This window comes from Cetorhinus maximus, unplaced genomic scaffold (assembly GCF_964194155.1).
Source record: "Cetorhinus maximus unplaced genomic scaffold, sCetMax3.hap1.1 HAP1_SCAFFOLD_168, whole genome shotgun sequence".
NCBI lineage: Eukaryota > Metazoa > Chordata > Chondrichthyes > Lamniformes > Cetorhinidae > Cetorhinus > Cetorhinus maximus.
In genome coordinates, this window is record NW_027596154.1 from 20,295 (window position 1) to 164,473 (window position 144,179).

The 144,179-nt window shown below is 43.3% G+C and overlaps 1 protein-coding gene across 1 annotated transcript; it reads left to right on the forward strand.

The window, feature by feature from the left end:
- Window positions 1-29,205: 29,205 nt before the first annotated feature.
- On the forward strand, window positions 29,206-67,438 carry LOC144672962 (uncharacterized; the record flags this gene model as incomplete). Its single annotated transcript, XM_078534967.1, has 3 exons — window positions 29,206-29,312; window positions 44,279-44,385; window positions 66,922-67,438. Coding segments are annotated over 3 exons (343 nt in total), but the record flags the coding sequence as incomplete, so codon positions are not given.
- Between the last annotated feature and the right edge of the window lie 76,741 nt (window positions 67,439-144,179).

The window sequence follows — 144,179 nt, forward strand, 5'->3', positions numbered from 1 at the left end:
TCTGCCCACCCTTTCACACACATTGGACCCCACCCAACTCCTCACCCTGTCTCACACACTGTGCCCCACCTAACTCCCCACCCTCTCTCACACACTGAACCCCACCCAACTCCCCATCCTCTCTCATACACTGTACCCCAGGCATCTCCCCACCCTCTCACACACTGGACCCCATCCAACTCCCTAGCCTCCGACACACTCTGTATCCCAGGCATCTCCCCACCTTCTCACACACAATGTACCTCAGGCAGTTCATGCTCTCTCACACACTGGACCCCACCCAACTTCCCATCCTCTCTCACGCACTGTTCCCCACCCAACTCCCCACCCACTCACACACACTGTACTCCACTTAGCTCCCCACCCTCTCTCACACACTGTACCCCAGGCATCTCCCCACCTTCTCACACACACTGGATCCCAGGCATCACCCCACGCTCCAACAAACTCTGTACCCCAAGCACCTCCCCACCCTCAAACACACACTGTAACCCTGGCATCTCCCCACCCTCTGACACACACTGTTCTCTAGGCAACTCCCTACCCTCCAACACACTCTGGACCCCAGGCATCTCCCCACCCTCTCTCACACATTTGACCCCACCTTCTCACACGCACAGTACGCCAGTCACCTCCTCAGCCTCTCATACACACTGTACTCCACTCAACACCCCAACCCCTGTCACACACTGTACCCCATCCAACTACCTAACCTCCGACACAGTCTGTACCCAAGGGATCTCCCACCCTTCTCACACACACTGCACCCCAGGCATCTCCCCACCCTTTCTCATACACTAGACCCCACCCAACTCCACACCCTCTCTCACACACTGGACCCCACCAAACTATGCACCCTCTCTCAAACACTGGACCCCACCCAGCTGCCTAACCTCTCTCCGACACTGGACTCCACCCGACTCCCCACCCTCTGAACCCCACCCAACTCTCCACCTGCTCTCACACACTAGACCCCACCCAACTCTGCACCCTCTCTTACACACTGGTCTGCACCCAACTCTCTACCCTCTCTCACACACTGTACCCCACCCAACTCCCCAACCTCTCACACACGCTGGATTCCCACCCAACACTCCACCCTCTCGCACACACTTGATCCCACCCAACTCCCCACTCTCTCACAGACACTGTACCCCAGGCGTCTCGCCATCCTCTCTCACACACTGTACCCCATCCTCCTCCCTACCCTCCGACACAGTCTGTACCCCAGGCATCTCCCCACCTTCTCAGACACACTGGATCCTAGGCATCTCCGCACGCTGCAACTCACTCTGTACTCCAGGCATCTCTACACCCTCTGACACACACTGTACCCTATCCAACTCCCTACCCTCCAACACACTCTGCACCCCAGGCATCTCCCCACCCACTCTCACACACTGGACCCCACCCACCTCCTCTCCCTCTCACACACGCTGTACTCCACCCAACTCAATACCCTCTCTCAATAACTGTACCCCAGACATCTCCCCACCCTCCCAGACACACTGCACACCATCCAACAACCTACCCTCCAACACACTCTGGCACCCAGGCATCTCCCCACACTCTCCCGTACACTAGGCCGAACCCAACACCCCACCCTCTCTCACACACTGGACCCCACCCAACTCCCCACACTTTCTAAAACACTGGACCCCAACCAACTCCCCACCCTCTCTCACACACTACCCCATCCAACTCCCCACCCTCTCACACACACTGAACCCCACCCAATGCCGCACCCTCTTCTCACACTGGACCCCACCCAAATCCCCACCCTCTCTCACACTCTGTACCCCACCCACCTCCCCACCCTCTTACACATGCTGTACTCCACCCAACTCCCCACCCTCTCTCACACACTGTACCCTATCCAACTCCATAGCCCCCAACACACTCTTGAACCCAGGCATCTCCCCACCATCTCTCACACACTAGACTGAACCCAACTCCCCACCCTCTCTCACACACTGGACCCCACCCAATTCCCCACTCTTTCTCACACGCTGGACTCCTTCCAACTCCCCACCATCTCACACACACTGAACACCACCCAACTCCGCACTCTCTTCTCACACTGGACCCCACCCAACTCCCCACCAGCTCTCACACTCTATACCCCACCCACCTCCCCACCATCTCACATACGCTGTAATCCAGCCAACTCCCCACTCTCTCTCACACGCTGTACCCCAGACACCTCCCCACCCTCCAACACACTATGTACCCCAGGCATCTCCCCACCCTTTCTCACACACTAGACCCCACCCAACTCCCCACCCTCTAACACACACTGGACCCCATCCAACTCCACACTCTCTCTCACACACTGAACCCCACCCAACAACTCATCCTCTCTCACACACTGTACCCCAGGCACCTCCCCACCTTCTCACACACTGGACCCCATCCAACTCTACACGCTCTCTCACACACTGGACCCCACCCAACTTCCCATCCTCTCTCATGCACTGTACCCCACCCAACTCCCCACCCACTCACACACACTGTACTCCACTTAGCTCCCCACCCTCTCTCACACACTGTACCCCAGGCATCTCCCCACCTTCTCACACACACTGGATCCCAGGCATCTCCCCACCCTCGTACACACATTTGACCCCACCCTCTCACACACACAGTATTCCAATCACCTCCCCACCCTCTCATACACACTGTACTCCACTCAACACCCCACCCCCTGTCACACACTGTACCCCATCCAACTACCTAACCTCCGACACAGTCTGTACCCAAGGGATCTCCCACCCTTCTCACACACTAGACCCCACCCAACTCCCCACCCTCTCTCACACATTCAACCCCACCCAACTCTCCACCTGCTCTCACACACTGGACCCCATCCAACTCCACACCCTCTCTTAAACACTGGTCCCCACCCAACTCCCCACCCTCTCTCACACACTGTACCCCACCCAACTCCCCAATCTCTCACACACGCTGGATTCCCACCCAACTCTCCATCCTCTCGCACACACATGACCCCCCCCAACTCCCCGCTCTCTCACAGACACTGTACCCCAGGCGTCTCGCCATCCTCTCTCACACACTGTACCCCATCCTACTCCCTACCCTCCAACACACTCTGTACCCCAGGCATCTCCCCACCTTCTCACACACACTGGATCCTAGGCATCTCCCCACGCTCCAACTCACTCTGTACTCCAGGCATCTCCCCACCCTCTCACACACTGTACCACACCCAAGCCCCTACCCTCTCACACACACGGAACCACACCAACATCCCCCACTCTCTCACACACCGTACCCCAGGTATCTCCCCACCCTCTCTCACACGCTGTACCCCAGGCCTCTCCCCACCCTCTCACAAACATTGGACCCCTCCCAACTCCCCAGCCTCTCACACACACTGTACCCCACCCAACTCCCCAACCTCTCACACATGCTGGATTCCCACCCAACTCTCCACCCTTTCACAGACACTGTACCCCAGGCGTCTCGCCACCCTCTCTCACACACTGTACCCCATCCTACTCCCTACCCTCCGACACAGTCTGTACCCCAGGCTTCTCCCCACCTTCTCACACACACTGGATCCTAGGCATCTCCCCACGCTCCAACTCACTCTGTATTCCAGTCATCTCCCCACCCTCTGACACACACTGTACCCTATCCAACTCCCTACCCTCCAACACACTCTGCACCCCAGGCATCTCCCCAGCCACTCTCACACACTGGACCGCACCCAATTCCCCACCCTGTCTTCCACACTTTTTCCCACCCAAATCCGCTACCTCTCTCGCACACTGTACCACACCCAACTCCCCACCCTCTCTCTCACACTGTACCACACAAAATCACCCCACCCTCTCACACACTGTACCACACCCAACTCCCCACCCTCTCTCTCACACTGTACCACACAAAATCACCCCACCCTCTCACACACTGTACCACACCCAACTCCCCCCCCCTCTCTCACACACTATACATCAGGGATCTCCCCACCGTCTCTCACACGCTGTACCCCAGGCCTCTCCCCACCCTATCTCACACACTGTATCCCATCCAACTCCCTACCCTCCGACACAGTCTGTACCCCGGGCATCTCCACACCGCCTCTCTCACACTGTACCCCATTCAACTATCTATCCTCAGACAAACTCTGCTACCCAGGGTACTGCCCCACTTCTCACACACACTGTAGCCCAGGCATCTCCCCACCCTCCAATACACTCTGTACCCCAGGCATCTCCCCACCCTTTCTCACACACTGGACCCCACCCAACTCCACACCCTCTTGCACGCACTGGACCCCACCCAACTCCACACCCTCTCTCACACACTGGACCCTACCCAACTCTGCACCCTATCTCACACAGTGGACCCCACCCAACCACCCACCCTCTCTCACACACTGGACACCACCCAACTGCCCACCCACTCACACACTGTACTCCACTCAGCTCCCCACCCTCTCTCACACACTGCATCCCAGGCATCTCCCCACCTTCTCACATACACTGTACCCCAGGCATCTCTCCACCCTCTCACACACACTGTACCCTATCCAACTCACTACCCTCCAACACACTCTGGACCCCAGGCAGCTCCCCACCCTCTCTCACACACTGGACCCCACCCAACTGCGCACCCACTCACACACACTGTACTCCACTCAACTCCCCAACCTCTCTCACACACTCTACCCCAGGCATCTCCCTACCTTTTCTCACACCCACTGTACCCCAAGCACCTCCCCACCCACAAACAAACACTGTACCCCAGGCAACTCCCCACCTTCTCACACACACTGTACCCTGTGCAACTCACTACCCTCCAACACACTCTGGACCCCAGGCATCTCCCCACCCTTTCTCACACACTAAACCCCACCGAACTCCACCCCCTCTCTCACACACTGTACCCCACCCAACACCCCAACCTCTCACACACGCTGGATTCCCACCCAACTCCCCAACCTCTCGCACACACTTGACCCCACCAAACTCCCCACTCTCTCACAGACACTGTACCCCAGGTGTCTCGCCATCCTCTCTCACACACTGTACCCCATCCTACTCCCTACCCTCCAACACAGTCTGTACCCCAGGCATCTCCCCACCTTCTCATACACACTGGATCCTAGGCATCTCCCCACGCTCCAACTCACTCTGTACTCCAGGCATCTCCCCACCCTCTGACACACACTGTACACTATCCAACTACCTACCCTCCAACACACTCTGCACCCCAAGCATCTCCCCACCCACTCTCACACACTGGACCCCACCCAACTCCCCACCCTCTCACACTGTACCACACCCAACTCCCCACCCTCTCACACACTGTACCACACCCTACTCCCCACCCTCTCTCACACACTGTACCACACCCAAGCCCCTACCCTCTCACACACACGGTACCACACCAACTCCCCCCACTCTCTCACACACTATACCCCAAGGATTTCCCCACCCTCTCTCACACGCAGTACCCCAGGCCTCTCCCCACCCTCTCACAAACATTGGACCCCACCCAACTCCCCACCCTCTCACACACACTATACTCCACTCAACTCCCCACCATCTCTCACACACTGTATCCCATCCAACTCCCTTCCCTCCAACACACTCTGTACCCCAGGCATCTCCACACCGCCTCTCACACACTGTACCCCATCCAACTATCTAACCTCTGACAAACTCTGCTACCCAGGGATCTCTCCCACCAACACACTCTGTACCCCAGGCATCTCCCTGCCCTCTCTCACACACTGGACCCCACCCAACTGCCCACCCACTCACACACACTGTACTCCACTCAACTCCCCACCCTCTCTCACACACTGTATCCCAGGCATCTCCACACCTTTTCACACACACTGTAGCCCAGGCATCTCTCCACCCTCTCACACACACTGTACCCAATCCAACTCATGACCCTCCAACACACTCTGGACCGCAGGCATCTCCCCACCCTCTGTCACACACTGGACCCCACCCAAATCCCCACCCTTTCTCACACACTGGACCCCACCCAACTGCCCACCCACTCTCACACACTGTACTCCACTCAACTCCCCACCCTCTCTCACACACTGTATCCCAGGCATCTCCACACCTTCTCACACACACTGTACCCCAGGCATCTCTCCACCCTCTCACACACACTGTACCCGATCCAACTCATGACCCTCCAACACACTCTGGACCGCAGGCATCTCCCCACCCTCTGTCACACACTGGACCCCACCCAAATCCCCACCCTTTCTCACACACTGGACCCCACCCAACTCCACACCCTCTTGCACACACTGGACCCCACCCAACTCCACACCCTCTCTCACACACTGGACCCTACCCAACTCTGCACCCTATCTCACACAGTGGACGCCACCCAACCACCCACCCTCTCTCACACACTGGACACCACCCAACTGTCCACCCACTCTCACACACTGTACTCCACTCAGCTCCCCACCCTCTCTCACACACTGCATCCCAGGCATCTCCCCACCTTCTCACATACACTGTACCCCAGGCATCTCTCCACCCTCTCACACACACTGTACCCTATCCAACTCACTACCCTCCAACACACTCTGGACCCCAGGCAGCTCCCCACCCTCTCTCACACACTGGACCCCACCCAACTGCGCACCCACTCACACACACTGTACTCCACTCAACTCCCCAACCTCTCTCACACACTCTACCCCAGGCATCTCCCTACCTTTTCTCACGCACACTGTACCCCAAGCACCTCCCCACCCACAAACAAACACTGTACCCCAGGCATCTCCCCACCTTCTCACACACACTGGATCCTAGGCATCTCCCCACGCTCCAACTCACTCTGTACTCCAGGCATCTCCCCACCCTCTGACACACACTGTACCCTATCCAACTACCTACCCTCCAACACACTCTGCACCCCAAGCATCTCCCCACCCACTCTCACACACTGGACCCCACCCAACTCCCCACCCTCTCACACTGTACCACACCCAACTCCCCACCCTCTCACACACTGTACCACACCCTACTCCCCACCCTCTCTCACACACTGTACCACACCCAAGCCCCTACCCTCTCACACACACGGTACCACACCAACTCCCCCCACTCTCTCACACACTATACCCCAAGGATTTCCCCACCCTCTCTCACACGCAGTACCCCAGGCCTCTCCCCACCCTCTCACAAACATTGGACCCCACCCAACTCCCCACCCTCTCACACACACTATACTCCACTCAACTCCCCACCATCTCTCACACACTGTATCCCATCCAACTCCCTTCCCTCCGACACACTCTGTACCCCAGGCATCTCCACACCGCCTCTCACACACTGTACCCCATCCAACTATCTAACCTCCGACAAACTCTGCTACCCAGGGATCTCCCCCACTTCTCACACACACTATACCCCAGGCATCTCCCCACCCTCCAACACACTCTGTACCCCAGGCCTCTCCGTGCCCTCTCTCACACACTGGACCCCACCCAACTGCCCACCCACTCACACACACTGTACTCCACTCAACTCCCCACCCTCTCTCACACACTGTATCCCAGGCATCTCCACACCTTCTCACACACACTGTACCCCAAGCATCTCTCCACCCTCTCACACACACTGTACCCAATCCAACTCATGACCCTCCAACACACTCTGGACCCCAGGCATCTCCCCACCCTCTGTCACACACTGGACCCCACCCAAATCCCCACCCTCTCTCACACACTGGACCCCCCTCAACTGCCCACCCACTCTCATACACTGTACTCCACTCAACTCCCCACCCTCTCTCACACGCTGTATCCCAGGCATCTTCGCCACCCTCTCACGCACACTGGACACCATCCAACTCCCTACCCTCCAACACACTCTGTACCGCATGCATCTCCCCACCAGTTCACACACACTGGATCCCAGGCATCTCCCCACGCTCTAACACACTCTGTACGCCAGGCATCTCCCCACCCTTTCTCACACACTAGTCCCCAAACAACTCCCCACCCTCTCTCACACACTGTACCCCCGGCACCTCCCCACCCTCCAACACACTCTGTACCCCAGGCATCTCCCCACCCTTTCTCACACACTAGACCCCACCCAACTCCCCACCCTCTCACACACACTGGACCCCATCCAACTTCACACCCTCTCTCACACACTGAACCCCACCCAACTCCCCATCCTCTCTCACACACTGTACCCTAGGCATCTCCCCACCCTCCCACACACTGGACCCCATCGAACTCCCTAGCCTCCGACACTCTGTACCCCAGGCATCTCCCCACCTTCTCACACACAATGTACCTCAGGCAGCTCCCCATGCTTTCTTATACACTAGACCCCACCCGTTTCCCCACCCTCTCTCATACAGTGAACCACACCCAACTCCCAACCCACTCTCACACACTGGACCCCATCCAAATCTACACGCTCTCTCACACACTGGACCCCACCCAACTTCCCATCCTCTCTCAAGCACTGTACCCCACCCAAATCCCCACTCTCTCTCACACACTGGACCCCACCCAACTCCCCACCCTCTCTCACACACTACCCCATCCAAGTCCCCACGCTCTCACACACACTGAACCCCATCCACCTTCCCACCATCTCACATACGCTGTACTTCACCCAACTCCCCACTCTCTCTCACACACTGTACCCCAGGCATCTCCCAACCCTCTCTCACACACTGTACTCTATCCAACTCACTACCCTCCAACACACTCTGGACCCTAGGCATCTCCCCACCCTCTCTCACACACTGGACCCCACCCAACTGCCCACCCACTCACACACACTGTACTCCACTCAACTCCCCAACCCCTCTCACACACACTACCCCAGGCATCTCCCTACCTTTTCTCACGCTGTACCCCAAGCACCTCCCCACCCTCAAACAAACACTGTAACCCAGGCATCTCCCCTCCTTCTCACACACACTGTACCCTATCCAACTCCGTACCCTCCAACACACTCTGGACCCCAGGCATCTCCCCACCCTTTCTCACACACTAAACCCACCGAACCCCACCCCCTCTCCATACACTGGACCCCACCCGACTCCACACCCCCTCTCACACACTGGACCCCACACAACTCTGCACCCTCTCTCACACAATAGAGCCCACCCAACTCCACAACCTCTCTCATACACTACCCCACCCTCTCTCGCACACTAGACCCCATGCAACTCCCTACCATCCAACACACTCTGTACCCCATGCATCTCCCCACCTTTGCACACACTGTGGATCCCAGGCATCTCCCCACCCTTTCTCACACACTAGTCTCCACCCAACTCCCCACACTCTCTCACACACTGAACGCCACACAACTCTGCACCCTCTCTCTCAAACTGGACCCCACCCACCTCCCCTCCCTCTCGCAGACACTGGACCCCACCCCATTACCCACCCTCTCACACACGCTGTACACCACCCAACTCAATACCCTCTCTCACACACTGTACCCCAGGCATCTCCCCATCCTCCCAGACACACTGTACCCCATCCAACACTAGACCCCACCCAACTCCCCACCCTCTCACACACACTGGACCCCATCCAACTCCACACCCTCTCTCACACACTGAACCCCACCCAACTCCTCTTCCTCTCTCACACACTGTACCCCAGGCATCTCCCCACCTTCTCACACACTGGACCCCATCCAACTCCCTAGCCTCCGACATTCTCTGTATCCCAGCATCTCCCAACTTCTCACACACAATGTACCACAGGCAGCTCCCCATGCTTTCTCACACATTAGACCACCCGTTTCCCCGCCCTCTCTCACACACTGAACCACACACAACTCCCAACCCTCTCTCACACACTGGACCCCATCCAACTCTACACGCTCTCTCACACACTGGACCCCACCCAACTTCCCATCCTCTCTCACGCACTGTACCCCACCCAACTCCCCACCCACTCACACACACTGTACTCCACTTAGCTCCCCACCCTCTCTCACACACTGTACCCCAAGCATCTCCCCACCTTCTCACACACACTGGATCCCAGGCATCTCCCCACGCTCCAACAAACTCTGTACCCCAGGCATCTCCCCACCCTTTCTCACACACACTGTACCCCAAGCACCTCCCCACCCTGAAACACACATTGTAACCCAGGCATCTCCCCACCCTCTGACACACACTGTTCCCTAGCCAACTCCCTACCCTCCAACACACTCTGGACCCCAGGCATCTCCCTACCCTCTCTCTCACATTTGACACCACCCTCTCACACACACAGTACGCCAATCGCCTCCCCACCCTCTCATACACACTGTACTCCACTCAACACCCCACCCCCTGTCACACACTGTACCCCACCCAACTACCTAACCTCCGACACAGTCTGTACCCAAGGGGTCTCCCACCCTTCTCACACACACTGTACCCCAGGCATCTTCCCACCCTTTCTCTCACACTAGACCCCACCCAATTCCCCACCCTCTCTCACACATTCAACCCCACCCAACTCTCCACCTGCTCTCACACACTGGACCCCACCCAACTCTGCACCCTCTCTCACACACTGTACTCCACTCGGCTCCCCACCCTCTCTCACACACTGTATCCCAGGCATCTCCCCACCTTCTCACATACACTGTACACCAGGCCTCTCTCCACCCTCTCACACACACTGTACCCTATCCAACTCACTACCCTCAATCACACTCTGGACCCCAGGCAGCTCCCCACCCTCTCTCACACACTGGACCCCACCCAACTGCCCACCCACTCATACACAGTGTACTGCACTGAACTCCCCAACCTCTCTCACACACACTACCCCAGGCATCTCCCTACCTTTTCTCACACACACTGTACCCCAAGCACCTCCCCACCCTCAAACAAACACTGTACCCCAGGCAACTCCCCACCTTCTCACACACACGTACCCTGTGCAACTCACTACCCTCCAACACACTCTGGACCCCAGGCATCTCCCCACCCTTTCTCACACACTAAACCCCACCGAACTCCACCCCCTCTCTCACACACTGGTCCCGACCCAACTCCACACCCTCTCTCACACACTGGACCCCACTCAACTCTGCACCCTCCCTCTCATACTAGAGCCCACCCAACTCCCCAACCTCTCTCACACACTACCCCACCCAACTCCCTACCCTCTCTCGCATCCTGGACCCCATCCAACTCCCTAACCTCCAACACACTCTGTACACCATGCAACTCCCCACCTTTTCTCACACACTGGATCCCAGGTATCTCCCCACCCTTTCTCATACACTAGTCCCCACCCAACTCGCCACCCTCTCTCACACACTGAACCCCACTTAACTCTGCACTCTCTCTCACACACTGGACCCCGCCCAACTCCCCACCCTCTCTCACACACTGAATGCCACCCAACTCTGCACGCTCTCACACACACTGAACCCCACCCAACTCCGCACCCTCTTCTCACACTGGACCCCACCCAACTCCCCACCCTCTCTCACATGCTGTACTCCACCCAACTCCCCACTCTCTCTCACACACTGTACCCCAGGCATCTCCCCAACTTCTCACACACACTGTACCCTATCCAACTCACTACCCTCCAAAACACTCTGGACCCCAGGCACCTCCCCACCCTCTCTCACACTGTACCCCACGCATCTCCCCACCCTCTCTCACACACTGTACCCTATCCAACTCCCTACCCTCCAACACATTCTGGACACCCGGCATCTCCCCACCCTTTCTCACATACTAAACCCCACCGAACTCCACCCCCTCTCCCACACACTGGACCCCACCCAACTCTGTACCCTCTCTCCGCACTGGAGCCTACCCAACTTCCCAACCTCTCTCTCACACACTACCCCACCCAACTCCCCACCCTCTCACACACACTGGACCCCACCCAATCCCCACACTCTCAAACACACTGGACCCCTCCCAACTCCCCACCCTCTCACACACAGTGCACTCCAATCAACTCCCCACCCTCTCTCACATGCTGTATCCCAGGCATCTTCCCACCCTCTCCCTCACACTGGACCCCATCCAACTCCCTACCCTCCAACACACTCTGTACCCCATGCATCTCCCCACCTTTTCACACACACTGGATCCCAGGCATCTCCCCACGCTCTAACACACTCTGTACCCCAGGCATCTCCCCACCCTTTCTCACACACTAGTCCCCACCCAACACCCCACCCTCTCTCACACACTGAACCCCACCCAACTCCGCACCCTCTCTCACACACTGGACCCCGTCCAACTTCCCACCCTCTCACACACGCTGTACTCCACCCAACTCCCCACCCTCTCTCACACACTGTACCCCTGGCATCTCACCACCCTCCCAGACACACTGTACCCCACCCAACTCCCCACCCACTCTCTCACACTGTACCACACCCAACTCCCCAACCTCTCTCACACACTGGACCACACCCAGGCCCCAACCCTCTCACACACACTGTGCCATACCAACTCCCCCACCTTTCTCACACACTATACCCCAGGGATCTCCCCACCCTCTCACGCTGTACCCCAGGCATCTCACCACCCTCTCACGCACATTGGACCCCACACAACTCCCCACCCTCTCACACAAACTGTACTCCACTCAACTCCCCACCCGCTCTCACACACTGTACCCCAAGCATCTCCCCACCCTATTTCACACACTATATCCCATCCAACTCCCTACCCTCCGACACACTCTGTACCCCGGACTTCTCCACAGCGCCTCTCACACACTGTACCCCATTCAACTATCTAACCTCCGACAAACTCTGTTACCCAGGGATTTCCACCACTTCTCACACACACTGTACCCCAGGCATCTCCCCTCCCTCCAACACACTCTGTACCGCAGGCATCTCCCCACCCTTTCTCACACACTGGTCCCCCCCAACACCCCACCCTCTCTCACACACTGAACCCCACCCAACTCTGCACTCTATCTCACACACTGGACCCCACCCTCTCTCACACACTGAACACCACCCAACTCTGCACCCTCTCTCTCATTCTGGACCCCACCCACCTCCCCTCCCTCTCACACACACTGGACCCCACCCAACTCCCTACCCTCTCACACACTCTGGACCCCGCCCAACTCCCCACCGTCTCACACACGCAGTACTCCACCCAACTCCCCACCCTCTCTCACACACTGTACCCCTGGCATCTCCCCACCCTCCCAGACACACTGTACCCCACCCAACCCCCCTACCTCTCTCACACACTGTACCCCACCCAACTCCCCACCCTCTCTCACACACTGTACCCCTGGCATCTCCCCACCCTCCCAGACACACTGTACCCCACCCAACCCCCCTACCTCTCTCACACACTGTACCACACCCAACTCCCCACCCTCTCTCACACACTGTACCACACCCAAGCCCCAACCCTCTCACACACACTGTACCACACCAACTCCACCCCCCCCCCCCCCCCCCCCCCCGCCCCCCCCCCCACACTCTGTACCCCAGGCATCTCCCCACCCTCTCACACACATTGGACCCCACTCAACTCCCCAGCCTCTCTCACACACTGTACCCCAGGCATCTCCCCACCCTATCTCACACACTGTATCCCATCCAACTCCCTACCCTCCGACACATTCTGTACCCCGGGCATCTCCACACCGCCTCTCACACACTGTACCCCATCCAACTATCTAACCTCCGAAAAACTCTGTTACCCAGGGATCTCCCCCACTTCTCGCACACACTGTACCCCAGGCATCTCCCCACCCTCCAACACACTCTGTACCCCAGGCATCTCCCCACCCTTTCTCACGCACTGGACCCCACCCAAATCCCCACCCTCTTCCACACACTGGACCCCACCCAACTCCACACCCTCTCTCACACATGGGCCCCACCCAACACTGCACCCTCTCTCACACTCTGGACCCCACCCAACCACCCACCCTCTCTCACACATTGGACCCCACCCAACTCTGCACCCTCTCTCACACACATTGTACCCCATCCATGTCCCACCCTCTCACAAACACTGTACCCCATCCAAATTTTGAGCTCTCTCACACACACTGTGACTCATCGCTACCCCGCCCCCTCTCTCTCACACTTTACCCCATCCACCTCCTCAGCCTCTGACACGCTGTACACCATCCAACTCCCCACCGTCTCAAAGACACACTCTACCCCATCCAACTCCCCATTCTCTCTCACACACAATGTACCCCATCCAACTCCCCACCTTCTCACACAAACACTTTACCCCATCCAACTCCCCATTCTCTCTCACACACTGTACCCCACCCTCTCTCCCACACACTGTACCCCATGCTACTCCCCACCCTCTCACACACACTATACCCCATCCAACTCCCCACCCTCTCACACACACTGTACCCCTTCCAACTCCCCATCCTCTCACACACACTACCCCATCCAACTCCCCATCCTCTCCCACAAACACAGTACCCCATCCAACTCTCCACCCTCTCACACACACTGTACCCCGTCCTCTCTCACACATACTGTACCCCATGCAACTCCCCACCCTCTCACACACACTATACCCCATCCAACTCCCCACCCTCTCACACACACCGTACCCCTTCCAACTCCCCACCCTCTCACACTACCCCATCCAACTTCCCATCCTGTCTCACACACACTGTATCCCTTCCAACCCTCCACCCACTGACCCACACAATGTACCCCATCCTCTCTCACACACACTGTACCCCATCTAAGTCCCTACCCTCTCAAAAACACACTGTTCCACATCAAACTCCCCACCCACTCTATCATCACTGCACCCCTTTCAACTCCCCACCCGTCTGAAACCCACTGTAGCCCATTCAACTCCCCTCCTTCTCACACACACTGAACCCCATCCAACACCCCGCCCACTCTCAGAGACTGCACTCCATCCAACTCCCCTCTCACCCTCACACACACTGTACCCTTTCCAACTCCCCACTCTCTCACACACACACTGTACCCCATCCAACTCCCCACCCTCTCACACACACACTGTACCCCAACGACCTCCCCACCCTTACACACACACACACACACACACACAGTACCCCATCCAATTCCCCACCTCTTCCACACTCTGTACCCCATCCATCTCCACACCCACTGTCTCACACACCCCATCCCTACCGTCTCACACACACACTGTACCCCATCCAACTCCTACTCTCTCACACACACAAACTGTACCTCATCCAACTCCCCCCGCCGTCACACACACAAACTGTACCCCATCCAACTCCCACCCTCTCACACACACTGAACCTCATCCAACTCTCCACCCTCTCTCAGACACTGCACTCTATCCAATGCCCCACCCTCTCTCACATGCACACTGGACCCATCCAACCCTCCACTCAGTCTCACACTCACTGTACCCCATCCAAGTCCCACCCTCTCTCACACACTGTACCACAGCCAAATAAGCAGCACTGTCACACACACTGTGACTTATCCAACTTCCCGCCCCCTCTCTCTCACACTTTGCCCCGTCCATCTCCTCTACCTCGCACACACTGTACCCCAACCATCTCCCACTCTCTCGCATACACACACACCCTGTACCCCATCCACCTCCCCACACACACACTATACCCCATCTAAGTCCCCACTCTCTCTCACACAATGTACCCCATCCAATTCCCCACACACACGCTATACCCCATCTAAGTCCCCATTCTCTCTCTCTCTTTCACTCACACACACACACACACTCTCTGCCCATCCAGCCCCCCACCTGGTCGCTCACTGTGCCCCATCCAATACCCACCGCTTCACACACATCTAACCCATCTTAGTCCCCACCGTCACTCACACATTGTACCTCATCCAATGCCCACCCGCTCACACACACACACTGTAACCCATCCAACCCCCCATCCTGTCTCACGCACATCGTACCCAATCCAAGTCCCACCCTCTCACAAACACTGTACCCCATCCAAATATCCAGCTCTCTCACAGACACTGTGACTCATCCCTATCCCGCCCCCTCTCTCTCACACTTTACCCCATCCACCTCCTCAGCCTCTGACATGCTGTACACCATCCAACTCCCCACCCTCTCAGACACACACTGTACCCCAACCACCTCCCCACCCTCTCACATATACACCCTGTACCCCATCCAACTCCCGCCCTCTCACACACACACTGTACTCCATCCACCTCCCTTCCCTCTCTCAGACACCACACCCCACCCAACTCTCCTCCTCCCCCACACACACACACATGCATCACACACTGTACCCCATTCAACTCCCCACTGTCACACACCCACTGTAACCCAGCCAACTCCCCAACTCTCTCACACAGACTGTGACCCATCCAACTCCTTGCCCCCCCCCTCACACTTTACCCCATCCACCTCACCACCCTCTCTTACTCACACTGTACCCCTTCCAACTACCCACCCTCTCACACACACATTGTACCCCATCCAACTCCCCACCCTCCAACACACTCTGGACCCCAGGCATCTCCCCACCCTCTCTCACACACAGGACCCGACCCAACTTCCCACTCTCTCTCACACTCTGTACCCCACCCACCTCCCCACCCTCTCACACACACTGTACCCCATCCAACTCCCCACCCTCACACACACTCTGTACCACATCCATCTCCCCACCCTCTCTCAACCACTGTACCCTATCCAACTCCATAACCTCCAACACACTCTTGAACCCAGGCATCTCCCCACCCTCTCTCACACACTGGACCCCACCCAACTCCCCACCATCTCTCACACACTGGACCCCACCCAACTCCCCACCCTCTCACACACAGAATGTACCCCAACCAACTTCCCAGCCTCTCTCACACAAACATTGTACCCCATCCAACTCCACACCCTCTCACTCCCACACTGTACAGCACCCAACATCTCACCCCCTAACACACTGTACCCCACCCAACTCCCCACCCTCTCTCAGACACACTGTACCCCAACTAACACTCCACCCTCTCACAAACACACACACGCAGGACCCCATGCATCTCCCAAGCCTCTCTCTGTCTCTCTCTATCTCTCTTTCACTCACTCACACTCACAGTACCACATTGAACTCCACAACCTCTCACAGGCTCTACCCCATCAGACTCCCCACATTCTCGCACACTGTACCCCATCCCGTTGCGCACCCTCTCACACACACTCTGTACGCCATCAAAATCCCCACCCTCACACACACGCACTGTACCCCTTCCAACCCCCCTCCCTCTCATACACACTGTACCCCATCCAATTCCCCACCCCCATACACATGAACTTTACCCCATCCAACTCTCCTCCCTCCTTCTCACACACATTGTACACCATCCAAATCCCCACCCTCACACAAAGTCACTGTACCCCTTCCAACCCCCCTCCCTCTCACACACACTGTACCCCATCCAATTCCCCACCCCCATACACATGAACTTTACCCCATCCAACTCTCCTCCCTCTCTCTCACACACAATGTACCCCATCCAACTCCCCACCTTCTCACACATACACTCTACCCCATCCAACTCCCCATTCTCTCTCACACACACTGTACCACATCCAACTTCCCATCCTCTCTCACACACACTGTACCCCATCCAACTCCCCACCCTCTCACACACACTGTACCCCTTTCAACTCCCCATCCTCTCGCACACACTACCCCATCCAACTTCCCATCCTGTCTCACGCACACTGTACCCCATCCAACTCCCCATCCTCTCCCACACACACTGGACTCCATCCAACTCTCCACCCTCTCACACACACTATATCCCATCCAACTCCCCACCCTCTCACGCACACTGTACCCCATCCTCTCTCACATACACTGTACCCCATGCAACTCCCCACCCTCTCACACACACTATACCCCATCCAACTCCCCACCCTCTCACACACACTATACCCCTTCCAACACCCCACCCTCCCACACACACTGTACCCCTTCCAACTCCCCACCCTCTCACACACACTACCCCATCCAACTTCCCATCCTGTCTCACACACACTGTACCCCATCCAACCCTCCACCCTCTGACACACACAATGTACCCCATCATCTCTCAGACACACTGTACCCCATCGAAGTCCCTACCCTCTAAATAACACACTGTTCCACATCAAACTCCCCACCCACTCTATCACACACTGCACCCCTTTCAACTCCCCACCCGTCTCATACACACTGTACCCCATCCAACTCCCCTCATTTCACACACACTGAACCCCATCCAACACCCCGCCCACTCTCAGAGACTGCACCCCATCCAACTTCCCTCTCACCCTCACACACACACTGTACCCTTTCCAACTCCCCACTCTCTCACACACACACTGTACCCCATCCAACTCCCCACCCTCTCACACACACATTGTACCCCAACAACCTCCCCACCCTTACACACACATACACACACACACACACACACACACACTGTACCCCATCCAATTCCCCACCTCTCCCACACACTGTACCCCATCCAATTCCCCACCTCTCCCACACACTGTACCCCATCCAATTCCCCACCTCTCCCACACACTGTACCCCATCCAACTCCCAACCTTCTCACACACACTTTACCCCACCGAACTCCCAAACCACTGGCACACAAACTGTACTCCATCCATCTCCCCACCCATTGTCTCACACACTGTACCCCATCCCTACCGTCACACATACACTGTACCCCATCCAATTCCTACTCTCTCACACACACTGAACTTCATCCAACTCCCCACCCTCTCTCAGACACTGGACTCTATCCAATGCCCCACCCTCTCTCACATGCACACTGGACCCATCCAACCCCACACTCAGTCTCACACTCACTGTACCCCATCCAACTCCCACCCTCTCTCACACACTGTACCACAACCAAATAAGCAGCACTCTCACACACACTGTGACTTATCCAACTCCCCGCCCCCTCTCTCTCACACTTTGCCCCGTCCATCTCCTCAGCCTCTGACACACTGTACACCATCCAACTCTCCACCGTCACTCTCACACCCTGTACCCCATCCAACTCCCCACACACACACTGTACCCCATCTAAGGCCCCACCCTCTCTCTCTCTCACACACACACACACACACACACACACACTCTCTCTGCCCATCCAGCCCCCCACCTGGTCGCTCACTGTGCCCCATCCAATACCCACCATCTCACACACATCTAACCCATCTTAGTCCCCACCATTACTCATACATTGTACCTCATCCAACGCCCGCCCGCTTACACACACACACTGTACCCCATCCAACCCCCCATCCTGTCTCACACACATTGTACCCCATCCAACTCCCGCCCTCTCACACACACACTGTACCCCATCCACCTCCCTGCCCTCTCTCAGACACCGCACCCCACCCAACTCTCCTCCTCCCACACACACACACACACACACACACCACACACTGTACCCCATTCAACTCCCCACTGTCACACACCCACTGTAACCCAGCCAAATCCCCAGCTCTCTCACACAGACTGTGACCCATCCAACTCTTTGCCCCCCACCTCACACTTTACCCCATCCACCTCCCCACCCTCTCTTACTCACACTGTACCCCTTCCAACTCCCCACCCTCTAACACACACATTGAACTCCATCCAACTCCCCACCCTCACACACACACTGTACCACATCTAAGTGCCCACCCTCTCTCACACACTGGATCCGACCCAACTCCCCACCCTCTCACACACACTGTGCCCCATCCAACTGCCCACCCTCACACACACTCTGTACCACATCCATCTCCCCACCCTCTCTCACACACTGTACCGTATCCAACTCCATAACCTCCAACACACTCTTGAACCCAGGCATCTCCCCATCCTCTCTCACACACTGGACCCCACCCATCTCCCCACCCTCACACACTGGACCCCACCCAACTCCTCACCCTCTCTCACACACTACCTCATCCAACTCCCCACCCTCTCACACACAGAATGTACCCCAACCAACTTCCCAGCCTCTCTCACACAAACATTGTACCCCATCCAACTCCACACCCTCTCACTCCCACACTGTGCAGCACCCAACATTCCACCCCCTAACACACTGTACCCCACCCAACTCCCCACCCTCTCTCAAACACACTGTACCCCATCCAACACCCCACCCTCTCACAAACACACACACACTGGACCCCATGAATCTCCCAAGCCTCTCTCTCTTTCTTTCACTTACACTCACACTCACAGTACCACATTGAACTCCACCACCTCTCACAGGCTCTACCCCATCAGACTCCCCACATTCTCACACACTGTACCTCATCCCATTGCGCACCCTTTCATACACACTCTGTACGCCATCCAAATCCGCATCCTGTTACACACACACTGTGTCCCATTCGAACTCCCATCCCTCTCACACACATTGTACACCATCCAAATCCCCACCCTCACACACATGCACTGCACCCCTTCCAACCCCCCTCCCTCTCACACACACTGTACCCCATCCAATTCCCCACCCTCACACACATGAACTCTACCCCATCCAACCCTCCTCCCTCTCACACATACTGTGCCCCATCCAACTGCCCACCCTCTCTCTCACACACAATGTACCCCATCCAACTCCCCACTTTCTCACAAACACACTCTACCCCATCCAACTCCCCATTCTCTATCACACACAATGTGCCCTATCCAACTCCCCACCTTCTCACACCACACACTCTACCCCATCCAACTCCCCATTCTCTCTCACACACACTGCACCCCATCCAACTCCCCATCCTCTCCCACAAACACAGTACTCCATCCGACTCTCCACCCTCTCACACACACTGTACCCCGTCCTCTCTCACTCACACTGTACCCCATGCAACTCCCCACCCTCTCACACACACTATACCCCTTCCAACTCCTCACCCTCTCACACTACCCCATCCAACTTCCCATCCTGTCTCACACACACTGTATCCCTTCCAACCCTCCACCCTCTGACACACACAATGTACCCCATCCTCTCTCAGACACTGCACCCCATCCAACTCCCCATCCTCTCCCACAAACACAGTACCCCATCCGACTCACCACCCTCTCACACACACTGTACCCCGTCCTCTCTCACACATACTGTACCCCATGCAACTCCCCACCCTCTCACACACACTATACCCCATCCAACTCCCCACCCTCTCACACACACTGTACCCCTTCCAACTCCCCACCCTCTCACACTACCCCATCCAACTTCCCATCCTGTCTCACACACACTGTATCCCTTCCAACCCTCCACCCACTGACCCACACAATGTACCCCATCCTCTCTCACACACACTGTACCCCATCTAAGTCCCTACCCTCTCAAAAACACACTGTTACACATCAAACTCCCCACCCATTCTATCATCACTGCAGCTCTTTCAACTCCCCACCCGTCTCATACACACTGAACCCAATCCAACTCCCCACCCTCTCACACACACATTGTACCCCATCCAACTCCCCACCCTCACACACACACTGTACCACATCTAAGTCCCCACCCTCTCTCTCACACTGTACCCCATCCAACTCCCCACCCTCTCACACACACACTGTACCCCAACAACCTCCCCACCCTTACACACACGCACACACACACACACTGTACCCCATCCAATTCCCCACCTCTCCCACACACTGTGCCCCATCCATCTCCCCACCCTCTCACACACACTGTACCCCATCGAACTCCGAAGCCACTGTCACATACTCTGTACTCTATCCATCTCCGCACCGACTGTCTCACACACTGTACCCCATCCTTACAGTCACACACACAAGGTACCCCATCCAACTCCTACTCTCTTGCACGCACAAACTGTACCTCATCCAACTCTGCCCCCCTCACATACACAAACTGTACGCCATCCAACTCCCACACTCTCATATGCACTGAACCTCATCCAACTCCCCACCCTCAGACACCACACCCCACCCAACTCTCCTCCTCCCACACACACACACGCTTCACACACTGTACCCCATTCAACTCCCCACTGTCACACACCCACTGTAACCCAGCCAACTCCCTAGCTCTCTCACACACTGGACCCGACCCAACTCCCCACCCTCTCTCACACTCTGTACCCCACCCAACTCCCCACCCTCTCTCACACACTGTACCCCAGGCATCTCCCCACCCTCTCTCACACACTGTACCCTACCCAACTCCATAACCTCCAACACACTCTTGAACCCAGGCATCTCCCCACCCTCTCTCACTCACTGGACCCCACCCATCTCCCCACCCTCTCTCACACACTGGACCCCACCCAACTCCTCACCCTCTCTCACACACTACCTCATCCAACTCCCCACCCTCTCACACACAGAATGTACCCCAACCAACTTCCCAGCCTCTCTCACACACACATTGTACCCCATCCAACTCCACACCCTCTCATTCCCACACTGTGCAGCACCCAACATCCCACCCCCTAACACACTGTACCCCACCCAACTCCCCACCCTCTCTCAAACACACTGTACCCCATCCAACACCCCACCCGCTCACAAAGACACACACGCTGGACCCCATGCATCTCCCAAGCCTCTCTCTCTCTCTCTTTCTTTCACTCACACTCACAGTACCACATTGAACTCCACCACCTCTCACAGGCTCTACCCCATCAGACTCCCCACATTCTCACACACTGTACCTCATCCCATTGCGCACCCTCTCACACACACACTGTACCCCATCCAACACCCCACCCTCTCACAAACACACACACGCTGGACCCCATGCATCTCCCAAGCCCCTCTCTCTCTCTCTCTCTCTTTCACTCACACTCACACTCACAGTACCACATTGAACTCCACAACCTCTCACAGGCTCTCCCCCATCAGACTCCCCACCCTCTCACACACACACTGTACCCGATCCAACTCCCCACCCTCACACATACACTGTACCACATCCATCTCCCCACCCACTGTCTCACACACTGTACCCCATCCAATTCCTCACCTTTCACACACTGCACCCTATCCAACTCCCAAGCCACTGTCTCACACACTGTACCCCATCCTACACCCCACCCTCTCACAAACACACACATGCTGGACCCCATGCATCTCCCAAGCCTCTCTCTGTCTCTCTTTCTTTCATTCACACTCACAGTACCACATTGAACTCCACCACCTCTCACAGGCTCTAACCCATCAGACTCCCCACCTTCTCACACACTGTACCTCATCCCATTGCGCACCCTCTCACACACACTCTGTACGCCATCCAAATCCGCACCCTCTTACACACACACTGTGTCCCATTCGAGCTCCCATCCCTCTCACACATATTGTACACCATCCAAATCCCCACCTTCACACACATGCACTGTACCCCTTCCAACCCCCCTCCCTCTCAAACACACTGTACCCCATCCAATTCCCCACCCTCACACACATGAACTCTACCCCATCCAACTCCCCATTCTCTCTCTCACACAATGTACCCCATCCAACTCCCCACCTTCTCACACACACACTCTACCCCATCCAACTCCCCATTCTCTCTCACACACACTGCACCCCAGCCAACTCCCCATCCTCTCCCACAAACACAGTACCCCATCCAACTCTCCACCCTCTCACACACACTGTACCCCGTCCTCTCTCACACATACTGTACCCCATGCAACTCCCCACCCTCTCACACACACTATACCCCATCCAACTCCCCACCCTCTCACACACACTGTACCCCTTCCAACTCCCCACCCTCTCACACTACCCCATCCAACTTCCCATCCTGTCTCACACACACTGTATCCCTTCCAACCCTCCACCCACTGACCCACACAATGTACCCCATCCTCTCTCACACACACTGTACCCCATCTAAGTCCCTACCCTCTCAAAAACACACTGTTACACATCATACTCCCCACCCACTCTATCATCACTGCACCCCTTTCAACTCCCCACCCGTCTCATACACCCTGTACCCCATCCAACTCCCCTCCTTCTCACACATACTGAACCCCATCCAACTCTCCACCCACTCTCAGAGACTGCACTCCATCCAACTCCCCTCTCACCCTCACACACACACTGTACCTTTCCAACTCCCCACTCTCTCACACACACACTGTACCTCATCCAACTCCCCACTCTCTCACACACACACTGTACCCCAACAACCTCCCCACCCTCACACACACACACACTGTACCCCATCCAATTCCCCACCCTCTCACACACACTGTGCCCCATCGAACTCCCAAGCCACTGTCACATACACTGTACTCTATCCATCTCCCCACCCACTGTCTCTCACACTGTACCCCATCCCTACCGTCTCACACACACATGGTACCCCATCCAACTCCTGCTCTCTTGCACACACAAACTGTACCTCATCTAACTCTGCCCCCCTCACATACATAAACTGTACCCCATCCAACTCCCACCCTCTCATACACACTTAACCTCATCCAACTCCCCACCCTCTCTCAGACACTGCACTCTATCCAATGCCCCACCCTCTCTCACATGCACACCGGACCCATCCAACCCCCCACTCAGTCTCACACTCACTACTCCATCCAAGTCCCACCCTCTCTCACACACTGTACCACAGCCAAATACCCAGCTCTCTCACACACACTGTGACTCATCCAACTCCCCACCCCCTCTCTCTCACACTTTGCCCCGTCCATCTCCTCAGCCTCTGACATACTGTACACCGTCCAACTCTCCACCCTCACACACACACACCCTGTACCCCATCCAACTCCCCACCCTCTCACACACACACCCTGTACCCCATCGAACTCCCCACATACACACACTGTACCCCATCCAACTCCCCACCCTCTCTCCCACACTGCACCCCATCCAACTCCCCTCCCTCTCATACACACTGTACCCCATCCAACTCCTCACCCTCACACGTGCGCGCACACACACACACACACACACTCTGCCCATCCAGCCCCCCACCCAGTTGCTCACACAGTGCCGCATCCAATCCCCACCCTCACACACACATCTAACCCATCTTTAGTCTGCACCATCACTCACACATTGTACCCCATCCATCTCCCTGCCCTCTCTCAGACACCACACCCCACCCAACTCTCCTCCTCCCACACACACACGCATCACACGCTGTACCCCATTCAACCCCCACTGTCACACACCCACTGTAACCCAGCCAACTCCCCAGCTCTCTCACACAGACTGTGACCCATCCAACTCCTTGCCCCCCTCCTCACACTTTACCCCATCCACCTCCCCACCCTCTCTTACTCACACTGTACCCCTTCCAACTCCCCACCCTCTCATACACACATTGTACCCCATCCAACTCCCCACCCTCACACACACTGTACCACATCTAAGTCCCCACCCTCTCTCACACACTGTACCTCATCCTACTCCCCACCCTCTCACATACACACTGTACCCCATCCACTCCCGACCCTCTCACACACACTGTACCCCATCTAAGTCCCCACCCTCACACACACACTGTACCCCATCCATCTCCCCACCCACTGTCGCACACACTGTACCCCATCCAATTCCTCACCTTTCACACCCACTGCACCCTATCCAACTCCCAAGCCACTGTCACACACTCTGTACCCCATCCATCTGCCCACCCACTGTCTCTCACACTGTACCCCATCCAACCCCCCACCTTCTCACACACAGTTTAGCCCATCCAACTCCCCAAACTCTCACAGACTGTATCCCATGCAACTTTCCCACCCTGACACACACGCTGTACCCCATCCATCTCCCCACCCACTGTCTCTCACACTGTACCCCATCCAACCCCCCACCTTCTCACACACACAGTTTAGCCCATCCAACTCCCCAAACTCACACAGACTGTACCCCATGCAACTTCCCCACCCTCTCACACACACTGTACCCCATCCAGCTCCCCACCCACTCTCTCGCACACTGTACCCCATCTAGCTCCCCACCCACTCTCTCGCGCACTGTACCCCATCTAGCTCCCCACCCACTCTCTTGCACACTGTACCCCATCCAACTCTCCACCCTCTCACAGACACGCTGTACCCCATCCAATGGCCCACCCTCTCTCACACACGTAATATGCCAACCAACTCACCGTCCTCCTACACACACTGTGGCCCATCCACCTCCCTACCCACTTTCACACGCTGCACCCCATCCAACTCTCCTCCCACACACACACACACACACACACACAGTGCCCCATCCAACTCCCCGCCCTCCCTCTCTCAGACTGTACCCTATCCAACTCCCCACCCTCACACACATTGTACATCTCCCAACTCCCCATCCTCTCACATGCTATGCACTGACTACATCCCTGACATTTTGATGTGTGTTATTTTAGCAGTTGGCTGTTCGCCCACCTGCTGCTTCGTATTCTTGTCCCTGCCCTGTGAACACAGAAGCCTAACGCATTCCCCTTGGGACATGGGTTGCAATCCCAAATGCAAGCTGGTGGAATATAAAATGGATGAATATATCTGGAATATAAAGCTTGTCTCAATTATGGTGTCGATGACTACTGTAACAACCCATCTGGTTCACTAATGTCCTTTAGGGAAGGAAATCTGTTGCCCTTACCCGGTCTGGCTTATGTGTGACTCCAGACTCACAGCAACATGGCTGACTCTTAACTGTCCTCTGAAATTACAGTTAGGGATGGATGGCAAATACTAGTGTTGTCAGGGCCACATCCCATGAAAGAATAAAAGGTAATGTTTTAGAGTGCTCTCCAGCTGAGCATTGGACTTGGCACAGAGGGAGCTGTGCATTTCCCTTAGGCTTTCTTTCATCTGCTATTAGAATCACAGATTAACAGAATCACACAGTGCAGAAGAGGCTCTTCGGCCCATTGAGTCTGCACCGACATGTGAGAAACACCTGACCTACCTACCTAATCCCATTTACAAGCACTTGGCCCAAAACCTTGAATGTTATGACGTGCCAAGTGCTCATCCAGGTACTTTTTAAAGGATGTGAGGCAACCCGCCTCCACCACCCTCCCAGGCAGCGCATTCCAGACTGTCACCGCCCTCTGGGTAAAAAAGTTTTTCCTCACATTCCCCCCTAAACCTCCTTCCCTCACCTTAAACTTATGTCCCCTCGTGACTGACCCTTCAGCCAAGGGGAACAGCTGCTCCCTATCAACCCTGTCCATGGCCCTCATAATCTTGTACACCTCGATCAGGACGCCCCTCAGTCTTCTCTGCTCCAACGAAAACAACCCAAGTCTATCCAACCTCTCTTCGTAACTTAAATGTTTCATCCCAGGCAACAGCTTGGTGAATCTACTCTGCACCCCCTCCAGTGCAATCACATCCTTCCTATAATGTGGCGACCAGAACTGCACACAGTACTCCAGCTGTGGCCTCACCAAGGTTCTATACAACTCCAACATGACCTCCCTACTTTTGTAATCTATGCTTTGATTGATAAAGGCAAGTGTCCCATATGCGTTTTTCACCATCCCACTAACATGCCCCTCTGCCTTCAGAGATCTCTGGACACACACGCCAAGGTCCCTTTGTTCCTCAGAACTTCCTAGTGTCATGCTGTTCATTGAATACTTCCTTGTCAAATTACTCCTTCCAAAGCGTATCACCTCACATTTTTCAGGGTTAAATTCCATCTGCCACTTATCTGTCCATTTGACCATCCCGACTATATTTTCCTGTAGCCCAAGACACTCAACCTCACTATTAACCACCCAGCCAATCTTTGTGTCATCCGCAAACTTACTAATCGTACCTCCCACATAGTCATCTATGTCGTTTATATAAATGACAAATAATAGACCCAGCACAGATCCCTGTGGTATGCCACTGGACACTCGCTTCCAGTCACTAAAGCATCCTTCTGTCATCACTCTGTCTCCTACAACTAAGCCAATTTTGAATCCACCTTATCAAATTACCCTGTATCCCATGTGCATTTGCCCTCTTTATAAGTCTCCCTTGTGGGACCTTGTCAAAGGCTTTGCTGAAATCCATATAAACTACATCAACTGCATGCCCTCATCTACAAACCTGGTCACGTCCTCAAAAAAATCAAATTTGTTAGGCATGATCTCCCTTTGACAAAGCCATGCTGACTATCCCTGATCAAACCTTGCCTCTCCAAGTGGAGATAGATTCTCTCCTTCAGAATTTTCTCCAATAGTTTCCCTACCACTGACGTGAGACTCACTGGTCTGTAGTTCCCTGGCTTATCTCTACAACCCTTCTTAAATAGCGGAACCACATTAAGCTGTTCTCCAGTCCTCTGGCACCTCCCCAGAGAGGAATTAAAAATTTGGGTCAGAGCCCCTGCGATCTCCCTTGCCTGGAGATTTGTCAATTTTTAAACCTGCCAACACCTCCAATACCTTGTCACTCCCTATATCAATTTGTTTAAGAACCTTGCAGTCTCTCTTCCCGAGTTCGATACCTTCATCCTCATTCTCTTGGATGAAGACGAATGTGAAGTATTCATTCAACACTCTACCAATGTCCTCTGGCTCCACCCATAGATTGCCCCCTTGGTCCCCTATGGGCCCTATTCTTTCCCTGGTTATCCTCTTTCCATTGATATACTTATAGAATATCTTGGGATTTTCCCTACTTTTACCAGCAAGAGCTTTCTCATAATCTCCTCTTTGCTCTCCTAATTGCTTTCTTAAGCTCCACCCTGCACTTTCTGTACTCCACTAATACCTCCGCTGATTTGCTTCCCTTGTACCTGCTAAAAGCCCCTCTTTTCCTTCTCATCGTAACCTGAATATTAGGGCTGTGGTATCTTCTCTACCTTTTGGCAAGTTGCTACTTATCTGTGTTTTGTAATGAATGGAGAGACTGAGACTACCTGCATTGCAGTCTGGGCGTTGAATGTATTGATGTGTCTGCCCTACTGTTTTCAGATTGTGGTTTAGAATCCCAGAGCATTAAGAAATGTTCCCTTCTCCTTGTGGAATTCATCCCTGATTCCCTTGCTAAGCTTCTAATTGGGCATGTTTTTGCAGGGAGACATTGTCCAATTGGATGTGTTGCTGGGATGAGAGACTGTGAGGGTGGATCCTATTGACTGCTGTGTCAAATTTCTTCAAGGGAATGTGTGCTCCCTGCTAATTTTGCATTGTCTAAATGACCATTTAGAGTATTGACCATACAGGGGACTGCTTGAAAATCTGACACTCTGACCTTGTCACACCATTGCAGGGTTTCCTACGAAAATGAGTTCAAGAAGGAATTTGTAACGTTTGACTTCACCCATGAATCTGGAGCTCGATTGAACTGGGCCAGACAAGGCCCACTTCCAATGCCACGTGAGTAGCTTGCACCATGTCTATGACTCAAGTAGCAAGAATCAAACAAAACTTTTCCCCACCCCATCTCCAAAGAACTCCCTTCCTAACAAGTACTGTGGGTGTACCTAAACCACATGGACTGTAGCGGCTCAAGAAGTCAGCTCACCACCATCTTCTCAAAGGCAATTAGAGATGGGCAAGAAATGCTGACCTAGCCAGCGATGCCCACATCCAGTAAATGAATAAAATAAATCTTCTGGTTTCCGATCGTTAAAGACTGAACTACAACCCAAGTTGCAAGTCAGGATCTTGCCGAAGTCCTCATGTGCTGACCTCCATAGGAATTGCCCAGCAAGCCTGAAATTCCAATCGGCAATTCCCCTGCTCCCCAGGACTTTCTGCAAATGTCTCCAACTCTGAATTAGAGTCGGAGACTTGGGAAAGTTCCACAGTACCTGGATAGTTACGCAGGAAATGTTAGACAGCTTAAAACCTAGTCTAACCCCGACACACCAGCTAGCCCCCGACCTGACTAACCAGCCCCAGAGCAGACTGCCCCTTCTGACCTGAACTGAAGACACCATGACTCACCTACACAATTTCACACCTACCCACCTGCCACCTCAACCACCTGCCACCCTACCCACCCACCACCCCACCCACCCGCCATCCTACAGATATGTCCCTGTACCCACCTGCCACTCTACCCACCTAACATCGTACCAACCTGCCCTTGAAGCCATGTTCCACCTTAACTGCCTGCCACCTCACCTACCTGCCTTCTGCCACCCTACCCACCTGCTACCTGACCCACATGTCACCCGACCCACTTTCCACCTCACCAACCTACCCACTCACTTACCCACCTACCACCTTTATTCATTCACATACCTCATTTACCCATTTACTAACATTCACACTGGGCATTTAAACTGGTAGTAAAAGGGGGCATGCCCTGTCTTCCCCTGGCCCCACTGTGATCTGATGGAGTTTTCTGACTGCCAGACTAGCTGGAAGACCGGACAAGAAATGCGGAGCTAGTTGAAGTGGCAGAAAGTTCAAGGGAGCGGCAATCCAATGATGATTGGCACTCCTCAGAAGACCTGGGCCAATATTTACAGCACAGAAACAGACCATTCAACCAGCAGGGTGTTCATGTTCCACACGAGCCTCCTTTCACCCTACTACATAGGAACAAAGGAAATAGGAGCTGCAGTAGGCCATTCAGCTTCTCGAGCCTGGTCCACTATTCAACTAGATCATGACTGATTGTCTACCTCAATGCCTTTTTCCCGCACTATCCCCAGATAGGGATATCAAGGGTGATGTCATTAGTATCTCCAAATCTATCGATTTCTGCCTTGGACATCCTCAATGACTGAGCTTCCACAGCCCTTTGGGATAGAGAATTCCAAAGATTCACCACCCTTTGAGAGAAGCAATTCCTCTTCTTCTCAGTTCTCAATGGCTTGGCCCTTATTCTGAGATTGTGTCCCCTGGTTCTGGAGCCCCCCCCAGCTAAGGGAAACATCCTTTCTGTATAAACCCTATCTGGTTCCTTAAGAATTTTGTAAGTTCCAATGAGATCATCTCTCATTCTTCAAAACTCTAGAGAATACAGGCCATGCCTCCTCAATCTCTCCTCATAAAACAGTCCCGCTCCATCCCAGGGATTAGTCTGATGAACTTTCATTGCACTCCCTCTATGGCAAGTATATCTTTCCTTAGATAAGGAGACTAAAACTCTACAGAGTACTCCAGGTTAGGTCTCACTAAGGCTCTACACAATTGCAGCAAGACATCTATACTCCTGTAGTCAAATCCTCCTGCGATAAAGGCCAACATACCATTTGCCTTCCTAATTGCTTGCTGCACCTACATGTTAGTTTACAGTTTCTCATGAACAAGGACATCCAGGTCCCTTTGGACACTTCCCAATCATCCCAAAAAAATACTCTACACCTCCGTTCCTCCTGCCAAAGTGGATAACTTCACATTTCCCACATTATAGTCCATCTGCCATGTTCTTGCCTACTCACTAAGTCTGTCCATGAACCCCATTGAAGCTTCTTTGCATCATCCTCACAACTCACCTTCCCACCTAGTTTTGTGTCATCAGCAAACTTGGAAATATTGCATTTGGTCCCCACGTTCAAATCATTGATATATATTGTGAACAGCTGGGGCCTAAGTGCTGATCCTTGACGTACCCCACTGGTCACAGCCTGCCAACGCGTGAATGACCCATTTATTCCTACTCTCTGTTTTCTGACCATTAGCCAATTCTCAATCCATACCAGTATATTATCCTTTGTCCCATGTGCTCTAATTTTATTTACTAACCTCCTGTGTGGGACCTTATCAAAAGCCTTCTGAAAATCCAAATACACCACATCCACTGGTTCCCCCTTTTGTTAGTAATATCCTTAAAAAAAACTCCAACAGGTTTGTCAAACATGATTGTCCTTTCATTAACCCATGTTTACTCTGCCCAATTCTTTTCTAAATGTCCAGTTATCACATCCTTTACAATAGATTCTAATATTTTCCCGACTATTGATATAAGGCTGACAGGTCTGTCGTTCCCTGTTTTCTCTCTCCCTCCTTTCTGAAATAGTGGGGTGACATTTGCTGCCTTCCAATCTGCAGGAACCATTCCAGAATCTAAAGAATCTCGAAAGATGATCACTAATGCATCCACTATCTCTATAACCACCTTTTTCAACACTCTGGGATGCCAATCATTGGGTCCAGGAAATTTATTAACTTTCAAGTCCCATTAATTTCTCCAGTAGTACTTTTTTTTAAACTAATACTAATTTCTTTCAGTTCCTCATTCTCATTAGTCCCGTGATTCTCTATTATTTCTGGGAGGTTATTTGTGTCTTTCACCATGAAGACAGGCACAAAGTAATTATTTAGCTTCTCTGCCAGTTCCCTATTCCCCATAAATTCTACTGTCTCAGGACATGTAATGGACCCACATTTGTCTTTGCAAACCTATGGAAGCTTTTACAGTCTATTTTTATGTTTCTTGCTAATTTACATTCATTTTCAATTCTCCCTTTATCAGTTGCTTGGTCTTCCTTTGCTAAATTCATCTAACTCTATCAGGATATACTTTGTTTCCTTTCTCCCTCTAGCTTTCCCTTAAAAGCATCTAAAAACATTTGCCTCAGCTATTCCATATGATCGCGAGTTCCACATTCTAACTGTCCTCTGAGTAAAGAAATTTTCCCCGAATTCCTTATTGCTTTTGTTAACGGCTATCTCATTTATGGTCTCTAGTTTCAGACTCTCCTGTAAATTTTCTCTAGGTCTACCCTATCAGGCCCCTTCATAATTTTAAAGACTTCCATCAGGTCACCTCTTAGTCTTCTCTTTGTAGAAAAAAAGAGCCTCGGCCTGTTCAGTCTTTCCTGATCGGTATGGCGCTTAGTTTTGATATTTTGGTATAAAAGAGGTGAAATATTTGTGACTGTTTATGATGTTGGTATAAATATTTCACAATGATGAACCAAATAGTATCTTAATGCTGTTCCCCAAGGGACTGGTGTGAAGGGAATAGTCTGACAGGGGGTTGTCATTGTTATTTTGGTATTGGGTAGATGCTAGAAGAGCATAACAAATAGGAACAGGAGTAGAGCATTTGACCCCTCGAGCCTGCTCTGCCATTCAATAAGATCATAGACGATCTGATTGTGGCCACAACTCCATTTTCCTATCTGCCCCCATGTTGATCAAAAAGCCACCACTAGTCTCTGGGGAAGAGAATTCTAAACATTAATGACCCTCTGAAAGAAGAAATTCCTCCTCATCTCCATCTTAAATGGGAGACTCCTTGGGCAGGATTTTTGGGTCGTCGGACAGGCGTAGCCAGGAAATGGGACATCGCCCACGATCAGCCCCGCAAGTGTGAAAGGCGCACTGAGAAGCTCAGCGTTGCCGGGTGGAGATGGGAGGAGGGCGAACGCTGAAGTCTGCATGGGTGCGGAGGAGCGCGCAATGAAAGCTCCCTGTAGGCAGAGAGCTGCCTCAGGGAGCTGAAGAATTTAAAATCAATGAATAAAGGAATTAAAAATCCAGAAATATGTCCACACATGGGACTCACTCAGCCTATCATGTAGATAACAAAAATGCTGCACAAACATTTTACTTTTATTTTTAATTAACATTGGAAACCTCATCCCGCCTGTGGATGAGGTTTCCTCAAAAGCCCAAAGGCTGCCTGGCTGATTCACTGGCCCGCCAACTGTAACGTTGGGCAGATCGCGAAAAAATGTAGCTAATTAATTGGTTAATAGCCTTAATAGGCCTCTTAACTGTCGGCAGGAGGGCTGCCAACTCTCACGCGCGCCCACCCATTGAAATATCGCATGAGTGCGTGATGACGCGAGATGCTCACCCGATGTCATCGTGCATTATTTCACGCTTGGGCATGTTGGGTGCGCGCCTGCACGCACAGCTGAAAATCCTGCCCCTATTTCTTTTTAACGTGGCCCCTAATTCTAAATTCGAGGGAAAATGTCCTCTCAGCATCTACCCTGTCACACCCCCTCAAAATCTTTTATCGCAGAATCACAGAACATTTACAGTGCAGACGGAGGCCATTCGGCCCATTGAGTCTGCACTGGCTCTCTGAAAGAGCTTTCCACCTCGTCCCTCTACCCTGCCTTATCCCCATAACCTTGCACATTCTCTCTTTACAGATAGCAATCCAATTCCCATTTGAAATCATCGACCAAAGCTGCCTTCACCAGCCGCTCAGGAAGTTTGTTCCAGACTCCAACCAACTGCTGGGTGAAAAAAAAAAATCCTCGCATCACTTTACACCTTTTGCCCATTATTTTGAATCTGTGCCCTCTAGTTCTTGATGTCTCCGGGAACAGTTTCTCACTATTTACCCTATCCATACCCCTCAGGATCTTGAACACCTCTATCAAGTCTCCTCTCAGCCTTCTTTTCTCCAAGGAAAACAAGGGGACATAAGTTCAAGGTGAGGGGCAGGAGGTTTAGGGGGGATGTGAGGAAAAACTTTTTTACCCAGAGGATGGTGATGGTCTGGAATGTGCTGCCTGGGAGGGTGGTGGAGGCAGGTTGCCTCACATCCTTTAAAAAGTACCTGGATGAGCACTTGGCACTTCTTAACATTCAAGGCTATGGGCCAAGTTCTGGTAAATGGGATTAGGTAGGTCAGGTGTTCCTCACGTGTCGGTGCAGACTCGATGGGCTGAAGGGCCTCTTCTGCACTGAGTGATTCTGTGATTCTGTGATAACAGTCCCAACCTCTCCAATCTACCCTCATAACTACAGTTCTTTACGCCTGGAATCATTCTTGTGAATCTCCTCTGTACTTTCTCCAATGCCTTCACATCCTTCCTCAAGTATGGCACCCAGAACTGGACACAGTACTCCAGATGGGCCTAACTAGTGTCTTATACAAGTTCAACACGAACTCCTTATATGTTTCAATATGATCATCTCTCATTCTTCTAAACTCCAACGAGTATTAGCCCAATCTGCTCAACCTTTCCTCATAAGACAAACTCCTTCATCCCAGGAATCAGCCAAGTGAACATTCCCTGAACTGTTTCCAATGCAAGATATCCCTCCTGTAGTAGGGAGGCCAAAATTGCACACAGTACTCAGTATTGGTGTGCTCTCACCAATATCCTATACAGTTGTACCAAGATGTCTCTATTTTTATACTCCATTCCCCTTGCAATAAAGGCCAACACTCCATTTGCCTTCCTAATTACTTGCTGCACCTGAATGCTATCTTTTTGTCATTCATATATGAGGACACCCAGATCCCTCTGTACTGCAGCATTCTGTAGTCACTCTCCATTTAAATAATATTCCACTTCTCTATTTTTCCTGCCAGTGGGCATTCTCTCATTTTTCCACATTATACTCCATCTGGCAAATTTTTGCCCACTCACTTAACCTATCTATATCACTCTTCAGACTCCTTACAACTTGCTTTCCTACCTATTTTCAGTCATTAACATAGATCATAAATAGTTGAGGCCCCAGCACTGATCTCTGTGGCAACTAGTTACAGTTTACCATCCTGAAAATGATCTATTTATCTGTTTCCTCTGACTTAGACAATCCTTTATCCATGCTAATATATTTTCCTCAACACCATAAGCTCTTACCTTGTTTAGTAACCTTTTTTGTGGCATCTTATCGAAAGCCTTTTGGAAATCCAAATACACTACATTTACTGGTCCCCCTTTATCCATCCTGCTTGTTACATCCTCAAAGAACTCCAATAAACTTGTCAATCATGATTTCCCTTTCACAAAACCCAGCTGACTCTGCCTGAGTTTTTTTTGAGGAAGTCGCTAGGACAGTGGTTGAGAAATGTCCATTTGGCAGTGCCTTTGATAAGTTTTCTCATGCTAGGTTACTTCACAAAATAGAATCTTGTGGCATGACCAGAAATTTGAAAAGAAGAAGCAGGAATTGGTTCCAATCCTGCAGCCAAAACATTGTGGTTCAGCCTGGAGACACCCCAGGGTGTATCCCAGGGACCAGTATTTAATGCACTTTTCTTCACTGTCTCTATTGGTGACCTGGGCAGCGATACTAGGAGTAGGGCCACTAAGTTTGCAAATGACACCAAAATCTGTGCAAGTGTTAAGATGGCAGGGTGCAATCAAATGCTAAAAGATGTGGCTATGCCAAGAGAATGACAAATAGTGTTTAAATTATATAAATTGTATGTCAGGTAGAGCCAATTAAGAATACAGCATAAAGAATACAGCATCCTATAAAGGAACATAATGAAAGAGATTTAGAAAGAAAAATATTGAGGTGTTATTTTGCACAAATCACTGAAGGCACATGACCAATGTAGAGGAACTGTGGCTGAAGCTAACACAAACCGACTAAAATCAGCATAATTCAAACGTTAATTAACAGGCAAAGGATATTTTAAACAGAGAGATAAATGACAATTTAAATAATCAATACAACAAAGATTCTTCTCATGTAGCTACAAGCATTCACATTACTTCCTGCACAAATGTGGCACCATCTACAACCTCACAATCTTTCCAACTCGGCCTTTATTTTGTAGGATTTCTCACTTTCCATTCAATCATTTCAGCCCTTGAGTCTCATTCACCTGTATTTGTAATCTATCCCAAATCCCCGGTCACAGTTACCACTGACGAGGCCCACATCTATGAACCCTCTCTCACTCGGGTCATGACAGTCCTGATGGCACATTCCCTGGAGACTACTTTTTTTAACCACTTTACATGATCTTGGAGGCTCTGACAATACTAAATCTGAAGCAGTGAGCCTAGCCCAATCCACAACTCCTTGCCCTTCCTGTCTTCAGATCCCTTTCAAACTGTATAATACACACAGTAATACAGTTTCTATTCAGACAGTAACACAGCTTCTATTCAGAGACCTGCTCCAACACTAGGACTGCCAAACACATAATTGTTACATACAGAGAGAACCTTGCTTGTTTCCTATCACATGAATTTAGTGTTTTCTGAACTGTGAAACAGAAAACACAGGCTGAAATCCAACACCACTGCAATTAGATAAAGGCAAATTACTGTGGATGCTGGAAATCTGAAACAAAAATGAAAAGTGCTGGAAAAACTCAGCAGGTCTGACAGCATCTGTGGCAAGAAAGATAGAGTTAACATTTTGAGTCCATATGACTTTTCTTCAGAACCACTGCAATCAGCTTTCTATTAACCCTTTGCTTCTTAGTTGTTCATCCCCATCGCAACTTCAGGTCACATGGACATTTCTTGGAGCCTAATGATGTTATAATCAAGAAACTAATTAACCTATTTTCAGAATACTCCCCAACTCACTTTGGTCTTAAAGGGAACATCACACAAAGGAACATACAAGCTTATTCCAAAGCACATGGGTTATCACAACTGGCTTACGCCAGGTGGGTTAAATGGCCTATTTCTTTATTGTAACCTACTGTAACCAGTTTCTTCATTTCCAGAGTTCCCAGAAGATGGCAGAGTGTGACTCAGTCACAGCAGAATAGGCCCCGTTTATAGTGATAAACTGTGCAGTAACTCCTAGACCAGCAGTTATTCATCTCGGCCTCCTCCGAAGGTCCCCAGCATCACAGATGCTAGTCTTCAGCCAATTAGATACACTCCACGTGATATCAAGAAATGGCTGAAGGCACTGAATTCGGCAAAGGCTATGGGCCCTGACAATATTCTGGCAACAGTACTGAAGACATGTGCTCCAGAACTTGCCGCACCCCTAACCAAGCTGTTCCAGCACAGCTACAACACTGGCATTTACCCGGCTATGTTGATCCACAAAAAGCAGGACAAATCCAACCCCAGCAATTACCACCCCATCAGCCTACTTTTGCTCATCATTAAAGTGATGGAAATTGTCATTGACGGTGTCAAGTAGCACTTAGAAAGTTTATGCTACAGAAAGAGGTCACTTGGCCCATCATGTTTGCGCCAGCCAAAAAATGAGCCACCCAGCCTAATCCCACTTTCCAATATTTGGTCCATTGCCCTTCAGGTCACAGCAATTGGGGTGCATATCCAGACTCTTTTACCAATGACTTCAAATCTATGCCCCCTAGTCACTGACCTCTCTGCTAAGGTAAATAGGCCCTTCCCATCCATTCTATCCAGGCCCCTCACAATTTTGTACATCTCAATCAAATTTCCCCTCAGCCTCCTCTGTTCCAAGGAGAACAATCCCAGCCTATCCAATCTTTCTTCGTTGCTGAAATTTTCCAGTCCTGGCAACTTCCTCGTAAATCTCCTCTGTACCCTCTCTAGTGCAATTCCATCCTTTCTGTAAAGAGGTGACAGAACTGCACAGAGCACTCAAAGTTGTGGCCTAACTAATGTTTCATATATTTCCAGCGTAACCTCCCTGCTCTTATATTCTATGCCTTGGCTAATAAACAAAAGGATTCCATGTGTCTCCTGAACCGCCTTCTCAACCTGTCCTGCTACCTGCAGGGATCTGTGGACATTCACTCTAAGGTCCCTCACTTCCACTACACCTCTCAGTATCTTCCCATTTATTGTGTAATCCTTTGCCTTGTTTGACCTCCCCAAATGCATCACCTCACACTTCTCTGGATTGAATTCTAATTGCCACTTTTCTGCCCACTTGACCTTGATATCTTCCTGCAGTTTACAGCTATCCTCCTCACTATCAAACGCGCAGCCAATTTTTGTGCCGTCTGTAAACTTCTTGCTCATGCCCCCTACATTTACGTACAAACCATTAATAAATACCACAAAAGGCAGGGGACCTAGTGCTGAGCCCTGCGGAGCGCCACTGGAAACAGCATTCCAGTCACAAAAACATCCATCAACAATTACCCTTTGTTCCCTGCTGTGATGTTTGTGTTTAATGTTTATGATTTTTTGTAAAAGGACATTTTAGTTAAAAAGAAGTGTTATATAAAAAACCTGCCAGTAGGGTGTGCTAAGTCCTGGATGTATTACCCTCTGGTGTAGAATAAGGAATAAAGGATCCTTCTGTTTTTTACACAGGAAGCTGGGGTTCGGAAGTAGACAGCTGTGTGTGTGTATTTTTAATTGTTAAGAAGTGACAAAACACTTCACCTGTCATTGAGCTAATTTTGTATCCTGTTTGCTACAGTCCCCTGGATCCCATGGGTTTTTATTTTTTGAACCAGTCTGCCAAAAGCTTGCTAAAATCCATGTAGACCGCATCAACCACACTAACCTCATCGATCCTCCTTGTTACTTCCTCAAAAAATTCAATCAAATTAGTTATACACGACCTTCCATTAACAAATCCATGCTGACTGTCCTTGGTTAATCCATGACTTTCTAAGTGACACTTTATCCTGTCCCCCAGAATTCATTCCAATAATTTACCCACTACCAAGGTCAGACTGACTGGCCTGTAATTATTTGGTCTATTCCTCACTCCCTTTTTAAACAAAGGTACATTAACAGTCCTCCAATCCTCTGGTACCTCAGCTGTATCCAGTGAGGATTGGAAAATCCAACACTTCACAGTTCTCCTTCTTAACTATAATGTCTGCATTGTCCCCCTCTTTTGTGAAGACAGACACAAAGTAATCATTAAGAACCAAATCCTCCACCTCCACACATAGGTTACCTTTTGTCTTTTATGGGCCCAACTCTGTCTTTAGTTATCCTCTTCCTCTAAATGTATTGATAAAACATCTGAGTTCTCCTTGATTTTGCTGCTAATACCCTTTCATGCTCTCTCTTTGCTTTCCTAATTTCCTTTCTGATTTCACCCCTCCTCTTTCTACATTCCTCTCAGCTTTATGCAGCATTGAGTTCTCAGTGTCCGACATAAGCTTTCCTTTTCTGCCTTATAACCTGTAAGCTCCTTGACATTCAGTGGGCTCTAGATTTGGCCGTCTCACTTTTTTCCTTTGTGGCTTAGTAAAATTGGCCTTGTCCCAATTTAGATCTTTAACCCCTGTTCTATCTTTGACTTTTTGTATGATTATGTTAAAACTAACTGTATCATGATCGCTACCACCAAAATGCTGTTCCACTGTCAATCCTTCCACCTGCCCAGCTTCATTTCCTAAAATTATGTCCAGAACCGCACCCTCTCTTGTTGGACTTGCTACATACTGGGCAAAAATGTTCTCCTGAATGCACCTTAAGAATTCAGTTCCCTCCATTCCTTTCGCAATAAAACTATCCCAGTTAATATTGGGGTAGTTAAAATTCCCTACTATTACTGCCCTATTGTTTTTACACTTCTCAGAGATTTGCCTACATATTTTCCCTTCTATCTCCCTCTGACTGTTTGGGGTCTACAGTCATGTGACTGCCTTTTTTTTGTTCCTAAGCTCAATCCATATGGCCTCAATTGATGATCCTTCTAACATACCCCTTCTCACAGCTGTAATTGCTTTTCTAACCAAAATTATCCCTTTATCTCCCTCTCTATCTCGTCTGAAAACCCTGTAACCAGGAACGTTGAGCTGCCATTCCTGACCCTCTTTAAGGCATGTTTCTGTAAAAGTTCATCTGCTTTATTTGCCATACTCCTTAAGACGGGAAAAATAGAGTATGAGAGGAAACTTGCAATGATCATAAAAGTAGACTGTAAAAGCTGCTATAAGTATGTAAAAAGAAAGAGATTACTGAAGACAAATGTAGGTCCCTTACAGCCTGAAACGGGAGAATTTATAATAGAGAACAAGGAAAGGCAGAGCAATTAAACAACTACTTTAGTTCTGCCTTCATGGAGGAAGACACAAATAGCTTCCTAGAAATACTAGCATACCAAGAGCCTAGTGAGAAGGAGGAATTGAAGGAAATTAGTATCACTAAAACAATAGTGCTGGAGAAATTAATAGGATTGAAAGCTGATAAATCCCCAGGGCCCGATAATCTACATCCCAGGGTACTGAAGGAGATGGCCATGGAAATGGTGGATGCGTTGGATGTATATTCTGGAACAGTCCCAGCAGATTAGAGGATGGCAAATGTAACCCCACTATTTAAAAAAGGACTGAGGGAGAAAACAGCAAATTACAGACCTGAACATCAGTGGTAGGGAAAATGCTGGAGTATTATAATGGATGTGATAGCAGGACACTTAGAAAATATCAACGGGATTAGACAAAGTTAGCATGGATTTATGAAAGGGAAATCATTTTTAACAAACCCACTGGAGTACTGAGGACATAACTATCAGAATAGATAAGGGAGAAGCAGTGGATGTGGTGCATTTGGATTTTCAGAAAGCTTTTGATAAAGTCCCAGATAATAGGTTAGTGTGTAAAATTAAAGCACATGGGATTGGTGGTAATAAATTGGAATGGATTGAGAATTGGTTAGCAGACAGGAAACAGAGAGTAGGAATAAACAGGTCTTTTTCAGAATGGCAGACTGTGACTAGTGGGGTACCGCAGGGATCAGTGCTTGGGCCCCAGCTATTCACAATATATATCAATGATTTGGATGAGGGAACCAAATGTAATATTTCCAAGTTTGCTAACGTGGAAACTTGGTAGGAATGTGAGTGATGAGGAGGGTGTTTAGAGGCTTCAAGGCAATTTAGACAGGTTGAGTGAGTGGGCAAGTACATGGCAGATGCAGTATAACATGGATAAGTGTGAAGTTATCCACTTTGGTAGGAAAAACAGAATGGCAGAGTATTATTTAAATGGTGATAGATTGGGAAATGTTGATGTACAAAGGGACCTGGGTGTTCTTGTACACCAATCACTGCAAGCAAGCATGCAGGTGCAGCAAGCAGTTAAGAAGGCAAATGGTATGTTGGCCTTCATTGCGAGAATGCAGGAGCAAGGATGCCGTACTGCAGCTGTACAGGGCCTTGGTGAGACCATGCCTGGAGTATTGTGTGCAGTTTTGGTCTCCTTACCTAAGGAAGGATACACTTGCCATAGAGGGATTGCAGTGAATGTTCACCAGACTGATTCCTGGGATGGCAGGGTTGTCTTATGAAGCGAGATTGGGCTGACTAGGCCTGTATTCACTGGAGTTTAGAAAAATGAGAGCAGATCTCATTGAAATGTATAAAATTCTGACAGGGATGGACAGACTGGTTGCAGGGATGATGTTTCCTCTGGCTGGCGGGGCGGGGGTTGGGGGGTGGGGGTGCTAGAACAAGGGGGTCACAATCTCAGGATACAGGGTAGGCCACTTAGGACTGAGATTAGGAGAAACTTCTTCATTCAGAGGGTGGTGAACCTGTGGAATTCTCTACCACAGAAGGCTGAGGAGGCCAAGTCATTGAATATATTTAAGAAGGAAATAGATAGATTTCTAGACTCAAAAGGTGTCAAAGGGCATGGGGAGAGTGCAGGAGTGTGGCATTGAAATTGAGAATCAGCCATGATGATATTGAATGGCAGAGCAGGCTCGAAGGGCCGAATGACCTACTCCTCCGAAAACATCCGCTTGTATAGGTCCCACCTCTCCCAGAAATGGTTCCAATGCCCCAGGAATATGAATCCCTCCCTCCTACACCATCTCTCCAGCCACACATTCATCAGCTTTAACCTCCCATTTCTGTACTCACTAGCACATGGCACTGGTAATAATCCAGAGATTAACACCTCTGTGGTCCTGCTTTTTAATGTCTTACCTAGCCCCCAAAATCTGCTTTCAGGACCTCATCCCTCTTTCTCCCTATGTCATTGATATCAGCTTGAACCACAACCTCTGGCTGTTCATCCTCCCCCTTGTGAATGCCCTGTGGCCGCTCTGTGACATCTCCTGACCAACTCCTGAAACGTGCTATTCATGTAGTCCTCAGCATTGTGAATGCACCACAGTGACTCCAGCAGCCACTTGAGTTCCAAAACTCAGAGCTCAAGTTTCTGCAGCTGGTTATCACCTCCTGCACATGTGTTCATCGAGGCCATGTGAAGCATCCACGATGCCCCACATGCCATTGGATGAGCATTCCATGTGGCTGAGCTGCCCTGCTATACCTTAAGCTCACTTTTAAACTATTTACTATAAACTGGAGGCTAGAAAGTAAAGTAGGCTTACTCACCAATCAACTCCTCCTCATGTTCCAACTACTGGAGACTGATAAAAAAAGTTATCAGATGGAGAATCTCTTTGCTCCCCTGCACCGAATTCCCATGTGAACCAAATTCCCAACACCGCACTCCACCTATGTCACACTCAGACGTAGTCTCCTGTCTCCTCGTGTGGCTCTTACTGTCCCTTACTCAGCAGTAACCTGTTCACTGATGCTAGGTTTGGGTTCCGCCAGGGCCACTCAGCTCCTGACTTCATTACAGCCTTGGTCCAAACATGGACAGAAGAAGTGAGGCGAGAATCACTGCCCCTGACATCAAGGCAGCATTTGACCAAGTGTGGCATGAAGAAGCCCTAGTAAAACTAAAGTAAATGGGAATTGGGGGAAAACTGTCTTCTGGTTGGAGTCATACCTAGCACAAAGGAAGATGGTTGTGGTTGTTGGAGGTTAATGGGGGGAAGGTGGTGGTGTAGTGGTATTGTCACTGGACTGAGACTCATGGTAATGCTCTGGGAGCCTGGGTTCAAATCCCACCACAGTAGAGAGTGGAATTTGAATTCAATAAATATCTGGTTCACTAATGACCTTTAGTAAAGGAAGGATTCTCCTGCTGTCCTCACCTGGTCTGGCCTACATGTGACTCCAGAAAAATTCCCTCTGAACAAAGGCAATTGGGGATGGGGCAATAAATGCTGGCCCAGCCAGCAAAGCCCACATTTTATGCACTCTACTGTGTGGTTCTGTAGGGAGCCAGATAAGAATCTGAGACCCCTGTTACCCTCTCAAGTGGACAGAATTGATTTCTTTATGGAGTTGGAAGAAATACTTGACCTTCTAATAATGCTAAAACAGATGATCACATTATCATTACTGAATCACTGTTGGTGGGAGCTTGCTGTGCGCAAATTGCCTGCTGTATTTCCTGCATATCAACAGTGACTACACTTCAAAAAGACTTAATTGGCTTTAATGTGCTTTAGGGTGCTATGTCTGTTGCTATAGAATTTTATTTCCTTTATCCTTTAATGGGATGTGGGTGTTGCTGGTTAGCACAGCATTTGGTGCCCATCCATCCCAAATTTCCCTTGAACTGAGTGACTTGCTAGGAATTTGAAGAGGGCAGTATAAGAGTCAACCACAATGCTGTGCATCTGGAGTCACAGATAGGACAGACCAGGTAAGGATGGCAGATTTCCTAGTAAGCCTGATGTGTTCATCAATGATAGCTGGTTGTGTTTAGTGAGATTAGCTTTATATTCCAGATTTATTAATTGAATTTGAATCCCGTGGTCATATTTGGATCCAGTCCCAACAGCATTAGTCTGGGCTTCTGCATACCAGTCTAGTGACATCACCACTACACCACCATCACCCCACGTTTATTTGTTTCGCCATTCTGGTTTGATGGTATACCAGCGTTGTGTCGATCACTTACCAATGAGCTGTTCTTTCTCCTCTAGAGTGGTATCCAAACTGTCCGGTGAAGAAAGCCTTCTCAGAATCAACAGACACAAAGAGGGCAAAACAAGAGAGAGCAGCATCAGCATTGCAACAATGCAGCAAAGAGGTAATGGGACAGTGGAGTAGCCATCTGTTATGTGAAAGGCCAAGGCAATCATGGCAACTTGGACAAGTGTCGGGGCACAGTGTCAGCATATCAACAGAGAGCAGAGCATCTGTATGTCATACACGGGGTACAGTATCTGTGACACACATAGCTGTATATCACACACAAAGGCTACAGTGTCTGTATATCACACTCAGGGCACAGTGTATGTATATCACACTCAGGGCACGGTGTCTGCACATCACACACAGGCTACAATGTCTGTATATCACACAAAGGCTATAGTGTCTGTATATCATACTCAGGGTGCAGTGTCTGTACATCACACACAAAGGTTACAGTGTCTATATATCACATTCAGAGTACAGTGCCTGTATTTCATATTCACGGCACAGTGTCTGTATATCACACACAAAGGCTAGAGTGTCTGTATATCACGCTCAGGGTACAGTGTCTGTACATCACACACAAAGACTGCAGTGTCTGCATATCAACACACAGGGTACAGGGTCTGTATATCACACACAGGGCACAGTGCCTGTATATCACACATGGGGTACATTGTATATCACCCACTGGGTGCAGTGTCTGTATACCACTTACAGGGTCCAGTGTCTGTATATCACACAGTGGGTACAGTGTCTATATATCATGCACCGGGTACAGTGTGTCTATCATTCATAGGGTACAGTATCTGTATATCACACACACAGCACAGTGTCTGTATACCACACACATGGTACAGTGTCTGTATATCATTCATAGGGTCTGTATATCATTGAAAGTGTACAGTGTCTGTATATCACGCATAGAGAGTACAATGTCTGTATATCACTCACAGAGTATAGTGTCTGTATACCACACAAGGGGTACAGTGTCTGTATATCACACACAGGGTACAGTGCCTGTATATCTCTCACATGGTGTACAGTGCCTATAAATCTCACAGGGGGTACAGTGTCTGTATATCATTCACAGGATGCAGTGTTTGTAGGTCACTCACAGGGTACAGTCTCTGTATATTACTTACGGGGTATAGTGTCTGTATATCACACTCAGGGTACAGTTTCTGTATATCACACACAGGGTACAGTGCCTGTATATCACACACAGGGGGTACATTGTATATCACCCACTGGGTACAGTGTCTGTATACCACTTACAGGGTACAGTGTCTGTATATCACACAGTGGGTACAGTGTCTATATATCACGCACTGGGTACAGTGTCTGTATATCACACAGGGAACAGTGTCTGTATATCATTCATAGGGCACAGTGTCTATATATGACACACAGAGAACAGTGTCTGCATATCACACAGAGGGTTCAGTGTCTGTATATAAAACACAGGGTACAGTGTCTATATCACGGACAGGGTACAGTGCCTGTATATCACTGACAGGGCACAGTGTCGGTATATCACATTGTCTGTATATCATGCGCAGGGTATAGTGTTTGTATATAACACACAGGAGTAGGTCATTTGGCCTTTCGAGCCTGCTCCACCATTCAACATGATCATGGCTCATCCTCTACATCAACACCGTACTCTCACTCTCTTCCTCTACCCTTTGATGCCTTTAGAGTCTAGAAATCTATCTATTTCCTTCTTAAATATATTCAGTGACTTGGCCGCCACCCCTTTCTGTAATAGAGAATTCCACAGGTCCATCACCCTCTGAGCAAAGATGTTTCTCCTAATCTCAGTCCTAAGTGGCCTACCCTGTATCTTGAGATTGTGACCCCCAGTTCTAGACCCCCAACCAGAGGAAACATCATCCCTGCATCCAGTCTGTCCATCCCTGGCAGAATTTTATATGTTTCAATGAGATTCCCTCTCATTCTTCTAAACTCCAGTGAATACAGGCCTAGTCAACCCAATCTCGCCTCATACAACAATTCTGCCATCCCAGGAATCTGGTGAACCTTTGCTGCAATCCTTCTATGGTAAGTATATCCTTACTTAGGTAAGGAGACCAAAACTGCACACAATACTCCAGGTGTGGTCTCACCAAGGCTCGGTAGAGCTGCAGTAAGGCATCTTTGCTTCTATACTCAAGTCCTCTTGCAATGAAGGCGAATGATTTGCCTTCTTAACTGCTTGCTGCACCTGCATGCTTGCTTTCAGTGATTAGTGTACAAGAACACCCAGATCCCTTTGTATATCAACATTTCCCAATCTATCACCATTTAAATAATACTCTGCCATTCTGTTTTTCTTACCGAAGTGGATAATTTCACTTTTATTCACGTTATACTGCATCTGCTATGTATTTGCCCACTCATTCAACCTGTCTAAATCATCTTGAAGCTTCTTAACACTCTCCTTACCACTCACATTCCCACCAAGTTTTGTGTCGTCAGCAAAATTGTAAATATTACATTTGGTTCCCTCATCCAAACCATTGATATATATAGTGAATAGCTGAGGCCCAAGCACTGATCCCTTCAGTATCCCACTATTTCACCACCTGCCACTCTGAAAAAGACCCATTTATTCCTACTCTCTGTTTCCGGTCTGCTAACCTCAATCAATGCCAATATATTACCCCCAGTAGAATAGAACCATAGAACACTACAGCATAGAAAACAGGCCATTCGGCCCTTCTAGTCTGTGCCAAAATATTATTCCGCTAATCCCATTGACCCGCACCCAGTCTATAACCCTCCAGACCTCTCCCATCCATGTATCTATCCAATTTATTCTTAAAACTTAAGAGTGAGCCCGCATTTACTACGTCAGATGGCAGCTCGTTCCACACTCTCACCACTCTCTGAGTGAAGAAGTTCCCCCTAATGTTCCCCCTAAACCTTTCCGCTTTCACCCTAAAGCCATGTCCTCTCGTGTTTATCTCTCCTAATCTAAGTGGAAAGAGCCTACTCGCATTTACTCTGTCTATACCCCTCATAATTTTATAAACTTCTATCAAATCTCCCATGTGCTTTAATTTTACACACTAACCTATTATCTGGGACTTTATTAAAGCTTTCTGACAACCCAAATACACCACATCCACTGCTTCTCCCTTAACTATTCTGCTAGTTACGTCCTCAAAAATCTCCAGTAGGTTTGTCAAACATGATTTCCCTTTCGTAAATCCATGTTGACTTTATTTAATCCCATTGATATTTTCTAAGGCCAGGATTTTGCTCTCGTCGGGTGGGCTTGGCGGGGACGAGCGGGAGTGGTTGGGAAGCTGACTGCCTCCTACAATCAGGCTGCAACTGCGATTTCACACGGACGGGCCAATTAAGGCCCGCCCAGCGTGAAACGCGTGCTGCAGTTCTTAGCGCTGTCGGTGTGGGGGGTGGGGGGGACAAGAAGGGAACTTCACACATGCACGCAGATGCGCTCAGGAAAATCTCCCTGAGGCACAGAGCTCAAAAAAAGCATATTAAGATGTTAAAAAACATGTCCCCTCATGTTTTTGACTCTGTCACATGAGCAAGGACATATTAGAAATTAGTATGAAAATTTTTCATTTTGTTTTAATGACGGATCGAAACCTGATCCTGACCGTGGATGAGGTTTCGCAAAAAATGCAAAGGCCACTTGGTCTTTTCAGTGAAAAAATTAATTAATGGCCTTAATAGGCCTGTTAATTGTCGGCAGGTGCTCTGCCAACTCCCGTGTGTGCCCGCCGACTGAAATATCATGTGAGTGCGCGATGATGTCAGGGCGCTCGACTGACATAATCATGTGTGATTTTAAGCTTATTCGGGTTGGGCGCCCGCTTGATGAGCGAAAAATTCTGCCCTAAGTGTCCTATTATCACTCCCTTTATGATAGACTCTAGCATTTTCCCTACGACTGATGTAAGGCTAACCGGTCTGTAATTCACTGTTTTCTCCCTCCCTCCTTTTTTAAATAGTGGGGTTACATTTGCCACCCTCCAACCTGCTGGAACTGTTCCAGAATCTACAGAATTTTGGAAGATGACAACCAACGCATCCATTATTTCCATAGCCACATCCTTTAGTCCTCTGGGTATTTATCGGCTTTCAGTTCCATTAATTTCTCCAGTACTATTGTTTTAGTAATATTAATTTCCTTCAATTCCTCCTGCTCATGAGACTCTTGGTACGCTTGTATTTCTGGGAAGTTATCTGTGTCTTCTTCCATGAAGACAGAACTAAAGTAGTTGTTTAATTGCTCTGCCATTTCCTTGTTCTCTACTATAAATTCTCCTGTTTTAGGCTGTAAGGGACCCACATTTGTCTTCACTAATCTTTTTCTTTTTACATACTTATGGAAGCTTTTACAGCCCACTTTTATGTTCATTGCAAGGTTACTCTCATACTCAATTTTTCCCCTCTTAATCAATCTTTTGGTCGTTCTTTCTTGAATTCTAAACTGCTTCCAATCCTCAGGCTTGCTAATTTTTCCAGCAACTTTATATGACCCCTCTTTGGATCTAATAATTTGGATCTTAATTTATTTTGTTAGCCATGGCTGGGTCACTTTTCCTGTTTTTGCCCCAGAAAGGAATGTATAACTGTTGCAATGCATACATTTATTCGTTAAATATTAGCCATTGCCGATCCACCTTTTAATGACATTCCCAAACCCATCTCAGCCAACTCACGCCTCGTTTTCTTTGTTTAGATTTAGGACCCTAGTTTTGGATCAAAAAAGAGTCCTCAGGTTAAGGTGCTTAATTGGGGGAAGGCTAATTATAACAATATTAGGCAGGAACTGAGGAATCTAGACTGGAGGCGGATGTTTGAGGGCAAATCAACAACTGACATGTGGGGGGACTTTCAAATGTCAGTTGATAAGAATTCAGGACCGGCATATTCCTGCTAGGATGCAGGATAAGTATGGCAAGTTTCAGGAACATTGGATAACGAAGGATATTGTGAGATTAGACAAAAAGAAAAGGGAAGCATTCATAAGGGCTAGAAGGCTGGGAACAGATGAAGCCCGTGGAGAATATAAAGAAAGTAGGAAGAAACTTAAGCAAGGAGGGCTAAAAGGGGTCATGAAAAGTCATTGGCAACTAGGATTAAGGAAAATCCCATATGTAAAAAGCAAGAGGGTAACCAGGGAAAGGGTAGGCCCACTCAGGCACAGAGGTGGGAATCTGTGTGTGGAGCCAGAAGAAATGGGAGAGATACTAAATAAGTATTTCTCATCAGTATTCACCAAAGAGAAGGACTTAGCGGTCGATTTGTCTAGGGAAGAGTGTGTAGATAGCCTGGATCATGTTGAGATCAAAAAAGAGGAGATGTTAGGCGTCTTGAAGAATATAAAGGTGGATAAGTCCCCAGGGCCAGATAGGATCTACCGCAGAGTACTGAGGGAGGCAAGAGAGGAGATTGCTGGGGTCTTGACAGAAATCTTTGTATCCTCACTGGCTACAGGTGAGGTCCCAGAGGACTGGAGAATGGCCAATGTTGTTCCATTGTTTAAGAAGGGTAGCAGGGATAATCCAGGAAATTACAGGCCGGTGAGCCTTACGTCAGTGGTAGGGAAATTATTGGAGAAGATTCTTCGTGACAGGATTTACTACCATTTGGAAGCAAATGGGCGTATTAGTGAGAGGCAACATGGTTTTGTGAAGGGGAGGTCGTGTCTCACTAACTTGATCGAGTTTTTCGAGGAAGTGACAAACATAATCGACGATGGTAGGGCAATGGATGTTATCTACATGGATTTCAGTAAGGCCTTTGACAAGGTCCCTCATGGCAGACCGGTACAGAAGGTGAAGTCGCACGGGATCAGAGGTGAGCTGGCAAGATGGATACAGAATTGGCTTGGTCATGGAAGACAGAGGGTAGCAGTGGAAGGGTGCTTTTCTGAATGGAGAGCTGTGACTAGTGGCGTTCCGCAGAGATCAGTGCTGGGACCTTTGCTGTTTGTAGTATACGTAAATAATTTGGAGGAAAATGTAACTGGGCTAATTAGTAAGTTTGCAAACGACACTAAGGTTGGAGGAGTTGCAGATAGTGAAGAGGATTGTCAAAGGATACAATGGGATATAGATCAGTTGGAGACTTGGGTGGAGAAATGGCAGATGGAGTTTAATCCGGACAAATGCGCGGTAATACATTTTGGAAGGTCTAATACAGGTAGGAATTATACAGTAAATGGCAGAACCCTTAAGTGCATCGATGGGCAGAGGGATCTGGGTGTACAGGTCCACAGGTCACTGAAAGTGGCAACGCAGGTGGATAAGGTAGTCAGGAAGGCATGTGGCATGCTTGCCTTCATCATATAAAAGCTGGGAAGTCATGCTGCAGCTGTATAGAACCTAGGTTAGGCCACACTGGGAATATTGCGTGCAATTCTGGTTGCCACATTACCAGAAGGATATGGAGGCATTGGAGAGGGTGCAGAGGAGATTTACTAGGATGCTGCCTGGTCTGGAGGTTATTAGCTATGAGGAGAGGTTGGAGAAACTCGGATTGTTCTCACTAGAGCGATGGAGATTGATGGGCGACTTGATAGAAGTTTGCAAAATTATGAGTGGCATGGACAGAGTAGATAGTCAGAAGCTTTTTCCCAGGGTGGAAGAGTCAATTACTAGGGGACATAGATTTAAGGTGAGAGGGGAAAACTTTAGAGGAGATGTGCGGGACAAGTTTTTTACGCACAGGGTAGTGAGTGTCTGGAATCCACTGCCAGAGGAGGTGGTGGAAGCAGGTACGATAGTGGTGTTTAAGAGGCAGCTTGACAAATAGGATGGGAATAGAGGGATACGGACCCCAGAAGTGCAAAATGTTTTAGTTTGACAGGCAATATGATCGGCGCAGGCTTGGAGGGCCGAAGGGCCTGTTCCTGTGCTGTACTTTTCTTTGTTCTTTGTTCAAACTACTTCACTTTCCATCCTAATGAAGAATTCTATCATGTTTTGGTCACTGTTCCCTAAAGGACCCTGAACAAGAAGACTATTAATTAATCCCTTTTCATTACACAATACTAAATCTAGGATAACCTGTTCCCGAGCTTGTTCATCCACCACAGTATTATTGCTAATTTGGTTTGCCCAATCTATATGTAGATTAAAGTCACCCATGATTACTGTAGCACCCTTGTAACATGCATCTCTAATTTCCTGTTTACTTCTGTCCCCTACCTTACTACTACTGTTTGGAGGCCTATAGACAACTCCCACTAATGTTTTCCGCCTCTTGTTGCTTCTTAGCTCCACCCAGACTGATTCTACACCTAGATTTTCTGAGCCAATATCCTTTCTCATTTTTGCGCTGATTTCATCCGTAACTAACAACATCACGCCATCTCCTTTTCCTTTTTGCTGTCCTTCCTAAATATCTAGTACCCTTAGATATTCAGTTCCCAGCCTTGGTCACCCTGCAGCTATGTCTCCATAACCACAATCATATCATACCCGTTTACATCTATTAGCGCTGTTAATTTGTCTACCTTATTGCGAATGCTCCGTGCATTCAGATACAGTGCCTTTATTAGACTTGTCTTTAACATTTTTACACATTTTTTTTGTACTATGGTCCTATTTTCTGCCAGCCTTTGTTTTCTCTGCCTTCCATTTTTGCTTTCTACTTTCCTGTCTTTCATTCCTACCCTTGCTTCCCACTTTTGTTCCCTGCTCAGGTTCCCATCTCCCTGCCAGCCTAGTTTAACTCTCCTCAATAGTACGAGCAAATACCCCTGTGAGAATATTGGTCCTGGTCCTGCTGGGGTGCAACCCGTCCAGCTTGTACAGGTCCCATCTTCCCCAGAATCAGTCCCAATGCCTCTCCGTCCTACGCCATCACTCCAGCATTCATCTGGTCTACTCTCCTATTTCTGATCTCACTAGCACGGGGCACTGGGAGTAATCCTGAGATTACTACCTTTGAGGTCCTGCATTTTAATTTATTTCCTAGCTCCCTATGTTCTGCTTTCAGGACCACATCCCTCTTTTTACCTATGTCGTTGGTACCAATATGGACCACGACCTCTGGCTGTTGACCTTCCCGCTTCAGAATGTCCTGCAGCCACTCAGTGCCACCCTTGACCCTGGCAACATACCATCCTGGTGTCACGTCTACGGCTGCAGAAACATCTATCTGTTCCCCTTACATTAGAATCCCCCATCACTATTGCTCTCCCACTTACTTTTCTCCTCCCCCTCCCCCAACCCCCCTCCCTCCCCCCACCCCAGCCCTGTGAGGCTGAATCACTCATGACTCTTGCTGTATTCCCCTGAGAAATCACCTCCCCCAGCAGTATCCAAAATGGAAAATCTGTTAGAGAGGAAGATGGACCCAGGGGATTCCTGCACTACCTGCCTAATGCTTTTACTCTGTCTGGTGGTCACCTATTCCCTATCTGCCTGTGCATGCTTCAGTTGTGGTGTGACACCTCACTGTACATGCTATCCACTAAGATCTCAGTCTTGTGGATGCTCCACGGTGAATCCAGCCCCAGCCCCAGCTCCAGCTCCAGCTCCGAAATGTGGATTTTGAGTAGCTGCAGCTGGAGGCACTTCCTGCACACATGGCCACCCTGGACACTTCCCACATCGCACAGGGGTAGCATTCCATGTGGCCAATCTGCCCTGCCATGACTTACCCTTAAATTACCCTTTACTTTTACTTCCTTACTTTACTGATAATCGAGAGTAGATTGATGGGGCGGTAATTGGCCACGTTAGATTTGCCCTGCTTTTTGTGTACAGGACATACCTGGGCAACTTTCCACATAGTCGGGTAGATACCAGTGTTATAGCTGTACTGAAACAGCTTGGCTAGGGCGCGCGGCACATTCTGGAGCACAAGTCTTCAGTACTGTTGCCGGAATATTGTCAGGGCCCATAGCCTTTGCAGCATCTATTGCCTTCAGCCATTTCCTGATATCATGTGGAGTGAATTAAATTGGTTGACGACTGGCATCTGTGATGCTGGAGACCTCCAGAGGAGGCCGAGATGGGTCATCCACTCGGCACTTCTGGCTGCAGATTGTTGCAAATGCTTCAGCCTTATCTTTTGCACTGACGTGTTGGGCTGCCCCATCATTGAGGATGGGGATATTTGTGGAGCCTCCTCCAGTGAGTTGTTTAATTGTCCACCACCATTCACAACTGGATGTGGCAGGATTGCAGAGCTTAGATCTGATGCGTTGGTTGTGGAATTGCTTATGCTGTTTGGCACATAAGTAGTCCTGTTTTGTAGCTTTACCAGGTTGACACCTGATTTTTAGGTATGCCTGGTGCTGCTCCTGGCATGCCCTTCTGCGCTCTTCATTGAACCAGGGTTGATCCCCTGGCTTGGTGGTAATGGTAGAGTGGGGGATATGCTGGGCCATAAGGTTACAGATTGTGTTCGTGTACAATTTTGCTGCTGCTGATGGCCCACAGCGCTTCATGGATGCCCAGTCTTGATCTTGCTAGATCTGTTCGAAATCTATCCCATTTAGCATGGTGGTAGTGCTGCACAACACAATGGAGGGTATCCTCAATGTCAAGATGAAACTTCATCCCCACAAGGACCGTGTGGTGGTCACTCCTACCAATACTGTCATGGACAAATGCATGTGCAGCAGGCAGGTTGGTGAGGATGAGGTCAAGCATGTTTTTCCCTCTTGTTGGTTCCGTTACCACCTGCCACAGACCCAGTCTAGCAGCTATGTCCTTTAGGACATATAATTGCTCACCCCGGCAATATTGACTGCATATCACCCAGATGGTACAGTGTCAGTATATCACACACAGGGTACAGTGTTTGTATATCACACACATCGGGTACAGTGTCTGTATATCACACACACAGGCTATAGAGCCTGTATATCACACATAGGGTGTACAGTGTCTGTATATCACACACAGAGCACACAGTGTCTGTATATCACACACAGAGGGCGCACAGTGTCTGTATATCACACACAGGGCATAGTGTCTATATATCACACACAGGGCGTACAGTGCCTGTATATCACACACGGGGTACTGTGTCTGTACATCACACATGGGGTACAGTGTCTGTATATCACACACACAGGCTATAGAGTCTGTATATCACACATAGGGCATGCAGTGCCTGTATATCACGCACGGGGTACTGTGTCTGTACATCACACATGGGGTACAGTGTCTGTATATCACACACACAGGCTATAGAGTCTGTATATCACACATAGGGCGTACAGTGTCTGTATCTGAAACACAGGGTACAGTGTCTGTATATCATTCATAAGGTACAGTGTCTGTATATCGCACATGGGGTACAGTGTCAGTATATCACATAGAGAGTACAGTGTCTGTATATCACTCATGGAGTATAATGTCTGTATATCACACACGGGCACAGTGTCTGTATATCACATACAGTATAGTGTCGGTATATCACACATAGAGTACAGTGTCTATATTTTTTGTTTATTCATTCTCGGGGTGTGGGCTTCACTGGCTGGGCCAGCATTTATTGCCCATCCCTAGTTGCCCTTGAGAAGGTGGTGGTGAGCTGCCTTCTTGAACTGCTGCAGTCCATGAGGTGTAGGTACACCCACAGTACTGTTAGGGAGGGAGTTCCAGGATTTTGACCCAGAGACAGTGAAGGAACAGGGATATATTTCCAAATCAGGATGGTGAGTGACTTGGAGGGGAATTTCCAGGTGGTGGTGTTCCCATGTATCTGCTGCCCTTGTCCTTCTAGATGGTAGTGGTCGTGGGTTTGGAAGGTGCTGTCGAAGGAGCCTTGGTGAGTTGCTGCAGTGCATCTTGTAGATGGTACACACTGCTGCTACTGTGTGTCAGTGGTGGAGGAAGTGAATGTTTGTGGATGGGGTGCCAATCAAGCGGGCTGCTTTGTCCTGGATGGTATCAAGCTTCTTGAGTGTTGTGGGAGCTGCACTCATCCAGACAAGTGGGTTGTGTTCTATCACACTCCTGACTTGTGCCTTGTAGATGGTGGACAGGCTTTGGGGAATCAGGAGGTGAGTTACTCATCGCAGGATTCCTAGCCTCTGACCTGCTCTTGTAGCCACAGTATTTATATGGCTAGTCCAGTTCAGTTTCTGATCAATGGTAACCCCCAAGGATGTTGATAGTGTGGGATTCAGTGATGGTAATGCCATTGAACATCAAGGGGTGATGGTTGGATTCTCTCTTGTTGGTGATGTTCATTGCCTGGCACTTGTGTGGTGTGAATGTTACTTGTCACTTGTCAGCCCAAGCCTGGATATTGTCCAGGTCTTGCTGCAATTGGTAATGGACTGCTTCAGTATCTGAGGAGTTGCGAATGGTGCTAAACTTTGTGCAATCATCAGCGAACATCCCCACTCCTGAACTTATGATGGAAGGAAGGTAATTGATGAAGCAGCTGAAGATGGTTGGTACGAGGACACTACCCTGAGGAACTCCCACAGTTATGTCCTGGAGCTGAGATGACTGACCTCCAACAACCACAACCATCTTCCTTTGTGCTAGTTGTAAATACAACCAGTGGAGAGTTTCCCCCCTGATTCCTATTGACTCCAGTTTTGCTCGGGCCCCTTGATGCTACACTTGGTCAAATGCAACCTTGATGTCAAGGGCAGTCACTCTCACCTCACCTCGGGAGTTCAGCTCTTTTGTCCATGTTTGAACCAATGCTGTAATGAGGTCAGGAGCTGAGTGGCCCTGGCGGAACCCAAACTGGGCATCAGTGAGAGGGTTATTGCGAAACAAGTACTGCTTGATAACGCTGTTGATGACCCCTTCCATTACTTTACTGATGATGGAGAACAGATTGATGGGGCAGTAATTGGCCAGGTTGGATTTGTCCTGCTTTTTGTGCTGGAGTATCACACACACAGTGTACAGTGTCTGTATATCACACATACAGTGTACAATGTCTGCATATCACTCACGCAGTGTACAATGTCTGCATATCACTCATGCAGTGTACAGTGTCTGCATATCACTCACACAATGTACAGTGTCTGTATATCTCACACAGTGCTATGTCTGCATATCACAGACACAGGCTTCAGGATATCACACACGGAACAGGGTCAGTAGGGTGCAGCATAGGCATATCACACACTCAGTACACTGTATGCATATCAACACACGGGCACAGCACTGGTATATCCCACACAGGGTAGTGTCTTTATATCATACAGAGGGTAAAGTGTATATCACACACAGGGTAGAGTGTCTGTATATCACACACACATGGTACAGTGTCTGTATCTCACTCAGGCATGGGGTAGAGCTCTGTATATCACAGACACTGGGTACAGTGTCCGCATCTCCCTCACACACAGGGTACAGTGTCTTTATCTCCCTCACACACTGTACCCAAAGTCTGTATATCACACACAAGATAGAGTCTGTATCCCACTCACATAGGGGGTGCAGTGTCTGTATCTCCCTAATACACGGGGTACAGCTTCCATATATCACACACAGTGTACAGTGTCTGTATATCACACACAGGGTACAGTGTCCATATATCACACAGATACAGAGATCTCAAATGCATTCAGGAGAGCTTTTTAAGCCAGTACATAGAAAGTCCTACAAGAGAGGGTGTGGTCCTGGACTTAATTTTAGAGAATGAAGCCAGGCAAGTGGTAGAGGTATCAGTGGGGGAGCATTTTGCAGATAGTGATCATAACTCCATTAGTTTCAAGGTTGTTATGGAAAATGTCAAGGATGGGCCAGAAATCAGAGTTCTAAATTGGGGGAAGGCCGACTTTAATAAGATCAGACACGATCTGGCCAGAGTGGAGTGGGAATAGCTACTTTTAGGTAAATCTGTCAGAGCGGTGGGACTCATTCAAGAAGGAAATAGGGAGAGTACAGAGCCAACATATTCCAGTAAAGATAAAGGGTGGGACCAACAAATCCAGGGTACCCTGGATGTTGAGGGATATACAGGATTGGATAAAGAGAAAAAGGGAGGCTTATGGCAGATACCGAAGGCTCAAAACAGCAGAAGCCCAAGAGGAATATAGAATGTGTAGAGGGGAACTTAAAAAGGAAATTAGGAGAGCAAAAAGGGGGCCTGAGAAAACATTGGCAGGTAAAATAAAGGAAATCCAAAATTATTTTACAAGTACATTAAGAGTAAGAGGATAACTAGGGAAAGAGTAGGGCCCATTAAGGACCATAGTGGTAATTTGTGTGTGGAGCCAGAAGACGTAGGTAGGGTTCTAAATGAATACTTTCTATCAGTGCTCACAAGTGAGAGGGACGACATGGGTATGGAAATTAGGCAGAAGGACTGTGATATAATTAAAGAAACTAGCATAGAAAGGGAGGGGGTTCTAAGTGATCTGGCAGGCTTAAAAGTAGATAAATCTCCAGGCCCGGATGAAATGTATCCCAGGCTGTTGACTGAAGCAAGGGAGGAGATAGCAAGGGCGCTGTCAATAAATTTCAATACCCCTCTGGCCACAGGAGAGATGCCAGAGGACTGGAGGACAGCCAATGTGGTACCATTATTCAAGAAGGGAGGAAGCGATAAACCAGGGAACTACAGGCCAGTCAGTCTAAACTCAGTGGTGGGGAAACTATTGGAAGCAATTCTGAGGGACAGAATTAATCTACACTTGGAGAGGCATGGATTAATCAAGGACAGTCAGCATGATTTTGTTCAGGGGAGGTCATGTCTGACCAATTTGATTGAATTTTTTCAAAGAGGTGACCAGGTGTGTAGATGAGGGCAATGCATTTGACATAGTCTACTTGAACTTCAGCAAGGTTTTTGATAAGGTCCCACATGGGAGACTGATAATGAAGGTAAGAGCCCATTGGATCCAAGGCAATTTGGTAAATTGGATCCAGAAATGGCTGAATGGCAGGAAGCAGAGGGTGATGGTCGAGGGGTGTTTTTGTGACTGGATGCCTGTGTCCAGTGGGGTTCCACAGGGATCGGTGTTGGGTTCCTTGCTGTTTGTGGTATATATAAACGATTTAGACTTGAATGTAGGAGGGTTGATCAGTAAGTTCGCGGATGACACGAAAATTGGTGGGGCAGTAAATAGGGAGGAGGATAGGCTGGTCAGATGGGTGATCAGTGGCAAATGGAATTTAATCTGGATAAGTGTGAGGTGATGCACTTGGGCAGGACAAACAAGGCACGGGAATACATGATGAATGGTAGGACCCTGGGAAGTACTGAGGATCAGAAGGAGCTTGGTGTGCATGTCACTGATCCCTTAAGTTGGCGGGACAGGGAGATAAGGTGGTTAAGAAGGCATATGGGATACTTGCCTTTATTAGCTGAGGCATAAGAGCAGGGAGGTTATGCTGGAACTGTATAAAACGCTGGTTATGCCACAGCTAGAGTATTGCGTGCAGTTCTGGTATCCGCATTATAGGAAGGATGTGATTGCAGTAGAGAGAGTGCAGAGGAGATTTACCAGGATGTTGCCTGGGCTGGAGAGTTTTAGTTATGAGGAGAGATTGGATAGATTGGGGTTATTTTCCCTGGAGCAGAGGAGATTGAGGGGGGACATGATTGAGGTGTATAAAATTATGAGGGGCATAGATAGGGTAGACAGGAAGTAACTTTTCCCCTTGGTGGATGGATCAATAATCAGGAGGTTTAGAGGGGATGTGAGGAAGAATTTTTTCACCCAGAGGGTGGTGGGAATCTAGAACTCACTGCCTGAAAGGGTGGTAGAGGCTGAAACCCTCATACCATTTAAGAAGTATTTGGATGTGCATTTGCAATACCATGGCATACAAGGCTATGGGCCTAGTGCTGGAAAATGGGATTAGAATAGTTAAATATTTGTTTGACTGGTGCAGATTCAATGGGCTGACGGGCCTTTTTCTGTGCTATTGACCTCTATGACTCTATGACTCTGAGAGTGTACAGTGTCCATATATTACACAGAGTGTAGTGTCCATATGTCACACAAAGCGCAGTGTCTGTATTTCACAGACATGGGGTACAGTGTCCCTATAGCACCCAGAGTACAGGGTGAGTCTGAAAACAGGGGGAGAGGAAGGAATGGGGAGAAGAAGGAGCAGGGGAGGGGAGCAAGCAGGGGGAGAGAAAGGAGCAGGGGAGGGGAGGGAGTAGGGGCAGAGCAGGAAGTGGGGGAGAGGAATGACGGGGGGTGGGGAGGGAGTGAGGGCACGGGCGAGATGGGGGCAGGGGGCGAGGAGGGAGCAGGTGGAGATGCATGAGCAGTGTTAGAGGCATGAGCATGGCAAGAGCAGGGACGAAAGGTGGAAGAGAAGGGAGCAGGTGGGGATGAGGGAGTGGGGGAAATAGGGGGAGAGAAGGGAGCAGGTAGGGATGAGGGAGTGGGGAAGCAGGGGGAGAGGAATGAATGGAGGGAGCAGGCAGAGGGAATGGAGCTGGGGGAAAGGAGGAAGCCGGGGGTGGAGGGAGCAGGGGGTGAGGAGGGAGCAAGGGAGGAGGTAGAGGGGGAGAGGAGGGTGCAGGGGAGCATGTGGAGAGGAAGAAGCAGGTGGTGATGTGGCAGCAGGGGGAGAGGAGGGAGCAGGGGAGAGGAGGGAGCAGGGGAGAGGAATGAGCTGGGGGAGAGGAATGATCTGGGGGAGAGGAGATAGTGGGGGGAGAGGAAGGAGCGGGGGGAGAGGAGGGAGCAATGGGAGTTGGGACCATTTCAGTTGCTGAAGGAACAGAGTTAAGTAAAACATCTGTGACATCAGAGGAAACTAGTAGGTTGATTGGCCGGTAGTACTTGGTCTAAGGGGCAGTGTATTAATAGCTAGCTGAGGACACCAGAGTTAAAGTAGATGTATAAATTAAAGAACTAAGAGTTTAAAGTAATTAAAAATTAAACTAAAATAATTAAAATAAATACCTGGAGCACATACCTGTGTATTTCAGAAAAGTATAACTTTTAGTTGTTGGAGGTGCTGGTATTTAAGGAGCACAGTAAATTGAAATATACTTTGGAATTATTCTAAGTTAATTAAGAAAGTAATTACATTAAATAACCTGAATAATATAAGTAACAATGGCAGGACAGGTGTTATGTTGCATCTGTGGAATGTGGGTTTTTGGACATCAAGGAGATCAAGGACAAAGCAGAAAGTGAAAGCATCTATAGATATTCCAGATCAGGATTATGATCTGTGAAGTCAAATTGTTGACACCGTGCAACATAAGGGAGGGGGAGAAATACCTGGACGTTTTGTTCCAGAAGACAGTCACATCCCTTAGAAAAGGGTCACCTTTTTTGGTCCGCAGTGAGGGATAGGAAGATGTGACTGTCAGTGAGGCAGGTAATGGGACCGAGCAGACAATAGTGAAGGAGCCTCAGGCTTTACAACTGTCAAACAAGTGTGAGGTGCTAACAACCTGTGTGGACGAAAGTGAAGCCTGCAAGATGGATGAGCAGGTTGGCCATGGTACCATGGTTCAGGAAGCCGTTCAACCAGGGGTGCAAAATGGAAATATCCCACTGTATTAGGGGACAGTATAGTGAGGCGGATTGACACTGTTCTCTGTAGCAAAGTGCGAGAGTCCAGAAGGCTGTGTTGTCTGCCCGGTGCCACGGTTTAGGACATTTGCTTGGGGCTGGAGAGGAGCTTGGAGTGGGAGGGGGAGGATCCAGTTGTTGTGGTCCATGTGGGTACCAACAACATTGGCAGGACATGGAAGGAGGTTCTGCATCGTCAGTATGAGAAGCTAGGCACCAAATTAAGAAGCATATCCTCAAAGATGATAATCATTGAATTATTACCTGAGCCATGTGCAAGTAAAATGAATGCCTGGCTGAAAGACTGGTGTGGGAGAAGTGGTCTCTGGTTCATGGGGCACCGACACTAGTACTGGGGAAAGTGGGATCTGTCCATTGGGACGGTCTACACCCAAACCGTGCTGGGATCAGCGTTCCTGCAAGCCACATAACTAGGGAAGCAGAGAGGGTTTTAAACTAAATAGTGGGGGCAAGCGATCAAATTTGAGAAGATGTGATAAATCAAAGAGCAGAGACAAGGCAAGGAAGGAAGGAATTAATGTGGGAAATGATAAACAGAGAGGACAAATCTAAGGGTAAATCAGTAGATAAGGTCAGAGGTTATAAAAATAATAAAAGGACAAAACTTAACGCTTTGTATCTGAATGCACAGAGCATTCAAAACAAAACAGATGAATTTCAAAATGTGATAGTCAGGCATGATGTAATTGCCATTACAGAAATATGGCTGCAGGATGACGTAGACTGGAACCTGAATATTGAAGGGAACGTGACATTTAGGAAGGATAGGAAGTTAGGAAAAGGTGGAGGGGTGGCTCTGTTAATAAAAATGATATCAGTTCAATAGAGAAGGATGACCTAAATTTAGGAAATCAGGGCTTGGGTTGAGATGAGGAATGAGAAAGGCAAGAAGTCACTTGTGGGAGTGGTGTGGAGGCCCCATAACAGTAACCACATGGTAAGACAGGGTACCTAAGAAGAAAAAATGGGAGCTTGTCAGATGGTCACAGCAATTATCATGGGGGATTTTAATCTACATATAGACTGGAAAACCAGATGGGTAAAGGTAGCCTAATAAGGAATTCATAGAATAGTTTGTTGTTCCATTGTTTAAGAAGGGTAGCAGGGATAATCCAGGAAATTACAGGCCAGTGACCTAAGTGATAGGGAAATTATTGGAGAAGATTCTTCGTGAAAGGATTTACTACCATTTGGAAGCAAATGAGAGTATTAGTGAGAGGCAGCATGGTTTTGTGAAGGGGTGGTCATGTCTCACTACCTTGATCGAGTTTTTCGAGGAAGTGACAAAGATGATCGACGATGGTACGGCAATGGATTTCAGTAAGGCCTTTGACAAGGTCCCTCATGGCAGACCGGTACAGAAGGTGAAGTCGCACGGGATCAGAGGTGAGCTGGCAAGGTGGATACAGAATTGGCTTGGTCATGGAAGACAGAGGGTAGCAGTTGAAGGGTGCTTTTCTGAATGGAGAGCTGTGAGTAGTGGTGTTCTGCAGGGATCAGTGCTGGCACCTTTGCTGTTGGTAGTATATGTAAATGATTTGGGGGAAAATGGAACTGGGCTAATTAGCAAGTTTGCAGATGAAACTAAGGTTGAAGGAGTTGCAGATAGTGAAGAGGATTGTCAAAGGATACAACAGGATATAGATCGGTTGGAGACTTGGGTAGAGAAATGGCAGATGGAGTTTAATCCGGACAAATGCGAGGTAATGCATTTTGGAAGGTAGGAATTATACAGTAAATGGCAGAACCCTTAAGTGCATCGACGGGCAGAGGGATCTGAGTATACAGGTCCTCAGGTCACTGAAAGTGGCAACGCAGGTGGATAAGGTAGTCAGGAAGGCATATGGCATGCTTGCCTTCATCAGCAGGGATATTGAGTAGCTGGGAAGTCATGCTGCAGCTGTATAGAACATTGGTTAGGCCACACTGGGAATATTGCGTGCAATTCTGGTCGCCACATTACCAGAAGGATATGGAGGCTTTGGAGACGGTGCAGAGGAGGTTTACCAGGATGCTGCCTGGTCTGGAGGTTATTAGCTGTGAGGAGAGGTTGGAGAAACTTGGATTGTTCTCACTAGAGCGACGGAGATTGAGGGGCGACTTGATAGAAGTTTACAAAATTATGAGTGGCAAGGACAGAGTAGATAGTCAGAAGCTTTTTCCAAGGGTGGAAGAGTCAATTACTAGGGGACATAGAATTAAGGTAAGAGGAGAAAACTTTAGAGGAGATATGCGGGACAAGTTTTTTACGCAGAGGGTAAAGTGTCTGGAATTCGCTGCCAGAGGAGGTGGTGGAAGCAGGTACGATAGTAGTGTTTAAGAGGCAGCTTGACAAATATATGAATAGGATGGGAATAGAGGGATATGGACTCCGGAAGTGCAAAATGTTTTAATTTGACAGGCAATATCATTGGCGCAGGCTTGGAGGGCCAAAGGGCCTGTTCCTGTGCTGTACTTTTCTTTGTATTCTTTGTATTCTAGTTTAGGGATAGTTCCTTAGAACAGCACGTACTGGAGACAACCAGAGAGCAAGCTATACTAGACCTGGTATTGAGCAATGAGATAGGATTAATTAATGATCTCATAGTGAAGGCACCCTGAGGGAGCAGTGATCATAACATGATTGAATTTTACCTTCAGTTTGATGAGAGAAATGTGGGTCTCAGACTAACATTTTAAACTTAAATAAGGGCAATTATGAGGACATGAAAGCAGAGCTAGTGAAAGCCACCTGGCAATTTAGGATGCCGTAGTGGATATTTAAGGGGTACTTAAAAATGCATAGAATTCGAACGAGAAAGAAAAATTCCAAGAGGAAGACCCATCACCCGTGGTTAACTAAAAAAGTTAATGATAGTATCAAACTTAAAGAAAAATCATGTAATTGTGCAAAGATGGATGGCAGGTCAGAAGATTGGATATAATATTAAAAAAAACAGTAAAAAATGACAAAAAAAATTAATAAGAAGGGCAAAATTAGAGTACAAGAGAACGCTAGCTAGAAATCTAAAAACAGATAGAGTTTCTATCAATCTTTTAAAAAGAAAAGAGTTGACAAAGTGAGCATTAGTCCTATAGAAAGTGAGTTTGGGGAAATAATAATGGAAAATGAGGAGATGTCAGATGAATTGAACTGGTATTTTACATCAGTTTTCACTACAAAAGATACAAATAACATCCCAGAAATAGCTGTAAATCAAGAATTGGAAGGGTGGGAGGAACTCAAGAAAATTACAATAACCAGGGAAGTGGTACTTTGTTGGAACTGTGATTTGACAATTCCCCGGGTCCTGATGGACTTCATCCAGAGGGTCTTATAAGAAATGGCTAGTGAGATAGTTGATGTGGTGGTTTTAATTTTCCAAAATTCTCTAGATTTGGGGAAGGTCCCATTAGATTGGAAAATACCTAATATTCAAAAAGGGAGGGAGATGGAAAGCAGGGAACTATAGGCCAGTTAGCTTCTATCTGTCATAGGGAAAATGTTCAAACCTATTAATAAAGATGTTATAACAGGGCACTTAGATAAATTCAAGGTAATCAGGCAGAGTCAACATGGTTTTGTGAAAGGCAAACCATATTTAACCAACTTATTGGAAATCTTTGAAGAAGTAACATGTGCTGTGGATAAAGGAGAACCTGTAGAAATACTGCACTTATATTTCCAGAAGGCATTTGATAAGGTGCCACAACAAAGGTTATTGCAGAAAGTAAAAGCTCCTGGTGTAAAGGGTAACATATTGGCAAGGATAGAAGATTGGCTGACTAACAGGTAACAGAGTAGGCATAAATGAGCCTTTTTCTGGTTGGCAAGATGTGACGAGTGGTGTGCCACAGGGATAAATGCTGGGGCCTCAACTCTTTACAATTTATATAAATGATTTGGTTGAAGGGACCAAAGATTTAGTTTTTTGCCGATGACACAAAGATAGGTAGGAAAATAAGTTGTGAAGAGTACATAAGGAGGCTATAAAAGGATATAGGTAGGTTAGGTCAGTGGGCAAAGATCTGGCAAATGGAGTAGAATGTGGGAAAATGCGAAATTGTCCATTTTGGCAGGAAGAATAAAAGAGAAGCATATTATCTAAATAGTGAGAGATTGCAGAGCCCTGAGAGTCAAAGGGATCTGGGTGTCTGGTGCATGAATCATAGAAGGTCAGTATGCAGGTGCCGCAGGTAATTAGGAAAGCTACACATCTTCCAACCTCCTTGATTTGGAAGAATCTCTCTGGTAAATTCATAGATGGTAGGTAAAAGAGTTGGGGGAAAAAATATAATAATAATAGTTATCATTGGTTGTGAGGGGAAATGATTACAAAAGTAGGGAGGTTATGCTTAATTTATACAGGGCATTGGTGAGACACATCTAAAGTACTGTGTACAGTATTGGTCTCCTTATTTAAGGAAGGATGTAAATGCATTGGAAGCAGAAAGGCTGGTATCCACTAGAGTTTAGATAAGTAAGAGGCGACTTAATTGAAACATAGAAGATCTTGAGGGCACTTGACAGGGAGAGGACGTTTCCTCTTTTGGGCAAACCTGGAACTAGGGGTCATTGTTTAAAAGTAAAGGATCGCCCATTTAAGGCAAAGATGAGAATTTTTTTCTCTCAGGCAGTCTTGAGTCTTTGGAACTCTTTTCCTCAAAAGGCGGTGGAAGTGGAATCTTTGAATATTTTCAAGGCGGAGCTTGATAGATTCTTCAGAGCTAGATAGATTCTTAATAAGCAAGAGGGTGAAAGGTTATTGGGGTAGGGAGGAATGTGGAGTTGAGGTTAAAATCAGATTAGCCATGATCTTATTGAATGGCAGAGCAGGTTTGAGGGGCCAAGTGGCCTACTCCTCCTAATTTGTCTGTCCGTATGTTCATGTCAGCATTTCACTCGCATGGGGTACAAAATCAACACTTTTCACAAAAATGATGCCATTTACTTTTTTAAAAGTAGTGCATCACTAAATATTGCTTACCTCACTAAAATAAAATCTTTTTTGCCATAATATCAAAACTTTTCACCAATGACTCAAAATTGTCAGACATTCATAAAAAAACAGTAGTACCTGGCAAAAAATTTTAACTCACTGATATAAGCACTTTTCACCAGGAAAACAAAACATCTCTCAAATGACTAAAATATTGTTAGACCTTCGTAAGAACAATAGTACATAATGAGTTCAGCATTTTTTTCCAGAGATAATGACACAGTGTCTGTATATCACACACACACACGGGGTACAGTGTCTGTATATCACACACCTACGGGGTACGGTGTCCGTATATCACACACACACGGGGTACGGTTTCCATATATCACACGCACATGGTTTGCAGTGTCCGTATATCTCACGCACACGGGGTACGGTGTCCATATATCTCACACACATGGGGTACGGTGTCCGTATATCACACACACACACATGGGGTATAGTGTCCATATATTTCACACACATGGGGTATGGTGTCCGTATGTCACACAAACACGGGGTACAGTGTCTGTATATCATACACATGGGATACAGTGTCCGTATATCACACAGAGGATATTTTGTTGGTACGTCACTCACACAGGGCACAGTCACACAGAGTACAGTATCTGTATATCACTCACATGGGGTAAAGCATTGGCATATCACACACGCAGGATGACGATCTCACACTCCCCCATCGCCATTTCACAGATGCATGATAAGTGACCTGTATATAAACATCATTTGTGATACCATATCAAGGTGTTGTGATATCAAGGTGTTGCCAACTCATCAGTTGCTTTATGTTCCCAGGCTGCATTGTCATTGGTTGTGGTGTTCAGGGTAGCCTGATTGTCACCCGGTGCAGACTGTCAGAGTGCTGTGCTCACTATCTCCTGCTGGAGGCATGAGAGCCGCCTCTACTCTTCTCATTGATCCTGAAGAAGAGTCCAAAGAAGAGTCATTGGACTTGAAATGTTTACTGTTTCTCTCTCCATAGATGCTGCCATCCCTGCTGAATGTTTTCAGCATTTTCTGTTTTTATATCATTCTAATATATTTCTCTTGAACTTAGAGCATAGGTGTTTCTTCAGGTCTGAAGAACCAGCCTCTTTCTGTACTTCCCATAGTTGACCAATGAGGCAGTGCTTGTGCCTGTTGTATTTCTCACACCTCTGCCTCTCTTGTTAAGATGCTGGCAGCCCATGGACTACAGAAACTGGCCAGTGACCCAGTCTTCTTGGGAATGACAGTGAGTGAGATGGCAGAAGCTTATCTGATGGATCACAGTGAGCTGGAGAGCGTTGAACCTGTTGAATAACTGATCTGTACTGACGGAACCCAAAGACAGTCTCTGAACCTCATCCAGCAAGCTGCTGCTGAGCAGTCATGTCAAAGCAGCAGAAGGAAGGGAGTCACTCTCCAAAGCTTAGTTACTGTCTAGTTTAATTTTTGTGCATTTGTAATTCTGTCACTATTGCCAAAGATTGTGAAGTAAAATGTTTGAGAACGTAAGAGATTTCAACTGCAACAGATGGTGTTGGAATGCAAACTGTATGGAAGCTCCACATCAGGGGGATGGATTGGAAGAACGACACAATTCTATGACTCTAGCCTGATCAGGCTTTTTAGGCTGTGTACCAATTGTGCACCAGCATGGTGGATGTCGATGTGAAAAAGGCTCATTAAATGCTAAGTGGCTGACAAGATGACTTTTGTTGTGTTTGCATGAGTTCAGAACATCAGTCTCTTGTGATCTCATCATCTAACCCCGACCTGGATCCTCAGATGTTTATTTGGGTGAACACAAAAATTATTTGACCTTCATATGAACAGCATCACAATAAACCGCTGAATCCACTTATTTCCACAAAATTACAGCTTTTTTAAAATGACTCAATTGGACCTTCAGAAAAACGTGAGAAAAAAAAATCAAAAATTTTCACAAATGCCTCAGAATTGTTGAACATTATAGAAAACGTCACAAAAGTACCACATCACTGAATGATTTGCTTAGCTCATTCTGATCAGCAATTTTATCACAAGTTTTCAAACAATTCAAAAAATGTTGAACATCTTTAAACACACTTAAGTGTCTCAGATGCAAAGCATATTTTTGAGAAAAACAAAACTTCTCACAATTAACTCAAAAATCGTTCGACCTTCAGAAAACCCATGTTATATTGCTCAAGTTACTCAGATAAAACTCGTGTTACATCATCGATTGCTTAACTTAATCAGATTAAACCAATTATATCATCGATTGCTTAATTTACTCTGACAAACCCAGTAATATAATAGGTTGCTTAACTTACCCAGGTAAACCGTGTTATATCATAGATTGCATAACTTACCCAGGTAAACCGTGTTATATCATAGATTGCTTAACTTGCCCAGGTGAACCCGTGTTATATCATAGATTGCTTAACTTACCCAGGTAAACCCATGTTATATTATAGATTGCATAACTTACACAGGTAAACCCGTGTTATATCATAGATTGCTTAACTTACCCAGGTAAACCGTGTTACATCATAGATTGCATAACTTACACAGGTAAACCGTGTTATATCATAGATTGCATAACTTACACAGGTAAACCCGTGTTATATCATTGATTGCTTAACTTACCCAGGTAAACCAGTGTTATATCATAGATTGCGTAACTTACCCAGGTAAACCGTGTTATATCATAGATTGCATAACTTACACAGGTAAACCCGTGTTATATCATTGATTGCTTAACTTACCCAGGTAAACCAGTGTTATATCATAGATTGCATAACTTACCCAGGTAAACCGTGTTATATCATAGATTGCTTAACTTACCCAGGTAAACCCGTGTTATATCATAGATTGCATAACTTACCCAGGTAAACCGTGTTATATCATAGATTGCTTAACTTACCCAGGTAAACCCGTGTTATATCATAGATTGCATAACTTACCCAGGTAAACCGTGTTATATCATAGATTGCTTAACTTACCCAGGTAAACCGTGTTATATCATAGATTGCTTAACTTACCCAGGTAAACCAGTGTTATATCATAGATTGCATAACTTACCCAGGTAAACCGTGTTATATCATAGATTGCTTAACTTACCCAGGTAAACTCGTGTTATATCATAGATTGCTTAACTTACCCAGGTAAAGCCCGTGTTAAATCATAGATTGCTTAACTTACTCCGATAAATCCAGTAATATCATAGATTGCTTAACTTACTCCGATAAACCCAGTAATATCATAGATTGCTTAACCTCCTTGGTTAAAACCAGTTATATCACAGAGTGCTTAGCTTATTCAGATAAAACCAGGTTTATCATAGATTGCTTAACTTACTGAGATAAAAGTTGTGTTATATAATAGATTGCTTACCTTACTCAGATATAACCCATATATCATAGATTGCTTAATGTCCTCAGATAAAACATGTGTTATATCATAGATTGCTTAACTTACTCAGATAAAAGCCTCTTCAATCATAGATTGATCAACTCACTCAGGTAAAACCAGTTATATCATAGATTGCTTAACTTATTCAGATAAAACCCTTAATATATCATAGATTGCTTAACATCCTCAGATAAAACACGTGTTCTTTCATAGATTGCTTAACTTACTACGATAAATCCAGTAATATCATAGCTTGCTTAACTTACTCAGATTAAACCAGTTATATCATAGATTGCTTAACACCCCTTGAATACCCCTTGAACATCCACAACGGCATCTCTGTTGACCTATCACTTAACCTAAATTGCCAGTTGGCTTTCACTAGCTCTGCTTTCATGTCCTCATAATTGCCCTTATTTAAGTTAAAAATGTTAGTCTGAGACCCACATTTCTCTCATCAAACTGAATGTAAAATTCAATCATATTATGATCAATGCTCCCTCAGGGTGCCTTCACTATGAGATCATTAATTAATCATATCTCATTGCTCAATACCAGGTCTAGTATAGCCTGCTCTCTGGTTGTCTCCAGGATGTGCTGTTCTAAGGAACAATACCTAAACTAGAATACAAAGAATACAAAGAAAAGTACAGCACAGGAACAGTCCCTTCGGCCCTCCAAGCCTGCGCCGATGATATTGCATGTTATTTATTTTAAAATTATAAAATCCGTGTTATACCATAGATTGCTTAACTTACCCAGGTAAACCCATGTTATATCATAGATTGCTTAACTTCCTCAGATACCTAAAACATTTTGCACTTCCGGGGTCCGTATCCCTCTATTCCCATCCTATTCATGTATTTGTCAAGCTGCCTCTTAAACACCACTATCGTACCTGCTTCCACCACCTCCTCTGGCAGCGAATTCCAGACACTCTACCCTCTGCATAAAAACTTGCCTTGCACATCTCCTCTAAAGTTTTCTCCTCTTACCTTAAATCTATGTCCCCTAGTAATTGACTCTTCCACCCTGGGAAAAAGCTTCTAACTATCTACTCATAATTTTGTAAACTTTTGTAAACAAGTCGCCCCTCAATCTCCGTCGTTCTAGTGAGAAAAATCCGGGTTTTTCCAACCTCTCCTCACAGCTAATAACCTCCAGACCAGGCAGCATCCTGGTAAACCTCCTCTGCACCCTCTCCAACACCTCCATATCCTTCTGGTAATGTGGCGACCAGAATTGCACGCAATATTCCAAGTGTGGCCTAACCAAGGTTCTATACAGCTGCAGCATGACTTCCCAATACTCAATACTCCTGCCAATGAAGGCATGCCAAATGCCTTTCTGACTACCTTATCCACCTGCGTTGCCACTTTCAGTGACCTGTACACCCAGATCCTTCTGCCTGTCGATGCACTTAAGATTTCTATCATTTACTGTATAATTCCTACCTGTATTAGACCTTCCAAAATGCATTACCTCGCATTTGTCCAGATTAAACTCCATCTGCCATTTCTCCGCCCAAGTCTCCAACTGATCTATATCCCGTTGTATCCTTTGACAATGCTCTTCACTATCTGCAACTCCTCCAACCTTAGTGTCATCTGCAAACTTACTAATTAGCCCAGTTCCATTTTCCTCCAAATCATTTACATATACTACAAACAGCAAAGGTCCCAGCACTGATCCCTGCGGGTGTGACACTAGTCACAGCTCTCCATTCAGAAAAGCACCCTTCCAGTGCTACCCTCTGTCTTCTATGACCAAGCCAATTCTGTATCCACCTTGCCAGCTCACCTCTGATCCCGTGCAACTTTACCTTCTGTACTGGTCTGCCATGAGGGACCTTGACAAAGGTCTTACTGAAATCCATGTAGATAACATCCATTGCCCTACCATCGTCGATCATCTTTGTCACTCCTCGAAAAACTCGATCAAGTTAGTGAGACACGACCTCCCCTTCACAAAACCATGCTGCCTCTCATTAATATTTGCTTCCAAATGGTAGTAAATCCTGTCACGAAGAAACTTCTCCAATAATTTCCCTACCACTTATGTAAGGCTCACCAGCCTGTAATTTCCTGGATTATCCCTGCTACCCTTTTTAAACAGTGGAACAACAAACTATTCTATGAATTCCTTATTAGGCTACCTTTGCCCATCTGGTTTTCCAGTCTAGATGTAGATTAAAATCCCCCATGATAATTGCCGTGACCATCTGACATGCTCCCATTTTTTCTTCTTAGATACCCTGTCTTACCATGTGGTTACAGTTATGAGGCCTCCACACCACTCCCACGAGTGACTTCTTGCCTTTCTCATTCCTCATCTCAACCCAAGCCACTTCTGTACCCTGATTTCCTAAATTTAGGTCATCCTTCTCTATTGAACTAATATCATTTGTATTAACAGAGCCACCCCTCCACTTTTTCCTAACTTCCTATCCTTCCTAAATGTCACGTTCCCTTCAATATTCAGGTCCCAATCTACATCATCCTGCAGCCATATTTCCGTAATGGCAATTACATCAATTTGAAATTCATCTGTTTTGTTTTGAATGCTCTGTGCATTCAGATACAAAGCGTTAAGTTTTGTCCTTTTATTATTTTTGTAACCTCTGACCTTATCTGCTGATTTACCCTTAGATTTGTCCTCTCTGTCCCTTCCTGTCACGATCTGTTTATCATTTCCCACGTTAATTCCCTCCTTCCTTGCCTTGTCTCTGCTCTTTGATTTATCACATCTTCCCAAATTTGATCCCTTGCCCCCACTATTTAGTTTAAAATCCTCTCTGCTTCCCTAGTTATGTGGCTTGCAAGAACGCTGATCCCAGCACGGTTTGGGTGTAGACCGTCCCAATGGCACAGTTCCCACTTTCCCCAGTACTGGTGTGAGTGCCCCATGAACCAGAGACCACTTCTCCAACACCAGTCTTTCAGCCAGGCATTCATTTTACTTGCACATGGCTCAGGTAATAATTCAGAGATTATCATCTTTGAGGATATGCTTCTTAATTTGGTGCCTCGCTTCTCATACTGATGATGTAGAAGCTCCTTCCTTGTCCTGCCAATGTTGTTGGTACCCACATGGACCACAACAACTGGATCCTCCCCCTCCCACTGTTTGATAGTTGTAAAGCCTGAGGCTCCTTCACTACTGTCTGCTCGGTCCCATTACCTGCCTCACTGACAGTCACACAAAACCATAGAACACTACAGCACAGAAATCAGGCCATTTGGCCCTTCTAGTCTGTGCTGAAATATTATTCCGCTAGTCCCATTGACCTGCACCTAGTCCATAACCCGCCAGACCTCTCCCATCCATGTATCTATCCAATTTATTCTTAAAACTTAAGAGTGAGCCTATATTTACCACGTCAGATGGTAGCTCGTTCCACACTCTCACCACTCTCTGAGTGAAGAAGTTCCCCCTAATGTTCCCCCTAAACCTTTCCTCTTTCACCCTAAAGCCATCCTCCTGTCCCTCACTGCAGACCAAAACAGAAGACCCTTCTCTAAGGGATGTGACTGTCTTCTGGAACAAAATGTCCAGGTATTTCTCCCCCTCCCTTATGTTGCACGATGTCAACTATTCATCCTCCAGATCATCATCCTGATCTGGAATATCTCTAGATGCTTTCACTTTCTGCTTTGTCCTTGATCTCCTTGAGGTCCAAAAGCCCCCACATTCCACAGCTGCAACCTGTCCTGCCATTGTTACTTATATTATTCAGTTAATTTAATTTAATTACTTTCTTAATTAACTTAGAATAATTCCAAAGCATATTTCAATTTACTGTGCTCCTTAAATACTAGCACCTCCAACAACTAAAAGTTATACTTTTCTGAAATACACAGGTATGTGCTCCAGGTATTTATTTTAATTATTTTAGTTTAATTTTTAATTGCTTTAAACTTTTAGTTCTTTAATTTATACATCTACTTTAACTCTGGTGTCCTCAGCTAGCTATTAATACACTGCCCCTTAGACCAAGTACTACCGGCCAATCAACCTACTAGTTTCCTCTGATGTCACAGATGTTTTACTTAACTCTGTTCCTTCAGCAACTGAATGGTCCCAACTCCCACTGCTCCCTCCTCTCCCCCCCCGCTCCTTCCTCTCCCCCCACTCCCCCACTCTATCCTCTCCCCTGCTCCCTCCTCTCCCCCTGCTACAACATCACCACCTGCTTCTTCCTCTCCCCATGCTCCCACCTCTCCCCCACTCCCACCTCTCCCCCTGCTCCCCTGCACCCTCCTCTCCCCCTCCCTCCCCTCCACCTGCTCCCACCTCCCCTACTCCATCCTCTCCCTGCTCCCTCCACTCCCCTGCTCCCTCCTCTCCCGCTGCTGCTTCTAACACTCCCTCCTCTCCCCCTGCTCCCCCACTCCCTCATCTCCATCTGTTACCTCCTCTCCCCCTGCTTTGCTCACTCCCTCATCACCACCTGCCGCCTTTTCTTCCACCTCTCATTCTGCTCCCACCCTACTCATGCCTGTAACACTGCTCACACCTCTCCGCCTGCTCCCTCCTCTCCACTTACTCCTTCCTCGTCCCTGCTCCCACCTCATCCCTGATCCCTACTCTCCCATGCTCCCCCTTTTCCCCCTGCTACTACCACTCCCTCCTCTCACCTGCTTCCCCCACCCCCTCATCTCCACCTGCTCCCTCTTCTTCTAACCCTTGTCCTGCTCCCACCCTGCTTATGACTCTCCACATGGTCCCTCCTCTCTACCTGCTCCCTCCTTGTCCCTGCCCCCTCCTCCTGCCAATCCCTCCTCTTCCCCTGCTCCCTCCTCACATCCTGGTGAATCTCCTCTGCACCTCCTCAAGTGCAATCACATCCTTCCTATAATGTAGCAACCAGAACTGTACACAGTACTCCAGCTGTGGCCTCACCAAGGTTCTATACAACTCCAACATGACCTCCTTACTTTTGTAATTTTTGCCTCAATTGATAAAGGCAAGTGTCCCATATGCCTCTTTCACCACCCCACTAACATGCCCCTCTGCCTTCAGAGATCTATGGACACACACACCATGGTCCTTTTGTTCCTCAGAAATTCCTAGTGCCATGCCGTTCATTGAATACTTCCTTGTCAAATTACTCCTTCCAAAGTGTATCACCTCACACTTTTCAGGGTTAAATTCCATCTGCCACTTATCTGCCCATTTGACCATCCCGTCTATATCTTCCTGTAACCCAGGACACTCAACCTCACTATTAACCACCCAGCCAATCTTTGTGTGATCCGCAAACTTACTAATCGTACCTCCCACGTAGTCATCTATGTCGTATATATAAATGACAAATAAAAGGTGACCCAGCACAGATCCCTGTGGTATGCCACTGGACACTAAAGCATCCTTCTGTCCTTTGTCTCCTCCAACTAAGCCAATTTTGAATCCACCTCATCAAATTACCCTGTATCCCATGTGCATTTGCCCTCTTTATAAGTCTCCCATGTGGGATCTTGTCAAAGGCTTTGCTGAAACCCATGTAGACTACATCAACAACACTACTCTCATCTACACACCTGGTCACCTCCTCAAAAATTCAATCAAATTTGTTAGGCATGACCTCCCTCTGACAAAGCCATGCTGACTATCCCTGACCAAACCTTGCCTCTCTAAGTGGAGATAGATTCTCTCCTTCAGAATTTTCTCCCATAGTTTCCCTACCACTGACATAAGATTCAGTGGCCTGTAGTTTCCTGGCTTCTCTCTACAGCCCTTCTTAAATAGCGGAACCACATTAGCTGTTCTCCAGTCCTTTGGCACCTCCTCCGTGGCCAGAGAGCAATTAAAAATTTGGGTCAGAGCCCCCGCGATCTCCTCCCTTGCCTCCCTCAGCAGTCTGGGACACAAATCATCTGGACCAGGAGATTTGACCACTTCTAAGCCTGCAAACACCTCCAACACCTTGTCACTCCCTATATCAATTTTCTTAAGAACCTCTCAGTCTGTCTCCCTGAGTTCGATACCTTCATCCTCATTCTCTTGGGTGAAGATGGACAGGAAGTATTCATTCAACACTCTAGCGATGTCCTCTGGCTCCACCCATAGATTGCCCCCTTGGTCCCTTATGGGCCCTACTCTTTCCCTAGTTATCCTCTTCCCATTGATATACTTAAAGAATACCTTGGGATTTTCCCTACTTTTACCAGCCTGAGCTTTCTTATATCCCCTCTTTGCTTTCCTAATTGATTTCTTAAGCTCCACCCTGCACTGTCTGTACTCCACTAATCTCTCTACTGATTTGCTTCCCTTGTACCTGCTAAACGCCTCTCTTTTCCTTCTCATCGTAACCTGAATATCTCTGGTCATCCATGCTTCTCTGGGCTTGTTACTCCTTCCTATCACCCTAGAGGGAACATGTTGAGCCTGTACCCACCCCATTTCCTGTTTGAATACCCCCCACTGTTCCTCTGTAGATTTCCCCACAAGTAACTGTTCCTAGTCTACCTTGGCCAGATCCTGCCTTATTTTACTAAAATCCACTCTCCCACAATCCAAAACATTTTTTTGCAACTTGTCGATTTCTTTGTCCATAACAAGCTTAAATGTACCATGTTGTGGTCGCTATCACTAAAATGCTCGCCCAGCGCCACCTCAGCCACCTGTCTGGCTTCATTCCCCAGAATTAGGTCCAGCAATGCACCCTCTCTTGTTGGACCCTCTATATATTGACCTAAAAAGTTCTCCTGTACACATTTCAAGAAATCCACTCCATCCAAGCCCTTAACACTATGTCTATCCCAACTAATGTTGGGAAAGTTGAAATCACCTAATATAATTACCCTATTGTTGTTGTTTTTACACACCTGCAATTTACAAATTGTGCACATATTTGCTCCTCAATTTCCCACTGACTATCTGGGGGTCTATAATAAACACCTAATAATGTGGTTTCCCTTTTTTATTCCTAAGCTCTACCCACAAAACTTCATTCGATGCCCCCTCCAAGATATCATCTCTCCTTACTGCAGTAACTGACTCCTTAACTAATAATGCAACGCCTCTTCGTCTTTTACCCCCTCCCCTGTCTTGCCTGAAGATTCTATATCCAGGAATGTTGAGCTGCCAATCCTGCCCTTCCCTCAACCACGTCTCAGTGATGGCTACTATATCACAATTCCACGTGTCAATCCTCACCCTTAACTCATCCGTTTTACCTGTAATACTCCTGGCATTAAAGTAGAGGCCATCCAGCCTTGCTTTACTCCCTTGAAACTTAATGCAGCTGTACTCCCTCTGACTCAATTGTTTTACTGTATTATGGTGTGACCCTATTCTGCTAACATTCTGTGTCCCCTCCCCCTGCCAAATTAGTTTAAACTTCTCCCAACAGCACTAGCAAACATGCCCGCAAGGATGTTAGTCCCACTCTGGTTCAGATGTAGATTGTCCCCTTGTACAGGTCCCACCTTCCCCAGAAACGGTCCCAGTGATCCAGGAATCTGAAACCCTCCCTCCTGCACCAACTCTTAAGCCACATATTCATTGGTGCTATTCTCCTATTTCTGAGTGGTACTGGGAGTAATCCAGAGATTACAACCTGAGAAGTCTTGCTTTTTAGTCTACTGCCTAACTCCCTGAATTCTTGATGCAAAACCTTATCTCTCTTTCTATCTATGTCATTGGTACCAACATGTACCATGACCTCTGCCTTATCACCCTCCCCCTTCAGGATGCCCTGCAGCCATTCAGTGACATCCCGGACCCTGGCACCAGGGAGGCAACACACCATCCTGGAGTCATGTTGATGGCCACAGTAGCACCTATCTGTTCCCCTGACTATAGAATCCCCTGTTGCTCTTGCTCTTCCTCCCTTCCTCCCCTCCTGTACAGACAGGCTGCTTATGGTGCCAGAAGCTTGGCTCTGTCCGCACTCCCTGGAGGAACCAGCGCCCTCATCAGTCTCCAAAACGGAATACCGATTTGCGAGCGGGACCCCAAGGGACTCCTGAACTACCTGCCTGTTTCTCTTGGACTGCCTGGTGGTCACCCATTCCCTTCCTTCTTCAAGTCCCTTCATCTGTGACCACCTCTCTAAACGTGCCATCCACGATGCTCTCAGACTCCACAGTATCCCCAGCCACCATTCCAGCTCTGAAACCCGAGCTTCCAGGAGCTGCAGCTGGGCATACTTCCTGCACACATGCTGGTCCCAGGGATTGGAAATGTCCCCAGCTTCCCACATGGAACACAAGGAGCACACCATGGCTTTGAGCGCTCCTGCCATGAATTATCCCTTTAAATTAAACCTTTTAAGTCAATTTCTCTAGGGCCCTTCTTTCCTGATCCTCGTTACTGCAGAGTATACAAACTGTAAACCAGAGAAAGACCTAAAACTTCAAGCGATTAAAGCAGTAATTACCTTACCCAGTTCTTACCAGTGATTCCTTTCCCTTGCAGCCTCTACTGCTGCAGCACACTCTGAATGTTTAAGAAGTTGGATAGCAAGGAAAAAATGCAAAGAGCACCTCATCCCCTATGCACCGAATTCCCGCTTTGCACCAAATTCCGAATACCCACTCTGGCTGTGCCCCACTCAGGATGTGCTCGCTCTCCTGTTCCTGTGCAAGCACACTGTAGCGTGCTTCCAGATAGTCCCTTTCTTAAATAGAGCTGACTTGACTCACCACTAATTAAGCTTCAAATAGTAATTAACACCCATTCAGGCTTCAGGTGATTGACAGTTAACTGCCACACAGTCAGCGGAGTCAGCTACCTTACCAACCTTTTAACTAGACTACTGAACTTACAAAAATTAAGGAGAAATTAAAGAGAAAGACTTACCAGTTCAATTCCCGCTTTGCACCAAATTCCGAATACCCACTCTGGCTGTGATAAAACCAGTTATATCACAGATTGCTTAACTAACTCCTATAAAACCAGTTATATCACAGATTGATGAATCTTAGATAAAACCAGTTATATCAACGCTTGCTTTACTTGCTCAGATAAAACCCATGTTATTTCACAGATTGCTTATCTAACTCAGATAAACCAGTTATATCATCGAATAAAAGCAAAATACTGCGGATGCTGGAAATCTAGAACAAAAGCCAAAATATCTACGAAAACTCAGCAGGTCTGACATGCTGTGGGATGCTCTGAGGAGAGTTCATGTTTCGAGTTCGTATGACTCTTCAACAGAACTAAGAAATATAAAAATGAGATGAAATATAAGCTGGTTGAGGGGGGTGGGACGGGTAGAGCTGGATAGGGGGCCAGTGATAGGTGGAGTCAAAGAAGAGACTGCTAAAGAAGTCATAGACAAAATGACAAAGGGATGGGAAAAGAAAAATATATTTGTAAAAAAATTATAAATTATTGGAAAAAGGGGGATCGGAAGGATGGAGGAGAGAGTTCATGATCTGAAATTGTTGAACTCAATATTCAGTCCGGAAGACTGTAAAGAGCCTAGTTGGAAGATGAGGTACTGATCCTCCAGTTTGCGTTGAGCTTCCCTTCACCCCACCTAGCGGCTTTCCGCAGGGATCATTCCCACCCTGGTCCACTCTTCCATCACCCCCTACACCTCAACCCCCTCCCACGGCACCTTCCCATGCAACTGCAGAAGGTGCAACACCTGCCCCTTTACTTCGCCCTCCTCGCCGTCCAAGGGCCCAAACACTCCTTTCAAGTGAAGCAGCACTTCACTTGCACTTCCTTCAATTTAGTTTACTGCATTCGCTGCTCCCAGGAGACCCCTCGACATTGGAGAGACCAATCGCAGACTTGGTGATCAATTTGCGGAACGCCTTCGGTCTGTCCGCAAGCATGACCCAGACCTCCCTGTCGCTTGCCATTTCAACACACCACCCTGCTCTCATGCCCACATGTCCGTCCTTGGCCTGCTGCAATGTTCCAGTGAAGCTCAATGCAAACTGGAGGTGTTCCTCCAGATCAGCACCTCATCTTCCAACTAGGCACTTTACAGCCTTCTGGACTTAATATTGAGTTCAACAACTTTAGATCATGAACTCTCACCCCATCTCCCTTTTTCCAATAATTTATAATTTTTTATATATATTTTTTTAAATATATATTTTTCTTTTCCCACCTATTTCCATTATTTTTAAATGTATTTCCATCCATTGTTTTATCTCTACCTTTTAGCCTATTTTGATCCCTTCCCCCCACCCAACCCCCACTTGCTCATCCTGCTTTCTACCCTCAATGTCATCATTAGCACATTCCATAGCTCATATCACCACCGTCAACACCTCTTTGTTCTTTTGTCTATGACATCTTTGGCAATCTCTTCTTTGCCTCCACCTATCACTGGATAGAGATCCAGCTCTACCTGTCCCACCCCCTCAACCAGCTTATATTTCACCTCATTTCTATATTTCTTCGTTCTGATGAAGAGTCATACGGACTCGAAACGTTAACTGTATTCCTCTCCGCAGATGCTGTCAGACCTGCTGAGTATTTCTAGGTATTTTTGTATTTGTTACAGCTATACATGTTGCATGTTGGTTTATTTATGTAATTTTTATCCTAGACAATGAAAGCATGTTGGATTCATTACATAAGTTTTATCCTCTACATTATGATTTTTATTGACCAGAACAGTTTCTGCCTTCTTCCTAAAGCCAGGATCTTTTCGATTCCCAAACTTCCTATTCCTCCAGTTTCCCTGCAGGATTACCAGTGGAGATCTACTTCCTCCTAGCTGCCTATGTGATATGTCATTTCCGTCTGCCAGCACCATCACTTCCCTTATTTTAGAAATCTTGCAGTCTTTCTGGTTTGACCTAATGGTTATTGGGATGCTGTTTCTAAAATCTTCCCTGATCACTACCTCCCTCACATTCTCAGATGTCTCTTTTAACTTCAATGACCGGAACAACCTCTCAAAAAAAAATTCTTTCTTCCTGGAAAATTCAACAAATGTTTGATTCTGTCTTTTCATGAGCTGCCATATGGTAAATGGAAATTCTCAGTGTGAATGGGTAAATGGCTGAGTGGATGAAGCCTGGCTGGTTGAGTGAGGTAAGTGGCAGGTGGGTGAGATGGCAAATGGGGAATGTGATAGGTTGATAAGATGTCAGGTGTATAGGATGGTATGTACATAGGGTGCCAAGTGGGCGGGGTGTTAGTCAGGTAGGGTGGCAGGTGGGTGAAGTGGTACATGAATTGGGTGGCAGATGGGTGAGGTGGAAGGGGGTCTGGGGGTAGTCAGGTGGTGGGGGTGTAGTCAGGTCTGGTTTGGGGGGTTATTAATCGGGTTGTCGGGGGGTATAATTGGTTGGATTGGGCCTGGAGAATAGTCGGTGGGCCAGGAAGGCAAGTCGGAGAGGTCAGATAATCGGTGACGGGTGGGGTTGCTGAGGGGGGAGTCCAGGGGACCAATGTAACTGATTGTGGGTCAGTCCTGCAGTTACCAAGGAACAAGAATAGGTTTTAATCTGCCTAGCATTTCCTGGGTAACTATTCAGGTAAGTGCATTGGAACTGTTCAAGGTCTCCAAACTCTAGCTCAGAGACCTATACAGATGGTTCAGGGGAGCAGGGGAATCAGATGTTCAAACTCACCAGGCTATTCTGATGGGGGTCAGTGCATCAGGATTTCCACAGAGTCCCGATGTGCATCAAACTTCCAATGAGCTGGAGACTGGAATATCTGGGCTATTAACTTAAGGACAGAAAAATGAGCCATTGTAGCTTGTTATTTTTCACAATTGAGGCGGGGTTGGGGCTCAGTGCTAGGACCACTGCTTTTTTTTTGACATGTGTAACTGACTCGGATATTGGAGCAAAATTTCATAATTTGCAGATAGATCTGTGCCAAACAGTGAGGATGATGCAGAAGATTGAGAAGTGATCTTACTGAAACACATAAGATCCTGAGGGGACTTGACAGGGTGGATGCTGAAAGGATGTTTCCCCTTGTAGGAGGGACTAGAACTAAGTGACACAGTTTAAAAAGAAGGGGTCTTCTCCAGAGGGTTATAACTCTTTGGAACTTTCTTCCCCAGATAGCAATGGAGGCAGTCATTGAATCTCTTTCAGACAGATCTTGCTAGATTCTTGACCAACAAGTGATTCAGACAATATCTAGAGCAGGCGGGAATGTGGAGTTGAGGCCAAAATCAGATCAGCCATGAACTTCTTGAATAGTGGAGCAGGCTGAAAGGGCCAAATGGCATACTCCTGCTCCTAATTCTTATGTTTGTATGTTCAGTCAATGGCACAGGGCATCAATAGTCGTTAGACAAGCAGGCAGGCAAGTGTGCAGAAGGGACATGGGGAATCAATATAGACTAAAACACAGTTCTGAAAAGTGTAAAAAAAAACAGGTGGGCTATGATTTCATACACATAGGTCTTTGAAAGTGACAAAACATATTGAAATAATAGTTGGAAAGCACATGTAATTTTGGGCTTCTTGAATTGAGGTAATGTGAACAAAGGCAAAGCAGTTATGCTAAACATTGACAAAGCTGTGGTTATGCTACAACTCGAACATTTTGTCCAGCTCTGCTCACCACACGTTTGAAAGGATATGAGGATGCTTGAGAAGGTGTAGATGAGATTTACCTGAATGGTTTCATGGATGAGTGATTTTAATTCAATTGTCTATTTGCAGAAGCCTGGGTTGTTTCCCTTGAAGAAAAGGAGATTGAAGGGAGAATTTATAGATTCTAATGATGACAGGTTTGAATAAGGTAGGCAATGAAAAGATCTTCCCATTAGCTGATGGTACAAGTACTGCAGGATGGGTCTAAAGCTTGGGAAGGTGATGCAGGGAGATTGAGAGTGGGGGAAGCAGAGGCAATGAAAGATTTGAATGAAATTGAATTGCCACAAGGGGAATAAACTTGGGGGGCTACAGGTAGTGAGAGGGGCAATGAGACTGCTTGGGATGCTCCACAGGGATGCGGGATGGGCTTGATGAGATGAATTGCTTCATTCTGTGCCTTTATAACTCTATAGTCTCAGAGAACCTTTCACCCCCTTGTTAATCAAGAATCTATCTAGGTCTGTCTTAAAGATAGTCAAAGACTCTGCTTCCACCGCCTTTTCAGGAAGAGAGTTCCAAAGACTCATCCCTGTCTTAAATGACTTACCCTTTATTTTTAAACAAGTTCTAGATTCTCCCACAAGAGGAAACATCCTCTCCACATCCACCCTCAGGATCTTAAGTGTTTCAATTAAGTCACCTCTTACTCTAAACTCCAGCCTAACCCGTACAGCCTTTCTTCATAAGACAACCCATCCATTCCTGGTATTGGTCTAGTAAACCTTCTCTGAACTGCTTCTAATACTGTACACAATAATCCAGATGTGGTCTCACCAGTGCCCTGTGCAACTGAAGCATACTTTTGTATTCAATTCATAATAATAATAAGAAGAACATAATAAGAACTAGGAGCAGGAGTAGGAAATTCAGCCCCTCGAGCCTGCCCCGCCATTTGATACGATCATGGCTGATCTCACTTTGGCCTCAACTCCAATTTCCTGCCCTCTCTCCATAACCTTGAAAGTTCAACCTGTTACTAATTAAAAATCTGTCTATCTCCTCCTTAAATTTATTCAATGTCCCAGCATCCACTGCACTCTGAGGTAGTGAATTCCACAGATTCATGACCCTTTGAGAAAAGTAATTTCTCCTCATCTCTGATTTAAATCTACCATCCCTTAGTCTAAAACTATGGCCTCTCATTCTAACAATAAATGATAACATTCTATTAGCTTTCCTAATTACCTGCTGTACCTGCATACTAACCTTTTGTGATTCATGCACTAGGACACCCAGATCCCTCTGCACCTCTGAGTTCTGCAATCTCTCACCATTCAGATAATATGCTTTTTTATTGTTGCTGCCAAAATGAACAACTTAACATTTACCAACATTAGACTCCATTTGCCAGATCTTTGCCCACTCACTTAACCGATCCATAGAACCATAGAACACTACAGCACAGAAAACAGGCTATTCGGCCCTTCTAGTCTGTGCCAAAATATTATTCTGCTAGTCCCATTGACCTGCACCTAGTCCATAACCCTCCAGACCTCTGCCATCCATGTATCTCTCTAATTTATTCTTAAAACTTAAGAGTGAGCCCGCATTTACCACGTCAGATGGTAGCTCATTCCACACTCTCACCACTCTCTGAGTGAAGAAGTTCCCCCTAATGTTTCCCCTTTCACCCTAAAGCCATGTCCTCTCGTGTTTATTTCTCCTAATCTAAGTGGAAAGAGCCTACTTGCATTTACTTTGTCTATACCCCTCACAATTTTGTAAACTTCTATCAAATCTCCCCTCATTCTTCTACGCTCCAAGGAATAAAGTCCTAACCTGTTTAATCATTCCCTGTAACTCAACTCCTTAAGACCTGGCAACATCCTAGTAAATCTTCTCTGCACTCTCTCAATCTTACTGATATCCTTCCTATAGTTAGGTGACCAGAACTGCACACAATACTCCAAAATTGGCCTCACCAATGTCTTATACAACCTCACCATAACATCCCAACTCCTATACTCAATACTTTGAGTTATGAAGGCCAGTATGATCCATGTCACTTTTTAGCCTCCTTATGTCCTCTTCACAATTTACTTTCCCGCCTATCTGTGTGTTGTCAGCAAATTAAGCTGCCATTCTTTTGGTCCCTTCATCCAAGTCATTTATATAAACTGTAAAAAAATTGAGGCCCCTGCGCCGATCCCTGTGGCACACCACTCATCACATCCTGCCAACCAAAAAAGACCCATTTATGCCAACCCTCTACCTCCTGTTAGCTAATGAATCTTTTACCCATGCTAATATGTTACCCCCTACACCAGAGCTTTTATTTTCTGCAATAATCTTTGACGTGGCACTTTATCAAATGCTTTCTGAAAATTTAAGTACAGTACATCCACCGCTTCCCCTTTATCCACAGCACATGTTACTCCTTCAAAGAGCTCCAATAAATTGGTTAAACATGATTTCCCTCGTTCAAAGCCATGTTGACTCTGTCTGATTGCCTTTATTTTTTCTAAGTACCGTGCTATACATTTTCCAATATTATCTGTTCTAACATTTTTGAATAAAGGAGTTGTATTTGCTATTTTCCTATCTACTGGGACCTTCCCTGAATCTAGGGAATTTTGGAAAAAAGAAAGTAAAAAAGCAGTAAAGCCATTGTAAGGGCACCTTCACTGTAGTGAAGCTTTGTTTCTTCCAGGGAAAAATTTGTTACAAAACCAAACTTATTTTGTTGAATGCGAAAGTTGGGAAGTACAATCCCCAACAATCTTTGGGCCTCCCACGCATGCACAGGCCGTGAGTAGGCTGCACATGTGTAGGTAGACTCCTTGCATTCTTCAGCCATAGAACAGACCTTGAGTGTATACACCTGGAGGAAAAAGAAGGGCACGAAAATCCAGGTCAGGTGATCGGGTGCGGCATGCCAGAGTCAGTAGATATCCCAGAGAGAGGGGGACAAGGGAGGGGGACAGGGAGTGGTCCCAAAAAGTATGTCCCAGGTAAGGGATAAAGACAGGGGACAGAAACAGGTCCCAGTTAAGTCAGTTAATACAGAGGAGCAGAGAAACAAGCTATAATTGGAGAAAAATGGCCGCAGGCAGCATACTTTAAGTGAAGAGGGCTCAGGAAATGCTCTGGTAATTTAAGAAAGCTCAGAAGAAGCTCTGAAGATCTGAGTGGGCAGCCGAAGTTTGATGACTCTGTGCTGCAGGCTGTTGGGGCAAAGGTACCTCTGTGGAGGAGTGGTGCCCTGCTTTGCATGGCCAAACAGCTGATATTGTGCTTGAAGTTGATGTTTCAGCGTACCTGGAAATCTGGGGATAAGAATCTCGAAACCCTGTGAGGAGGGCTGTGGTTGAAGCCATCCGAGTTGGATCAACATTTGGGGACAATTCCAAGACAAGATCTATAATGGTGAAGATTGGAGTCCCTCGCGAGAGAGAAAAAGCTTCAGTGAGGTTGGCTGGCTCACATTGTGACTAACATCTGGGTGGGTTGTTGAGAAACCCATGAATCTGTTTTGGTCGTATCTGTCATTTATTGTGAAGTGTGGTGTGCCCAACCACAGTTTGCTTCTTAATTCACATGTACCTCATGCTTACACTGAATGTTAGAGTATGAGATAGATATTGTAAATTGTTTTATCTTTCTGACCTTGTACAATAAAGTTTATTTTTGGTTGTTCAAAACCCATGGAATTTTGTTGCTTTATTCGCCGAACAAATGTCTTGAACTTAACTTTGCCTACTTTAAGCAAAATGTTATTACTCCATAACCGGACCTCACATATTATCAAAGGGTGTTTTAAAGGTAAAAGGTATTTAATTTGCATTTGTGTTAAGGCCTTCCCAAAGTATGCCATGTTCCCATGGAGATCACAGAATCACAGAGTATCACAGAAGAGTCCCCTTGGCCCATCGAGTCTGCACCGACACGTGAGAAATACCTGATCTACCTAATCCCATTTACCAGCACTTGGCCCATAGCCTTGAATGTTATGACGTGCCAAGTGCTCATCGAGGTATTTTTTAAAGGATGTGAGGCAACCCGCCCCCACCACCCTCCCAGGCAGCGCATTCCAGACCGTCACCACTCTCTGGGTAAAAAAGTTGGGTTGTACAAGTTAGAAGGTTCTTTTGTTTAATTTATCTGCCTGTTTCTCAGGGAGGATAGTTACAGATTTGATCTTGTGATACAGCACACTTCACTTCGTGTGAGGGGAAAATAAGTTGGTTGATTTGCCCAGCTTTAAGCGAGAGGAAGAAATTGCCGGTGGTCCCCATGGTGTGAGGAATGGAGGTTTTTTAAACAGTATATTTTTGAGGAATGTTGTGTTATTATGTGAAGAAGGCTGTGTAGATAATTTAATTAAGTTGGGCAAAAGGTAATAGAAGACAGGTTGTCTGGGGGGTTTAAAACATGAAAGGATGATGGCATTAGGTTTGAGCTACAAGTGAATAGATTTGATCTCACATTTGCATTGTTAAATAAGCTTAGTTTGTTTGAATATCAAAGAGAAGTCAGAGGTAACAAGAAACATATTTGTATCTTGCAGGAGTTCCATAGGTAAGAAGAGAGTATATGACATTTTATTGACCTGAAAGCAGGGGAAAAATTAAAAACATGAAAGATTTTATATTTGGAAGGATCTGAGGTTCAAAGAGGTGTGAGAACAATGGAACATGTGATGAAAGGTGGAAAAAGCTATTTTAGAGTTACTGTAGCAGCAGCTGGAGCTGAGCTGGGAGCTGTTAGCTGTAGCTCTAGGCTGGGAAAAGAGGCAGTTTGAATCAGCATCCAGTCAAACCCGAGAAGTATTGGGCTGCAACAAGCAGCCTTGTTCTGAAGGCTTGGATTTTCACAGCAGAGTGGAAGGGAGTTACAGGTCGTGTGGTATGCTTTTATTAAATTTACAACAGGTGCCTTGGGTAATATTACTGGATTTTTATGGTTAAGTATCTGTAAGGGAGAAATGCCTGGAAGGTGTTTACTTGTGGGTCTAACCAAGTAGAGAGTCTTTTAGAGGGAATATGTTGTAAGAATAAATTTAAATGTGCAACTGTAATCTTGTATGCTTACGTTTTCTTTTATTCTTATTAATAAAACTTTTACTTTTAATTTTTAAGATCCACAAAGTGTTACTTAAATTGCTGCTGTGATCAGTATGTTTTCTTCTCATTTTCAGAATACAAAAAAGGGGTATGGCCTGTAAGTCAAGTTTCCCCCAGGGATTTGGTTTGCTCAGCAGTTAACATTAGTTGTGGTCATAACAAATTTGGGGGCTCTTTGTGGGATTATCAAAATTCTTTGATTAGGTTGGAGTTTGTGAATCGAAGGGTTATGAGTGCCAGAGGAACACTGAACTCAGGGCTTTTGTGTTAACGGATTTTAAAGTGGTTGTTGGCAATTGCTATGACTTTTCTGGGAGTGGAAAACATGAGTGTAGAGTATTTGAAATCTCTGACTAAATCTCAGTTGAGAGAATTAGCAGATGAAGTGCAGGTAGAGATAAAAGCAGAATTTCGTAAGGCTGATGTAGTTTAAGTACTTACCCAGCATTTAAAGCTGGAGGAAGGGACACCTGAAACTAATGTGTCACAGCTAGAGGCAGTAAGACTTCAGTTACCAATGAAGCAGCTTGATATAGAAAGAGGTTGAGAAAGGCAAAAGCTTGAATTGGAAGAAAGAGTTAAAGAAAAAGAAATGAAAAAAAAACTTGAGTTAGAAAGAAAGGAGAAAGAGAAATGACAAAACTTGAAAAGTAAAAAGACAGATTAAAATAAATGAAAATAAAAAAGCTTCAATGGGAAAGAGTGGAGCAGGAAAAGGAAAAGAAAAGATTACGAGAGACAGAAACGTGAAAGCTTGAACTTTAACTTCAGCGAGAGGAGTTAGCAATTGAGGAAAGAGAGAGGGAAAGAAATAGAGAGAGAAAGGAACCAGACAACATGAATTGTCTAAATTGATACTTAAAATAAAGGAAGAAAGGAGAGATAGTGATGTAGATGGTGACCTTGATTCCTTTGAAGAATTTGATTTAACTAGAAATCGTTGGTTGGTGCCTAAATAAAAAGAGGATAAAGTTGAAAGATATTTCACCACATTTGAAAAGATAGCCATGAAACTGAACTGGCCAAGAGATGCTTGGGCTATAATGTGACAGAGTGTTTTGTCAGGTACAGCAGTGAATGTGTATGCAAGCTTATCAGAGGAACAGTCTGCAGATTACAAGATAGTAAAGAAGCCCATATTCAATGCTCATGAGCTTGTCCATGAAGCCTACCAGTTAAAGTTTAGGACTTTAATGAAGAGACTTCATCAGACATTTGTGGAGTTTGCTAGAGAAAAAGGAATTATCTGGGATCAATGGTTCAGGTCATTAAAATTAGACAAGACTTTTGAAAATGTAGGAGAGGTTATGATTATGGAAGAATTGAGAAATAGCATTCCAGTAAACATTAAGACATATTTAGATGAAAGAAAAAGTGAAAAGATCAGGGAAACTGTTGTTTTAGCTGATACATATGAAATTTCACACAGTCGAGTGTAGGAAAAGGGTCATATTATGAGGGGTATAGATAGGGTAGGCAGGAAGGAACTTGGTGGAGGGATCAATAACCAGGGGGCATAGATTTAAGGTAAGAGGCAGGAGATTTAGAGGGGATGTGAGGAAGAATTTTTTTACCCAGAGGGTCGTGGAAATCTGGAACTCACTGCCTGAAAGGGTGGTAGAGGCAGACACTTTCATGACATCCATCAAAAGGGATAGATAGGATAAGCAAATCCATGTCTCCCTGGATGACAACAGAGATGGAAATTAAAATGAAGAAGATAGTCATGCTTCTGATCGATGTCAGGTAGATAATACAATGGTGAACCAGGCTGAATATAGAAGGTTCATAGTGGAAGTAAAACAGAATATAAAAAGGCAAAGGAGTATGAAAAGAGACTGGCAGTTAGCATAGAAGGGAATCCTAAAGCCTTCTATTGGTATATAAATAGTAAAAGCATCATCATAAAAGAAGGAATGGGGTCGATTAAGGACCAAAAAAAGTGTTTACGCAGGGGGATAAACTGAGGTATTAAATGAATACTTTGTCTTCACAAATGAAGGACATGCTAACCAAGCCATGGAGAAAATGAGGCAATTAATAGGCTTGAAGGATTAAAAATTGATAAAGTGTTAGATAGACTTTTTGTATTTGAAGTTGATAAAACACCAGGACCGGATGAAATGCATCTAAGGATACTGAGGAAAGTGAGAATGGAAATTGCGCAGGACCTGGACATACTTTCCAGTCTTCCCTAGACTTGGGGTGGTTCCAGAAGAATGTAGAATTGTAAATGTTAAACCCTTGTTCAAAAAAAGGTGCAAGTTAAACCTAGCAACTACAGACCATTCAGTTTAATGTCAGTGGCGGGGAAACTCCTAGAAACAATAATTCAGGACAAAATTAATAGCCACAAGCACAAATGTGTGCTAATTAAGGAAAACCAGCATAGATCTACGTAGGGAAAATCATGTTTAACTAACTTTCTGGAGATTTTTGAAGAGGTAACAGAGGATTGATGAAGGCAATGCTGTTGATATGGTGTACATGGACTCCCAAAAGGCATTTGATGAAGTGCCACCCGACAGATGTGTGAACAAAGTTATAGCTCAGGGAATAAAATGGAAAGTAGCAACATGGATACAGAATTGGTTGAGTGACAGGAAATAGAGAATAATGGCTAATGTATGTTTATCAGGCTGGAGGAAGTGGAGATTGTGGTGGAGTTACAGAGGAATCAGTGTTGGGATCCTTGTACTTCCTGATAAATATCAATTAGGTAAACCTTGGTGTTCAGGGCAAAATTTGAACATTTACAGATGCTACATAATTTGAAAGCATTGTGAACTGTGAGGAGGATAGTGTTCAACTTAAAATTAACACTGACAAAGTGGGGAAATCAGAAACAAGTGGTTCATTTTGATAGGAATAATATACACTAAAGGTACAACTCTGAAGGGAATGCAAGGGTAGAACAACCTGGATGTATATGTGCATAAGTCATTGAAGATGACAGGACAAGTAGAGAGTGCAGTTAATAAACAAACAGTATTCTTGGCTTTATTAATAGGGGCATAGAGTAAAAGAGCAAAGAGGTTAATTATGAGCATGTATAAGTCACTAGTTTGGCCTAAGTTGGAGTATTGTGTCCAGTTCTGGGCACCGCACTTTAGGAATTATGTGAAGGCATTGGAGAGAATGCAGAAAAGATTCATGGGAATGGTTCCAGGGATGAGGAACGTCAGTTTTGAAGATAGATTGGAGAAGTTGTGACTGTTTGCTTGGATAAGAGAAAGTTAAGAGGGGATTTGACAGAGGTATTCAAAATCATGTGGAGTTTGGACACAATAGATACCGTGAAACTGTTCCCACTTGTGAAAGGATTGTGACAGAAAGGCTTAAAGTATTTGGCAAAAGAAGGAAAAGTGACCTGATGGAAAACTTTTCAAGCAGCGAGTGGTTGAGATCTGCAATGGGCTGCCTGAGAGTGTGGCAGAGATAGGTTCAATCGAGGAATTTAGGAAGGAATTAGACTCTTATCTGAAAAGGAAGCATGTGCAGGGTTATGGGAGAAGGTGGGGGAGTGGCACTGGGTGAATTGTTCATTCAGAGAGACAGTGCACAGGCCGAGGTGAAAGAAATGGCTCTTGAATCAAGAACTATACCAGATGTTTCAATCTGAGAGTGAGGGGTGAAGAGTTAGAACCGGCACCATCAAAGATGATAAAAATACCTGGAAAAACTCAGCAGGTCTGGCAACATCTGCGGATAGGAACACAGTTAACGTTTCGAGTCCGAATGACCCTTCAACAGAACTAAGTAAAAATAGAAGACAGGTGAAATTTTTCTATTTTTACTTAGTTCTGTTGAAGGGTCATTCGGACTCGAAACGTTAACTGTGTTCCTATCCGCAGATGCTGCCAGACCTGCTGAGTTTTTCCAGGTATTTTTGTTTTTGTTTTGGATTTCCAGCATCCTCAGCTTTTTGCTTTTAGTTTTGCTTCCATCAAAGATTATGACCAGCGAGAGAATCAGGCATTTTTAAAAAAAGAGTGTGAAGTTTGAAGCAGGAGAAACAAGGAAAGCTGATTTTCATAGAGCAGCAAGAAGTAAACCAAACACTTGGAATCTAAAATGAGGACTAGATCGTTGTGAAAAAGATATTGTTGAATTCATTGTTATGAATGATCAATAACACACTAATTAAAACATAAATTCAATAAATGAAATCATTAAAACCAATCACAATGTCATTGCTTGATCAATCAATTCTTCAGGTGTGCATCAACTAATCAATTATTCCAAACCATTTTTAATTAAAATATTTGAGAAATTCAACCAGATCGACATAAGTCTACATCTAAAAAAAACATTGAATCCAGAAGAAAATGAATATCAATGTAACAAAAATAGTAATTCCATGTTCTCTTTACACCCATGTCTTTCAATTGATCTCCTCCTTTTCTCCATGTCCTCCAATCTTATCTATTGATTGGTGCACATTTGCTTCCATGTCATTCTTACAGCCATCTCAGCTAATTGGTGTCCCTTTGTTTCAATATCAGTGCTGCAACTATATCTCTACTCACTGAACTTACTTTGCTTCCTCATAATCTGAAGGGCAGAAGATTACATTCTCCATCCACATTTTGCACTCGTATTAACTTCATTTGTCTTTGAGCAGATGGGCACGGTTTCTACATTTTATACATCGTTTCACCTGTTAGTTCACTGTTTGTGTCATGACTGCTAAGCAGATTAGGGAATTTGTAGCAAGAGTCAGCCGGACAGAGCCTTCAGGCTGGTCTACTATTCAATTGCTGATGTTTAGTTAACTCTATTTACTCTGCATTCACCTGAAACTAAAATATCTCCATTTCTCCCTTTATCAGCAAATCTCATTCTCTAATTCGATGAAATTCTCAATTTCCAGCAATTTGTTAGATGTAGCACTTTTGTAGGTTCTCCGCATTCATCGGAACTTCAAGTCCTCCATATCCTGCAATACCAGCAGATCTGGTTCTCTCTATTGATGAAACTGTAAATTGCTAGCAATAGAGAAAATTCAAGCCATTTCTCTATATGCAGATATATCTCATTCCCAATATCTGTAAAATCTCCCATTTCCATGAAATTCACTGCTTGTAGCATATGCAACTTCAGCGAGTGTAAAAACTTCTCCATTTCCAGTAATTTCTCCATCTCTAGGAATTTCAACTGTCCACTTGCGTTAATCTCTACATTTATCACGATATCCACATTCCGAACGACTCCTCATTCATCGCAAACTTAAATTTTTAAACTTCTCTCTATCAGCAAACGTAGTTCTCTGTATCTGTCAAATTCTCAATTCTCAGCAATATGTCATATTGAGCACCTTTGCAGTGAGTAGCATTCAGCACAACTTTCGTTATTCCGTATTCTTCGAATTCTGAAAAGCTGGCTCTCTGTAACTAGCGAAATGAGAATTTCAAAGAATTGATCAACTTCTTCCATTTTCTATATCTGCAGATATTTCTCTTTCGCCATGTTTGTATATTCTCCGATTTTGATTAAATCTGCTCTGTTCGCATCATCTGCTCGTTCACTGACTGTACATGTTTCTACATTTCAATCAATTTCTCCAAGCAGAATAATATCTGCTAGCGTTCTGCATTAATATCCCCATATCCAACAATCAACACACTTCCACATGTTCGTTGTTCAACTAGAACTTCAATTTCTACGTTTGTCAACAAATCCAGTTCTCTGTATCCAGGAAATACTGTGTCTTGCAATTAATCGAATTCTGAACATTTCCAGCTTCTCTGCATTTGATCTCAAATTCAATTTCCCTTGATCCTGCAATTTAAGTAAACATGGCTCTCTGTATCCATAGCAAAATATCACTTTCTAGCGATTGATAAAATTCTAGCATTTTCTCTATCTGCAGTTATTTCTCGTTGCCCATTTTCATGAAACTTGTTACTTTTAGCATCAGCTCCTTCTCCGAATGTACAGGCTTCTCTATTTCCATCAACCACACTTTCTCTAATAATTTCTAATGTCTATCTGCATAAATGTCTCTATTTCTAACCATCTACTTATTTCCAGCAACTCTTCATTCACCTGAAACTACAATGTCCCCATTTCTCCCTTTATCAGCAAATCTTGTTCTGTAATTCTCTGAAATTCTCAATTTCCAACAATTTGTTAGATTTAGCACTTTTGCAGGTTCTCCGCATTCACTGGAAGTTCAGGTTCTCCATATCTTGCAATACCAGGAGAACTGGTACTCTCTATATATCAAGTTGTCAATTGCTGGCAGTAGAGCAAATTCAAGCAATTTCTCTATCTGCAGATATATCTTTTTCCCAATATTTGTAAAATCTCCCATTTCCATAAAATTCCCTGCTTGTAGCCTATGCAACATCACCGAGTGTAAAAACCTCTCCACTTCCATTAATGTCTCCATCTCTACAAATTTCAACTGTCCACTTGCTTTAATCTCTATATTTATATCGACATCCACATTCCCAACGTCTCCTCATTCATCTCAAACTTAAATTCCTCAACTTCTCTCTTTATCAGCAAACGTAGTTTTCTGTATCTGTCAAATTCTCAATTCTCAGCAATATGTCATATTGTGTACCTTTGCAGCGCGACGCATTCAGCACAACTTTCGTTTTTCCGTATTCTTCAAATTCTGAAAAGCTGGTTGTCTGTAACTAGCGAAATGACAATTTCAAACAATTGATCAACTTCTTCCATTCTCTCTAACTGCAGATTTCAGTGGAAACTCCATTTCCATCAACCACACTAACTCTAATAATTTCCAATATCTATCTGCATGAATGTCTCTATTTCTCTTTCGGTATATTTCTATAATATCTGATTTTGATTAAATCTGCTATTCGCATCAACTGCTCGATCAGTGAATTTACATGTTTCTACATTTCAATGAATTTCTCCAACCAGAATAATTTGTGCCGTCGATCTGCATTAATATCTCCATATCCAACAACCTACTCAGTTCCATATGTTCATTGTTCAACTAGACCTTCAATTTTCCATTTTCCACGTTTGTCAACAAATCCAGTTCTCTGTATACAGGAAATACTGTTTCTTGCAGTTAATCCAACTCTGAACACTTCCAGCTTCTCTGCATTTGATCTTACCTTCAATTACTCTCTCTATCATTGAATATAAGTAAACATGTATCTATAGCAAAATATCACTTTCTAGCGACTGATAATATTCTAGCATTTTCTCTAGCTGCAGATATTTCTCGTTGCCCATATTTGTAAAATCTCCCATTTTCATGAAACTTGTTGCTTTTTGCATCTGCTCCTTCTCCGAATGTACAGGCCTCTCCATTTCCATCAACCACATTAACTCTATTAATTTCCAATGTCTATCTGCATGAATGTCTCTATTTCTAACAATCTCTTTATTTCAAGCAACTCTGCATTCACCTGAAACTAAAATATCTCCATTTCTCCCTTTATCAGCAAATCTCATTCTCTGCTTCTATGAAATTCTCAATTTCCAGCAATTTGTTAGATTTAGCACTTTTGTAGGTTCTCTGCATTCATCGGAATTTGAAGTCCTCCATATCCTGCAATACCAGCAGGTCTGGTTCTCTCTATCTATCAAACTCTCAACTGCTAGCAATAGAGAAAATTCAAGCAATTTCTCTATATGCAGATATATCTCATTCCCAATATCTGTAAAATCTCCAATTTGCATGAAATTCACTGCTTGTAGCATATGCAACATTAGCGAGTGTAAAAACTTCTCCATTTCCAATAATTTCTCCATCTCTAGGAATTTCAACTGTCCACTTGCGTTAATCTCCATATTTATCACTGTGTCCACATTCCGAACGTCTCGTCATTCATCTCAAACTTAAATTTTTCAACTTCTCTCTTTATCAGCAAACGTAGTTAGCACTTTTGTAGGTTCTCCGCATTCACTGGAAGTTCAAGTCCTCCATATCTTGCAATACCAGGAGAACTGGTACTCTCTATATCAAATTGTCAATTACTGGCAATAGAGCAAGTTCAAGCAATTTCTCTATCTGCAGATATATCTTATTCCCAATATTTGTAAAATCTCCCATTTCCCTAAAATTCGCTGCTTGTAGCATATGCAACATCACCGAGTGTAAAAACCTCTCCATTTCCATTAACTTCTCCATCTCTACAAATTTCAACTGTCCACTTGCTTTAATCTCTATATTTATATCTACATCCACATTCCCAACGTCTCCTCATTCATCTCAAACTTAAATTTTTCAACTTCTCTCTTTATCAGCAAACGTAGTTCTCTGTATCTGTCAAATTCTCAATATTCAGCATTATGTCATGTTGTGTACCTTTGCAGCGCGAAGCATTCAGCAGAATTTTAGATTCTCCGTATTCTTCAGAGTCTGAACAGCTGGCTGTCTGTAACTAGCGAAATGACAATTTCAAACAATTGATCAACTTTTTCCATTCTCTCTAACTGTAGGCATTTTTCTTTCGGTATATTTCTATAATCTCTGATTTTGATTAAATCTGCTATTCGCATCACCTGCTCGTTCAGTGAATTTACATGTTTCTACATTTCAATGAATTTCTCCAACCAGAATAATTTGTGCCGTCGATCTGCATTAATATCTCCATATGCAACATTCTACTCAGTTCCATATGGTCATTGTTCAACTAGATCTTCAATTTTCCATTTTCTACGTTTGTCAACAAATCCAGTCCTCTGTATCCAGCAAATACTGTTTCTTGCAGTAAATCCAATTCTGAACACTGCATTTGATCTCACCTTCAAGCTCAATCATTGAATATAAGTAAACATGTTTCTATAGCAAAATATCACCTTCTACATCCACATTCCCAACGTCTCCTCATTCATCTCAAACTTAAATTATTCAACTTCTCTCTTTATCAGCAAACGTAGTTCTCTGTATCTGTCAAATTCTCAATTCTCAGCAATATGTCATATTGAGCACTTCTGCATCGAATCGCAATCAGTACAACTTTCGTTTTTCCGTATTCTTCCAATTCTGAAAAGCTGGCTCTCTGTAACTAGCGAAATGAGAATTTCAAAGAATTGATCAACTTCTTCCATTTTCTATATCTGCAGATATTTCTCTTTCGCTATGTTTGTCTATTCTCCGATTTTGATTAAATATGCTCTGTTCGCATCATCTGCTCGTTCACTGACTGTACATGTCTCAACAATACAGTCAATTTCTTCAAGCAGAATAATATCTGCTAGCGTTCTGCATTAATATCCCCATATCCAACAATCAACACACTTCCACATGATCGTTGTTCAACTAGACCTTCAAGTTCCCACTTTCTACCTTTGTCAACAAATCCAGTTCTCTGTATCCAGGAAATACTGTTTCTTGCAATTAATCAAATTCTGAACATTTCCAGCTTCTCTGCATTTGACCTCAACTTCAATTTCCTTGGATCCTGCAATTTAAGTAAACATGGCTCTCTCTATCTATAGCAAATTATCACTTTCCAGCGATTGATAAACTTTTAGCATTATCTCTATCTGCAGTTGTTTCTCGTTGCCCATATTTATAAAAACTCCCATTTTCATGAAACTTGTTGCTTTTAGCATCAGCTCCTTCTCCGAATTTACAGGCTTCACCATTTCCATCAACCACACTATCTCTATTAATTTCTAATGTCTATCTGCATAAATGTCTCTATTTCTAACAATATGTTTATTTCCAGCAACTCTTCATTCACCTGAAACTACAATGTCCCCATTTCTCCCTTTATCAGCAAATCTAGTTCTGTAATTCTATGAAATGCTCAATTTCCAGCAATTTGTTAGATTTAGCACTTTTGTAGGTTCTCCGCATTCACTGGAAGTTCAAGTCCTCCATATCTGGAAATAGCAGGAGAACTGGTACTCTCTATCTATCAAATTGTCAATTGCTGGCAATAGAGCAAATTCAAGCAATTTCTCTATCTGCAGATATATCTTATTCCCAATATTTGTAAAATCTCCCATTTCCATCTAATTAGCTGCTTGAAGCATCTGCAACATCACCGAGTGTAATATCCCTCCATTTCTATTAAGCTCTCCATCTCTACAAATTTCAACTGTCCACTTGCTTTTATCACTATATTTATATCTACATCCACATTCCCAACGACTCCTCATGCATTACAAACTTAACTTTTTCAACTTCTCTCTTTATCAGCAAAAGTAGTTTTCTGTATCTGTCAAATTGTCAATTCTCAGCAATATGTCATATTGAGCAACTTTGCATCGAGTAGCATTCAGTACACCTTTCGTTTTTCCGTATTCTTCCAATTCTGAAAAGCTGGCTCTCTGTAACTAGCGAAATGAGAATTTCAAAGAATTGATCACTTCTTCCATTTTCTATATCTGCAGATATTTCTCTTTCGCCATGTTTGTATATTCTCCGATTTTGATTAAATCTGCTCTGTTCGCATCATCTGCTCGTTCACTGACTGTACATGTTTCTACAATACAATCAATTTCTCCAAGCAGAATAATATCTGCTAGCGTTCTGCATTAATATCCCCATATCCAACAATCAACACACTTCCACATCTTCGTTGTTCAACTAGACCTTCATTTTCCCACGTTCTACATTTGTCAACAAATCCTGTTCTGTGTATCCAGCAAATACTGTTTCTTGCAATTAATCAAATTCTGAACATTTCCAGCTTCTCTGCATTTGACCTCAACTTCAATTTCCCTTGATCCTGCAATTTAAGTAAACATGGCTCTCTGTATCTACAGCAAAATATCACTTTCTAGCGTTTGATAAAATTCTAGCATTTTCTCTATCTGCAGTTATTTCTCGTTGCCCATATTTATAAAAACTCCCATTTTCATGAAACTTGTTGCATTTAGCATCAGCTCCTTCTCCGAATGTACAGGCTTCTCCATTTCCATCAACCACACTATCTCTATTAATTTCTAATGTCTATCTGCATAAATGTCTCTATTTCTAACAATCTACTTATTTCCAGCAACTCTTCATTCACCTGAAACTACAATGTCCCCATTTCTCCCTTTATCAGCAAATCTAGTTCTGTAATTCTATGAAATGCTCAATTTCCAGCAATTTGTTAGATTTAGCACTTTTGTAGGTTCTCCGCATTCACTGGAAGTGCAAGTCCTCCATATCTGGAAATAGCAGGAGAACTGGTACTCTCTATCTATCAAATTGTCAATCGCTGGCAATAGAGCAAATGCAAGCAATTTCTCTATCTGCAGATATATCTTATTGCCAATATTTGTAAAATCTCCCATTTCCATCTAATTCGCTGCTTGTAGCATCTGCAACATCACCGAGTGTAAAAACCTCTCCATTTCCATAAACTTCTCCATCTCTACAAATTTCAACTGTCCACTTGCTTTAATCTCTATATTTATATCTACATCCACATTCCCAACGACTCCTCGTTCATCTCAAAGTTCAATTGTTCAACTTCTCTCTTTATCAGCAAACGTAGTTCTCTGTATCTGTCAAATTCTCAATTCTCAGCAATATGTCATATTGAGCACCTTTGCAGCTAGTAGCACTCAGTACAACTTTCGTTTTTCCGTATTCTTCCAATTCTGAAAAGCTGGCTCTCTGTAACTAGCGAAATGAAAATTTCAAAGAATTGATCACTTCTTCCATTTTCTATATCTGCAGATATTTCTCTTTCGCCATGTTTGTATATTCTCCGATTTTGATTAAATCTGCTCTGTTCGCATCATCTGCTCGATCACTGAATGTACATGTTTCTACAATACAATCAATTTCTCCAAGCAGAATAATATCTGCTAGCGTTCTGCATTAATATCCCCATATCCAACAATCAACACACTTCCACATCTTTGTTGTTCAACTAGACCTTCATTTTCCCACGTTCTACCTTTGTCAACAAATCCTGTTCTGTGTATCCAGCAAATACTGTTTCTTGCAATTAATCAAATTCTGAACATTTCCAGCTTCTCTGCATTTGACCTCAACTTTAATTTCCTTGGATCCTACAATTTAAGTAAACATGGCTCTCTCCATCTATAGCAAATTATCAATTTCTAGCGATTGATAAAATTCTAGCATTTTCTCTATCTGCAGTTGTTTCTCGTTGCCCACATTTATAAAAACTCCCATTTTCATGAAACTTGTTGCTTTTAGCATCAGCTCCTTCTCCGAATGTACAGGCTTCTCCATTTCCATCAACCACACCATCTCTATTAATTTCTAATGTCTATCTGCATAAATGTCTCTATTTCTAACAATCTACTTATTTCCAGCAACTCTTCATTCACCTGAAACTACAATGTCCCCATTTCTCCCTTTATCAGCAAATCTAGTTCTGTAATTCTATGAAATGCTCAATTTCCAGCAATTTGTTAGATTTAGCACTTTTGTAGGTTCTCCGCATTCACTGGAAGTGCAAGTCCTCCATATCTGGAAATAGCAGGAGAACTGGTACTCTCTATCTATCAAATTGTCAATTGATGGCAATAGAGCAAATTCAAGCAATTTCTCGAACTGCAGATATATCTTATTCCCAATATTTGTAAAATCTCCCATTTCCATCTAATTCGCTGCTTGTAGCATCTGCAACATCACCGAATGTAAAAACCTCTCTATTTACATTAACTTCTCCATCTCTACAAATTTCAACTGTCCACTTGCTTTAATCTCTATATTTATATCTACATCCACATTCCCAACGACTCCTCGTTCATCTCAAAGTTCAATTGTTCAACTTCTCTCTTTATCAGCAAACGTAGTTCTCTGTATCTGTCAAATTCTCAATTCTCAGCAATATGTCATATTGAGCACCTTTGCAGCGACTAGCACTCAGTACAACTTTCGTTTTTCCGTATTCTTCCAATTCTGAAAAGCTGGCTCTCTGTAACTAGCGAAATGAGAATTTCAAAGAATTGATCAACTTCTTCCATTTTCTGTATCTGCAGATATTTCTCTTTCACCATGTTTGTATATTCTCCGATTTTGATTCAATCTGCTCTGTTCGCAGCATCTGCTCGGTCACTGAATGTACATGTTTCTACATTTCAATCAATTTCTCCAAGCAGAATAATATCTGCTAGCGTTCTGCATTAATATCCCCATATCCAACAATCAACACACTTCCACATGTTCGTTCTTCAACTAGACCTTTCAATTTCCCACGTTCTACTTTGTCAACAAATCCAGTTCTGTGTATCCAGCAAATACTGTTTCTTGCAATTAATCAAATTCTGAACATTTCCAGCTTCTCTGCATTTGACCTCAACTTTAATTTCCTTGGATCCTACAATTTAAGTAAACATGGCTCTCTCCATCTATAGCAAATTATCAATTTCTAGCGATTGATAAAATTCTAGCATTTTCTCTATCTGCAGTTGTTTCTCGTTGCCCACATTTATAAAAACTCCCATTTTCGTGAAACTTGTTGCTTTTAGCATCAGCTCCTTCTCCGAATGTACAGGCTTCTCCATTTCCATCAACCACACCATCTCTATTAATTTCTAATGTCTATCTGCATAAATGTCTCTATTTCTAACAATCTACTTATTTCCAGCAACTCTTCATTCACCTGAAACTACAATGTCACCATTTCTCCCTTTATCAGCAAATCTAGTTCTGTAATTCTATGAAATGCTCAATTTCCAGCAATTTGTTAGATTTAGCACTTTTGTAGGTTCTCCGCATTCACTGGAAGTGCAAGTCCTCCATATCTGGAAATAGCAGGAGAACTGGTACTCTCTATCTATCAAATTGTCAATTGATGGCACTAGAGCAAAATCAAGCAATTTCTCGAACTGCAGATATATCTTATTCCCAATATTTGTAAAATCTCCCATTTCCATCTAATTCGCTGCTTGTAGCATCTGCAACATCACCGAATGTAAAAACCTCTCTATTTACATTAACTTCTCCATCTCTACAAATTTCAACTGTCCACTTGCTTTAATCTCTATATTTATATCTACATCCACATTCCCAACGGCTCCTCGTTCATCTCAAAGTTCAATTGTTCAACTTCTCTCTTTATCAGCAAACGTAGTTCTCTGTATCTGTCAAATTCTCAATTCTCAGCAATATGTCATATTGAGCACCTTTGCAGCGACTAGCACTCAGTACAACTTTCGTTTTTCCGTATTCTTCCAATTCTGAAAAGCTGGCTCTCTGTAACTAGCGAAATGAGAATTTCAAAGAATTGATCAACTTCTTCCATTTTCTGTATCTGCAGATATTTCTCTTTCACCATGTTTGTATATTCTCCGATTTTGATTCAATCTGCTCTGTTCGCAGCATCTGCTCGGTCACTGAATGTACATGTTTCTACATTTCAATCAATTTCTCCAAGCAGAATAATATCTGCTAGCGTTCTGCATTAATATCCCCATATCCAACAATCAACACACTTCCACATGTTCGTTCTTCAACTAGACCTTTCAATTTCCCACGTTCTACTTTGTCAACAAATCCAGTTCTGTGTATCCAGCAAATACTGTTTCTTGCAATTAATCAAATTCTGAACATTTCCAGCTTCTCTGCATTTGACCTCAACTTTAATTTCCTTGGATCCTACAATTTAAGTAAACATGGCTCTCTCCATCTATAGCAAATTATCAATTTCTAGCGATTGATAAAATTCTAGCATTTTCTCTATCTGCAGTTGTTTCTCGTTGCCCACATTTATAAAAACTCCCATTTTCGTGAAACTTGTTGCTTTTAGCATCAGCTCCTTCTCCGAATGTACAGGCTTCTCCATTTCCATCAACCACACCATCTCTATTAATTTCTAATGTCTATCTGCATAAATGTCTCTATTTCTAACAATCTACTTATTTCCAGCAACTCTTCATTCACCTGAAACTACAATGTCACCATTTCTCCCTTTATCAGCAAATCTAGTTCTGTAATTCTATGAAATGCTCAATTTCCAGCAATTTGTTAGATTTAGCACTTTTGTAGGTTCTCCGCATTCACTGGAAGTGCAAGTCCTCCATATCTGGAAATAGCAGGAGAACTGGTACTCTCTATCTATCAATTTGTCAATTGCTGGCACTAGAGCAAAATCAAGCAATTTCTCGAACTGCAGATATATCTTATTCCCAATATTAGTAAAATCTCCCATTTCCATCTAATTAGCTGCTTGTAGCATCTGCAACATCACCGAGTGTAAAAACCTCTCCATTTCCATTAACTTTTCCATCTCTACAAATTCAACTGTCCACTTGCTTTAATCTCTATATTTATATCTACATCCACATTCCCAACGACTCCTCGTTCATCTCAAAGTTCAATTGTTCAACTTCTCTCTTTATCAGCAAACGTAGTTCTCTGTATCTGTCAAATTCTCAATTCTCAGCAATATGTCATATTGAGCACCTTTGCAGCTAGTAGCACTCAGTACAACTTTCGTTTTTCCGTATTCTTCCAATTCTGAAAAGCTGGCTCTCTGTAACTAGCGAAATGAGAATTTCAAAGAATTGATCACTTCTTCCATTTTCTATATCTGCAGATATTTCTCTTTCGCCATGTTTGTATATTCTCCGATTTTGATTAAATCTGCTCTGTTCGCATCATCTGCTCGTTCACTGACTGTACATGTTTCTACAATACAATCAATTTCGCCAAGCAGAATAATATCTGCTAGCGTTCTGCATTAATATCCCCATATCCAACAATCAACACACTTCCACATCTTCGTTGTTCAACTAGACCTTCATTTTCCCACGTTCTACCTTTGTCAACAAATCCTGTTCTGTGTATCCAGCAAATACTGTTTCTTGCAATTAATCAAATTCTGAACATTTTCAGCTTCTCTGCATTTGACCTCAACTTCAATTTCCTTGGATCCTACAATTTAAGTAAACATGGCTCTCTCCATCTATAGCAAATTATCACTTTCTAGCGATTGATAAAATTCTAGCATTTTCTCTTTCTTCAGTTGTTTCTCGTTGCCCATATTTATAAAAACTCCAATTTTCATGAAACTTGTTGCTTTTAGCATCAGTTCCTTCTCCGAATGTACAGGCTTCTCCATTTCCATCAACCACACTATCTCTATTAATTTCTAATGTCTATCTGCATAAATGTTTCTATTTCTAACAATCTACTTATTTCCAGCAACTCTTCATTCACCTGAAACTACAATGTCACCATTTCTCCCTTTATCAGCAAATCTAGTTCTGTAATTCTATGAAATGCTCAATTTCCAGCAATGTGTTAGATTTAGCACTTTTGCAGGTTCTCCGCATTCACTGGAAGTGCAAGTCCTCCATATCTGGAAATAGCAGGAGAACTGGTACTCTCTATCTATCAAATTGTCAATCGCTGGCAATAGAGCAAATGCAGGCAATTTCTCTATCTGCAGATATATCTTATTGCCAATATTTGTAAAATCTCCCATTTCCATCTAATTCGCTGCTTGTAGCATCTGCAACATCACCGAGTGTAAAAACCTCTCCATTTCCATTAACTTCTCCATCTCTACAAATTTCAACTGTCCACTTGCTTTAATCTCTATATTTATATCTACATCCACATTCCCAACGACTCCTCATTCATCTCAATGTTAAATTGTTCAACTTCTCTCCTTATCAGCAAACGTAGTTCTCTGTATCTGTCAAATTCTCAATTCTCAGCAATATGTCATATTGAGCACCTTTGCAGCGAGTAGCACTCAGTACAACTTTCGTTTTTCCGTATTCTTCCAATTCTGAAAAGCTGGCTCTCTGTAACTAGCGAAATGAGAATTTCAAAGAATTGATCAACTTCTTCCATTTTCTGTATCTGCAGATATTTCTCTTTCACCATGTTTGTATATTCTCCGATTTTGATTCAATCTGCTCTGTTCGCAGCATCTGCTCGGTCACTGAATGTACATGTTTCTACATTTCAATCAATTTCTCCAAGCAGAATAATATCTGCTAGCGTTCTGCATTAATATCCCCATATCCAACAATCAACACACTTCCACATGTTCGTTCTTCAACTAGACCTTTCAATTTCCCACGTTCTACTTTGTCAACAAATCCAGTTCTGTGTATCCAGCAAATACTGTTTCTTGCAATTAATCAAATTCTGAACATTTCCAGCTTCTCTGCATTTGACCTCAACTTTAATTTCCTTGGATCCTACAATTTAAGTAAACATGGCTCTCTCCATCTATAGCAAATTATCAATTTCTAGCGATTGATAAAATTCTAGCATTTTCTCTATCTGCAGTTGTTTCTCGTTGCCCACATTTATAAAAACTCCCATTTTCGTGAAACTTGTTGCTTTTAGCATCAGCTCCTTCTCCGAATGTACAGGCTTCTCCATTTCCATCAACCACACCATCTCTATTAATTTCTAATGTCTATCTGCATAAATGTCTCTATTTCTAACAATCTACTTATTTCCAGCAACTCTTCATTCACCTGAAACTACAATGTCACCATTTCTCCCTTTATCAGCAAATCTAGTTCTGTAATTCTATGAAATGCTCAATTTCCAGCAATTTGTTAGATTTAGCACTTTTGTAGGTTCTCCGCATTCACTGGAAGTGCAAGTCCTCCATATCTGGAAATAGCAGGAGAACTGGTACTCTCTATCTATCAAATTGTCAATTGATGGCACTAGAGCAAAATCAAGCAATTTCTCGAACTGCAGATATATCTTATTCCCAATATTTGTAAAATCTCCCATTTCCATCTAATTCGCTGCTTGTAGCATCTGCAACATCACCGAATGTAAAAACCTCTCTATTTACATTAACTTCTCCATCTCTACAAATTTCAACTGTCCACTTGCTTTAATCTCTATATTTATATCTACATCCACATTCCCAACGGCTCCTCGTTCATCTCAAAGTTCAATTGTTCAACTTCTCTCTTTATCAGCAAACGTAGTTCTCTGTATCTGTCAAATTCTCAATTCTCAGCAATATGTCATATTGAGCACCTTTGCAGCTAGTAGCACTCAGTACAACTTTCGTTTTTCCGTATTCTTCCAATTCTGAAAAGCTGGCTCTCTGTAACTAGCGAAATGAGAATTTCAAAGAATTGATCAACTTCTTCCATTTTCTGTATCTGCAGATATTTCTCTTTCACCATGTTTGTATATTCTCCGATTTTGATTCAATCTGCTCTGTTCGCAGCATCTGCTCGGTCACTGAATGTACATGTTTCTACATTTCAATCAATTTCTCCAAGCAGAATAATATCTGCTAGCGTTCTGCATTAATATCCCCATATCCAACAATCAACACACTTCCACATGTTCGTTCTTCAACTAGACCTTTCAATTTCCCACGTTCTACTTTGTCAACAAATCCAGTTCTGTGTATCCAGCAAATACTGTTTCTTGCAATTAATCAAATTCTGAACATTTCCAGCTTCTCTGCATTTGACCTCAACTTTAATTTCCTTGGATCCTACAATTTAAGTAAACATGGCTCTCTCCATCTATAGCAAATTATCAATTTCTAGCGATTGATAAAATTCTAGCATTTTCTCTATCTGCAGTTGTTTCTCGTTGCCCACATTTATAAAAACTCCCATTTTCGTGAAACTTGTTGCTTTTAGCATCAGCTCCTTCTCCGAATGTACAGGCTTCTCCATTTCCATCAACCACACCATCTCTATTAATTTCTAATGTCTATCTGCATAAATGTCTCTATTTCTAACAATCTACTTATTTCCAGCAACTCTTCATTCACCTGAAACTACAATGTCACCATTTCTCCCTTTATCAGCAAATCTAGTTCTGTAATTCTATGAAATGCTCAATTTCCAGCAATTTGTTAGATTTAGCACTTTTGTAGGTTCTCCGCATTCACTGGAAGTGCAAGTCCTCCATATCTGGAAATAGCAGGAGAACTGGTACTCTCTATCTATCAAATTGTCAATTGATGGCACTAGAGCAAAATCAAGCAATTTCTCGAACTGCAGATATATCTTATTCCCAATATTTGTAAAATCTCCCATTTCCATCTAATTCGCTGCTTGTAGCATCTGCAACATCACCGAATGTAAAAACCTCTCTATTTACATTAACTTCTCCATCTCTACAAATTTCAACTGTCCACTTGCTTTAATCTCTATATTTATATCTACATCCACATTCCCAACGGCTCCTCGTTCATCTCAAAGTTCAATTGTTCAACTTCTCTCTTTATCAGCAAACGTAGTTCTCTGTATCTGTCAAATTCTCAATTCTCAGCAATATGTCATATTGAGCACCTTTGCAGCTAGTAGCACTCAGTACAACTTTCGTTTTTCCGTATTCTTCCAATTCTGAAAAGCTGGCTCTCTGTAACTAGCGAAATGAAAATTTCAAAGAATTGATCACTTCTTCCATTTTCTATATCTGCAGATATTTCTCTTTCGCCATGTTTGTATATTCTCCGATTTTGATTAAATCTGCTCTGTTCGCATCATCTGCTCGATCACTGAATGTACATGTTTCTACAATACAATCAATTTCTCCAAGCAGAATAATATCTGCTAGCGTTCTGCATTAATATCCCCATATCCAACAATCAACACACTTCCACATCTTTGTTGTTCAACTAGACCTTCATTTTCCCACGTTCTACCTTTGTCAACAAATCCTGTTCTGTGTATCCAGCAAATACTGTTTCTTGCAATTAATCAAATTCTGAACATTTCCAGCTTCTCTGCATTTGACCTCAACTTTAATTTCCGTGGATCCTACAATTTAAGTAAACATGGCTCTCTCCATCTATAGCAAATTATCAATTTCTAGCGATTGATAAAATTCTAGCATTTTCTCTATCTGCAGTTGTTTCTCGTTGCCCACATTTATAAAAACTCCCATTTTCATGAAACTTGTTGCTTTTAGCATCAGCTCCTTCTCCGAATGTACAGGCTTCTCCATTTCCATCAACCACACCATCTCTATTAATTTCTAATGTCTATCTGCATAAATGTTTCTATTTCTAACAATCTACTTATTTCCAGCAACTCTTCATTCACCTGAAACTACAATGTCACCATTTCTCCCTTTATCAGCAAATCTAGTTCTGTAATTCTATGAAATGCTCAATTTCCAGCAATTTGTTAGATTTAGCACTTTTGTAGGTTCTCCGCATTCACTGGAAGTGCAAGTCCTCCATATCTGGAAATAGCAGGAGAACTGGTACTCTCTATCTATCAAATTGTCAATTGATGGCACTAGAGCAAAATCAAGCAATTTCTCGAACTGCAGATATATCTTATTCCCAATATTTGTAAAATCTCCCATTTCCATCTAATTCGCTGCTTGTAGCATCTGCAACATCACCGAATGTAAAAACCTCTCTATTTACATTAACTTCTCCATCTCTACAAATTTCAACTGTCCACTTGCTTTAATCTCTATATTTATATCTACATCCACATTCCCAACGGCTCCTCGTTCATCTCAAAGTTCAATTGTTCAACTTCTCTCTTTATCAGCAAACGTAGTTCTCTGTATCTGTCAAATTCTCAATTCTCAGCAATATGTCATATTGAGCACCTTTGCAGCTAGTAGCACTCAGTACAACTTTCGTTTTTCCGTATTCTTCCAATTCTGAAAAGCTGGCTCTCTGTAACTAGCGAAATGAGAATTTCAAAGAATTGATCAACTTCTTCCATTTTCTGTATCTGCAGATATTTCTCTTTCACCATGTTTGTATATTCTCCGATTTTGATTCAATCTGCTCTGTTCGCAGCATCTGCTCGGTCACTGAATGTACATGTTTCTACATTTCAATCAATTTCTCCAAGCAGAATAATATCTGCTAGCGTTCTGCATTAATATCCCCATATCCAACAATCAACACACTTCCACATGTTCGTTCTTCAACTAGACCTTTCAATTTCCCACGTTCTACTTTGTCAACAAATCCAGTTCTGTGTATCCAGCAAATACTGTTTCTTGCAATTAATCAAATTCTGAACATTTCCAGCTTCTCTGCATTTGACCTCAACTTTAATTTCCTTGGATCCTACAATTTAAGTAAACATGGCTCTCTCCATCTATAGCAAATTATCAATTTCTAGCGATTGATAAAATTCTAGCATTTTCTCTATCTGCAGTTGTTTCTCGTTGCCCACATTTATAAAAACTCCCATTTTCGTGAAACTTGTTGCTTTTAGCATCAGCTCCTTCTCCGAATGTACAGGCTTCTCCATTTCCATCAACCACACCATCTCTATTAATTTCTAATGTCTATCTGCATAAATGTCTCTATTTCTAACAATCTACTTATTTCCAGCAACTCTTCATTCACCTGAAACTACAATGTCACCATTTCTCCCTTTATCAGCAAATCTAGTTCTGTAATTCTATGAAATGCTCAATTTCCAGCAATTTGTTAGATTTAGCACTTTTGTAGGTTCTCCGCATTCACTGGAAGTGCAAGTCCTCCATATCTGGAAATAGCAGGAGAACTGGTACTCTCTATCTATCAAATTGTCAATTGATGGCACTAGAGCAAAATCAAGCAATTTCTCGAACTGCAGATATATCTTATTCCCAATATTTGTAAAATCTCCCATTTCCATCTAATTCGCTGCTTGTAGCATCTGCAACATCACCGAATGTAAAAACCTCTCTATTTACATTAACTTCTCCATCTCTACAAATTTCAACTGTCCACTTGCTTTAATCTCTATATTTATATCTACATCCACATTCCCAACGGCTCCTCGTTCATCTCAAAGTTCAATTGTTCAACTTCTCTCTTTATCAGCAAACGTAGTTCTCTGTATCTGTCAAATTCTCAATTCTCAGCAATATGTCATATTGAGCACCTTTGCAGCGACTAGCACTCAGTACAACTTTCGTTTTTCCGTATTCTTCCAATTCTGAAAAGCTGGCTCTCTGTAACTAGCGAAATGAGAATTTCAAAGAATTGATCAACTTCTTCCATTTTCTGTATCTGCAGATATTTCTCTTTCACCATGTTTGTATATTCTCCGATTTTGATTCAATCTGCTCTGTTCGCAGCATCTGCTCGGTCACTGAATGTACATGTTTCTACATTTCAATCAATTTCTCCAAGCAGAATAATATCTGCTAGCGTTCTGCATTAATATCCCCATATCCAACAATCAACACACTTCCACATGTTCGTTCTTCAACTAGACCTTTCAATTTCCCACGTTCTACTTTGTCAACAAATCCAGTTCTGTGTATCCAGCAAATACTGTTTCTTGCAATTAATCAAATTCTGAACATTTCCAGCTTCTCTGCATTTGACCTCAACTTTAATTTCCTTGGATCCTACAATTTAAGTAAACATGGCTCTCTCCATCTATAGCAAATTATCAATTTCTAGCGATTGATAAAATTCTAGCATTTTCTCTATCTGCAGTTGTTTCTCGTTGCCCACATTTATAAAAACTCCCATTTTCGTGAAACTTGTTGCTTTTAGCATCAGCTCCTTCTCCGAATGTACAGGCTTCTCCATTTCCATCAACCACACCATCTCTATTAATTTCTAATGTCTATCTGCATAAATGTCTCTATTTCTAACAATCTACTTATTTCCAGCAACTCTTCATTCACCTGAAACTACAATGTCACCATTTCTCCCTTTATCAGCAAATCTAGTTCTGTAATTCTATGAAATGCTCAATTTCCAGCAATTTGTTAGATTTAGCACTTTTGTAGGTTCTCCGCATTCACTGGAAGTGCAAGTCCTCCATATCTGGAAATAACAGGAGAACTGGTACTCTCTATCTATCAAATTGTCAATTGCTGGCACTAGAGCAAAATCAAGCAATTTCTCGAACTGCAGATATATCTTATTCCCAATATTAGTAAAATCTCCCATTTCCATCTAATTAGCTGCTTGTAGCATCTGCAACATCACCGAGTGTAAAAACCTCTCCATTTCCATTAACTTTTCCATCTCTACAAATTCAACTGTCCACTTGCTTTAATCTCTATATTTATATCTACATCCACATTCCCAACGACTCCTCGTTCATCTCAAAGTTCAATTGTTCAACTTCTCTCTTTATCAGCAAACGTAGTACTCTGTATCTGTCAAATTCTCAATTCTCAGCAATATGTCATATTGAGCACCTTTGCAGCTAGTAGCACTCAGTACAACTTTCGTTTTTCCGTATTCTTCCAATTCTGAAAAGCTGGCTCTCTGTAACTAGCGAAATGAGAATTTCAAAGAATTGATCACTTCTTCCATTTTCTATATCTGCAGATATTTCTCTTTCGCCATGTTTGTATATTCTCCGATTTTGATTAAATCTGCTCTGTTCGCATCATCTGCTCGTTCACTGACTGTACATGTTTCTACAATACAATCAATTTCGCCAAGCAGAATAATATCTGCTAGCGTTCTGCATTAATATCCCCATATCCAACAATCAACACACTTCCACATGTTCGTTGTTCAACTAGACCTTCATTTTCCCACGTTCTACCTTTGTCAACAAATCCTGTTCTGTGTATCCAGCAAATACTGTTTCTTGCAATTAATCAAATTCTGAACATTTTCAGCTTCACTGCATTTGACCTCAACTTCAACTTCCTAGGATCCTACAATTTAAGTAAACATGGCTCTCTCCATCTATAGCAAATTATCACTTTCTAGCGATTGATAAAATTCTAGCATTTTCTCCTTCTTCAGTTGTTTCTCGTTGCCCATATTTATAAAAACTCCAATTTTCATGAAACTTGTTGCTTTTAGCATCAGCTCCTTCTCCGAATGTACAGGCTTCTCCATTTCCATCAACCAGACTATCTCTATTAATTTCTAATGTCTATCTGCATAAATGTCTCTATTTCTAACAATCTACTTATTTCCAGCAACTCTTCATTCACCTGAAACTACAATGTCACCATTTCTCCCTTTATCAGCAAATCTAGTTCTGTAATTCTATGAAATGCTCAATTTCCAGCAATGTGTTAGATTTAGCACTTTTGTAGGTTCTCCGCATTCACTGGAAGTGCAAGTCCTCCATATCTGGAAATAGCAGGAGAACTGGTACTCTCTATCTATCAAATTGTCAATTGCTGGCACTAGAGCAAAATCAAGCAATTTCTCGAACTGCAGATATATCTTATTCCCAATATTAGTAAAATCTCCCATTTCCATCTAATTAGCTGCTTGTAGCATCTGCAACATCACCGAGTGTAAAAACCTCTCCATTTCCATTAACTTTTCCATCTCTACAAATTCAACTGTCCACTTGCTTTAATCTCTATATTTATATCTACATCCACATTCCCAACGACTCCTCGTTCATCTCAAAGTTCAATTGTTCAACTTCTCTCTTTATCAGCAAACGTAGTTCTCTGTATCTGTCAAATTCTCAATTCTCAGCAATATGTCATATTGAGCACCTTTGCAGCTAGTAGCACTCAGTACAACTTTCGTTTTTCCGTATTCTTCCAATTCTGAAAAGCTGGCTCCCTGTAACTAGCGAAATGAGAATTTCAAAGAATTGATCACTTCTTCCATTTTCTATATCTGCAGATATTTCTCTTTCGCCATGTTTGTATATTCTCCGATTTTGATTAAATCTGCTCTGTTCGCATCATCTGCTCGTTCACTGACTGTACATGTTTCTACAATACAATCAATTTCGCCAAGCAGAATAATATCTGCTAGCGTTCTGCATTAATATCCCCATATCCAACAATCAACACACTTCCACATGTTCGTTGTTCAACTAGACCTTCATTTTCCCACGTTCTACCTTTGTCAACAAATCCTGTTCTGTGTATCCAGCAAATACTGTTTCTTGCAATTAATCAAATTCTGAACATTTTCAGCTTCTCTGCATTTGACCTCAACTTCAATTTCCTTGGATCCTACAATTTAAGTAAACATGGCTCTCTCCATCTATAGCAAATTATCACTTTCTAGCGATTGATAAAATTCTAGCATTTTCTCTTTCTTCAGTTGTTTCTCGTTGCCCATATTTATAAAAACTCCAATTTTCATGAAACTTGTTGCTTTTAGCATCAGTTCCTTCTCCGAATGTACAGGCTTCTCCATTTCCATCAACCACACTATCTCTATTAATTTCTAATGTCTATCTGCATAAATGTTTCTATTTCTAACAATCTACTTATTTCCAGCAACTCTTCATTCACCTGAAACTACAATGTCACCATTTCTCCCTTTATCAGCAAATCTAGTTCTGTAATTCTATGAAATGCTCAATTTCCAGCAATGTGTTAGATTTAGCACTTTTGCAGGTTCTCCGCATTCACTGGAAGTGCAAGTCCTCCATATCTGGAAATAGCAGGAGAACTGGTACTCTCTATCTATCAAATTGTCAATCGCTGGCAATAGAGCAAATGCAGGCAATTTCTCTATCTGCAGATATATCTTATTGCCAATATTTGTAAAATCTCCCATTTCCATCTAATTCGCTGCTTGTAGCATCTGCAACATCACCGAGTGTAAAAACCTCTCCATTTCCATTAACTTCTCCATCTCTACAAATTTCAACTGTCCACTTGCTTTAATCTCTATATTTATATCTACATCCACATTCCCAACGACTCCTCATTCATCTCAATGTTAAATTGTTCAACTTCTCTCCTTATCAGCAAACGTAGTTCTCTGTATCTGTCAAATTCTCAATTCTCAGCAATATGTCATATTGAGCACCTTTGCAGCGAGTAGCATTCAGTACAACTTTCGTTTTTCCGTATTCTTCCAATTCTGAAAAGCTGGCTCTCTGTAACTAGCGAAATGAGAATTTCAAAGTATTGATCACTTCTTCTATTTTCTATATCTGCAGATATTTCTCTTTCGCCATGTTTGTATATTCTCCGATTTTGATTAAATCTGCTCTGTTCGCATCATCTGCTCGTTCACTGACTGTACATGTTTCTACAATACAATCAATTTCTCCAAGCAGAATAATATCTGCTAGCGTTCTGCATTAATATCCCCATATCCAACAATCAACACACTTCCACATCTTCGTTGTTCAACTAGTCTTCATTTTCCCACGTTCTAACTTTGTCAACAAATCCTGTTCTGTGTATCCAGCAAATACTGTTTCTTGCAATTAATCAAATTCTGAACATTTCCATCTCCTCTGCATTTGACCTCAACTTCAATCTCCCTTGATCCTGCAATTTAAGAAAACATGGCTCTCTGTATCTACAGCAAAATATCACTTTCTAGCGTTTGATAAAATTCTAGCATTTTCTCTATCTGCAGTTATTTCTCGTTGCCCATATTTATAAAAACTCCCATTTTCATGAAACACGTTGCATTTAGCATCAGCTCCTTCTCCGAATGTACAGGCTTCTCCATTTCCATCAACCACACTATCTCTATTAATTTCTAATGTCTATCTGCATAAATGTCTCTATTTCTAACAATCTACTTATTTCCAGCAACTCTTCATTCACCTGAAACTACAATGTCCCCATTTCTCCCTTTATCAGCAAATCTAGTTCTGTAATTCTATGAAATGCTCAATTTCCAGCAATTTGTTAGATTTAGCACTTTTGTAGGTTCTCCGCATTCACTGGAAGTTCAAGTCCTCCATATCTGGAAATAGCAGGAGAACTGGTACTCTCTATCTATCAAATTGTCAATCGCTGGCAATAGAGCAAATTCAAGCAATTTCTCTATCTGCAGATATATCTTATTCCCAATATTTGTAAAATCTCCCATTTCCATCTAATTCGCTGCTTGTAGCATCTGCAACATCACCGAGTGTAAAAACCTCTCCATTTCCATTAACTTCTCCATCTCTACAAATTTCAACTGTCCACTTGCTTTAATCTCTATATTTATATCTACATCCTCATTGCCAACGACTCCTCGTTCATCTCAAAGTTCAATTGTTCAACTTCTCTCTTTATCAGCAAACGTAGTTCTCTGTATCTGTCAAATTCTCAATTCTCAGCAATATGTCATATTGAGCACCTTTGCAGCTAGTAGCACTCAGTACAACTTTCGTTTATCCGTATTCTTCCAATTCTGAAAAGCTGGCTCTCTGTAACTAGCGAAATGAGAATTTCAAAGAATTGATCAACTTCTTCCATTTTCTGTATCTGCAGATATTTCTCTTTCACCATGTTTGTATATTCTCGGATTTTGATTCAATCTGCTCTGTTCGCAGCATCTGCTCGGTCACTGAATGTACATGTTTCTACATTTCAATCAATTTCTCCAAGCAGAATAATATCTGCTAGCGTTCTGCATTAATATCCCCATATCCAACAATCAACACACTTCCACATGTTCGTTGTTCAACTAGACCTTCATTTTCCCACGTTCTACCTTTGTCAACAAATCCTGTTCTGTGTATCCAGCAAATACTGTTTCTTGCAATTAATCAAATTCTGAACATTTCCAGCTTCTCTGCATTTGACCTCAACTTTAATTTCCTTGGATCCTACAATTTAAGTAAACATGGCTCTCTCCATCTATAGCAAATTATCAATTTCTAGCGATTGATGAAATTCTAGCATTTTCTCTATCTGCAGTTGTTTCTCGTTGCCCACATTTATAAAAACTCCCATTTTCATGAAACTTGTTGCTTTTAGCATCAGCTCCTTCTCCGAATGTACAGGCTTCTCCATTTCCATCAACCACACCATCTCTATTAATTTCTAATGTCTATCCGCATAAATGTCTCTATTTCTAACAATCTACTTATTTCCAGCAACTCTTCATTCACCTGAAACTACAATGTCCCCATTTCTCCCTTTATCAGCAAATCTAGTTGTGTAATTCTATGAAATGCTCAATTTCCAGCAATTTGTTAGATTTAGCACTTTTGTAGGTTCCCTGCATTCACTGTAAGTGCAAGTCCTCCATATCTGGAAATAGCAGGAGAACTGGTACTCTCTATCTATCAAATTGTCAATCGCTGGCAATAGAGCAAATTCAAGCAATTTCTCTATCTGCAGATATATCTTATTCCCAATATTTGTAAAATCTCCCATTTCAATCTAATTCGCTGCATGTAGCATCTGCAACATCACCGAGTGTAAAAACCTCTCCATTTCCATTAACTTCTCCATCTCTACAAATTCAACAGTCCACTTGCTTTAATCTCTATATTTATATCTACATCCACATTCCCAACGACTCCTCATTCATCTCAATGTTAAATTGTTCAAGTTCTCTCCTTATCAGCAAACGTAGCTCTCTGTATCTGTCAAATTCTCAATTCTCAGCAATATGTCATATTGAGCACCTTTGCAGCGAGTAGCATTCAGTACACCTTTCGTTTTTCCGTATTCTTCCAATTCTGAAAAGCTGGCTCTCTGTAACTAGCGAAATGAAAATTTCAAAAAATTGATCACTTCTTCTATTTTCTATATCTGCAGATATTTCTCTTTCGCCATGTTTGTATATTCTCCGATTTTGATTAAATCTGCTCTGTTCGCATCATCTGCTCGTTCACTGACTGTACATGTATATACGATAGAATCAATTTCTCCAAGCAGAATAATATCTGCTAGCCTTCTGCATTAATATCCCCATATCCAACAATCAACACACTTCCACATCTTCGTTGTTCAACTAGACCTTCATTTTCCCACGTTCTACCTTTGTCAACAAATCCTGTTCTGTGTATCCAGCAAATACTGTTTCTTGCAATTAATCAAATTCTGAACATTTCCATCTCCTCTGCATTTGACCTCAACTTCAATCTCCCTTGATCCTGCAATTTAAGAAAACATGGCTCTCTGTATCTACAGCAAAATATCACTTTCTAGCGTTTGATAAAATTCTAGCATTTTCTCTATCTGCAGTTATTTCTCGTTGCCCATATTTATAAAAACTCCCATTTTCATGAAACACGTTGCATTTAGCATCAGCTCCTTCTCCGAATGTACAGGCTTCTCCATTTCCATCAACCACACTATCTCTATTAATTTCTAATGTCTATCTGCATAAATGTCTCTATTTCTAACAATCTACTTATTTCCAGCAACTCTTCATTCACCTGAAACTACAATGTCCCCATTTCTCCCTTTATCAGCAAATCTAGTTCTGTAATTCTATGAAATGCTCAATTTCCAGCAATTTGTTAGATTTAGCACTTTTGTAGGTTCTCCGCATTCACTGGAAGTTCAAGTCCTCCATATCTGGAAATAGCAGGAGAACTGGTACTCTCTATCTATCAAATTGTCAATCGCTGGCAATAGAGCAAATTCAAGCAATTTCTCTATCTGCAGATATATCTTATTGCCAATATTTGTAAAATCTCCCATTTCCATCTAATTCGCTGCTTGTAGCATCTGCAACATCACCGAGTGTAAAAACCTCTCCATTTCCATTAACTTCTCCATCTCTACTAATTTCAACTGTCCACTTGCTTTAATCTCTATATTTATATCTACATCCTCATTGCCAACGACTCCTCGTTCATCTCAAAGTTCAATTGTTCAACTTCTCTCTTTATCAGCAAACGTAGTTCTCTGTATCTGTCAAATTCTCAATTCTCAGCAATATGTCATATTGAGCACCTTTGCAGCTAGTAGCACTCAGTACAACTTTCGTTTATCCGTATTCTTCCAATTCTGAAAAGCTGGCTCTCTGTAACTAGCGAAATGAGAATTTCAAAGAATTGATCAACTTCTTCCATTTTCTGTATCTGCAGATATTTCTCTTTCACCATGTTTGTATATTCTCGGATTTTGATTCAATCTGCTCTGTTCGCAGCATCTGCTCGGTCACTGAATGTACATGTTTCTACATTTCAATCAATTTCTCCAAGCAGAATAATATCTGCTAGCGTTCTGCATTAATATCCCCATATCCAACAATCAACACACTTCCACATCTTCGTTGTTCAACTAGACCTTCATTTTCCCACGTTCTACCTTTGTCAACAAATCCTGTTCTGTGTATCCAGCAAATACTGTTTCTTGCAATTAATCAAATTCTGAACATTTCCAGCTTCTCTGCATTTGACCTCAACTTTAATTTCCTTGGATCCTACAATTTAAGTAAACATGGCTCTCTCCATCTATAGCAAATTATCAATTTCTAGCGATTGATGAAATTCTAGCATTTTCTCTATCTGCAGTTGTTTCTCGTTGCCCACATTTATAAAAACTCCCATTTTCATGAAACTTGTTGCTTTTAGCATCAGCTCCTTCTCCGAATGTACAGGCTTCTCCATTTCCATCAACCACACCATCTCTATTAATTTCTAATGTCTATCCGCATAAATGTCTCTATTTCTAACAATCTACTTATTTCCAGCAACTCTTCATTCACCTGAAACTACAATGTCCCCATTTCTCCCTTTATCAGCAAATCTAGTTGTGTAATTCTATGAAATGCTCAATTTCCAGCAATTTGTTAGATTTAGCACTTTTGTAGGTTCCCTGCATTCACTGTAAGTGCAAGTCCTCCATATCTGGAAATAGCAGGAGAACTGGTACTCTCTATCTATCAAATTGTCAATCGCTGGCAATAGAGCAAATTCAAGCAATTTCTCTATCTGCAGATATATCTTATTCCCAATATTTGTAAAATCTCCCATTTCCATCTAATTCGCTGCATGTAGCATCTGCAACATCACCGAGTGTAAAAACCTCTCCATTTCCATTAACTTCTCCATCTCTACAAATTCAACAGTCCACTTGCTTTAATCTCTATATTTATATCTACATCCACATTCCCAACGACTCCTCATTCATCTCAATGTTAAATTGTTCAAGTTCTCTCCTTATCAGCAAACGTAGCTCTCTGTATCTGTCAAATTCTCAATTCTCAGCAATATGTCATATTGAGCACCTTTGCAGCGAGTAGCATTCAGTACACCTTTCGTTTTTCCGTATTCTTCCAATTCTGAAAAGCTGGCTCTCTGTAACTAGCGAAATGAAAATTTCAAAAAATTGATCACTTCTTCTATTTTCTATATCTGCAGATATTTCTCTTTCGCCATGTTTGTATATTCTCCGATTTTGATTAAATCTGCTCTGTTCGCATCATCTGCTCGTTCACTGACTGTACATGTATATACGATAGAATCAATTTCTCCAAGCAGAATAATATCTGCTAGCCTTCTGCATTAATATCCCCATATCCAACAATCAACACACTTCCACATCTTCGTTGTTCAACTAGACCTTCATTTTCCCACGTTCTACCTTTGTCAACAAATCCTGTTCTGTGTATCCAGCAAATACTGTTTCTTGCAATTAATCAAATTCTGAACATTTCCAGCTTCTCTGCATTTGACCTCAACTTCAATTTCCCTTGATCCTGCAATTTAAGTAAACATGGCTCTCTGTATCTACAGCAAAATATCACTTTCTAGCGTTTGATAAAATTCTAGCATTTTCTCTATCTGCAGTTATTTCTCGTTGCCCATATTTATAAAAACTCCCATTTTCATGAAACACGTTGCATTTAGCATCAGCTCCTTCTCCGAATGTACAGGCTTCTCCATTTCCATCAACCACACTATCTCTATTAATTTCTAATGTCTATCTGCATAAATGTCTCTATTTCTAACAATCTACTTATTTCCAGCAACTCTTCATTCGCCTGAAACTACAATGTCCCCATTTCTCCCTTTATCAGCAAATCTAGTTCTGTAATTGTATGAAATGCACAATTTCCAGCAATTTGTTAGATTTAGCACTTTTGTAGGTTCTCCGCATTCACTGGAAGTTCAAGTCCTCCATATCTGGAAATAGCAGGAGAACTGGTACTCTCTATCTATCAAATTGTGAATTGCTGGCAATAGAGCAAATTCAAGCAATTTCTCGATCTGCAGATATATCTTATTCCCAATATTTGTAAAATCTCCCATTTCCATCTAATTCGCTGCTTGTAGCATCTGCAACATCACCGAGTGTAAAAACCTCTCCATTTCCATTAACTTCTCCATCTCTACAAATTCAACTGTCCACTTGCTTTAATCTCTATATTTATATCTACATCCACATTCCCAACGACTCCTCATTCATCTCAATGTTAAATTGTTCAACTTCTCTCCTTATCAGCAAACGTAGTTCTCTGTATCTGTCAAATTCTCAATTCTCAGCAATATGTCATATTGAGCACCTTTGCAGCGAGTAGCATTCAGTACAACTTTCGTTTTTCCGTATTCTTCCAATTCTGAAAAGCTGGCTCTCTGTAACTAGCGAAATGAAAATTTCAAAGAATTGATCACTTCTTCCATTTTCTATATCTGCAGATATTTCTCTTTCGCCATGTTTGTATATTCTCCGATTTTGATTAAATCTGCTCTGTTCGCATCATCTGCTCGTTCACTGACTGTACATGTTTCTACAATACAATCAATTTCTCCAAGCAGAATAATATCTGCTAGCGTTCTGCATTAATATCCCCATATCCAACAATCAACACACTTCCACATCTTCGTTGTTCAACTAGTCTTCATTTTCCCACGTTCTAACTTTGTCAACAAATCCTGTTCTGTGTATCCAGCAAATACTGTTTCTTGCAATTAATCAAATTCTGAACATTTCCATCTCCTCTGCATTTGACCTCAACTTTAATTTCCTTGGATCCTACAATTTAAGTAAACATGGCTCTCTCCATCTATAGCAAATTATCAATTTCTAGCGATTGATGAAATTCTAGCATTTTCTCTATCTGCAGTTATTTCTCGTTGCCCACATTTATAAAAACTCCCATTTTCATGAAACTTGTTGCTTTTAGCATCAGCTCCTTCTCCGAATGTACAGGCTTCTCCATTTCCATCAACCACACCATCTCTATTAATTTCTAATGTCTATCCGCATAAATGTCTCTATTTCTAACAATCTACTTATTTCCAGCAACTCTTCATTCACCTGAAACTACAATGTCCCCATTTCTCCCTTTATCAGCAAATCTAGTTGTGTAATTCTATGAAATGCTCAATTTCCAGCAATTTGTTAGATTTAGCACTTTTGTAGGTTCCCTGCATTCACTGGAAGTGCAAGTCCTCCATATCTGGAAATAGCAGGAGAACTGGTACTCTCTATCTATCAAATTGTCAATCGCTGGCAATAGAGCAAATTCAAGCAATTTCTCTATCTGCAGATATATCTTATTCCCAATTTTTGTAAAATCTCCCATTTCCATCTAATTCGCTGCTTGTAGCATCTGCAACATCACCGAGTGTAAAAACCTCTCCATTTCCATTAACTTCTCCATCTCTACAAATTCAACTGTCCACTTGCTTTAATCTCTATATTTATATCTACATCCACATTCCCAACGACTCCTCATTCATCTCAATGTTAAATTGTTCAACTTCTCTCCTTATCAGCAAACGTAGTTCTCTGTATCTGTCAAATTCTCAATTCTCAGCCACATGTCATATTGAGCACCTTTGCAGCTAGTAGCACTCAGTACAACTTTCGTTTTCCGTATTCTTCCAATTCTGAAAAGCTGGCTCTCTGTAACTAGCGAAATGAAAATTTCAAAGAATTGATCACTTCTTCAATTTTCTATATCTGCAGATATTTCTCTTTCGCCATGTTTGTATATTCTCCGATTTTGATTAAATCTGCTCTGTTCGCATCATCTGCTCGTTCACTGAATGTACATGTTTCTACAATACAATCAATTTCTCCAAGCAGAATAATATCTGCTAGCCTTCTGCATTAATATCCCCATATCCAACAATCAACACACTTCCACATCTTCGTTGTTCAACTAGACCTTCATTTTCCCACGTTCTACCTTTGTCAACAAATCCTGTTCTGTGTATCCAGCAAATACAGTTTCTTGCAATTAATCAAATTCAGAACATTTCCAGCTTCTCTGCATTTGACCTCAACTTCAATTTCCCTTGATCCTGCAATTTAAGTAAACATGGCTCTCTGTATCTACAGCAATATATCACTTTCTAGCGTTTGATAAAATTCTAGCATTTTCTCTATCTGCAGTGATTTCTCGTTGCCCATATTTATAAAAACTCCCATTTTCATGAAACACGTTGCATTTAGCATCAGCTCCTTCTCCGAATGTACAGGCTTCACCATTTCCATCAACCACACTATCTCTATTAATTTCTAATGTCTATCTGCATAAATGTCTCTATTTCTAACAATCTACTTATTTCCAGCAACTCTTCATTCGCCTGAAACTACAATGTCCCTATTTCTCCCTTTATCAGCAAATTTAGTTCTGCAATTCTATGAAATGCACAATTTCCAGCAATTTGTTAGATTTAGCACTTTTGTAGGTTCTCCGCATTCACTGGAAGTTCAAGTCCTCCATATCTGGAAATAGCAGGAGAACTGGTACTCTCTATCTATCAAATTGTGAATTGCTGGCACTAGTGCAAATTCAAGCAATTTCTCGATCTGCAGATATATCTTATTCCCAATATTTGTAAAATCTCCCATTTCCATCTAATTCGCTGCATGTAGCATCTGCAACATCACCGAGTGTAAAAACCTCTCCATTTCCATTAACTTCTCCATCTCTACAAATTCAACAGTCCACTTGCTTTAATCTCTATATTTATATCTACATCCACATTCCCAACGACTCCTCATTCATCTCAATGTTAAATTGTTCAAGTTCTCTCCTTATCAGCAAACGTAGCTCTCTGTATCTGTCAAATTCTCAATTCTCAGCAATATGTCATATTGAGCACCTTTGCAGCGAGTAGCATTCAGTACACCTTTCGTTTTTCCGTATTCTTCCAATTCTGAAAAGCTGGCTCTCTGTAACTAGCGAAATGAAAATTTCAAAGAATTGATCACTTCTTCAATTTTCTATATCTGCAGATATTTCTCTTTCGCCATGTTTGTATATTCTCCGATTTTGATTAAATCTGCTCTGTTCGCATCATCTGCTCGTTCACTGACTGTACATGTTTCTACGATAGAATCAATTTCTCCAAGCAGAATAATATCTGCTAGCGTTCTGCATTAATATCCCCATATCCAACAATCAACACACTTCCACATCTTCGTTGTTCAACTAGACCTTCATTTTCCCACGTTCTACCTTTGTCAACAAATCCTGTTCTGTGTATCCAGCAAATACTGTTTCTTGCAACTAATCAAATTCTGAACATTTCCAGCTTCTCTGCATTTGACCTCAACTTCAATTTCCCTTGAACCTGCAATTTAAGTAAACATGGCTCTCTGTATCTACAGCAAAATATCACTTTCTAGCGTTTGATAAAATTCTAGCATTTTCTCTATCTGCAGTTATTTCTCGTTGCCCATATTTATAAAAACTCCCATTTTCATGAAACACGTTGCATTTAGCATCAGTTCCTTCTCCGAATGTACAGGCTTCTCCATTTCCATAAACCACACTATCTCTATTAATTTCTAATGTCTATCTGCATAAATGTCTCTATTTCTAACAATCTACTTATTTCCAGCAACTCTTCATTCACCTGAAACTACAATGTCCCCATTTCTCCCTTTATCAGCAAATCTAGTTCTGTAATTCTATGAAATGCTCAATTTCCAGCAATTTGTTAGATTTAGCACTTTTGTAGGTTCTCCGCATTCACTGGAAGTTCAAGTCCTCCATATCTGGAAATAGCAGGAGAACTGGTACTCTCTATCTATCAAATTGTCAACCGCTGACAATAGAGCAAATGCAAGCAATTTCTCTATCTGCAGATATATCTTATTGCCAATATTTGTAAAATCTCCCATTTCCATCTAATTCGCTGCTTGTAGCATCTGCAACATCACCGAGTGTAAAAACCTCTCCATTTCCATAAACTTCTCCATCTCTACAAATTTCAACTGTCCACTTGCTTTAATCTCTATATTTATATCTACATCCACATTCCCAACGACTCCTCGTTCATCTCAAAGTTCAATTGTTCAACTTCTCTCTTTATCAGCAAACGTAGTTCTCTGTATCTGTCAAATTCTCAATTCTCAGCAATATGTCATATTGAGCACCTTTGCAGCTAGTAGCACTCAGTACAACTTTCGTTTATCCGTATTCTTCCAATTCTGAAAAGCTGGCTCTCTGTAACTTGCGAAATGAGAATTTCAAAGAATTGATCAACTTCTTCCATTTCCTGTATCTGCAGATATTTCTCTTTCACCATGTTTGTATATTCTCGGATTTTGATTAAATCTGCTCTGTTCGCAGCATCTGCTCGGTCACTGAATGTACATGTTTCTACATTTCAATCAATTTCTCCAAGCAGAGTAATATCTGCTAGCGTTCTGCATTAATATCCCCATATCCAACAATCAACACACTTCCACATCTTCGTTGTTCAACTAGACCTTCATTTTCCCACGTTCTACCTTTGTCAACAAATCCTGTTCTGTGTATCCAGCAAATACTGTTTCTTGCAATTAATCAAATTCTGAACATTTCCAGCTTCTCTGCATTTGACCTCAACTTTAATTTCCTTGGATCCTACAATTTAAGTAAACATGGCTCTCTCCATCTATAGCAAATTATCAATTTCTAGCGATTGATAAAATTCTAGCATTTTCTCTATCTGCAGTTGTTTCTCGTTGCCCACATTTATAAAAACTCCCATTTTCATGAAACTTGTTGCTTTTAGCATCAGCTCCTTCTCCGAATGTACAGGCTTCTCCATTTCCATCAACCACACCATCTCTATTAATTTCTAATGTCTATCCGCATAAATGTCTCTATTTCTAACAATCTACTTATTTCCAGCAACTCTTCATTCACCTGAAACTACAATGTCCCCATTTCTCCCTTTATCAGCAAATCTAGTTGTGTAATTCTATGAAATGCTCAATTTCCAGCAATTTGTTAGATTTAGCACTTTTGTAGGTTCCCTGCATTCACTGTAAGTGCAAGTCCTCCATATCTGGAAATAGCAGGAGAACTGGTACTCTCTATCTATCAAATTGTCAATCGCTGGCAATAGAGCAAATTCAAGCAATTTCTCTATCTGCAGATATATCTTATTCCCAATTTTTGTAAAATCTCCCATTTCCATCTAATTCGCTACTTGTAGCATCTGCAACATCACCGAGTGTAAAAACCTCTCCAATTCCATTAACTTCTCCATCTCTACAAATTCAACTGTCCACTTGCTTTAATCTCTATATTTATATCTACATCCACATTCCCAACGACTCCTCATTCATCTCAATGTTAAATTGTTCAACTTCTCTCCTTATCAGCAAACGTAGTTCTCTGTATCTGTCAAATTCTCAATTCTCAGCAATATGTCATATTGAGCACCTTTGCAGCGAGTAGCATTCAGTACAACTTTCGTTTTTCCGTATTCTTCCAATTCTGAAAAGCTGGCTCTCTGTAACTAGCGAAATGAGAATTTCAAAGAATTGATCACTTCTTCAATTTTCTATATCTGCAGATATTTCTCTTTCGCCATGTTTGTATATTCTCCGATTTTGATTAAATCTGCTCTGTTCGCATCATCTGCTCGTTCACTGACTGTACATGTTTCTACGATAGAATCAATTTCTCCAAGCAGAATAATATCTGCTAGCGTTCTGCATTAATATCCCCATATCCAACAATCAACACACTTCCACATCTTCGTTGTTCAACTAGACCTTCATTTTCCCACGTTCTACCTTTGTCAACAAATCCTGTTCTGTGTATCCAGCAAATACTGTTTCTTGCAACTAATCAAATTCTGAACATTTCCAGCTTCTCTGCATTTGACCTCAACTTCAATTTCCCTTGATCCTGCAATTTAAGTAAACATGGCTCTCTGTATCTACAGCAAAATATCACTTTCTAGCGTTTGATAAAATTCTAGCATTTTCTCTATCTGCAGTTATTTCTCGTTGCCCATATTTATAAAAACTCCCATTTTCATGAAACACGTTGCATTTAGCATCAGCTCCTTCTCCGAATGTACAGGCTTCTCCATTTCCATCAACCACACTATCTCTATTAATTTCTAATGTCTATCTGCATAAATGTCTCTATTTCTAACAATCTACTTATTTCCAGCAACTCTTCATTCGCCTGAAACTACAATGTCCCCATTTCTCCCTTTATCAGCAAATCTAGTTCTGTAATTGTATGAAATGCACAATTTCCAGCAATTTGTTAGATTTAGCACTTTTGTAGGTTCTCCGCATTCACTGGAAGTTCAAGTCCTCCATATCTGGAAATAGCAGGAGAACTGGTACTCTCTATCTATCAAATTGTGAATTGCTGGCAATAGAGCAAATTCAAGCAATTTCTCGATCTGCAGATATATCTTATTCCCAATATTTGTAAAATCTCCCATTTCCATCTAATTCGCTGCTTGTAGCATCTGCAACATCACCGAGTGTAAAAACCTCTCCATTTCCATTAACTTCTCCATCTCTACAAATTCAACTGTCCACTTGCTTTAATCTCTATATTTATATCTACATCCACATTCCCAACGACTCCTCATTCATCTCAATGTTAAATTGTTCAACTTCTCTCCTTATCAGCAAACGTAGTTCTCTGTATCTGTCAAATTCTCAATTCTCAGCAATATGTCATATTGAGCACCTTTGCAGCGAGTAGCATTCAGTACAACTTTCGTTTTTCCGTATTCTTCCAATTCTGAAAAGCTGGCTCTCTGTAACTAGCGAAATGAAAATTTCAAAGAATTGATCACTTCTTCCATTTTCTATATCTGCAGATATTTCTCTTTCGCCATGTTTGTATATTCTCCGATTTTGATTAAATCTGCTCTGTTCGCATCATCTGCTCGTTCACTGACTGTACATGTTTCTACAATACAATCAATTTCTCCAAGCAGAATAATATCTGCTAGCGTTCTGCATTAATATCCCCATATCCAACAATCAACACACTTCCACATCTTCGTTGTTCAACTAGTCTTCATTTTCCCACGTTCTAACTTTGTCAACAAATCCTGTTCTGTGTATCCAGCAAATACTGTTTCTTGCAATTAATCAAATTCTGAACATTTCCATCTCCTCTGCATTTGACCTCAACTTTAATTTCCTTGGATCCTACAATTTAAGTAAACATGGCTCTCTCCATCTATAGCAAATTATCAATTTCTAGCGATTGATGAAATTCTAGCATTTTCTCTATCTGCAGTTATTTCTCGTTGCCCACATTTATAAAAACTCCCATTTTCATGAAACTTGTTGCTTTTAGCATCAGCTCCTTCTCCGAATGTACAGGCTTCTCCATTTCCATCAACCACACCATCTCTATTAATTTCTAATGTCTATCCGCATAAATGTCTCTATTTCTAACAATCTACTTATTTCCAGCAACTCTTCATTCACCTGAAACTACAATGTCCCCATTTCTCCCTTTATCAGCAAATCTAGTTGTGTAATTCTATGAAATGCTCAATTTCCAGCAATTTGTTAGATTTAGCACTTTTGTAGGTTCCCTGCATTCACTGGAAGTGCAAGTCCTCCATATCTGGAAATAGCAGGAGAACTGGTACTCTCTATCTATCAAATTGTCAATCGCTGGCAATAGAGCAAATTCAAGCAATTTCTCTATCTGCAGATATATCTTATTCCCAATTTTTGTAAAATCTCCCATTTCCATCTAATTCGCTGCTTGTAGCATCTGCAACATCACCGAGTGTAAAAACCTCTCCATTTCCATTAACTTCTCCATCTCTACAAATTCAACTGTCCACTTGCTTTAATCTCTATATTTATATCTACATCCACATTCCCAAAGACTCCTCATTCATCTCAATGTTAAATTGTTCAACTTCTCTCCTTATCAGCAAACGTAGTTCTCTGTATCTGTCAAATTCTCAATTCTCAGCCACATGTCATATTGAGCACCTTTGCAGCTAGTAGCACTCAGTACAACTTTCGTTTTCCGTATTCTTCCAATTCTGAAAAGCTGGCTCTCTGTAACTAGCGAAATGAAAATTTCAAAGAATTGATCACTTCTTCAATTTTCTATATCTGCAGATATTTCTCTTTCGCCATGTTTGTATATTCTCCGATTTTGATTAAATCTGCTCTGTTCGCATCATCTGCTCGTTCACTGAATGTACATGTTTCTACAATACAATCAATTTCTCCAAGCAGAATAATATCTGCTAGCCTTCTGCATTAATATCCCCATATCCAACAATCAACACACTTCCACATCTTCGTTGTTCAACTAGACCTTCATTTTCCCACGTTCTACCTTTGTCAACAAATCCTGTTCTGTGTATCCAGCAAATACAGTTTCTTGCAATTAATCAAATTCAGAACATTTCCAGCTTCTCTGCATTTGACCTCAACTTCAATTTCCCTTGATCCTGCAATTTAAGTAAACATGGCTCTCTGTATCTACAGCAATATATCACTTTCTAGCGTTTGATAAAATTCTAGCATTTTCTCTATCTGCAGTGATTTCTCGTTGCCCATATTTATAAAAACTCCCATTTTCATGAAACACGTTGCATTTAGCATCAGCTCCTTCTCCGAATGTACAGGCTTCACCATTTCCATCAACCACACTATCTCTATTAATTTCTAATGTCTATCTGCATAAATGTCTCTATTTCTAACAATCTACTTATTTCCAGCAACTCTTCATTCGCCTGAAACTACAATGTCCCTATTTCTCCCTTTATCAGCAAATTTAGTTCTGCAATTCTATGAAATGCACAATTTCCAGCAATTTGTTAGATTTAGCACTTTTGTAGGTTCTCCGCATTCACTGGAAGTTCAAGTCCTCCATATCTGGAAATAGCAGGAGAACTGGTACTCTCTATCTATCAAATTGTGAATTGCTGGCACTAGTGCAAATTCAAGCAATTTCTCGATCTGCAGATATATCTTATTCCCAATATTTGTAAAATCTCCCATTTCCATCTAATTCGCTGCATGTAGCATCTGCAACATCACCGAGTGTAAAAACCTCTCCATTTCCATTAACTTCTCCATCTCTACAAATTCAAAAGTCCACTTGCTTTAATCTCTATATTTATATCTACATCCACATTCCCAACGACTCCTCATTCATCTCAATGTTAAATTGTTCAAGTTCTCTCCTTATCAGCAAACGTAGCTCTCTGTATCTGTCAAATTCTCAATTCTCAGCAATATGTCATATTGAGCACCTTTGCAGCGAGTAGCATTCAGTACACCTTTCGTTTTTCCGTATTCTTCCAATTCTGAAAAGCTGGCTCTCTGTAACTAGCGAAATGAAAATTTCAAAGAATTGATCACTTCTTCAATTTTCTATATCTGCAGATATTTCTCTTTCGCCATGTTTGTATATTCTCCGATTTTGATTAAATCTGCTCTGTTCGCATCATCTGCTCGTTCACTGACTGTACATGTTTCTACGATAGAATCAATTTCTCCAAGCAGAATAATATCTGCTAGCGTTCTGCATTAATATCCCCATATCCAACAATCAACACACTTCCACATCTTCGTTGTTCAACTAGACCTTCATTTTCCCACGTTCTACCTTTGTCAACAAATCCTGTTCTGTGTATCCAGCAAATACTGTTTCTTGCAACTAATCAAATTCTGAACATTTCCAGCTTCTCTGCATTTGACCTCAACTTCAATTTCCCTTGAACCTGCAATTTAAGTAAACATGGCTCTCTGTATCTACAGCAAAATATCACTTTCTAGCGTTTGATAAAATTCTAGCATTTTCTCTATCTGCAGTTATTTCTCGTTGCCCATATTTATAAAAACTCCCATTTTCATGAAACACGTTGCATTTAGCATCAGTTCCTTCTCCGAATGTACAGGCTTCTCCATTTCCATAAACCACACTATCTCTATTAATTTCTAATGTCTATCTGCATAAATGTCTCTATTTCTAACAATCTACTTATTTCCAGCAACTCTTCATTCACCTGAAACTACAATGTCCCCATTTCTCCCTTTATCAGCAAATCTAGTTCTGTAATTCTATGAAATGCTCAATTTCCAGCAATTTGTTAGATTTAGCACTTTTGTAGGTTCTCCGCATTCACTGGAAGTTCAAGTCCTCCATATCTGGAAATAGCAGGAGAACTGGTACTCTCTATCTATCAAATTGTCAACCGCTGACAATAGAGCAAATGCAAGCAATTTCTCTATCTGCAGATATATCTTATTGCCAATATTTGTAAAATCTCCCATTTCCATCTAATTCGCTGCTTGTAGCATCTGCAACATCACCGAGTGTAAAAACCTCTCCATTTCCATAAACTTCTCCATCTCTACAAATTTCAACTGTCCACTTGCTTTAATCTCTATATTTATATCTACATCCACATTCCCAACGACTCCTCGTTCATCTCAAAGTTCAATTGTTCAACTTCTCTCTTTATCAGCAAACGTAGTTCTCTGTATCTGTCAAATTCTCAATTCTCAGCAATATGTCATATTGAGCACCTTTGCAGCTAGTAGCACTCAGTACAACTTTCGTTTATCCGTATTCTTCCAATTCTGAAAAGCTGGCTCTCTGTAACTTGCGAAATGAGAATTTCAAAGAATTGATCAACTTCTTCCATTTCCTGTATCTGCAGATATTTCTCTTTCACCATGTTTGTATATTCTCGGATTTTGATTAAATCTGCTCTGTTCGCAGCATCTGCTCGGTCACTGAATGTACATGTTTCTACATTTCAATCAATTTCTCCAAGCAGAGTAATATCTGCTAGCGTTCTGCATTAATATCCCCATATCCAACAATCAACACACTTCCACATCTTCGTTGTTCAACTAGACCTTCATTTTCCCACGTTCTACCTTTGTCAACAAATCCTGTTCTGTGTATCCAGCAAATACTGTTTCTTGCAATTAATCAAATTCTGAACATTTCCAGCTTCTCTGCATTTGACCTCAACTTTAATTTCCTTGGATCCTACAATTTAAGTAAACATGGCTCTCTCCATCTATAGCAAATTATCAATTTCTAGCGATTGATAAAATTCTAGCATTTTCTCTATCTGCAGTTGTTTCTCGTTGCCCACATTTATAAAAACTCCCATTTTCATGAAACTTGTTGCTTTTAGCATCAGCTCCTTCTCCGAATGTACAGGCTTCTCCATTTCCATCAACCACACCATCTCTATTAATTTCTAATGTCTATCCGCATAAATGTCTCTATTTCTAACAATCTACTTATTTCCAGCAACTCTTCATTCACCTGAAACTACAATGTCCCCATTTCTCCCTTTATCAGCAAATCTAGTTGTGTAATTCTATGAAATGCTCAATTTCCAGCAATTTGTTAGATTTAGCACTTTTGTAGGTTCCCTGCATTCACTGTAAGTGCAAGTCCTCCATATCTGGAAATAGCAGGAGAACTGGTACTCTCTATCTATCAAATTGTCAATCGCTGGCAATAGAGCAAATTCAAGCAATTTCTCTATCTGCAGATATATCTTATTCCCAATTTTTGTAAAATCTCCCATTTCCATCTAATTCGCTACTTGTAGCATCTGCAACATCACCGAGTGTAAAAACCTCTCCAATTCCATTAACTTCTCCATCTCTACAAATTCAACTGTCCACTTGCTTTAATCTCTATATTTATATCTACATCCACATTCCCAACGACTCCTCATTCATCTCAATGTTAAATTGTTCAACTTCTCTCCTTATCAGCAAACGTAGTTCTCTGTATCTGTCAAATTCTCAATTCTCAGCAATATGTCATATTGAGCACCTTTGCAGCGAGTAGCATTCAGTACAACTTTCGTTTTTCCGTATTCTTCCAATTCTGAAAAGCTGGCTCTCTGTAACTAGCGAAATGAGAATTTCAAAGAATTGATCACTTCTTCAATTTTCTATATCTGCAGATATTTCTCTTTCGCCATGTTTGTATATTCTCCGATTTTGATTAAATCTGCTCTGTTCGCATCATCTGCTCGTTCACTGACTGTACATGTTTCTACGATAGAATCAATTTCTCCAAGCAGAATAATATCTGCTAGCGTTCTGCATTAATATCCCCATATCCAACAATCAACACACTTCCACATCTTCGTTGTTCAACTAGACCTTCATTTTCCCACGTTCTACCTTTGTCAACAAATCCTGTTCTGTGTATCCAGCAAATACTGTTTCTTGCAACTAATCAAATTCTGAACATTTCCAGCTTCTCTGCATTTGACCTCAACTTCAATTTCCCTTGAACCTGCAATTTAAGTAAACATGGCTCTCTGTATCTACAGCAAAATATCACTTTCTAGCGTTTGATAAAATTCTAGCATTTTCTCTATCTGCAGTTATTTCTCGTTGCCCATATTTATAAAAACTCCCATTTTCATGAAACACATTGCAATTAGCATCAGCTCCTTCTCCGAATGTACAGGCTTCTCCATTTCCATCAACCACACTATCTCTATTAATTTCTAATGTCTATCTGCATAAATGTCTCTATTTCTAACAATCTACTTATTTCCAGCAACTCTTCATTCGCCTGAAACTACAATGTCCCTATTTCTACCTTTATCAGCAAATCTAGTTGTGTAATTCTATGAAATGCACAATTTCCAGCAATGTGTTAGATTTAGCACTTTTGTAGGTTCTCCGCATTCACTGGAAGTTCAAGTCCTCCATATCTGGAAATAGCAGGAGAACTGGTACTCTCTATCTATCAAATTGTCAATCGCTGGCAATAGAGCAAATTCAAGCAATTTCTCTATCTGCAGATATATCTTATTCCCAATATTTGTAAAATCTCCCATTTCCATCTAATTCGCTGCTTGTAGCATCTGCAACATCACCGAGTGTAAAAACCTCTCCATTTCCATTAACTTCTCCATCTCTACAAATTCAACTGTCCACTTGCTTTAATCTCTATATTTATATCTACATCCACATTCCCAACGACTCCTCATTCATCTCAATGTTAAATTGTTCAACTTCTCTCCTTATCAGCAAACGTAGTTCTCTGTATCTGTCAAATTCTCAATTCTCAGCAATATGTCATATTGAGCACCTTTGCAGCGAGTAGCATTCAGTACACCTTTCGTTTTTCCGTATTCTTCCAATTCTGAAAAGCTGGCTCTCTGTAACTAGCGAAATGAGAATTTCAAAGAATTGATCACTTCTTCTATTTTCTATATCTGCAGATATTTCTCTTTCGCTATGTTTGTATATTCTCCGATTTTGATTAAATCTGCTCTGTTCGCATCATCTGCTCGTTCACGGACTGTACATGTTTCTACAATACAATCAATTTCTCCAAGCAGAATAATATCTGCTAGCGTTCTGCATTAATATCCCCATATCCAACAATCAACACACTTCCACATCTTCGTTGTTCAACTAGTCTTCATTTTCCCACGTTCTAACTTTGTCAACAAATCCTGTTCTGTGTATCCAGCAAATACTGTTTCTTGCAATTAATCAAATTCTGAACATTTCCATCTCCTCTGCATTTGACCTCAACTTCAATCTCCCTTGATCCTGCAATTTAAGTAAACATGGCTCTCTGTATCTACAGCAAAATATCACTTTCTAGAGTTTGATAAAATTCTAGCATTTTCTCTATCTGCAGTTATTTCTCGTTGCCCATATTTATAAAAACTCCCATTTTCATGAAACACGTTGCATTTAGCATCAGCTCCTTCTCCGAATGTACAGGCTTCTCCATTTCCATCAACCACACTATCTCTATTAATTTCTAATGTCTATCTGCATAAATGTCTCTATTTCTAACAATCTACTTATTTCCAGCAACTCTTCATTCACCTGAAACTACAATGTCCCCATTTCTCCCTTTATCAGCAAATCTAGTTCTGTAATTCTATGAAATGCTCAATTTCCAGCAATTTGTTAGATTTAGCACTTTTGTAGGTTCTCCGCATTCACTGGAAGTTCAAGTCCTCCATATCTGGAAATAGCAGGAGAACTGGTACTCTCTATCTATCAAATTGTCAATCGCTGGCAATAGAGCAAATTCAAGCAATTTCTCGATCTGCAGATATATCTTATTCCCAATATTTGTAAAATCTCCCATTTCCATCTAATTCGCTGCTTGTAGCATCTGCAACATCACCGAGTGTAAAAACCTCTCCATTTCCATTAACTTCTCCATCTCTACAAATTTCAACTGTCCACTTGCTTTAATCTCTATATTTATATCTACATCCTCATTGCCAACGATTCCTCGTTCATCTCAAAGTTCAATTGTTCAACTTCTCTCTTTATCAGCAAACGTAGTTCTCTGTATCTGTCAAATTCTCAATTCTCAGCAATATGTCATATTGAGCACCTTTGCAGCTAGTAGCACTCAGTACAACTTTCGTTTATCCGTATTCTTCCAATTCTGAAAAGCTGGCTCTCTGTAACTAGCGAAATGAGAATTTCAAAGAATTGATCAACTTCTTCCATTTCCTGTATCTGCAGATATTTCTCTTTCACCATGTTTGTATATTCTCGGATTTTGATTAAATCTGCTCTGTTCGCAGCATCTGCTCGGTCACTGAATGTACATGTTTCTACATTTCAATCAATTTCTCCAAGCAGAATAATATCTGCTAGCGTTCTGCATTAATATCCCCATATCCAACAATCAACACACTTCCACATCTTCGTTGTTCAACTAGACCTTCATTTTCCCACGTTCTACCTTTGTCAACAAATCCTGTTCTGTGTATCCAGCAAATACTGTTTCTTGCAATTAATCAAATTCTGAACATTTCCAGCTTCTCTGCATTTGACCTCAACTTTAATTTCCTTGGATCCTACAATTTAAGTAAACATGGCTCTCTCCATCTATAGCAATATATCACTTTCTAGCGTTTGATAAAATTCTAGCATTTTCTCTATCTGCAGTGATTTCTCGTTGCCCATATTTATAAAAACTCCCATTTTCATGAAACACGTTGCATTTAGCATCAGCTCCTTCTCCGAATGTACAGGCTTCACCATTTCCATCAACCACACCATCTCTATTAATTTCTAATGTCTATCTGCATAAATGTCTCTATTTCTAACAATCTACTTATTTCCAGCAACTCTTCATTCACCTGAAACTACAATGTCCCCATTTCTCCCTTTATCAGCAAATCTAGTTCTGTAATTGTATGAAATGCTCAATTTCCAGCAATGTGTTAGATTTAGCACTTTTGTAGGTTCTCCGCATTCACTGGAAGTTCAAGTCCTCCATATCTGGAAATATCAGGAGAACTGGTACTCTCTATCTATCAAATTGTCAATCGCAGGCAATAGAGCAAAATCAAGCAATTTCTCTATCTGCAGATATATCTTTTTCCCAATATTTGTAAAATCTCCCATTTCCATCTAATTCGCTGCTTGTAGCATCTGCAACATCACCGAGTGTAAAAACCTCTCCATTTCCATTAACTTCTCCATCTCTACATATTCAACGGTCCACTTGCTTTAATCTCTATATTTATATCTACATCCACATTCCCAACGACTCCTCATTCATCTCAATGTTAAATTGTTCAACTTCTCTCCTTATCAGCAAACGTAGTTCTCTGTATCTGTCAAATTCTCAATTCTCAGCAATATGTCATATTGAGCACCTTTGCAGCGAGTAGCATTCAGTACAACTTTCGTTTTTCCGTATTCTTCCAATTCTGAAAAGCTGGCTCTCTGTAACTAGCGAAATGAAAATTTCAAAGAATTGATCACTTCTTCAATTTTCTATATCTGCAGATATTTCTCTTTCGCCATGTTTGTATATTCTCCGATTTTGATTAAATCTGCTCTGTTCGCATCATCTGCTCGTTCACTGAATGTACATGTTTCTACAATACAATCAATTTCTCCAAGCAGAATAATATCTGCTAGCCTTCTGCATTAATATCCCCATATCCAACAATCAACACACTTCCACATCTTCGTTGTTCAACTAGACCTTCATTTTCCCACGTTCTACCTTTGTCAACAAATCCTGTTCTGTGTATCCAGCAAATACAGTTTCTTGCAATTAATCAAATTCAGAACATTTCCAGCTTCTCTGCATTTGACCTCAACTTCAATTTCCCTTGATCCTGCAATTTAAGTAAACATGGCTCTCTGTATCTACAGCAATACATCACTTTCTAGCGTTTGATAAAATTCTAGCATTTTCTCTATCTGCAGTGATTTCTCGTTGCCCATATTTATAAAAACTCCCATTTTCATGAAACACGTTGCATTTAGCATCAGCTCCTTCTCCGAATGTACAGGCTTCACCATTTCCATCAACCACACTATCTCTATTAATTTCTAATGTCTATCTGCATAAATGTCTCTATTTCTAACAATCTACTTATTTCCAGCAACTCTTCATTCGCCTGAAACTACAATGTCCCTATTTCTCCCTTTATCAGCAAATTTAGTTCTGCAATTCTATGAAATGCACAATTTCCAGCAATTTGTTAGATTTAGCACTTTTGTAGGTTCTCCGCATTCACTGGAAGTTCAAGTCCTCCATATCTGGAAATAGCAGGAGAACTGGTACTCTCTATCTATCAAATTGTGAATTGCTGGCACTAGTGCAAATTCAAGCAATTTCTCGATCTGCAGATATATCTTATTCCCAATATTTGTAAAATCTCCCATTTCCATCTAATTCGCTGCATGTAGCATCTGCAACATCACCGAGTGTAAAAACCTCTCCATTTCCATTAACTTCTCCATCTCTACAAATTCAACAGTCCACTTGCTTTAATCTCTATATTTATATCTACATCCACATTCCCAACGACTCCTCATTCATCTCAATGTTAAATTGTTCAAGTTCTCTCCTTATCAGCAAACGTAGTTCTCTGTATCTGTCAAATTCTCAATTCTCAGCAATATGTCATACTGAGCACCTTTGCAGCATTCAGTACACCTATCGTTTTTCCGTATTCTTCCAATTCTGAAAAGCTGGCTCTCTGTAACTAGCGAAATGAGAATTTCAAAGAATTGATCACTTCTTCCATTTTCTGTATCTGCAGATATTTCTCTTTCACCATGTTTGTATATTCTCGGATTTTGATTAAATCTGCTCTCTTCGCAGCATCTGCTCGGTCACTGAATGTACATGTTTCTACATTTCAATCAATTTCTCCAAGCAGAATAATATCTGCTAGCGTTCTGCATTAATATCCCCATATCCAACAATCAACACACTTCCACATGTTCGTTCTTCAACTAGACCTTTCAATTTCCCACGTTCTACTTTGTCAACAAATCCAGTTCTGTGTATCCAGCAAATACTGTTTCTTGCAATTAATCAAATTCTGAACATTTCCAGCTTCTCTGCATTTGACCTCAACTTCAATTTCCCTTGATCCTGCAATTTAAGTAAACATGGCTCTCTGTATCCACAGCAAAATATCACTTTCTAGCGATTGATAAAATTCTAGCATTTTCTCTATCTGCAGTTGTTTCTCGTTGCCCACATTTATAAAAACTCCCATTTTCATGAAACTTGTTCCTTTTAGCATCAGCTCCTTCTCCGAATGTACAGGCTTCTCCATTTCCATCAACCACACTATCTCTATTAATTTCTAATGTCTATCTGCATAAATGTCTCTATTTCTAACAATCTACTTATTTCCAGCAACTCTTCATTCACCTGAAACTACAATGTCCCCATTTCTCCCTTTATCAGCAAATCTAGTTCTGTAATTCTATGAAATGCTCAATTTCCAGCAATTTGTTAGATTTAGCACTTTTGTAGGTTCTCCGCATTCACTGGAAGTGCAAGTCCTCCATATCTGGAAATAGCAGGAGAACTGGTACTCTCTATCTATCAAATTGTCAATCGCTGGCAATAGAGCAAATTCAAGCAATTTCTCTATCTGCAGATATATCTTATTCCCAATATTTGTAAAATCTCCCATTTCCAACTAATTCGCTGCTTGTAGCATCTGCAACATCACCGAGTGTAAAAACCTCTCCATTTCCATTAACTTCTCCATCTCTACAAATTTCAACTGTCCACTTGCTTTAATCTCTATATTTATATCTACATCCACATTCCCAACGACTCCTCGTTCATCTCAAAGTTCAATTGTTCAACTTCTCTCTTTATCAGCAAACGTAGTTCTCTGTATCTGTCAAATTCTCAATTCTCAGCAATATGTCATATTGAGCACCTTTGCAGCGAGTAGCACTCAGTACAACTTGCGTTTTTCCGTATTCTTCCAATTCTGAAAAGCTGGCTCTCCATAACTAGCGAAATGAGAATATCAAAGAATTGATCAACTTCTTCCATTTTCTATATCTGCAGATATTTCTCTTTCACCATGTTTGTATATTCTCCGATTTTGATTAAATCTGCTCTGTTCGCAGCATCTGCTCGTTCACTGACTGTACATGTTTCTACATTTCAATCAACTTCTCCAAGCAGAATAATATCTGCTAGCGTCCTGCATTAATATCCCCATATCCAACAATCAACACACTTCCACATGTTCGTTGTTCAACTAGACCTTCAATTTCCAACTTTCTACCTTTGTCAACAAATCCACTTCTCTGTATCCAGGAAATACTGTTTCTTGCAATTAATCAAATTCTGAACATTTCCAGCTTCTCTGCATTTGACCTCAACGTCAATTTCCCTTGATCCTGCAATTTCAGTAAACATGGCTCTCTGTATCTACAGCAAATTATCACTTTCTAGCGTTTGATAAAATTCTAGCATTTTCTCTATCTGCAGTTGTTTCTCGTTGCCCATATTTATAAAAACTCCCATTTTCATGAAACTTGTTGCGTTTAGCATCAGCTCCTTCTCCGAATGTACAGGCTTCTCCATTTCCATCAACCACACTATCTCTATTAATTTCTAATGTCTATCTGCATAAATGTCTCTATTTCTAACAATCTACTTATTTCCAGCAACTCTTCATTCACCTGAAACTACAATGTCCCCATTTCTCCCTTTATCAGCAAATCTAGTTCTGTAATTGTATGAAATGCTCAATTTCCAGCAATGTGTTAGATTTAGCACTTTTGTAGGTTCTCCGCATTCACTGGAAGTTCAAGTCCTCCATATCTGGAAATAGCAGGAGAACTGGTACTCTCTATCTATCAAATTGTCAATCGCTGGCAATAGAGCAAAATCAAGCAATTTCTCTATCTGCAGATATATCTTTTTCCCAATATTTGTAAAATCTCCCATTTTCATCTAATTCGCTGCTTGTAGCATCTGCAACATCACCGAGTGTAAAAACCTCTCCATTTCCATTAACTTCTCCATCTCTACAAAATCAACTGTCCACTTGCTTTAATCTCTATATTTATATCTACATCCACATTCCCAACGACTCCTCATTCATCTCAATGTTAAATTGTTCAACTTCTCTCCTTATCAGCAAACGTAGTTCTCTGTATCTGTCAAATTCTCAATTCTCAGCAATATGTCATATTGAGCACCTTTGCAGCGAGTAGCATTCAGTACACCTTTCGTTTTTCCGTATTCTTCCAATTCTGAAAAGCTGGCTCTCTGTAACTAGCGAAATGAGAATTTCAAAGAATTGATCACTTCTTCCATTTTCTGTATCTGCAGATATTTCTCTTTCACCATGTTTGTATATTCTCGGATTTTGATTAAATCTGCTCTCTTCGCAGCATCTGCTCGGTCACTGAATGTACATGTTTCTACATTTCAATCAATTTCTCCAAGCAGAATAATATCTGCTAGCGTTCTGCATTAATATCCCCATATCCAACAATCAACACACTTCCACATGTTCGTTCTTCAACTAGACCTTTCAATTTCCCACGTTCTACTTTGTCAACAAATCCACTTCTCTGTATCCAGGAAATACTGTTTCTTGCAATTAATCAAATTCTGAACATTTCCAGCTTCTCTGCATTTGACCTCAACTTTAATTTCCTTGGATCCTACAATTTAAGTAAACATGGCTCTCTCCATCTATAGCCAATTATCAATTTCTAGCGATTGATAAAATTCTAGCATTTTCTCTATCTGCAGTTGTTTCTCGTTGCCCACATTTATAAAAACTCCCATTATCATGAAACTTGTTCCTTTTAGCATCAGCTCCTTCTCCGAATGTACAGGCTTCTCCATTTCCATCAACCACACCATCTCTATTAATTTCTAATGTCTATCCGCATAAATGTCTCTATTTCTAACAATCTACTTATATCCAGCAACTCTTCATTCACCTGAAACTACAATGTCCCCATTTCTCCCTTTATCAGCAAATCTAGTTCTGTAATTCTATGAAATGCTCAATTTCCAGCAATTTGTTAGATTTAGCACTTTTTTAGGTTCCCTGCATTCACTGTAAGTGCAAGTCCTCCATATCTGGAAATAGCAGGAGAACTGGTACTCTCTATCTATCAAATTGTCAATCGCTGGCAATAGAGCAAATTCAAGCAATTTCTCGATCTGCAGATATATCTTATTCCCAATATTTGTAAAATCTCCCATTTCCATCTAATTCGCTGCTTGTAGCATCTGCAACATCACCGAATGTAAAAACCTCTCCATTTCCATTAACTTCTCCATCTCTACAAATTTCAACTGTCCACTTGCTTTAATCTCTATATTTATATCTACATCCACATTCCCAACGACTCCTCATTCATCTCAATGTTAAATTGTTCAAGTTCTCTCCTTATCAGCAAACGTAGTTCTCTGTATCTGTCAAATTCTCAATTCTCAGCAATATGTCATATTGAGCACCTTTGCAGCGAGTAGCATTCAGTACACCTTTCGTTTTTCCGTATTCTTCCAATTCTGTAAAGCTGGCTCTCTGTAACTAGCGAAATGAGAATTTCAAAGAATTGATCACTTCTTCCATTTTCTGTATCTGCAGATATTTCTCTTTCACCATGTTTGTATATTCTCGGATTTTGATTAAATCTGCTCTCTTCGCAGCATCTGCTCGGTCACTGAATGTACATGTTTCTACATTTCAATCAATTTCTCCAAGCAGAATAATATCTGCTAGCGTTCTGCATTAATATCCCCATATCCAACAATCAACACACTTCCACATGTTCGTTCTTCAACTAGACCTTTCAATTTCCCACGTTCTACTTTGTCAACAAATCCAGTTCTGTGTATCCAGCAAATACTGTTTCTTGCAATTAATCAAATTCTGAACATTTCCAGCTTCTCTGCATTTGACCTCAACTTCAATTACCTTGGATCCTGCATTTTAAGTTAACATGGCTCTCTCCATCTATAGCAAATTATCATTTCTAGCGATTGATAAAATTCTAGCATTTTCTCTATCTGCAGTTGTTTCTCGTTGTCCATATTTATAGAAACTCCCATTTTCATGAAACTTGTTGCGTTTAGCATCAGCTCCTTCTCCGAATGTACAGGCTTCTCCATTTCCATCATCCACACCATCTCTATTAATTTCTAATGTCTATCTGCATAAATGTCTCTATTTCTAACAATCTACTTATTTCCAGCAACTCTTCATTCACCTGAAACTACAATGTCCCCATTTCTCCCTTTATCAGCAAATCTAGTTCTGTAATTGTATGAAATGCACAATTTCCAGCAATTTGTTAGATTTAGCACTTTTGTAGGTTCTCCGCATTCACTGGAAGTTCAAGTCCTCCATATCTGGAAATAGCAGGAGAACTGGTACTCTCTATCTATCAAATTGTCAATCGCTGGCAATAGAGCAAATTCAAGCAATTTCTCTATCTGCAGATATATCTTATTCCCAATATTTGTAAAATCTCCCATTTCCATCTAATTCGCTGCTTGTAGCATCTGCAACATCACCGAGTGTAAAAACCTCTCCATTTCCATTAACTTCTCCATCTCTACATATTCAACGGTCCACTTGCTTTAATCTCTATATTTATATCTACATCCACATTCCCAACGACTCCTCATTCATCTCAATGTTAAATTGTTCAACTTCTCTCCTTATCAGCAAACGTAGTTCTCCGTATCTCTCAAATTCTCAATTCTCAGCAATATGTCATATTGAGCACCTTTGCAGCGAGTAGCATTCAGTACAACTTTCGTTTTTCCGTATTCTTCCAATTCTGAAAAGCTGGCTCTCTGTAACTAGCGAAATGAAAATTTCAAAGAATTGATCACTTCTTCCATTTTCTATATCTGCAGATATTTCTCTTTCGCCATGTTTGTATATTCTCCGATTTTGATTAAATCTGCCCTGTTCGCATCATCTGCTCGTTCACTGAATGTACATGTTTCTACAATACAATCAATTTCTCCAAGCAGAATAATATCTGCTAGCGTTCTGCATTAATATCCCCATATCCAACAATCAACACACTTCCACATCTTCGTTGTTCAACTAGACCTTCATTTTCCCACGTTCTACCTTTGTCAACAAATCCTGTTCTGTGTATCCAGCAAATACTGTTTCTTGCAATTAATCAAATTCTGAACATTTCCAGCTTCTCTGCATTTGACCTCAACTTCAATTTCCCTTGATCCTGCAATTTAAGTAAACATGGCTCTCTGTATCCACAGCAAAATATCACTTTCTAGCGATTGATAAAATTCTAGCATTTACTCTATCTGCAGTTGTTTCTCGTTGCCCATATTTATAAAAACTCCCATTTTCATGAAACTTGTTGCTTTTAGCATCAGCTCCTTCTCCGAATGTACAGGCTTCTCCATTTCCATCAACCAGACTATCTCTATTAATTTCTAATGTCTATCTGCATAAATGTCTCTATTTCTAACAATCTACTTATTTCCAGCAACTCTTCATTCACCTGAAACTACAATGTCCCCATTTCTCCCTTTATCAGCAAATCTAGTTCTGTAATTCTATGAAATGCTCAATTTCCAGCAATTTGTTAGATTTAGCACTTTTGTAGGTTCTCCGCATTCACTGGAAGTTCAAGTCCTCCATATCTGGAAATAGCAGGAGAACTGGTACTCTCTATCTATCAAATTGTCAATCGCTGGCAATAGAGCAAATTCAAGCAATTTCTCTATCTGCAGATATATCTTATTGCCAATATTTGTAAAATCTCCCATTTCCATCTAATTCGATGCTTGTAGCATCTGCAACATCACCGAGTGTAAAAACCTCTCCATTTCCATTAACTTCTCCATCTCTACAAATTTCAACTGTCCACTTGCTTTAATCTCTATATTTATATCTACATCCACATTCCCAACGACTCCTCGTTCATCTCAAAGTTCAATTGTTCAACTTCTCTCTTTATCAGCAAACGTAGTTCTCTGTATCTGTCAAATTCTCAATTCTCAGCAATATGTCATATTGAGCACCTTTGCAGCGAGTAGCATTCAGTACACCTTTCGTTTTTCCGTATTCTTCCAATTCTGAAAAGCTGGCTCTCTGTAACTAGCGAAATGAGAATTTCAAAGAATTGATCACTTCTTCCATTTTCTGTATCTGCAGATATTTCTCTTTCACCATGTTTGTATATTCTCGGATTTTGATTCAATCTGCTCTGTTCGCAGCATCTGCTCGGTCACTGAATGTACATGTTTCTACATTTCAATCAATTTCTCCAAGCAGAATAATATCTGCTAGCGTTCTGCATTAATATCCCCATATCCAACAATCAACACACTTCCACATGTTCGTTCTTCAACTAGACCTTTCAATTTCCCACGTTCTACTTTGTCAACAAATCCACTTCTCTGTATCCAGGAAATACTGTTTCTTGCAATTAATCAAATTCTGAACATTTCCAGCTTCTCTGCATTTGACCTCAACTTTAATTTCCTTGGATCCTACAATTTAAGTAAACATGGCTCTCTCCATCTATAGCCAATTATCAATTTCTAGCGATTGATAAAATTCTAGCATTTTCTCTTTCTGCAGTTGTTTCTCGTTGCCCACATTTATAAAAACTCCCATTATCATGAAACTTGTTCCTTTTAGCATCAGCTCCTTCTCCGAATGTACAGGCTTCTCCATTTCCATCAACCACACCATCTCTATTAATTTCTAATGTCTATCCGCATAAATGTCTCTATTTCTAACAATCTACTTATATCCAGCAACTCTTCATTCACCTGAAACTACAATGTCCCCATTTCTCCCTTTATCAGCAAATCTAGTTCTGTAATTCTATGAAATGCTCAATTTCCAGCAATTTGTTAGATTTAGCACTTTTGTAGGTTCTCCGCATTCACTGGAAGTGCAAGTCCTCCATATCTGGAAATAGCAGGAGAACTGGTACTCTCTATCTATCAAATTGTCAATCGCTGGCAATAGAGTAAATTCAAGCAATTTCTCTATCTGCAGATATATCTTATTCCCAATATTTGTAAAATCTCCCATTTCCATCTAATTCGATGCTTGTAGCATCTGCAACATCACCGAGTGTAAAAACCTCTCCATTTCCATTAACTTCTCCATCTCTACAAATTTCAACTGTCCACTTGCTTTAATCTCTATATTTATATCTACATCCACATTCCCAACGACTCCTCGTTCATCTCAAAGTTCAATTGTTCAACTTCTCTCTTTATCAGCAAACGTAGTTCTCTGTATCTGTCAAATTCTCAATTCTCAGCAATATGTCATATTGAGCACCTTTGCAGCGAGTAGCACTCAGTACAACTTTCGTTTTTCCGTATTCTTCCAATTCTGAAAAGCTGGCTCTCTGTAACTAGCGAAATGAGAATTTCAAACAATTGATCAACTTCTTCCATTTTCTATATCTGCAGATATTTCTCTTTCACCATGTTTGTATATTCTCCGATTTTGATTAAATCTGCTCTGTTCGCAGCATCTGCTCGTTCACTGACTGTACATGTTTCTACATTTCAATCAACTTCTCCAAGCAGAATAATATCTGCTAGCGTCCTGCATTAATATCCCCATATCCAACAATCAACACACTTCCACATGTTCGTTGTTCAACTAGACCTTCAATTACCAACTTTCTACCTTTGTCAACAAATCCACTTCTCTGTATCCAGGAAATACTGTTTCTTGCAATTAATCAAATTCTGAACATTTCCAGCTTCTCTGCATTTGACCTCAACTTCAATTTCCCTTGATCCTGCAATTTAAGTAAACATGGCTCTCTGTATCTACAGCAAATTATCACTTTCTAGCGTTTGATAAAATTCTAGCATTTTCTCTATCTGCAGTTATTTCTCGTTACCGACATTTATAAAAACTCCCATTTTCATGAAACACGTTGCTTTTAGCATCAGCTCCTTCTCCGAATGTACAGGCTTCTCCATTTCCATCAACCTCACTATCTCTATTAACTTCTAATGTCTATCTGCATAAATGTCTCTATTTCTAACAATCTACTTATTTCCAGCAACTCTTCATTCGCCTGAAACTACTATGTCCCCATTTCTCCCTTTATCAGCAAATCTAGTTCTGTAATTGTATGAAATGCACAATTTCCAGCAATTTGTTAGATTTAGCACTTTTGTAGGTTCTCCGCATTCACTGGAAGTTCAAGTCCTCCATATCTGGAAATAGCAGGAGAACTGGTACTCTCTATCTATCAAATTGTCAATCGCTGGCAATAGAGCAAATTCAAGCAATTTCTCTATCTGCAGATATATCTTATTCCCAATATTTGTAAAATCTCCCATTTCCATCTAATTCGCTGCTTGTAGCATCTGCAACATCACCGAGTTACATTAACTTCTCCATCTCTACAAATTTCAACTGTCCACTTGCTTTAATCTCTATATTTATATCTACATCCACATTCCCAACGACTCCTCGTTCATCTCAAAGTTCAATTGTTCAACTTCTCTCCTTATCAGCAAACGTAGTTCTCTGTATCTGTC